Source organism: Pygocentrus nattereri, chromosome 3 (genome assembly GCF_015220715.1).
Source record: "Pygocentrus nattereri isolate fPygNat1 chromosome 3, fPygNat1.pri, whole genome shotgun sequence".
Classification (NCBI taxonomy): domain Eukaryota; kingdom Metazoa; phylum Chordata; class Actinopteri; order Characiformes; family Serrasalmidae; genus Pygocentrus; species Pygocentrus nattereri.
Window position 1 is genome coordinate 14,687,448 of NC_051213.1, and position 112,523 is coordinate 14,799,970.

The following is a 112,523-nucleotide window of genomic DNA, read 5'->3' on the forward strand; positions in this document are numbered from 1 at the left end:
TAGCACCACACAGAGCATAGAAAACTTGCCTCTAATATTTGCAGCAGCACCGCTCACATTAGTGCCATTCATTTTTACTGATGCCATTATTTCTTATATTAATGTTTATTAGGACAATTATTTTGACAATTAACCAAGTTTTAAAACACATTATATAATAAAAATGCCAATATCTGAATAAACTCTCAAATCATGCAGAGCCTTTCAAAAATTACAAAAAAATTGAGAATACACTTTTTTGAACATATCATGGACATTATCAGTGTCTAAAGCTACACTATGTAAGATTTGGAGAAAAGAAAGAATGTTTTGTAACATCAGCTGAGCTTAGGACCCCTTCCCTGAGTGGATGAATCTGATGTTTGTGAGCATTTTGAAGGAGTATTCAAAGACAACTCTGTCAAAAACTCCAGCAGCACTGCGGTGTCTGATCCACTCATACCAGCACAACATACACTAACACGCTGCCATCATGTCAGCGTCACTGCAGTGGTGCTGAGAATGACCCACAAACCAAATAATACCCATTCGTATGGTGGTTCTGTGGGGGTCCTGATCACTGAAAAACAGGGTAAAAGGGGGCTAACAGAGTATGCAGAGAACAGGGCAATATGCAGCAGTGCATGCACACCATGCTTTTGCGAGTTTTTATTTCTCCTGAGTCAGTAATGCTACTTCTTTCAGTTTTAACAAAAAACAGCTTACATAGTGCAGCTTTAAAGAACTCTGACCAACTACATGTTTTAATACAAAGAGGGCACAAGCAGTCGTGATTAACTGAACTTAGTGCAGTGCAGTCTGAGAAACGTTGAATAAAATTTTATTAACATAGTATTTTTAGAAAGTGGCACTACTGTTTTCTTCTCTCCCAACTCATCAAACCATGGAAAGCACAATGTGTCATTCAAACCGTGCGCCATGAATATGCCTGCAAATATAATGATGTTATGTTTATAACAAAATTGCCCAGCTTTATCAAGTAACAGCCTCAGTTACATTAAACCCTCTAATATTCAAACAATTATTACTGAGTGAACGCATATGTTGTAAATCATGTTTATCAGTTTGTAAAGCAACAATAACACAGGCTTTTAGAGTGAGCCTCTCAAATGACAGCAATGTTATTGATGCTGCTGTCACAAGCAACGGTAGCACTCCTAATCCCTGAACAGCTGCTTTTAATGCGGCTGATACAGCAGCTGCTACAATATCGTTCAGTGCCGCATCTGCTGCTGTTAGAGCTGCCTGCCCTGGTCCTGCTGCAGAACGTTTAGGCACTACTTTCTGCCTCTTCACCACTTTGCTGTTGCTGAACTTAATGCATTGCTGTTTGGGTTTCAGCTGAATAAGCGCAGAGGCTAAATCTAACATCTCATACAACCGTACAAACACACATACACTCCCAGTCCCGTTATAAAGACCGCACAGCGCATTATTATGATCAGTGGACCGTGTCCTTCTGCGTCACCATGACGCACAGCTCTATCGCCTTAGCAACTGCAAATGTGCCACACCCAATCATCTTGCAGGGTCTTTGCGAGGTGTGTGTGGTTGTGTCTATTCCGCCCGCCTTTCTCCACTTTACTACCATTATGGGAGGCGTCACCAGGACCTATTCCAAGCATAACAATTTAGTCCCTTATCAATAATTCATCTCCAGCTATGGACACAGTCCAGAGACAGTTCACTCATGAGGTGTCATTTGTGAATAAATGGCATGATCAGGGGAGCTAAATGTAGGTAGGTTGATAGTGGCCAACAATTCACTGGGGCAGATGAATTCCTCCTATATGTGAGCAAGACTTTGATTATTGTTTGCAGGGGATGCAGGACTGTACAAGCCAAAGGAACATAAGAGAGGGGGAAAGAGAGAGAAAAGGAGGGACCTAAATGGAAAGAAGAAGAAAGACAGAAGACAGAAATTTAGCCCATTAAAAAAAAAAAAAAAAAAACCCAGCTGTAATTGTTTTTAAGATTAGACGGGTGAAAGAGTCACAATAGGGTGCACAAACGTAAAGAGTGGACTAAATAAACCTTGATAAATTTAATTTTATACTGTTGCAGAATTCTTTTTCTTTTATTAATTTATGTTTTCATCTTGTTTCCTGGCACTGAAAAATCAATGACATGTACTAAACGGCCATTACTGGTAATTACATATATACCACACTACGCAATCATTTAGACACCTGAATTAGAGTTACATGGCTGTTTATGCGGGCAATAAGTGCTCAGTACAAAAAACAAAAAAACCACTAATATTACAATAAAAACAAATAATATTAAAACACTAAGCAGTGATTTTATGTATGCCAAACCCCTTTTTCTGAAAGACCAATATTATTTGTAGTCATCATCCAACAACTAGTTTGGCTCATCAATACTTAATTAAATTACATGTTAATTCACTCATTACATGTTAAATCAAAAGCGCTTTTGAGCTAATAAATCTATGTGATGGCGGGTGTACAGGAAAAATTTGGGAACCAAAATTTGTTCCTCCAACTACTTCACAAAATATCAGCTATAGTTTTAAAACTAAGAAAGTCTGACTTTTTACTGTATTTGTGTTTATTTACATTTATTCTAATGTTATATGGTGTTCTCACTGCTGAGATGGAAATGGATTTAAACAATGAGCTTAGGTGTCGTATTTATTCCAAAATAATTGGTTAAATTTGAGTTTCCTCTCTGTGGTAGAGCCTTATTAACAACATGCAAACACGGCACAGTAACACACACACACACACATATCAGCACGCTCACTCTCCACTGAACACAACAGCACACCTATTTCACATGCTGCTTAATCACCTCATTATGTTTTCACTCTCCCACACAACAACACCCACACAACCACACACCCACACACACACCATCATTATATCATCTGCCTGCCAATTAATGTCCCAACCCAGCTTACTGCCACCCTCCTTCTGCTATAGGACACAGAGGGTTTCTGCTCTAGTCACTGAGTCAGCTCTAACACAGCCCCACATTACACAGAGGCAGCTCCACGTGGCAAGCTCCATTAAACCAAACTACAAACCAAGCCCCAAGGGTAAAGCTGTGAATGGCCAGCCACACAGAAGAGGTCAGAGTGCTACACTCACATTAGTGTGACCTCTGCAAAACAGACCATTTCACGCACACAGACACACACAAGCCCAGAGGTGGACTATATTACAACGCATTAGAGATAAACTACTTTAACGTTCCTCGCTCTCCATTTACAAAAGGGGGTTGAAAAGAGTTCTGAAGCAAACTGCACGTACAGCAATAGAAGATTCCAGGGAATTCCATTACAGAAAGGGATTAATCAATGGGAGATGCACAGAGGATAATACAGAAATAGGATAGAATCCATGTAAGCTATCAGAGCAGTCAACTTACAACTCTTTTGAAGACTACACCACTTATACACTACTGCTTATACCTTCTACTGCTGACCCCACATACTACATCCAAATTCAAGAGTGCAAGATCAGAAACCTGCCAGAATCAGAACTGACCAATTTCTGCTCCCAACCTCCACCATCTACCGTCACTTGGACAGCCTTCAATTGGTCACTGGCAGGCATTTTAAATGAAAAATGAATATAACACAATAACATTTCACGTGTTTTTATTCCATTTAATACACTACCTGAAAGTGTAGATACAGAATACAGAAGATACAGAAATGCTGGCTGGTTGTCCTCAATGGGTCATCCACATTTTAAGCACTCCAGCAATACCGTTGGCGGGACTGGGCCTGACTACAAAAATGTGTTTTGTGGATCGCAGTTGCATCAGATACGTGCATTAATAACAAAAGGTGCTTTGATTGTCAAATGCTAAATAATGGCTTTGAATATCAGTCGAGCCAATAATCAGTTAAGCCCTAGGTCACATACCCAAAATCCTTGCAGTCTCTTGCCGAGATTGTTCTTAAATCGTATTATTTGCTGATGCAGTCTTTGGTGGATGGTAAGCCCTGAACCATCCTTGCTTATAAAGGACTAGGACTTTCCTGCATGCTCATTTTGTACTCAAGCACGATTACAACACTTCTTTTAAAATGTCTTCTGAACATTTAACATTTCTAGTCTTAAATGGACCCTGTCCCAAAACATTTGGAACATGTTGCAGGCATCAATTTCAGAATGAGTATATATTTACCAAAAGGAAGCTGATTCAACAAAAGATTAAAATATCTGGTCTTTGTTCTGCTTTTGCTTAAATACAGGTCAAAGTGGGTTTACAAATCACTGCTGTGTGTTTCTTTGCATTTCACATAACTTTTTGGACTTGGGACTGTAATAAAAATCAGCCCAAAATACTGACTATCAGCCAACTCATCTGCAAAAACTGTAATCAGCTATGAAATGTTTGGTGCTTCTCTAATCAAGTTGGTTGTGATCATGATGTGATCAGTGCTGAAAATACATTAAAATGACGTGCAAACAGACTTTTTCTAGATGAATAATAATTCCTTTCTCTTTTTCATTCCTAATAAACAGGAGAATTGGTAAAACAGGCATGGTGTCAGCTTGATAAACATAATTAGTAAGTCAGTATGACAAAGTAAATACACCAAGTTCACACTTGATGCAGTTAATCAGTATATTACAGTAGAACTGCAGTGCATAAAAGATCTTACCTCCACTAATGTCTTAAAGCAAAACACAAAACTGTTTTCTCAGTCTAAATGCTGCATTTTCTGAGTAGGAACAACATGTTTTGAGACACAGAAAAGTGTTCAGCGGGTCACTCTGGGCTGCTGGCCAACAGCAGTCTCTTATGAAAATTTTAAGTTCAATATCTTAGAAGTTCTTCATTAATTATTCACCAGCTCTTAGGGTTCTCTATTAAATCTGAATGATAACTTATAGTGAGTTTACCCCATTTCCAAAACCTACAGACCATAAAGTAGTGGTTTTAAATAGAGTGTGTGAAAACCATAATTTATTTACTGTAGTTTACGTAGCATTCCACATTAAAACAGTTTTTAGAAGCTTGCTCAGGAGGTAATAACAAAGTAGAGCACAGTTTTCTCAATCCACTGAATGGGAACTAAGTAATGAAAAACAACCAATTACCTCCTGGAGTTGTGCTGGGAGCTTGGACTGAGCAAAACCGTAGCGTGCACTGGAAATATCAAAATGGACATCTAATTTGAATTTTGCACTACATTCATAACTGATCACAATGTATCACAATATTTAGTTTTTCTGATGTCTAGTACACTGGAACAGACCAAAGCTATACCTGCAAACATATCACATAATGTGACACAAAATGAAATTAAACAAGACTAATTATGCTATCTTTGTACTGAAACATGCTGTTGCAACAATGTTCTTGTAATACTGCAATATATCCTGTCTGCAGTACATAAATACATACACATATATATACATATATACACACATATATATACATATATACACACACACATATATATATATATATATATATATATATATATATATATATATATATATATATATATATATACACACACACACACACACACACACACACACACACACACACACACACACATATATATATATATATATATATATATATATATATACACATATATATACACACACACACACATATATATATATATATATATATATATATATATATATATAAAAATACATTACAAAGACAAGATATTTAATGTTCAAATTGATAAACTTTAATGTTTTTTGCAAATATTCACTCATTTTGAATTTGATGCCTGCAACACGTTCCAAAGAAGTTGGCACAGGGGCAACAAAAGACTGGGAAAGTTGAGGAATGCTCAAAAAACACCTGTTTGGAACATTCCACAGGTGAACAGGTAACTGGAAACAGGTGAGTGTCATGATTGGGTATAAAGGGAGCATCACTGAAAGGCTCAGTCGTTCACAAGCAAGGATGGGGCGAGGTTCACCACTTTGTGAACAACTGCATGAGCAAATAGACCAACGGTTTAAGAACATTTCTCAACGTGCAATTGCAAGGAATTTAGTGATCATCATCTACAGTCCATAATATCAGTATCATAATACAGTCCCAATATAATATACAGTCCATCAAAAGTTTCAGAGTATCTGGAGAAATCTCTGCAAGTAAGCAGCAAGGCAGAAAACCAACATTGAATGCCTGTGACCTTCGATCCATCAGGCGGCACTGCATTAAAAACCGACATCATTCTGTAACGGATATTCCCACATGGGCTCAGGAACACGTCAGAAAACCACTGTCAGTGAACACAGTTCGTCATTCCATCTACAAGTGCAAGTTAAAACTCTGCCATGCAAAGCGAAAGCCATATATCAACAACACCCAGAAACGCAGCCGGCTTCTCTGGGCCCGAGCTCATCTGAGACAGACTGATACAAAGTGGAAAAGTGTCCTGTGGGCTGACGAGTCCACATTTCAAATTGTTTTTGGAAATCATGGACATTGTGTCCTCCAGGCCAAAGAGGAAAAGGACTGTCTGGATTGTTATTAGCGCAAAGTTCAAAAGCCAGCATCTCTGATGGTGTGGGGGTGTGTTAGTGCCCATGGCATGGGTAACTTACACATCTGTGAAGGCAGCATTAATGCTGAAAGGTACATACAGGTTTTGGAGCAACATCTGCTGCCATTGAAACAACGTCTTTTTCAGGGACGTCCTGCTTATTTCAGCAAGACAATGCCAAGCCACATTCTGCACGTGTTACAACAGCGTGGCTTCATAGTAAAAGAGTGCAGGTACTAGACTGGCCTGCCTGCAGTCCAGACCTGTCTCCCATTGAAAATGTGTGGCGCATTATGAAGCGCAAAATATGACAACGGAGACCCCGGACTGTTGAGCAACTGAAGTTGTACATCAAGCAAGAATGGGAAAGAAATACATCTACAAAGCTTCAACAATTAGTGTCCTCAGTTCCCAAACGCTTATTGAGAGTTGTTAAAAGGAAAGGTGATGTAACACAGAGTTAAACATGCCGCTGTCCCAACTTCTTTGGAAGGTGTTGCAGGCATCAAATTCAAAATATATAGATACACACACACACACACACACACACACACACACACACACAAACTAGGGTTTGGTACTAGCACAATTACACTTGATGATTTGAACACAATTATTGCAATATCATTTTTGCATAGACCTACACTACTGTTTAAAGGTTTGTAATCATTTTCATATTTTATTCATAATAACTGATAACCTATTATACAATAGGTCTATATATTATAAACTAGAACATAAAATGTATTTTAGATTGTTTAATTAACATTTCTAGTATTTTGGGACTGACAAGAAGTTATGTGCTATAAAATGATGAAACCATTTGCTGTAATGCTTACAGTAATTTTGTCAGGTTTTCAGCCTTGAATGTTGATCACTTACACGGCATTCATTCATATTCATTTTATAAAAACTCAATGTTATGCAGCTTTTTAAAGAATTTCAGCATCATCTACAGCTCTGTTAATTCTTCACATTGTTTTACAACTTGTAGATTTCTACTTATACTTTGAAAGCTATGAAGTTGCATGAGACCAACTTACTGGAATCATTTAATTCATTTTTTCTGCCAAAACTTGCTTTTACTTCATTGAAAACATTCATTTGAAACTTTTGATCAGTAGGGTGCTATGAAAAAGCAACATAGGGACTAAAATAATGTTTCCAACAGGCATTTCTACCAATATTTTAATTTCCTGTATCATTAGCATGAGCAATCACTTTTTACATCCTCATTTTACCCTGGATTACTGCTACACTCCAGTCCTTCTGCTCTAATTACAGGCTCCTGTTTAACTGTTACTGTTTCACTGAGGCTCAGACCACCTGAAGAGCAGCCTCTCATGACCATTAATCACTACACTGAGGCAATTAAATGCTAAAGTTCAGCTTGAGAAAGACACACTCACACTCTTACAGAATTACAGAAGTAGGGCAGTGCTGAATTTCAAAAGGGTAAGTGAATAAATTTTACCTTGGAGGGTCTCTATGTGCGTGTGTGAGTGCAAGCATTTCTCATTCTTAATCAGCTACTAATTAAGAGCTGGGTAAAAGGAGACAAGCAAATCAAGCTTGATGATTTAATTAGTTGCACCATGTCCATGCCAGGCAAAGTGAGAGATGAGTGTCTAAATCTAGCAGCAATAACCCACAAGCCTGCTCCTCACCTGCATCAGCATGTAGTAGATACCAGCCAGTCCATGCGCTGCCCCCACGTACTGCTTCTTATGCCACTCATAAAGCAGTGGACAGCGCTCTGTCTTCTTCTCGTCTTTGGACAGGTTCTTCCCTGACTCCAAAATGGCCGCCACTACCTAAAAGAGCACCCAGAGGAAATAATTTAGGCAACTGTTCACAAGTTCATAAGAAATGCCATCTCCTTAATAATAATCATAGTTAATGTAAAAGCTGAAAAGTTAGCAATGCAGGGTGACCGGAATAAGAATTTTCAAGTGACTGGAATGAAACCAAAGTGAGATTTTCGAGTGCTTTTGGGCGAGCGCACACACGCGACACAGTAGAGAGAGGTAGAGAGAGAGAGAGAGAGAGAGAGAGAGGGAGAGAGAGGTAGAGAGAGAGAGAGAGAGAGAGAGAGAGGTAGAGAGAGAGAGAGAGAGAGAGAGAGAGAGAGAGAGAGAGAGAGAGAGAGAGAGAGAGAGAGAGAGAGAGAGAGAGAGAGAGAGAGAGAGAGAGAGAGAGAGAGAGAGAGTAAACCGCTTTAATACTTCACTTTCACTGAGCGTAACAGTGATGTACAGAAGAGCGCAGAGTTTAAGAATGGCATTATTGAAGAATCATCAAATTCCCCCCCCCTTTTTTTGCTTCCTGTTACACTGTTTGATACAGGTTAGCTGTAGTTTTATCTCAATACCTCATATGAGGCTGTTTTGGCTATGTCACTCAATTGACACGAAAACCTACTGACCTCTCTTGGCTATTTATTAAATAATAAAACTTAAAAATAATAATACTTTCCAAAAAAAGTTTGGAAATGTATTCCCCTGTGTGCTGCTGATTTTTGTCTAACACCAGTGCTGGCACCTTAAAAAGTAAACCTCAGCTCTATGTTAATTTCAGCCAAAAACTTAATTGCCCCCCTGCCCCATCTCTGTGGTTAATTAACATCTTTTCATGAGCTCTCACAGATGAGCTCCTATCAAAAATGAGTTGGAATGCACATGACAGACAATATCTTCTCATTATATTTTGATATGATCCAATCAAATGTCACCAGGCAGAACAAACAAAATGAGTCACTTGCAAGTTTGTTCAGTGTTCGTTGGCTACTAACTAACTTCAGATTTCTTTGCACAACATGACAGCTTGAGAAAAGACCGTGAGATTAGGAAACCTTGCCCTGCAAAAAAGAATGTTTGAGTGTTCATTTAAACTACAGTAAATGTTGGACAGTGTACACATCCCACCTGCTCAAGCAGACGGGTAAATCTGATGGGGGTAACTTTTTATGTTCAAAATTAACAGCCACAAAATCACCGTCCCTCACCGTCATACAAATTTAAAGAAAAAAAATTTACGACTTAATAATCATAAATATTACCGCTTTCTTAACCAGCAGAAGCAAATCTAAAGCCATACTCCCTTCAACATCATCTGACCAGTGCACTACATGTGAACCACCTCAGCTGGCTCCTCTCAATGCGGAGGAGTAGCGGCTCTACTCTGAGCTCCTTCCGGATGACCGAGCTTCTCACTCTATCGCAGAGCGTGTGGCCCGCCACCCGACGAAGAAAGCTAATTTCCGCTGCTTGTATTCGCGATCTCGTTCTTTCGGTCATTACCCACAGCTCATGACCATAGGTGAGGTTTGGGATGTAGATCGACCGGTAAACAGAGAGCTTCGCCTTTTGGCTCAACTCCCTCTTCACCACTACAGTCTGATACAGTGACCGCATTACTGCTGCCGCCTGTCCCAGCCTACGGCCGGTCAATGATTACAAAGGTCAGTGATTAGGCTTATTAGAGTACTGACTAGTAACTAAAAGGCTGCAGGTTTGATGCTAAAATAGATTCTGTACTGGATGCAGTTTCTATTATTGTGCCTAAAAGCTGTGCTTTTAGACTGCAAGATAAATATTTCCCTGGACAATAATCCATTAGCAGCTTATACAAACAGAAAAAAATACCAAAAGTTATGCACTATGTGAAAGAATCTGATCCACTGAGTGCCTGCAATCCCCCATAGTGAACAAGAGCATTCAGTCCCAACAGGAAGATAATCTGTCCTGATCTAACACTGTGGAATTCACTCACTTCATTAATATTAATGGTGATATCCTGATTACAAGCATTATTACTGCAGGGCATGGCAGTACAAATGAGGATACCCAAGAATACTCTAAGAAGTCTATTTGTGCAGGTTACGGCCCTAGTGTCTGTTACCTGACACAATTTAGAATTAAAATCTGTTCATATTCCGCTACAGAGTATGCAACAGATCAGTCAGGGACACTGGAGCCTCACCCTCAACTACATAGTCGTATAGATGTATAGTCTAAATCTTAGGAATGTCAGTTCAGAGGCTGTAGAATCCTTAAACGTCACCTATGTGCAAACTCTACTGACATATAAGGATCTACGGGCGAGAACAAAACCATATGGGCGTATTACAGACAGAGGAGACAGTTCAACAGTTTGGTAAATATGCACATTTTTAAAAAGCATTTCAAGGGTTCTTTACTAAAGATACTGGTTCTATGTAGAACTATGAACACTCCAAGAACCATTTGCATGCTTACGTGGTTCTTTGCTTGGTGAAATCGTTCATAGTAAACCACTTATTCAATAAAGAGATGGTCCTGTTAAACGTGTTATTCATTCAATTAAAGTGTCCACAATATTAGGATGGACTGGATCATATTGTAGAAATTATTCTTTTATTCATGCCAAAATCCAGGTGATTACAATTTGATTATAAATATATACCGACATCTGCTTGTACACGAGTCTTAATGTTTCTTAGCAGGTTCAGTTTCTATCACTGTCTCTACCGCACTCTAGGGGCATCCTGTCTCAGTTTTTTTGCTCCAGGCTCTGAGAGGGCGTTGGCTGGCTCATGGCACTCTGCTGGTCTGCTCACTCTGGACACTACTAAAAATAGGCTCTGTAGCTCCAAAGTAAAGCAACAGAGAGAGAGAGAGAAAAAAAAACAATGTGCAGCTCCAAGTGAACTCATGTACGTGCTAGTGTGCTGTAACCAAACACTCAATACAATACATATTCAGGACAAAATGTGCATTCTAAACAGACTTAAAGAATAAGTTAAAGAATAACATTTTTCAGTTGCATAGGTATCCTCCAAAAGCTTTGATCCGATGGAAACAACCTGTAACATATTTTCTTTTTAAACCCATGCTTGTCCTTTTCTCTGCTAACTAGACCTACACATGGCCTTTTTTAGTCTCCAAAATAATCCTATTGTTCGGCATGAAATGAACCAAAATACAGTTAGTGTTAGCTCATTAGCTCACCTGAAGAGGCCTACATAACTCACCCAACACAAAAACCTACCGATATTCAAAAATATCTGAGGAAAAATCAAATGTGTTTTCAAATTTTAACCCCTGTGCTACCATCTGAAAAGTAAGCTTACAGCTCTATGCAATTGTTTCTTCCTTTTTGTTGTTGCTTTTTACTTCCCTGCAGTTAAGTGAATATCAATTTATTAGCTTTTATGGAGACTTCCCTACTTTTACTTTTGTAAATCAGTTTGTAATCTGGCACATCGCTTATTCAAAGCCAACACTCATGAAAAACCAGGACATAAACAATGAATTGATTCAGGAAAGTACAGTTTAGTACAGCCAAAAAGACGTTTAATATCTTAGGCAAAATACTGTTATGTCATATGTGCAATACGTTACTTGCTACATGTTCTAAGTGCAGACATGAAGTTTTAGGATGAAAGAGAAGGTTAACATTTCGCTAATTCACCACTGTGCTGCTAGAGAACAGCATGTTATGGAAAGTATTTGTAGTCAGGTGTAGCACTGACTTGACTTGTCTTTCCAATTTTAGTTATTTGCCATTTACTACTTTGCTTTACTACACATACATCACAATTAAATTCAATCTGAAGGGCTTTAAGAAGTCGGGCTTTAAGAAGTCTTCATAAATAAAACACTGGACAGTTTCTTTGACTGTTTCACTTCTATTCATGGTCTCTCAAAACATAGTGCAGAATATCATGTAACAGGGTTTGTATGTTAGTTACACAGATTTAAGACAAGTTTTAATCTGGCCACCTTCTTGTATTACTATAGTAACTTCACCTGCATTGTTTCACAGCTATCTAGCTAAGATTCACCATGAAGATTGTTTTTTGTACCATTAAAGGACCTTTATTCATCATAAGTGTTTTTTCAATTCTTGAGCTTTGTGTATATGACACTGTATTCACACCTATATTATTTTAAATCACTTGCTTTGCACATAGCATTGTTCTGAATCATTTAAACAATTCTCAGTGAGAGCTAGCCATGGTAAAGTGCAGCCTCCACACAACAGTGTTAGTTTTTTGATGGTGTTACAATTAAGCCCATCAAAGTAAATGATGAACTTTATATTTGACAATTAACCAAAATAGTATAGATGTAATGTACATAAAATATATATTCAGCTTTATATACTTTTAATAATACTTATTTTGATGCATATATTTTAATGAATTTCGGTTGGAATCCTCATCTGCTTCAAACAACAATGAAATAAAATTGAATTAATTGTGTTTACCAAATTTAGCAGACTTTTCCAGAGAATGTTACAAAAAGTATGCAACAATTGACACTGCTTTTTGGGGTAAGCTGTGACAATTGCACCTCACTTTTTCCATTTGTAACAGAGGTGTGTGAGTTACTTACATTAAAGATATTAATCCTATTCTAATATTAATCTGTTTAGCTAAAAACAAAATGTGTTATGCTGTTCTCTGCTCTCCAACATCACCTAGCACATCCCCTACAACACTTCAGTGGTATTAACTGCCTTATCACGTGTACACCTAAGTCTACTGTCTCATCACAGAAGTCTCCAACATAATCCCTGAGGATCCTCATGTCATCCGTACATTTTTTTTCTATTCTAGATCCTGGTTGAACTAGGTACACCAGACAATACAGTGGTCCATTAAAAACCTCAGGAGGGGACCTGGAACAAGAAACCTGACATGTCTGGTCTGCACCAACCCCCCCCCTTCACTACATGACACTACAGTACAAAACATCACTGTGAGTGGCTTCAAATGGTGTTTCATGAGAATTCAACTACAATAAAGTGCTCATGACATGACATGCAAGGGAGTAAGAAAGAATGCAGGCTGCGATTTCCAAAAGACCTGACCCTCAATTAAGTGAGTATGGCCAGCAGAAGTGCTGGTTACCTTGGAGATGGTGCTCTCGTCCACTGTGTCTGGGCCAATCTCTTTATTGACATAAAGCAGTGCGTAGAGGTATCCAACCCGTCCATACAGCAGCTCATCTGGGATGTCCGAGTCTGGACTGATAACTGAGCGCTGGAGCTGGAGCAATCTGACGGAAAGCAAGAGATGCCATTAGAGGCCAACTTTAACTCTTTTTTAAGAAAGAAAGAAAGAAAGAAAGAAGATTGAGATGAAGAAATCTAGAGAGAAAGAAAAGATGATCAGATGGATGTATGGAAAACATGGAAAGAGAAAGATTTTGAGAAGAATGGAAAAACAGCACGAGACAAAATGAGAAAGAAGATGCAAGAGAGAAAAAAAGAATGAAACAACATGCAATGAATAAAGGAAAAGAAATTAAATAACGAGAGAAAAAAGAACAAAATAACTAAAGAAATTGATAATCAAAAAAACAGGTCGAGAGAGAAACAGAGGAGGGAGAAAGAAAGAAAGAAAGAAAGAAAGAAAGAAAGAAAGAAAGAAAGAGAGAGAGAGAGAGAGAGAGAGAGAGAGAGAGAGAGAGAGAGAGATATTTGCGTTCAGTGAGCGAGATTTGAGTTTACAGAATGCGTAATCAGTCTCATGCTGAGAGCTGCGGAGTTACAGTGCCACACTGACAGTGGAAAGAGAACAGAGCACAGCACGGAGTCATGCTCAATAAAATAACACCTCCCAGCACAACCCCCTTCCTTCCCACTCTCTCTGTAGACACGAGGGTGTGAGGGATGGGAGGGGGGTGAGGGATAGCTGGCAGAGTGCTGAGACATGGTCTTATTGGGCTCTGACTGAGACAGGCTAATACAAACAGACGACAAAAGATTTCTGAATGTCAACACAGATAGTCAATAACGTTCAATCCCTCAGATCCCACACCACTCTGCAGCACAGAAGTCTATTACATGCCTGGATGAGGGGATGTTCTTTAACTGCTCATCGCAGTTACAAAATGACAACAGCTTATATCAGTCCAGACTGGGAAATGCAGTCAGTAACAGGAGAGGTGTGAAAAAGAGGGGGAGAAATGTGAGAAAGAGAGTAAGGAGGCGAGTGTCGTACTTGCTGATGCATTCCTTAGAGTCTGCCTGGTTCTTCAGCTGGTGGTGGACGACTGCACCCAGGGCCAGTGGCCCAGCATCCCCACAGAGGAAAGTGACGCGCCGGCCATTCAGGTTCCTCAGTGTTCGCTTGACATAATCGAGAGAACGCTGCAAATGAGAGGCGTCGTGGCTCACCCGATGCAGTTGCAGGTACAGCAAAGCAATCCCTGCAACACATAGACACACACTTTAATACCCACGACCCACCACCTTCACAGCATTACATGCGGATGCACTAAAATTTCTGCTGCCAAATATTTTGAGGTGAAAAAAGTACAAGTGTAGCTTAAAGTAAACGAAAAAACTGAGCTAAGATTAAATAGACTTCCAAGATTCCAAGAGTAAATAGACTTCTGTCAAAATATAACACTATAGGTCATTTCAGACGGAATGAAAATGATAAATAGGGGATAAAAACACACTGTTCCCTCATGCACTGACATGTTCAAACAGCAACATCAAAGGCAAAACCCTGAAACTCTGCTCTCAGTCCTCAGTGACTTTTTAATAACATTTTAATTAATAAGTAATTATTTTCCTTACCTTGCAGTTTCTATTCATAAGCAAAAATCTTAAATAAAATAAATTACTACAGCATTTGCATGTTATACAAAGTTTAAATAATGGTATGACAAAAAAGGAATGAAATAAAATAAAGTAAAATAAAAATTCATCAGCAGGTATGTCTAAATGTTTGGTTTTGGAGCATCACCATTACATACCACTACTTTATTTCCAACATCTACTTATGTATTTGTGTCATTAGGGGTGCAAGATCGGAATCAGATCAGATGTTTTTGGTCCAAACAAGAAAATCAGCACCTTTTGATTTTAGCCAATCCGTGTTGCAATTGTACTATGTAAATAATGTGAGCAAGGAAGGCACACATGAATTTGAAAACGACACTTGCAGCATAAGCAGCATAATTATTATAATGCATGACACACTGTGCTAACCAGGTAGTTGCCTCGTTCTTTCAAAGTGGCTCAATATATAAACATAGACACACACACACACACACACACACACACACACACACACACACACACACCAGCTACTTCATAAAGTATACATTCTTGTATCTACACTAGATGTCCAAATGATCAGATACACTTACTATATACATGCACTGTAATTGTAGAACTACAAAGACTGTCCATCTGTTTCTCTGCATACTTTGTTAACCCCTTTTACCCTGTTCATCAATAGTTAGGACCTGGATCATTCTCAATACTGCAGTGACGCTGACGTGTGGATGGTGTAGTAGTGAGTACTGCGGCAGTACGATAGCGTGGCTTACTCTCCATTCCACTACACACACTTATCTTGTCGTTTAACCTTATAGATGTAAAGTCAGAGACCATCTGCCAATTAGGCTCTAATTGAAATCAGAATCCACCATAAAAATTAATAATCAGTGCATCTCTAGCCATTATTAATGTTAACATTAAGGTGAACCAAATGCATCTGACACAATTTATTACCAAGTATTATGGAATCCAAACTGTAGTCTGCAGTCTAGCGTAATCAAAGAGTTGCTGAGTGTCATTATTTGTAATCAGGTAGTGAGGCCACCAAAGTGACCCTCACCTGTCCAGCCTGTATAGGTGGAGAAGTCGTGGGGGTCTGCAGTCTTCAGCCCTTCCTCCATCTGCTGGAGAAGATCTTTGATCTTATTCTGTACTTTCTTCTGGAAGGCCTCACTGATCTGTTTAAGGGAGAGGGAAAAAAAAAAAAACATACAGTCTTCTTTCAGACTCAGTTTGAAAACGTTACATTGAAGAAAGTTGTCTAATACTTAGGAATCAACTTCAAAAAACACAAATGACACTGTAAGTGTGCTGTACAGAGTAGTGTGACAGTATCTTAGTGAGAAAAGTACAGGCCCTATCATTGAGCCCCATGGGACCTCGCATCAAATTTCAGAGTATAACAGGTCCCTGGCGGTGAAAGCCTTATTCAGAACACCTAGAAACCTTAGAGCACTGAGTCCTGTGCTGCATTCAGAATCACTTCCTATTTCAGAAAGAGTGCAATATACACTCATCAGCAGCATTAAAACCACCTTGTATCTACATTCTCTGTCCATTTTTTCAGCTGCACTTACCATAGAGCATATGCACTTTATAATTTTATAACTACAGACCATTTATTTCTCTGCATACTTTGTTAGCCCTGTTTTACCCTATTCTTCAACAATCATGAGCTGAATAGGATGACCAAAGAGCAGGTATTATTTGGATGGTGGATCATTCTCAGCGCTGCTATGACACAGAACTGTTAGTGGTATGTTAGTGTGTGTTGCACTGGTATAAGCGATCAGACACAGCAGTGCTGTTGGAGTTTTAAACTGCTCAGTGTCACTGCTGGACTGAGAACAGTCCACCAAGACTTCGAAAAATCCATTAAGAAACACTGAATGTTATGAATATTTGTGTGACAAATGAAATACGTGATAACTCTCCGAACACCCAATTATGTCTTTTTTGACAGTCCATACTCGTTCCCAAGTCAATTTACTATATAGAAAATGCTTTACAGTGAATAGTGAATCCTTCCTACCACAGATCTGGACACATGGATGCTTTGAATGCATTTAATGTAAAAATTCTCCACAGTTCTGTTGCAAAGCAAACTAACTGTGTAACAAGAAGTGGGTAATATGGCAAAAAATTGCAGTACATCAAGATTTTTTCCTGACCCAATATGACACAACACGTTTTTTCTGACATCTGATAATGATGGAATAAACAAAATACTGTCATGTTTAAAAATTAATAAAAAAAATGAATACAATTATTTGTATTTAACATTTCACACACTGTGCTGCACTTCTTCTTTCGGCTGCTCCCTTAAGGGGTCGCCACAGCGGATCATCTGCCTCCATCTTGCCCTATCCACTGCCTCCTCTACTTTTACACCAACCATCTCCATGTTCACCTTCACTACATCCATAAACCTTCTCTGAGGTCTACCTCTTCTCCTTCTGCCCGGCAGCTCCATCTCCAACATTCTTTGACCAATATATCCACTATTCCTCCTCAACACATCTCCAAACTGCTCCACCTTCACTGTCCCTCTGATCTGCTCATTTCTAATCTTGTCCATCCTTGTCACTCCCAACAAAAATCTCAGCATCTTCATCTCTGCCACCTCCAGCTCAGCCTCCTGTCTTTTAGACAGAGCCACAGTCTCCAAACCATACATCATAGCAGAACACACTACTGTCTTGTAAACCTTCCCTTTCACTCTTGCTGCTATCCTTCTGTCACACATCAGCCCTGACATCCGTCTCCACCCACTCCATCCTGCCTGCACCCTATTCTTCACCTCTTTTCTACACTGTCCATTGCTCTGGATGGTTGACCCAAGATATTTGAAGTCATCCACCTTTACGACCTCTACTCCTTGCATCTTCACCTTTCCACCTGCCTCCTTCTCATTCACATACATGTATTTCGTCTTGTCTCTACTGACCTTCATTCCTCTCCAGTGCAAACCTCCACATCTCCAGATTCTCTTCCACCTGCTCTCTACTGTCATCTGTCAACCTTTGTTGTTTATTTATTAATAAATATTTATTAATATTTATTTGTTATTCTACAATAAAGAATCAGTGATACTGAGAAGTTTCCTTTTGCCAAAGAATGCAGAAATGTGTACCCGCATTACATTAGCATAACCCCATTTCCAAAACAGTTGGGAGGCTTTGAAAAATGTAAAAAAATACAAAATGCAATGATGCGCATTTAGACCATATATTTCATTGAAAGTGCTTCAAAGACAACATATCAAATGTTGAAATGAGAAATGTTATAGTTTTTTTTTTTTTAATATTTGCCAATTTTGAATTTGATGCCAGCAGCATGTTCCAAAAAGTTTGGATGGGGGCAACAAAAGGCTGGTAAAGTTGTGTGATGCTTAAAAAACACCTGATCGTTAATTGGCAAAAGGTCAGTAACATGATTGGGTATAAAAAGAGAATCACAGAGAGGCTGAGTCTTTCGGAAGTAAAGATGAGGAGAGGTTCACAACTCTGAAAGACCACACAATAAAATAGTGCAACAATTTGAGAATAACATTTCTCAACATAAAATAGCAAAGAACTCTAGCTTTTCATGATCTTTGGGCCCCTCAGATGGCACTGCATTAAAAACAGGCATGATTCTGTAGTGGAAATCACTGCATAGGCTCAGAAACACTTCTAAAAAACACTTGTTACACTTTCCCCTTGTACCACTTTACAATCTCCAATCTCCTTTAGGTGGCATCTCCTGCTAAGGATATAATCCACCTGTGTGCACCTCCCTCCACTCTTGTATGTCACCCTGTGTTCTTCCCTCTTCTGAAAATAAGTGTTCACCACAGCCATTTCCATACTCTTTGCAAAATCTACCACCATCTGACCTTCCGCATTTCTTTCACACCATACATACCCAGCACCTCTTCATCCCCTCTGTTCCCTTCACCAACATGTCCATTGAAGTCTGCACCAATCACTAATCTCTCCTCTCTAGGGACACCATCTACCACTTCATCCATCTTACTCCAAAATTCCTCTTTCTCCTCTATCTGACAACCAACCTGTGGTGCATATGAACTGACCACATTCAAAATTACACCATCAACCTCCAACTTCAGGCTCATGATCCTGTCTCACACTCTCTTTACATCCAGAACACTTTTCACAAGCTGTTCCTTTAGGATTATCCCTACTCCATTTCTCTTCCTCTCTACACCATGATAGAAGAGTTTGAATCCACCTCCAATGTTCCTGGCCTTGCTTCCTTTCCATCTGGTCTCCTGGACACACAGAATATCTATCTTCCTTCTCTCCATCATGTCTGCAAGCTCTCTGCCTTTACCAGTCATTGTCCCTATGTTCAGAGTCCCTACTCTAACCTCCACACTCCTGCCTTTCCTTCTCTCTCGCTGCCTTCTAACCCGCCTTCCTCCTCTCCTCTTTGATGGTCTTCGACTAACAGTAGTCCAATATAGAACTAATCTTGCGTTCTTTGTAATCAAATACGTAGTTGGGAATATGTTTTAAGTACTGACAATACCCACAACAAACTCAGAAAAGCACTCTATGACATCATTTCTCACAATAACAGTAAATATTGTCAATAGCCCAGCCCTAAATATAAGCTTGGTCAACAAACATATAAATGTATCAGATATTAGGAACAACTACTATTTTCACCAATATCAATGTAACTCATCAAAATTCACTACTGGTGCAAGATTTTACACAGATCAACACAAACACAAAAACAAACAGACTAATGTGTGCCAAGCCGATGATGGTACAGAGCAGCACGAGGCAGCTCTGGGTACTGGCTGTTAGATGTCACACAAAGGAAGTCTTTGGCTGCAGATAAAGAACAGTAAAGAGGCTTTTGATCAGAGCGTGTGCTGTCATTGAGGGACATTCAGTGTCATCTCTCTCCCTCTCTCCCTCGCTGCTGGCAGCACCTTTTCAGAACTGATACTGCTAGGTATACGAGCTCAGGCTTTGAGAGAGCAAGAGAAAGAGAGAGGCAGGTGGACTGACTCCACCGCCAGTTCTATCTGCAGGAGCGCTATGTCTGTGAGCTGAATGCTAATGAGAGATGAGAGACTCTTGTGACCCCCAAATCAAAACACTCACCTACAGCAGACTGCACTGAGACAGCACCACCCAGCCCACCTCAGCAGCAGACACACAGTCTGAGTGAAAAACTGCACTGCATCATGGCAGGGCTTTAAAAGAAGTAATTGGCTTCAGAATAAGATGTGGGCTAGTAGGTTAAAAATATTTTTCATTTTTCACACAGCTATCTTTCTGCTGAGCTCTAGTTGTTAAAATAACTCAAAATCACATCAAATTAAAATATTAATTTAAATTCCTTAACTTGGATGAGCTTATTTTTTTGAAATATACTTGGTTGTAGTTTGTTCTCTTTTCTTTTACATGTGGGAACATATAGGTTTGATCATTTTGGATTATTTATTTCTTGTAAAACTGATTAATTAAAAAAAGAACTTAAAGAATTTAAAAAAGCAAAATGTCATAAAAAAAAACATTATGCTATTTTTAATAATAGTAAAGCACTACTGATATAATATTCAGGGCTTCTTTACTTTTTTACTTGTTTATTTACGTATGCTGCAGAACTGTATAAAAGTTGTATAAAAGCACAGAACAATGTGTTAATATTATCATCATCATCAATAACATTACAGTGCCTGTAACCACATCACAGCCATGATGTCATTTGTGATAACGCATGTTCCTCTAACTGCAGTTAATTGCGGGGCTGGCTAACTAGTCTCTTTTAGAAATGGCTGTTTTCTGATAATGTGTTTGACAAATCAATAGTCTGCACCACTTCTAGCTCTACTCATATATTCTAGCTCTTGGTATCCCTGAAAAAACACAGGTACTCAGGTGCAGTATGGTTCACTTGGAAATGACAACAAAGTAAGCAGATTATAGATCTGTAAGTGTACTGTACTGGAAAAACCACAAGTTATTTATTCATGCTTCTTACATTTTTAATACAAAATATGTAACAGCTGCTTTAAGAAAAACAGAGTGCTGCACGGGGAAATCTGCTGGCTAGGAAGGAACTTTGTAGATTTTCTTTTCCTCATTGACTCAGATGCACTGCCAGCCAGTAACTATGCGTGTTTTGGAGCTGCAGTGATTGCGATTGAGAGTCTCCTACACTGTGCTACACAGCCTCCGCCCTGTTTGCTCACAGGCCTGTAACAAAGCCTCCTGCTGCCTGCTAGGGAAGCGAATGTTTTAAAGAGATAAACTCCCCCCAGTTTGCATAACAAAAGGAGCGTGAGCGTTGTTCAGCTTGCGCACATCCCACGAGCCTTAATGTGCTGCAGTCAAACGAACCCAGAGCCGGGTGAACTGAATTAAGATGGATTCTGATGCAACCATAGACCAAAGTTAGGACACAAAATAGGCTTGGCAAAATAAGCATTTTCAATACCACAGTCAAACACAACAATATGTTTTGTACAACATTCTTTCTATGTCACCTCAAGCTAAGTCCTTGGGTGGATGTGGTGCTGTTTGGACACTATCAGAGAAGAGCTACAGTGGGGCAAAAAAGTATTTAGTCAGCCACTGATTGTGCAAGTTCTCCTATTTAGAAAGATGAGCGAGGTCTGTAATTTTCATCATAGGTACACTTCAACTAAGAGACAAAATGAGAAAAAAAATCCAGGAAATCACATTGTAGGATTTTTAAAGAATTTATTTGTAAATTATGGTGGAAAATAATTATTTGGTCACCCACAAACAAGCAAGATTTCTGGCTCTCACAGACTTGTTACTTCTTTAAGAAGCTCTTCTGTCCTCCACTCGTTACCTGTATTAATGGCACCTGTTTGACCTCGTTATCTGTATAAAAGACACCTGTCCACAGCCTCAAACAGTCAGACTCCAAACTCAACCACGGCCAAGACCAAAGAGCTGTCGAAGGACACCAGGAAGAAAATTGTAGACCTGCACCAGGCTGGGAAGAGTCAATCTACAATAGACAAGCAGGTTGGTGTGAATAAATCAACTGTGGGAGCAATTGTACGAAATGAAAGACATACAAGACCACTGATAATCTCCCTCGATCTGGGGTCCATGCAAGATGATCATGAGAACGGTGAACAAAAATCCCAGAACTACATGGAGGGAGCTGATGAATGACCTGCAGAGAGCTGGGACCAAAGTAACAAAGGCTACCCTCAGTAACACACTATGCCAAGAGGGACTCAAATCCTGCAGTGCCAGGTGTGTCCCCCTGCTTAAGCCAGTACATGTTTGCCAGAGAGCATATGGATGATCAAGAAGAGGATTGGGAGAATATCATGTGGTTATATGAAACCAAAATAGAACTTTTTGGTAAAAACTCAACTCGTCGTTTTTGGAGGAAGAAGAATGCCGAGTTGCATCCCAAGAACACCATACCTACTGTGAAGCATGGGGGTGGAAACATCTTGCTTTGGGGCTGTTTATCTGCAAAAGGGACATGACGACTGATCCGTGTTAAGGGAAGAATGAACGAGGCCTTGTATCATGAGATTTTAAGCCAAAACCTCCTTCCATCAGTGAGAGCATTGAAGATGGAACGTGGCTGGGTCTTCCAACACGACAATGATCCCAAACACACCGCTCGGGCAACAAAGGAGTGGCTCCGTAAAAAGAATTTCAAGGTTCTAGAATGGCTTAGCCAGTCTCCTCAACCCCACAGAAAATTTCTGGAGGGAATTGAAAGTCCGTGTTGCCCAGCGACAGCCCCACAACATCACTGCTCTAGAGGAGATCTGCAGGAGGAATGGGCCAAAATACCAGCTACAGTGTGTGCAAACCTGGTGAAAACTTACAGGAAATGTTTGACCTCTGTCATTGCCAACAAAGGTTATGTTACAAAGTATTGAGTTGAACTTTTGTTATTTACCAAATACTTATTTTCCACCATAATTTACAAATAAATTATTTAAAAATCCTACAATGTGATTTCCTGGATTTTTTCTTTCTCATATTGTCTCTCATAGTTGAAGTGTACCTATGATGAAAATTACAGACCTCTCTCACGTTGCTTGCCATCCAAGCAACATCTTTTTCAGGGACATCCTGCTTATTTCAGCAAGACAATGCCAAGCCACATTCTGCACATGTTACAACAGCGTGGCTTCATAGTAAAAGAGTGCGGGTACTAGACTGGCCTGCCTGCAGTCCAGACCTGTCTCCCATTGAAAATTTGTGGCACATTATGAAGTACAAAATTCGACAACGGAGACCCCGGACTGTTGAGCAACTGAAGTTGTACATCAAGCAAGAATGGGAAAGAATTCCATCTACAAAGCTTCAATAATTAGTGTCCTCAGTTCCCAAACGCTTATTGAGTGTTGTTAAAATGAAAGGTGATGTAACACAGTAGTAAACATGCCCCTGTCCCAACTTCTTTGGAACATGTTGCAGGCAGGGTGAATATTTGCAAAAAACAATAAAGTTTATCTGTTTGAACATTAAATATTTTGTCTTTGTAGTATATTCAATTGAAAATAGGTTGAAAAGGATTTGCAAATCATCGTATTCTGTTTTACACAATGTCCCGACTTCATTGTAATTGGGGTTGTACATTGACTAAGACCCAACCCCTATAGCAACTGGCCCATGCCTACAACTCAGGGTTTTAGCAGTATCTGTGAAATTCTTATCAATAAAGTGCCTATAATTATTGGTGTTTTAGGTCACAGCATCACTGGGATTCAAAAGCTTGGAGCATAAAATTCAAATCTAATGGCTGGTTATCAGAATTTACAGCCCTTAAATGCAGTAGCATGATCGACTATAATATTCTCAGATCTGTCAAGCGCTAATGTTGACCTCAGTTCAGCATAAATGTAGTAATTTATGATCAGCCTCTTCTAAACACTAAGAATATTTCGAAAGGCATGCAGATAAGTAGTCCTTCTCCTGTACACTCCATTCAGCTCAAGATCTTTACTGTCCTCTGTCCAGATTCAGAGACAGTATAGGGCTAGCCTATATCTAATCTGACTTTTAAATGAAGAACTGCTGTTGATGAAGGAAGTTACCCAAGGCTCCTGTCATACTATTTAAATGTCATTGCATAATTGCATATTTACATTTGTATATTTGTATTACATAGTTAACCACATAATGAATTACACTGATGTGTTTATATTCTGTACTAGCAGGTGGGGTCTACACTTCCAAAGAGAATTAAAAGATATGTGGTTTGGGTTATTAATACTAAGGCAATATTCCAGTAACCACAGCAAAATTAGGGCTCATAACAGTATTCCCAGTATTCCCATTACCTACAAGCACAAACAATGATCTCCTTGATTATGAATCTATCAGTACAAAACAACTGAGTTGATATAGACAGATCTACATACTGCTGACATATACATTTTGCACCTTTGCATCGGTTTACACCCACATCCCACCTGATGCATACACCCTGTATATTTAGGATAATGCACATTTGATTATTCCCTTTAACTTTCGAGGTTGTGTTTTTGTATTTATCACATCATTTTATTTTACCATTTGTGTTCTAAGTGGTCTTATTCACTAACGTAGGTACAGATTCCACAAAGACAAACTTCTAGTGCATGCAAGTTTACTTGGCCAACGCAATGATCCTGACACTGATGAAGTGCCAAGTCTTACCACCCAGATTCAGATCTTCATTCTTAACCAGAGGACAACCATTTAAAGGAACAGCAAAGCTAGGATGAGATCGGTTTATTGCTTAGTCTGAGCCACAAACACTGTTCTATTCAATCTGATTTATATATTGTGCCCCATTGTTCCAGTTTTTGTGCATAAAACACAAAAACCACTATAAAATGGTCTGTCTTTACGGCCACTTTACCAAACTCGATTTTCTCTGAAGTGCTTGAAGGAATCAGGACCAATGTGCTTTATGTGAGAAGAAAAAGATCAAGACTGATGTGCTTCAGAACATGAAGCGTCTTGAGAGCAGAAGAGAGAGCACTGACCTTTCATTTTCAAGGTCTGCATAGGATACACATGCTAAGTGGCAGCATGACCTTTCCTCCCTCAGCCACAAGCAAAAGCCCCCACTACCATGGCACCAGCCAGTATAAGCCTAATCTAGACTCCAGCAGGCTCTTTCTCTTGGCTGGCTGCATGATAACTGAAGACAGCCTCAGGTGAGAAACATAACCACAGTACCTTTCTACATTACATGGAAAGTCTTCTGCAGTTGCATGAGCATGTGCATGTTAGCAATGAGTGTAGCTGAAACACCTGAATTCAAAAATCAGAAGGGGTGTCCTTATTTTGGCCATATACTGTGGATAGATCAATCAATAGATGGATAAAGCAAGTGCCATTTTTGACCTATAACAAAAGATGAACAAAGACAGGAAATTATCTGAAAAGGAAATCACAAAGTGAGAACACCTCAGATTGAATGAGCTTCCACTGGAGGGTTTAGGGACATTGCCTATTTATCTGCTATAGAGGTAACATTTACATTAAACTTTTGATAGATATTATAGAAGCCACGTTAAGTTCTGCTGAAGATCCAAAAGGTGTACAGGTGCAATGGCAGATAAAGAAGCTTACTGCACCTGTTTGAGCTACTGCCATGAGTCCAGCTAACGGCCATCTGCTAACATAATTCATATCACAGACGCCTGTACTTGCTTCTTTTTACAGAGAGCTGCTGAAACTGAGAGAACATTGAATCTAAATGGTTAAACCTTATAGCCCTAACAGACAGATTTCAGCTACATTAATCACATTACTTTGTGTTAGCAGCATAGCAAATGCAATGTTGTTTACATTCAGACAATGTGCACTGTCTTTGAACTGGGACACCTGGCAAATGCTATGTTGACAAGTTTGGACGGGAGCTGTTCAATCTCAGTTTCAGAGTGCCCTATTCTGACTGTGTTATCTTCAGTTCAGTCTGTGTGGACATGCAGATTAACGTGCTGCTTTGTATGGACATTATAAGAATTCTGACATGAGAAATGTGCTTAATGTGTCCAGCCGTTTCTGACTTGCCCAGCTGATCTTTAGTACCCTCTGTTGTAGGGGCATCCTAACAAAGCATAAAAGCCAGTCCTCAGATAAGTTCGCAGAACTGCCACCAACAATGTAAGTCAGCCTGAGCTAAGCTCTTCTTTACACCTGAAACTGTTGTACAACATACCCATTTGCTTATTAACTTATTTTCAAACCAGAAAAAGGAGAATATCTGTGGGCGCCAGGGGCAAACAGGACAGGACATCGCCACAAACTAATATAAAGGCACAGAGGTGGGCAATATGGCCAAATGTCATATCAAGATACTTTTATTAGTATTTTTACAACACACAATTTCATGACAATTTTGTCATGAAATATTAGTTTTTTCTGACATCTGATGTGCATACAATGTAAGCCCACATTTTAAAAATACTACCAAAATCTATGAATTCAGTTATTTGCATTCAATATTTTCAGTGGTGGACAGTAACTAAGTAAATGTAATTCGTTACTGTACTTAAGTTGTTTTTTCGTGTATCTGTACTGAAGTTTTTCCATTCTGGGTGACTTTTTACTTTCATGCCACCACATTTCAAAGTCAAATATCTGACTTTTTACTCCACTACATTATTCAATATCTGTTGTTCCTTTTGGTTTCTGTTTGTATAAAAACATAACATGTCAAAACAAAAGAAGTACAAAGCAAGAACACCAATCGGGGCACAGCGGTCACTTTCTTCTGAGTTAGTTTTGACATGTTGGTCTTACCGACCCAGTGCAAGCACACAGTTCAACATCAGTGCAGCAGCGTAAAAATACATATGTCTACCTAAATGATGGAACTAACCTAACTTTGTGTAAATAGACCACAATATAGAAATATGTACACATATGCAGTCGTGACTGGCATGTTTCCTTTTTTCTGAATTCATACAAACACTTTCATTTTATAGTAAATTAGTTTTGGTAAATTTATGTTTATGAACATAGACCTACAGATCAATACAGTAAAGGAAGCTCATTGGTGATCCTGAGTTTAAAGACCGTTTTTATTCAACTTGTAACTAATTTACAAAGTAATCTTAAATTGAAACTTTGCTTGTTTGTAAAAAGTGCTTTCAGAGCCACCCAGTTCTACCTGATGGAAACTGTTTACCTTCAGTGTTTTGTGTCTCACAATCACATCATTTTAATAGTGATCAGTGTCAGACTAACTAATGACATTCTATTAAAAGACTGGTTTACCAAGAGAGACACTGGAGTATTTTCACCTAAACTGAGTTCATGAAACGAGTCTTATTACAAAAATGATAACAGGACATCAGAGCCATAATTAATCTTTTAGTACTTTTATTTTCGATACTTAAGTACATTTGAAGGCAAATACTTTTCTACTTTTACTCAAGTTGAGGTCAAGAGTAAGGACTTCTACTTTCACTGGAGTGATATTTTACCTTGGGTATCTCTACTTTAACTCAAGTACATGATTTGTGTACTTCGTCCACCACTGAGCTGCACCACATGCAAACAAACAGGACTAAAGCTGCTCTGTTTTCAATCAACTGGGACATGTTATATGGTATGCTCAGCAAAGCGTTCTGTGACATATTGTGATGTAATTTATCGTGATACCGATAAATATCGTCATAACACCCATCATTCCATTCTCCATTCACATGTGATCTAATTAGAACACTTAGCTTTTAGGGGTGCTGCCTCTTAAAGGCCAGAACAACAATGAGACAGACATAAACAAACACAGACGTTTGGCTGGTGCGTCATACCCCTGTTGGATTGCTGAAGGATTCTAGAACGTCCTATTCCCCATTCTCACTTCAGCTCTCTGTCTAAACACTGAAACCGAAGTAAGTGACAGCATCAGAACGTCCGTGTTTGTCTCGCCTTTAGCTTTGGGGACAGTTGACACTGAGCTAACGCTACGCAGCTGACTTAGAACACAGGTACGCAAGCTAGAACGCTCAGAACAGGATTCTACGCACCAGCCTAATGTACACATCATAGCTTTATTTCAGAGCTTATAAGTGTACATTGGTAATAGTGCAAGTGTGGTGTCTATAGTGCACGTGTGTGTATATTTAGAATCGGCGTTTATAGATTTTTTTTTCTTCTTATATATATGTTTTGTATTTAAACCCTACAAGGGGGCTACGCACCTAAGATTTTCACTCACCTGTGTAAATGTGATGTGGCAATAAACGTGATTTGATTTTGTTGTTGCGGTTAGAAGAGGCGGGCGCTTATTGGAACGCAGCCTGAGTCAAGTTCGCTTCTGACTAGCAGCCTAGCTAAAGTGCTAGCCTAGACTAAACTCTGCAGAAACAAGCTCAGCTGCAGCCCACCTTTCCGTTTCCATCGAAGGGGTCGGCGCTGCTGCTGCTGCTGTTCGCTCCAGAGCCGGAGGAGACGAGGACGCCCTGCTCCCAGTCCGGGAAAGGGTTGAGAAACGAGCGCTCCTCCATCTCCGACTCGGAGGCCGTGACCAGCTTTAGCCTCTTTGACATGTTCTCTCCCATTTCGACGGCGCCCCGTGGAGGCCAAACTTAAGCGTGCGGAGAAAACGCGTTTTTTTATTCTTCTTTCCAGTCGGTCCTGATGCTGTCCGGGGACGCAGTGCTCGGTATCAGCAGTCTGTAAAGGAGCAGTGCGTTACAGTGAAAACGGACAACAACTGACAACTCAGATCACTAACAGTGAAACAAACTCTGTGAAACTGCTCTCGGTCACAGCAGCGTTGACGCTGAATTCAGCCTCAGGCACTCGCTCCAAAAGAGGGAGGAAAAGTGAAATAACATTCTGTTTTAAACTAGTCTCATCTCAGAAACAGAGACGCGACAAAGAAAAGCGCTGTTTCGGCGTCGGTGTCAGCGCAGACAGTCACACAGGTCTCCCACAGCGAGCGGGCTGAACGGGGGACTCTCCTCACGCAGACGGGGCTCCTAACGCTGCTCAGCCTGAAGAGAAAGTGCGGTCTGCCTCACCGGTGAGCTCAGACAGTCTCCCATCTCCCCGCGTTCAGAGCACCAGGCGCGGCGGTGAAGGCGAAGCTCCATGCGGGCAGTCCGCTTAATAAACACACCGACCGGTCTGGCTGGTTTACAGTCACCGTCACCATAGAGCGCGCAGCCGAGCCTCAGGACCCGCGGAGACCACCAGAGAACACCTCAAACCCACCGTCGTCATTCCCCAGCGATCATTCACCAAACCTGCCATCTCTGCGCTCCGGACTGTGAGGCAGTCAGTCTTTCTGTGTGTGTGTGTGTGTGTGTGTGTGTGTGAGAGAGAGGGGGGGGGCGCTGGGGGTTTAACTTCACACTTCATCCACGGAGCAGCAGCGCAGAGAGCGAGGCCACCAGTCAAGAGGTTAACCACATCTCTCTCTGTCTCTCTCTCTCTGTCTCTCTGTCTCTCTCTCTCTCTCTCTGTCTCTCTGTCTCTCTCTCTGTCTCTCTCTCTCTCTGTCTCTCTGTCTCTCTCTCTCTCTGTCTATCTCTATCTATCTCTCTCTCTCTCTCTCTCTCTCTCTCTCTCTCTGTCTCTCTCTCTCTCTCTCTCTCTCTCTGTCTCTCTCTCTCTCTCTCTCTCTGTCTTTCTCTCTCTCTCTCTGTCTCTCTCTCTCTCTCTCTGTCTCTCTCTCTCTCTCTGTCTTTCTCTCTCTCTCTCTGTCTCTCTCTCTCTCTGTCTCTCTCTCTCTCTGTCTCTCTGTCTCTGTCTCTCTCTCTCTCTGTCTCTCTCTCTCTCTCTGTCTCTCTCTCTGTCTCTCTCTCTCTCTCTCTCTCTCTCTCTCTCTCTCTCTCTCTCTCTCTCTCTCTCTCTCTCTCTCTCTCTCAGCGAGGAAACAGATGGTGATTCCGGGTGTGATTTGCTACAGGCTCCGGATTATACAGCAAACAAATCCATCAACCAAACCCTCCTCCCTCTGTCATTTGTTCTTATTTTATCTTATTTTATTTTTTAACTGGACAGTTTTTTCTATTTTCTCGCCACACTGTCAGACATGAAGCAGCAGTGTAGTGTTTTAGTGAATAAAGTAAATTAATACCTTCCTTTCCATATGTATTCTATTTCAGCTGTTTGTCAAGTCTCTACATAATCAATTCAGATTCCACATAATTAACTTTTTTATTTTACTGCACATTTTTCCTTCTTCTTCTTCTTCTTCTTCTTCTTCTTCTTCTTCTTCTTCTTCTTCTCAGTATCTGGCAATAGCAGCATACTTCTGTCAGTCCTGCTACACAACCCTGCTTTGAAAAGATTAGACTTTTTTAGATATTTGGGCTCTTTCGGAGCTTCCAGGCTCTCATCTTTCCATTCCACCTGTCTACCTAGTCTGAGTGACCAGGTGGTGGACACACCATTGTGGCAGCAGATCCCCTCAGGGGACAGAGGGCTTCACCTGGAGCAGGCTCAGATAATTTAGGGCATACAGTTTGTATCCTGAGCTTAATCAGGGGTAATATATTGCAAGAAGTCCCGGACTGGAACCACTCATATATAGTGTGGCTTTAGTGGATTTCTTTGCCAGAGCCAACCCTGCACCATCTGTGCTTCTCCCTGTTGAATCTGCCAAGACCACTAGGCCTAGATGAGCTGGCACACAACTGGCCAGAGCAGATGCTTTAATGTTTTGGAAATGTTATGCAGAATTTTGACACTGCAAAAGATGATATATTGGTACGTGAAATCATCTTAAATTTAATTAGTACATCTAATATTCCTTGTTATGAGAATGTAGTAAGAAAAATATCACAAACCTATTTCCATATAATTTTTACTGCTAAGCAAAAATCAGAGAACACATTTTGTTTATTTAATTTCTGATCAAAACAACCACTAAGTTGTTCATTTTTCAGCATCAGGAAAACTGGCAATATATTTAACAGAAAATTGCACAGAGGCCTCATCAACCAAATTTCTAAATTTTCAGTATTTATTGTGTCGACATTTTGCAGAGTTTAAAGGAATCGCCAGGGATTTTTTCCACATCTGCAAATTGCGGTGTTGAGGTCTGGACTCTTTGTCACTTCTTTTTTTAGTGACAGCTTTTTGACAGCTACACATCCTTTCAGACACAGAGTGTTGAGCTGTCGTCTCACAGTGGAAAGATGGACAGAAACACCTGTAGATTTTCAGATCTGAAGTAAAAGTGGAGCTTTATTTTCTTCTTCTTCTTCTTCTTCTTCTTCTTATTATTATTATTATTATTATTATTTCTTTTCTTGTGCAATTTAATCTCATTAGAAATATCTCTGTACTGTAAAATCTGAACTGTTTTACATGAGTGCATTCACTTATAGGTCATTGAAATGACTTGGATTTAATGAGATTTAATGAAAGTTATTTAATGAGAAAATAATTAATTTGATAAATATGTGCAATATATCAAATTATTCAACAATACCTTTTATGTAAAACATGTTCATTGCATCCATATAAAATTCATTTTAGTTTCTTGTGAATGGTTGAGTTTACCATGTTATGAAAATATGTCATTGTTATAATAATGTTTATTTATTTGAGAAAATATAAGTGTAAACTCAAATTTAAGGACAACAGTTTCTAGGGGTGTTTAAGTAGATGCCTGTTTCATTTGAAATTGGTCTGAAAAGGCAGGTGACACAATCAGCAAATCAAATGACCAGTCCAGGTTTAATAACTGAACTAGGCAATTAAAACCTTCAATACCCCTTGTTATATTTAAGATATAAATTGAAAATGTATTTGCAGATATAAAAGCATAAAATACACAGACCAGTCTCACTGGCTATGTTTAGGTGTTTATTTGGTAAATCTCCTCAGAGTGAGGTATACACTGTATACAACTGCTATACTAGTGCTAACATTACATTTGTATGAGTGTCTGCATCAATTAGCAGATCACTACCTGACTTAAAGTGCTTTGTGCCACCTGGTCATCCTAAATCCATAATTAGGCAATAAGCCTGTTGAGGCCATGTGTTACTGCGATTTTATCAAGGGGAAGGAGAACAATGCAACACAAAGTGCCTAAAACTTCCTGCCTCGTGATAAAACTGCAGTAGCACATGGCTTTGAGTGCCTTGTTGCTTTTATAAAACATAAAATACAATAAAATACACACTTTTTAAATAAATAATTAGTTGTTATTAATAATAATTAACATAAACAAGTATTCCACCAAGAAATGTAGCTCACATAGCTACAATCTAAATCTATAACTTCAAAACGATAACACAACAAGGGAGTACAGAGCCATTCGGGATTCAGCCTGCGTTTGACGCTACTTAAAGCAGACCTGACTGAAACGTGGACAACTGAAGCGGGTGATCTGTTCAAGTGACATTGTTTAGACTTTTGTCTTGCTGTTTTACAGTGACTCCTAGGTTCTTTCATTCAAGCCTGGGTATTAATGATGGAGTTGTTTTGCCTGTTTGCTATCTTTTAGCACTATTTCTAGTTCACCAGTCTAGTTTTCGTTTAGAAAATAAGTCATAAAGCCCTGAGTTTAACCAAAAAAGGATCCATACTTCATCAGTACAGTCAGTACAGAATTCATATTGAGTATTTTACAACAGCTTCATGACTCAACCCATCAAATTTTAGGGCTGGAATTATCAGTAATATCACTTTGTAATCAGCCTCCTGTGCATGCTAAAGTAGTTTGGGCTTTTTAAAAAGATCACTGTTATCCCTGTTTTTCATCTTTTTATTTGTCCAGTGAGGATGGCATGGTGGCGCAGTGGATAGTGCTGCTGCCTCACAGCAAAGAGGACCGGGGTTCTCCCCATGTCTGTGTGGATTTCCTCTGGGTGCTTGGTTTCCTCCCACTGTCCAAACACATTTGGTCAGGCCAATCAGTCATGTTAAATTGCCTTGAGGTGTGAGTGTGTGTGTGAATGTATATGTTTGTGTGTCTGCCCTGCGATGGACTGGTGACCTGTCCAGGGTGCATCCTGCCTCCGACCCAATGGCTGCTGGGATAGGGTCCAGCTCCCCCCTGAGACCCAGAAGGATAAGCCGCTTAGAAGATGTGTGTGTGTGTGTGTGTGTTTGTCCAGTTTCCTTTCAGACAGCTTCTGTTCTGACAGCACTCGAACTGAAACCATCAAATTTGCTGTGAAGGTTCTTAGCATTTGTCTGTGTTTCACACCACTGTGCCTCCTTCATCCTTTCCTTTTCCTGCTGCATTTTTCATCCAGTAGACTTAAATAAATCGCTGTTGTCGGAAGAAAACCTTGTATCTCCAAAATAGTAACTTTACAGGAGAAGGAAAAAACCTACCTCACTTTCAATGTAAGTCAATGGAACCAGATTTTTTTCCCATGTCATTTTGGGTAATTTCTTTTTGGCCATTCATCATAAAATTCACAAACAATGTAAAGAGTAACAGATACTTTCAAATTATGTCAAAAACTGAAAAATGCCAAAAATGGAGATACAAAGTTTTCATCCGACAGCAATGAAATGTTTCGATGCTTTCTTGATTATACAATTTACAAGACCCTCCAGCTAGGCTGTCCTACAGTATCCTAAGTACACAACCATTTCTTTAACCTCACTCCACTGTAATCCTTTCATTTTTCTGTCCATCGTCAATCCCTCACATACCACTGATTTCACTTCTCCTTGAATTTTCAAGCTCTGTGAAATATTCAGCTCAAAGCCAATAACTGCATTCCACACTGAAAGCCCTTTTGTCTGACCCTGTTATCCTTCCTTTCATCCCCCCATCTTCACATCCAATCCTATTGATTCTGCTACCCCTTGAACGTTCGAGCTGAAGCCATCGAAATCAGTATAAATATTCAGCTGCGGACCCAAAACACTTAACTGCATTTCATACTGACAGCACAACCATCTCAGCCTGCTGCTCCTTTGTTCATCTTTCCATTGTCTCATAGGAGTGGGCTTTGAGCCCACTCACAGCTTCTACAAAAATTTCATTCTATTTTGTGTCATTATGTTCTCATTAGATATTGTATGTAATAGCATAAATACAGCTGTGTGCATAAGTTTGGGCACCCCGATCAAATTACATTTTGTTGATTTTCTAAGCAAAAACAAATGATTTTTGGTGTACAATTTCTATTCATTTGCTGCCATTAACAAACTGAAAAAAAAAAAAAATTAAAACATTATCTGCTATAGCTTCTGCCATAAGCCACAATTCATGTTTAATTTTTCCCTCAATATATTACATTCAGTGAATCATTTTATAATAAAAATTAATTAATTGTGTCTTAAAAGGTGCACAAGTGTGTTCTCTGTAGAGGATGTTGCTTATTTTTCACTTCTAAAAAAAAAAAAAAAAAAGGTTATTAAATTTAACTTTGACTTATTTTCTCAAGGTGCAAGATACTAAAAACTCATTTTACCAAACGTTTTGTTGCTTTCTTTAATATTTTCTTTAATCATTGGAAAGAACAGTTGATAGCAACCAACATAATAATTTCCACATACTGCCTTTACCATAAAGTCTTGCCTCAGACATCACTGTAACAGAACCCAAAAACTGCTGAACGCTATTATCATTTCATTTATTGCTCTGTAATCTATGAGCTTCAGGACCCAGCTCACTTAACTGATTAGAAGTAGTCTCATCACAAGCATCATTCCAAGTCATCCCAAAAGTATTGGATGGAATTTCATCACTCCAGAGAACCCAGAACCCAGGTCCACTGCTTCACCACTCAAAAACAAAAACCCCTCTAGTTGACTCCTTAGGCTCATGTACTGATCTAGACCATCCCATTCTGGTCACAGTGTTTTTATATGTAGATTTTATTAATTAGGAGTGTCTGGATGCTTTGGACATGCAGTTTATGAAGAATGCTTTCATTCCTGAGTGATGTTTGTTGTTATATCTGGCATGGACTCTCTGATTTCTTCATGCTGTGCAGGTTTTACACTAATGTTTTCAGACCTTAACTCCAGCTTCTAATTTTTGATTTTGTAATCACTGTAAGTTGAATTGCGGGGGCAGCACGGTGGCGTGGTGGGTGGCGTGGTGGGTCGCCTCACAGCAAGGAGGGCCTGGGTTCGATTCCCCGGCCGGGCGGCCAGGGTCCTCTCTGTGTGGAGTTTGCATGTTCTCCCCGTGTCTGCGTGGGTTTCCTCCGAGTTCTCCGGACATGCAGTCAGGCCAATTGGACGTGCTACATTGCCCCTAGGTGTGAGTGTATGAGTGACTGTCTGTGTCTGTCTGTCTGCCCTGCGATGGACTGGCAACCTGTCCAGGGTGTATCCTGCCTTCCGCCCGAAGACTGCTGGGATAGGCTCCAGCAACCCCCCCATGACCCTGATGGAGAAGCGGCTTAGAAAATGGATGGATGGGTGTAAGTTGAATTGTAACTGATAAGCCATCTACCACTTATTATAAAATCTAGAACCGAAAACTAGACTCAACATCCAGATGTAACCCCTTAAAATCCCAGGCTAATTACATATTAAGGCTTATTTTTCAGTAAAAACAAGGACTTCAATGCAAACTGGTTGGGTTTTTTTTTAGGTTATAGAAGTGCATAATAAAACCATGGACCTGCCGGCAGGCCCAGGCCAGGTAAGGGATTAAAGATCAAATTGAGAGATTTAGCTATTAACAAAGTCTGATAGTAATGCCTTTAACATAATAAAAACGTTTTTTAATTATCCAAAATGTAGCCATTCTTTCTACTGTTATTGGCATGTTTGGTGTCCAAAGTTTGCTTCTTTAGTTTTGTGCAGGAATTGGCTATTTGGCTAATGTAGCTAACAAGTAACTGAAGCAAAACTCCACTGATTAGAGTTGTGCAAACAACATGGCTAAGCATTATTATATTATTGTATTATTATAAATTCCAAATAGATTTTTCTTACGTGGTTTCTGACACTGTATGACATTGTTATCTATAAAAATATACAAAAGCATGCCATGTAGCTTATAACAGTAGTAGTAGTATAACAGGCACCTGAAAGCCAGGATTAGCTTAGGCTAATAGATTTGTGAGATGGACTACATTTAGGCTAAGGGGAAAACTGCTAATCTGATTTTGGTAACACTTTATTTTGATGGCTCACTGTAGATGCTTGGCTCAGCCTGTCTTTAAATAACATCCAAAACATCTATTAAAGACAACTGACATTTAATAGGGAACATTCTGTAAATTCTAATGCTAACTCTAAGGGTAAACCTTACCTTAACCTCCATACTAACCTATCCTACTCCTACTCCTAAAGCTTACCCCAGGAGTCGGCAGCATGTGGTTCCGGAGCCGGCTCTTTTGCTGCCCCATTGCAGCTCCACAACAGAATAGCAGAATAAATAAAAATAAAAATCTTTCTTTGCAGTAAAATAAAGCTCTGCTGATCACTCTAACACATTGTTATCAATAAACGGTCTTAAATGCTGGAGTTAATGTACAACTGCTAATTTACCCTTTAACCTTGAAGGCTGGTGCGCAGACTGCTGTCACCATAGCAACGCAGACAATAATCTTGCCTAGCTGGTAGCTAATGAATAGGAAAAGGGTAAAAATTAAGACAAATTTCTTTGCATTTATAAGCAGTCAGCTGGTTTTCTGATATGTATCATCTGCAACGAGAAACACTAAAAAGTCAAGAAGCTTAAGTCAGCTTCTTGTTAAAATTTTCCCATTCCACCTTAAATGGTGCAGCTGTTACATACTGGTGCCTCAGGTACCATTTAGGGGGAAATGGGAAAATCTGAACAAGAAACTGGAGAATGAAAAGCTGACTTCAGCCTTGTAAAAAGTCAAACATTTAAAGACATTTTACAAGAAATTATTCCACTTTTGAGTAAAACGTTCCTGCCAGAGATGTGAGAAAAGAGCATAGCAAAGTAAGTCTGTGTTTATATTTTATTTTCTAGCCTATACTAGGACATCAGCATATCCTGAGACATATTTACAGCCAAGATGGTAAAATGGTACTTCAATAAAATGGACATAATATGTTGTGGCTCCAAAGCTGGTTTGGTTTTTGTTGAGAGGATAAAATGGCTCTTCTTAACATCTGAGTTGCTGACACCTGCCTTACTCTAACCGTAATGCTGTAATCAATCACAAGAAAGTTTGCTAACAATTTAAGTATCTGTAGATCCTTACAAATATAGTGTGACCTGATTTTTGCTACCATTACCACTTTAAACCCAAAGTGAAATATAGATAAATACATAACAAACACACAAAGATACAAAGCCAATAAACTGTATTCTTTCTCATTAATGTAACAAAAATGATCATCAAAGATGGGAAAACAGAGTGGCATCACTACAAGATGGCAGCATCTATAAGAGACTTTAAACCAGATTTCAAATCCAGTCTGTAATCATCATGAAAGTTTTAGGATTTTGTTTGCTGGGTGGCAAAAATATCACAGAGAAAGCAGTTCTTTTTAGTCTATTTTTGGACACATCTGTCTGTCCCAATATCCCTGACCACTGGATAGCATCTCTCATAGCTGTCTCTACTGACACTGGATTTAGAAAATATTACACAGTGGACAGGGCAGATAATCTGACATGCTGTGGATTGTGCGGAACAGAAGGTCTGAGGGAAGGTCGCCTTTAGATCTATGAGCATTAAGGTTAAATTTGTACTCATGGTTTCAATAATTTACATACATTTTCAGGGTCAAAGAGTCAACAGCAGACCACTTCAACATGTTTGTTCATGTCCTATACAATGTTTAGTTAATATTTCTGTCCATCTGGAGAGAGAAAGAGAGAGAAAGAGAGTGAGAGATGAGAGAGAGAGTGAGAGATAGAAAGAAGGAGAGAGAGAGAGAGGGAGAGTGACAGAGAGAGAGAGAGTTAGAGTTAGAGAGAGAGAGAGTGAGAGTGAGACGGAGAGAGAGAGAGAGAGAGAGAGAGAGAGAGAGCGAGAGAGTCATTAAAGTGATTGCTCAGACAGCTCTTGTGCTCATCTTTGGCCCTGACACCAGATCAGAAGTGCCACTATGTGATGGATTGATTCTGGGAATCAGCTCAGCTCTCGATTGGACAAAGGCCCCGAAAGGTCAACATCATCAACTTCAGCCCAAGCACTGTTTTAATGACTACACAAGGCACTCTATTTGCATAACTGGTGGGAGGAAGGGAGATGGTACTAAATGTAATCACGTTTTTATGATGTGCACATGAATGGGAACTATGGTTTAACTATGGTTTAAAAGGCCTAATCCTACATGCTCTTGTCTTTATTTTTTCATATACCAAATATAGTTATCATTTATTTTTCCATAACCATTTCTGCCTTCTTTAACTCTTAGAATTGAACAGGCTGGTTCTCATTACTATGCTTTTTAAACAGATATGCAAATGTTTGATTGGCTTCTTCATTCACAAAGCAGATTGAACCTGAAGCACTGCTTATGGATGAATATATGTGAATAGAGTGGTTTTTGTGACATCATAAAAATAAGAAATGGGTTTCTGTCACAATGTGGTTTCCATCTATGGACCATATGGACTCAATATCAAAAAATTATAGTGAATTACAAAAAAAGCATGGAAATTTTCCATGAGCTGGGATATTTAAACCCATTTAATAATGGTTATGTATTACGTCAAGATCCTTATTTGGGGAAAAAACTGGTTACACTTTATTTGGAGTGCTCCTTTGTAGATGATTAATAAAGTATCAGTAACACATCAACAACATATCCGTGAAGTAGCAGTAGCGACGCACCAGAATACATTGAAGTAAATATCTTGAAGATGCTCTGCTGAAACATTGCTTACATTAAGTAGATGTGTTGTTAATATGTTACCTCCATTACTTAAAACCTACCCAAACTTACCCAACCTTGCCTAAAAACTAACCCTCACCCTGGCCCTTGTCTTTACCCTAACCTTAACCTCAACCCAAAACATAACCCTAACCCTCATGTGTTTTTGACATGTTACTGAGAGTCTGTTAAGTGTTGGTTTAATCTAAAATATATTTTTTAAATTGTTTAGTTTTCCATGATATGGGCCCTTTAAAACCAGTCATATGCATGATAGAACCCCCTACTTATATGATATAAATGGATATAAATGGATTGTTATCCTTTAAACACGATTACATCAAGCTCCATCCAGTTCTCCCTCTCCGTGAAATATGATAGATCTATTCTCGGCAACATAGGAGAAAGGAAAGCCGATACTTTTGAGAAGAGGGCATCTTTTACATTGATTTATTGGACATATTTTTGGATGCACCCAGATTGTCTAGACTAAATTCCACAGGGTCAGTGAGGCACACAAATGCTCATGGTTTAAACAAATACACAATAATTCATAGATAACAATATGCTAAACAAAGAGCGTGCAGCTGAATAGGTTAGCTCACATCTCAACGTTGTTGGCTATTGTAGACTAACATTGTAAATTCAAACCATTTTTGGAATCCCACACTCACTTGAAAAGCTGAAGGATGTCAGCAAAGTTCTCTGATCTTGTAAGTGCAGGCGCACAAGTTAATTTGTAAGATTAATTGACAGCCTTTTCAGAAAATACCGCTATTATTCTTCTTGGCAGTAAATTAGCCTCTGAAATATCATCTGTAATGCTTACATGGCCAGTAGAATAAGGAGAAGCTTTGGGACCAGCCAGAGCGATGGCCCATCCATCACTAGTGGTTCCTGGTTATATTCTCTTTCATCTGGCGCATGCGATGAGGCAGCCAGTCAGAGCATCTGCTAGGACACAGCATTCTCCTCCAAGTGGGCTGAGCTGCTCAGCATCTCTGGGTGGTCTGTGCTTTGAAAAGAATAAGAGTGTGGAAACTCTTTTTGCTTATTAGTAGACCACACATCACCTACAGGAAAAGCAGGTAGGAGCATCTGAATGCCTGAAGATCACTGGAGAGTCATCTGTTAGCAACATCAAAGCGATCACCTTACAGGACACTGCAGAGCTAGGTGCAAATGACCTGTTAGTAAGTTTGGATTTAGAGCTGCTATATTAGGTTTTAATGGCTCATTAGCAGGACCATGCTGTAGCTGATATACTGAACTGTTCTAAGCATCTTATTCTGAGCTAATTTTGGAAACTCTGCAAACACAAAGGAGTCACTACCTTGACATTTCCCATTAAATCCTCCTACTATAACAAAGCCAAACTACATTTCAGATGCAGCTGCACTTGCCCCACGAGAAGAATCCCCTCATTTGTTTTTCAATCCTACTTTAATTAACGGCACATCAAAGATGGCGAGTCAGTTGGCGGGATCAACAGGGAGTTGTGCATTATCATAACTGGGTTTAGGATACTTAGTATTCCCTTTAATTCCACATCCTGTTTAAGAGAATCTATTTAATTTGACGGCCAGGGGCTAAATGGGCTTATGAGACAGGAGGTTAGGGAGATTAACAGAGGTACTTCACAATTTAAGAATAAACAAACAAACAAACTAATTAATTAATTAACTAAAACCTGGTCAATTAGGCTGGATAATAGTCTTAGGCATTAATGTACTGACCTCTATGCAAACTCCAGTTCCTGCGTTTAGGCTACATTGGATGAATGCCCTAAAAGGAATTGTTATCATGTATATTAGTAGGAAATCATTACTATGACTGTCAAAAAAAGGAGAAAGGTGAATGTATATGTACCAGCAGGGAACACAAATGATTCAATATTTCCATTAATGAGCTGTTGAAAAGTTTCTATGAAAACGACGCCAGCTTGTAAGTTATACTCGATGTTAGTGCTGGATCTGTGATGGGTCTGGAGTTTCAGAACAGAGGACCTGAGGTAAGAAATGTTCAGGGGTGCGTAGCACTTACCACTGAGTTTAAATAAAGGCCAGACTGTTACATATAAATAAAAAAATGACAAAACAGAAATCAAAACGAAATGGAGAAAGTTGACTATAGTTCGTTCACCCGACAGCTATGTAAACTACGTAGAGCAATCCATTATTTTTGCACTGAAACTGTTATATATTTGCAATGAAACTGTCACTTCATTTTCATTATCTAATCTCTTTACACCAGTGGCACCTGAAATGAAGTTCTGACCTTGACAAGGAAAACGGAACACTAATTGGAGCCAAAGTTACAGGACACTATTATAAATCACAGTAATATAATTTAGGCATAAAATCAAAGATTTGAAAAAACATCATTAGCACCTGGTTCAGTTTTAATTAACACCACTGAAAGTCTTGGTCCTTCAGAGTCTCATCCTAAGGAAATGTAACTGCTGTTGTGTTTGTGGATGCAGGTCGGGATATTTTATAAAATTTTGATTCAAAGTGAAAAAAATTGTGCTTTACATTACAACAAACTAATCGTTGTTCTCTGATTAAAACCTCATATCTCCAAAATGAGAACTTTACAGGAGAAGGAAAAAACATACTCTACTTTTAATGTAAGTCAGTAGAACCAGATTTTTGTCCAAGTCATTTTGGGCCATTTCTCTTTGTCAATTCATCATGAAATTTATATACAGTATGAAGGACCATGGGTACTTTTAAATAATGCCAAAAACTGGCAAACAACAAAAAAGGAGATACAAGGTTTTGCTCCGACAGCAGCGTAATGCTGAACTCTGCAGTGTATTATCTGAGTGTAATCCGATTTGGGTTTGGGGTAATACTTCATTTCACATAAGACATGAAAGGGTCTGTATGAGCTATTACAGCATTTATTTAAATACAGTAACTTGAGCTATTAATGGTCTAAAGCATTGGTTTCTAGCCCTGGTCCTGCAAAGCCTAGTTCTAACCACAATTTGCCAAACTGGCTCCAGCTAATCAACCTCTTCTCAAGTCCCTGACTGGCTGGATCAGATGTATTAGCATTAAGTAAGGGGCGGGGCAGCTTTCTGGATACAAGTTGGAACTAAACTCTGCAGAACCTCAGCTCTCCACGACCAGGGTTGGAGAGCACTGGGCCAAACACACAGAACCATTAAGCCAGGATACATCTGAAGTGCAACAGTGTCCCCTGCTGGCCTGTTCTGTAAAGGAACGAGCACTGGCCCAGCCCAGCCTGAGCTCCAGCTCCAGTCCCGTATATATCAGGACTGCAGTGGAAAGGCCAGGTCGATACACTGCAGCGCCCTGCCTGCAGCCTGCTAAAGCGATGGCCCTGAGAGCAGACCAACCCCAATCCGTGCAGCAGCTTTCTGCACTGACCCTCTCCTCTGCATTCCAAATGTCAGCATGTCTGAAAGTGCCCAGCAACAATGTATCTCTCCCCCCAGCTTTAAAAGAGTGCTTTGCAACCTGACCTTTAGAAAATCACAACCCCCACACACAAAAATCAATTCCTCAACACCATTACATATTCTGCGTTAGCAGCTTTTTCAGCAAAGTCCTGACTCCTGGGGTTTAGCTAAAGAAAAAAGAAAAGGGAAAGCGAAGAAGACGTTGATGCAAATTTGCTCTATTCTTAGTGCCAGCCTGACAGGTAAGCCAGCAAATGCACATTAAAGACATCAAAAACACATCATGACAACTGTTTTTACAGCCTTGATCACATCATGATGACATTCAGCTCACATAGATCTACTCAGGTCATTGTCATTTGTGTGTCATAGCGTGATGCTACTTCATCTAGACAGAAAAAGGGAAACAAAGTCTGTACATACTATAAATAGCGATGATCAAAATGCACTATAAGCAGTGGAAAGGGCTAATGCAGTTCACCAGATGCAAAATCATGACAACAATGCCTCATGAGACAAAACACAATAAAAAGTAGAGAGCCTGATGTCGTGTCATTTTGTAGTCAATGACATGGCCAGATAATGAGCTCCAGGTCTCTGCAGGTTTTGTCTTTGTTAAAAATGAATGGTGTTTTCAAAAATATCCTTTACTGCACACTGTTGTAAACAAAAATGTTCCAAAGTGTCACAGGATTCCTAAAATCACAAAGTTAAAAAGTTGTCAAATAACACTACAATAAAGCTAAAATTCCTGTGCATTAAACACTCCTTACCACACTATTAAACAGCATGAGCTCCTCAGATTGCAGGCTGCTTCTGTCCCAGTCACCTGCCTAGCACTCTTCAAAGCCTGTTGGTTTAGATGGCATATATTAGTGAAAAGGCCAGTCAATGCTGTCAGTTCAATATGCAGGGGTGCTTTTGTTTTTGCAACTTCCTTATTTTTACTTAACCTTGTACTTTAAATGTCACAGGAATATTGTGCAAAAACTGTTCAAATGAAAATAAACAGGTTTTTTTGTAATTCTCTCTTAAACACAGAGCAGGAAAGAGGAAATGTTTGAAAGCACTATCCCTTTTTCCCACAGACAAAATGGCTAAGCTAACACATCTTCAGTGGTCTACTGAAAGAGACCTTCCTTCCTTTGAAATGTTACTGCAAAAAAGGGTGGGTATGTGGGCATATGAGACAGCGAGAGAGAGAGAGAGAGAGAGAGAGAGAGAGAGAGAGAGAGAGAGAGAGGGGGTGGCTGCAGCTCGTATGATTCAGATATTGATTTCCTCATTTTGTTATTGACCTCTTCAGTGGTGAGGACAACTCAGCAGCTCCCCGGTGACTCCTCACAAAAGACCGGCAGTGGAGAAAGCCACATGGTTTAGGACCTCCAGCCCTATGTGACTTTTTCAGAATCAGGGTCTTAGTCAATATCCATAAGCAGGGCTTCTAATTGATAGCAGAGTTGGAGCACAAGCACAGCTTCATGGCTCTTTGAGGATTTTCGTCAATTCGTTCTACCTTTCAAATTGTAATGAAGTATGTTCTTACTGCTGGCAGCCTATAATGATGATGGGGGTCCTATCCAAATCAGTAACAGTTAGAAAAATGACAGAGTGGAGACAGAAGAGCTTGTGATCTTAGAAAAAAATCTGTGTTGAATGAAGTTGAGTGTTTGGTGAGTGACTGTCTGACAGAGACCTATTTGTAGCACAGTGAGGTACGGTTAGGGTGGTCGTAGCACTGTAGCATTCTAGCTTGATAATTGGTGGGAGAGGAAAGTGCAAAATACAGGCGGTCCTGACCCCCTATTTAACCTCTTGGACCCCGTGAATGTCTCAAAATCAAACTTCTGTGAAGTCCCTGAAAATAAACTTATTTTGACAATATGCTGTCCGTTAGGGACAAATAGACAGCAAAAAAGATGGTTCTTCAAGGGTAAAGAAAATGGTTCTATATAGAACCATGATTAAAGGGTTCTTTGCCTCATGAAAGGTTCTTCAGACTGATGGAGAATGTGCTGTAGATGGTTTCTATATTGAACCTTTTTGAAAACGGTTCTATATAGGATGCAAAAAGGTACTTCGATTGCTTTCAACAATAGAAAAAACCTTTTGGGTGCTATATAGAGCACTTTTCAAAAAGGTTCTATATAGAACTGTCTGTAGCACATTCATACACTTTTTCCATCAATATGAAGAATCCTTTAATGATGGCTTCTTTGAGTGTTCATGGTACTACATAGAACCATCTTCTTTACTAAAGAACTATATAGAACCATCTTTTTAAGTGTAGCTGAGGTAGCCTGTTTAGATAAAGTACTGCCTGCCTGTCTCTGCATAAAGGTAAAGCCACATGTGATGTCCTGTCTTTCTGTGATGACATGGCTTTATTTTAATGTGGTGCTGTGCTGAGAAACTGAGAGGCGTGCAGCAGCGTTTAGAATAGTCAGCCAACATGAGACCCCTGTTATACCAAGGGATACCTCGCGCACTGTGTGGGGGTGGTAGCAGGTGGAGGAGAACCATATTACTGGTAAATATTATTATTCCCACTGGATGGTGATGTAATCAAAACAAATTAAAAACTGATATTCTTCTGTCTGATAAGATCACTTGTTTACACTGTAAGATTATGTTTATTGTACGAACAACGTTTATCTGTCTCACTCAGACATTTGACCTCATTTTATTTATGGCGCAAAACAAAGCACAAAGGGCCACTCAGGTCATCAGGGTCGTCAGGTTACGCTCAATAATTGTGAAAAAGGCGGAGTGATACCTAAAGAAGAGATTCGGTCGCAGCGTCGTGATCAGGAATCCTCTCAGCCAATCATACCGCGAGGTTGGACATGTCTGCGGTGTGTTTGTTTCAGGAGAATCAGACAGTAAATTCTGTTTCCCCTTTTGTCAGTTTGTTTAATTATGTATTCGTCTATTTCACATTTTCAGTTGAACTTCAGTTATTTCGTTTTTGAGAATGGCTTTTTTTGCAGTGTAGAGGAAAAAAAAAGAAAAAAAAAACAAGAATAATGCTTGACAGGATGAACTGCGCTTAATATATCAACGCACAAGGTAAAATCAAAGGTCCATTTTAACTTCAGACTGACTTTAAATCCAGTACAGACACGGTTCAGCTTCTTAAGTCCATTAAAGGCAATAAGAGGTTTTATAAACCGAGCAAAGCGAGTTTCTTTTCTAAATAATTCAGCCTTTGAGATGTAAACATAATCATTCCAAGTGGTTTGATGTGAAATGGGTAATTGTAGAGAAACTTACAGACTCAGATTTTTAGATAGTGTTAGCAACCAGGATCCTCAGTATCTACAGCACAAACACAGCCTTTATATTTACTGTCTAAAACCAGCAGTGAACCAAGACTAGTTTTTGTATGTAATGTAATGTTGGTGATGGTAAAATAATCATAAAGAAAAACTGACTATTTTGCCTCACAACGCACTGCATGTAGCCGTCGGCCGTGAACGGATTAAAATAATTAGATTTAAATACATTTATAGCCAAAAATGTTATCACAAAACTATCATAACGTGTCAGACATCAGGCAGCACATGTCAAACTATTTCATGTAATAATTGTCTGTGAAGGAGCTTTCAGAGGCATTCAACTCTTCAGACATCTGGTTCCTATCATGACCACTGTGAACAACTCTGACTCCATTTGTCTGGAATGGAACATTTCACACCAAACCACTCTGAATGGCTTTGTTTACATCTCATGTACGCAGATGTGGAGTTCCCCTTTCCTTCTGCTGGAGCGCTTGTAAACATCCGCGAATGAAGATAGTGCGGACAAGAAGCTCAGAGCGAGTCTGAAACGGATACCAGCGCATTTACATTGTCAGTATGAGTTTGCTGAACTACTTCTTAATGGCTCAGCTGGACGCATGAATATAATTGAGTGTGTCACCGAAAATCGATGCATGAAACAGATGCCGGACAATCCCAGAGAAGCCCTGAGCGCAGAGCCATCCCTAAAGCGCCCCACCATCAACTGCACTGCGAATTAGACACTGGGAGAGGCGAGGAGGTCGATACCAGAGAGGTCAATACAAAAAGATTGAATTAGCATTCTAATCGAGCACCAATTAAAAACACATGAATATTGTATGCAGTGAAGTAAGAGAGACAAAATCATCAATATTCCTGCTTTAGTGGCTGCTCCTGCCTCTGAGTCGACCTGGAACAGACATGAAACATTCCTGAATGAAGTCTTTCAGAATGAAATCCAAATCCTTTTGATATTATTTTTTGTTGATTTCTTATTCAGTTTTTTAAGATCTGCATAACGAACTCATCAGAACTGACCAGAAAGCAGCAGAATATCTTCCGAGCCGTCTTTCACAACAGCCACAATCATTTCAAGTAAATGACCACCTTTGTAAACCCACCACAAAGGATCAACAGTACCAACTGTGCCCATCATGTTTAAAAACCAATGAAAAACAAAGATGTTTAAAAAAAAAAAAAAAAACGCAATTACCTCTAAAAACAGGGACAAGAGTGGCTCTTTTCTCTTTGGACAACGTCGTACAAAAGAACAAAGCCAAGTGAAACAAGCCCATAATTTCTACACTATTCAGAAGAGCCTTGAAACTCTGCACATCTATCCTGAAACAGCCCGGACTCTCCTGTTCGGGTAGTCTGAAAGGCAGTTCCACTGATTTATCAAGTCATTTAGAGTGGTTTGATGTGAATGTGTCAATCTAGAGAAACTCAGCTCAGATTGTGGTTGGTGTAGTGTGGTGGGTAACACCTCTGCCTTATATGCTGTAGACTAGGGTTCGAACTGTGCCTGTGTAACCACCCTACACTATTCTAATAAGAGTCTTGGGCAAGACTCCTAACATTATTTTCACCTTCCTGTGTAAAATGATCAAATTGTAAGTCGCTCTGGACAAGAGTGTCCGTCAAATGCCATAAATGTAATTTTCTCCTACAGTGGTTTGATAGAAGCCAGCGGATGTGATGTTTATTATGCAAATATGTCCATTTTATTAACAATACAAAGCCACTAGTGAACCTACTGTGTCTTTTGTGTTTTTCCATGTAATGTTGATAAAGGTAAAATACTGATAAACCAGGGGAAAAAACTAGGACCAGTTTGTTATGACGCCCTGCATATACAGGCATAAAGCACGGATTTATTTCCAAAAATATGAATATGAAGGTCTGGGAGGTCTGGGCTTCATTGCTTAGGATGCTGCCCCCGCGACCCGAACCCCGGACAAGCGGAAGATAATGGATGGATGGATGGATGAATATGAATGTATTAAAAAACAATATGTAATCAGGCAGTGTACAACCATTTTGTGTAGTAGCTTCCAGTGAAGGAGCTTTTATACGCATTAGACACTTCAGACGTCTGGCTCCTTTCACCACCACTGTGAACGACTCGGTCTCTTTCTCTAGAACAGAGCATTTCACATCAAACCACTCTGAAGACCCACAAGGGTCTTCGTCACAGTGTCCGACATTTTGAAAGAAAGTGGAATCTGTGGAATTCTCCTTTAATTAAAGATTAAGTAGATGCTCAGTAGATTTTACAGAAGAAATATAGCATTAATATGAGTATCAGTGCTGAAAAATGGCCATCATGCCATCTTTACAACTACTGAGTTAAATACAAGAAAAAAGAAAACAAGATCAAAGTTTTTTTTTTCTTTTTATTCACACCCATTTCTAGTCCACTATGTTAGAATGGCACATCAGCGTCACTCTCCTATGTTCCTATGTTGTTCGTTTGTACGTCTGTACACGCTATAAAAAAAGTCTATACATAATGCTTTAGAAGTCAAGTGGGGTACAGAACTGTATCCCACCTGAGAGCTCTCTCGGCCACCAATTCACTACTGACCCCCGGTCATCTGTTCACCATCCCTTTTTTTTTTTTTTTAAGAAAAAAAAGTACACAAGGCATTTTCTACATAGTTGAGAAAGAGGCATTAAAAGGACATAGTTTGATGTCTGTAAAGCACTTACAACTCAGACAGAACAAAAAAAAGAAATAAAGTACAGATTATGGTTCAAAGAAAGAATATTCTGTTTTGGACACAAGAACGACACAATGCCACATAAAAGTACCACTGACACAAAAGTGAAATTCTTCAATTTAGCATTTCATAGAAACAAAATTGCAAACTTTAAGTAAACAAATAGAATATATACACTGAGGTAAAAACACATTGGTCTTCGGAGGAGGTATGTATTTTTTTTTTTTCTCTCTCTGGATTTTTTTTCTGACCTTTTTAAAACGTATTAATTAAACCTTTCATCTTTTTTTCTTCTTTTAATAATTTCTTTAAAAAGCAAATGATGCAAACATTAGAAATCAGTCACATGCAGTGCATCATTCTAAGTGGAATACAAAAAAAAACAAAACAACAACTATAGTCAAACTTAGGCACCAAATAAAACTTGATAAAGCTTTCTTCTACCTTTCCACAATCAGCAGTCACACACACACCCACACACACACCCACACACACACACACACTGACCAAGTGAAAAGCACCTTGGTTGGCTTCTCAGTCCATTAGTGACCCAGACTCCTGCATTTAGAACTCCTCACCATTCCCCCCCTCAAAATCACTGTTTACTGTTCCGTATCTGGTCATGATTTTTGGTGCTACCGGCCCACCGTCCTTCAAGGGTCTTCCTCACAGTGTCCGGATGTTGGCATAGATATAGAATTGAACTGTAATAAATAACTTGGCGATTGCCAGCGGAAAGCCTGAGGACTGTGTCGCCATACAAATTTGCATAACCGAGTGTAAAGACCCGTGTTTCTGTTATGCCCTTAAACGGCATATGCATGACCTTTATTGAAATTACACTGCGAGTTTGTGCTGTAATTGGCGGCGCACTCCGGGAATGTTGAGCAGTTTACATTCACATCCCGTCGCATTTCAGGCAAGACGTTTACGTCTGCTCAATTAGACCACACAATAGCCATGGACAGACAAAGCGAACGAGTCCTTTGTGCAAAAAATTCTGTGCATGGTTGTACGGAAAGACTGCATAATGCATTGTAGAAAACAGAACACGTGAACAGAAAGGAAAATAAAAACACAGCAGTCATTTTAATAAGCAGGCGGATATGCTGGAGTCTGGGTCACGTTAAGAGGACTTGAAATGACCTCTCCGTCACCTGCACTGGCTACTGAAAACACGGCCGCTGTCAATCAAAAAGTTTAATCTGCCGGTATGGATGTATCCTCGGGTGCAGATGAGTTAGGAGGAGGCACAGAAGTCGGTGACATCAAGAGGGAAATCGGCAGCACGGGGCGAGACTGAGAGAGCCAGAGCGGGAGAGAGGAGACGAGGACCCGCCCCAAACGGCCCACAGCTCCCTAGTGGATCTGTATTTGACGGTACTACATAGAAAATCTCCTAGCTACAGGACATTACGGGGTGAAGTGAGCGGCTCCTTTGAAAGCAGCCCTCCCGGTCTCGCCCGATAGCATGAAACCAGAGGTGCAGCGGTATGGTTTTTTTCTGTTAAGTCATAGCTGGTGTGTTTCGGCCGCTGAGGCCGAGAGTATACCTGCATGTCACTGTGAGGAATACCTGGATATGCATGTTTTGCGGCTAAGTAGGTCACCACTGAATTTTGGAACGAAAAGGCTGCTGGTGATTTAAGACAGAAATGTGTCAGACGGAGATGAACGTTGGCCCAGTAACGGCTCGCAGTGGCATGATGAAAAACAGAAGTTTTGTTAGAAAAATTTGTCCCAGAAAGTATGATTAAGCTCACGTTCTCTCAAAGGGCCTTCCTAGAAATTTCTTTCCTTTTTTTAGCTCATACTTTCTCCTGGCACTGCCCACTACCATACTGGGTTAACTTTCACTTCGTGTTTAAAACGCCCAATTTCTGTTGATCGACTGTACGTGGCATTGGGCCACGCGGCTAACAGACGAGTTACAAATATACGTAGATATCTATTTACAATATACATATTTATACAGACTCCTACTCACACGTTCGTAAAACTACTCCATTCAAGATTTGTACATTTTAGTTTAGCATGAATTAGGAATCATTTATGACAAAAAATGATATAGTTCACTGTACTGTAGCAAGAACAGAAACAGAATAATACTTTTCAATGCATGTGTGCCAGTGACTGGCCCAACAGCACTCTTTCTTTACATGGAATGGGATCATACATCACAGGACTAAAATAAGTAAAGTGATCCTTGTCTTTAGCTTGGTTGGTGTAAAATCACGCCACTAAATCTACAGTAACACAAAGAGAAGATAGAGTAACAGACAAATAACACCAGGTGCAGTAACTGACAAAAAGATCTGTAGCGTAAATCTGAAACCGACACACGAAAAGAAAGATGAAAGGTTAGCCCAGTCGCCAAGGACTGTGGAATGACAAATAGGAATGGGGCTCAGGCTGAAAGTACACTGCAGTTCATATAGACGAATATTCACAATTACAGTTCGGCACGCACAGAACTGCTGCAATCGTCTTTCGCACCTGTACAGAGTCAGAAAATGCAGCAAAGTTGTCTTAAGATACAATCCATCCGAGTGGGTGACCACTGGAAAGAAGCGAGACGAATCAACACCCTATTGCCACACCAATAAACATGCACACAATCTTATTGCTGAATTACAAACCAGATTTTTACCCACTGTTTGGCATTGAAGGGTCAAAGGGCTTATGCATAATCATGACCATCAGCTGCCAGGACACCCAGTATCAACATGCACGCTCATTCAGAGGCCACCCTGGTCACTGGACGTTACTTAAAATTCACTCTAAAGTGCCAAAAAATAAAGAAAAAAAAAGAAAAACAGACACATTGAAACGACAGTTTGACTTGATTAACATGTCAGGTGCCATGCTTTAACAAGCACATCTTCAGAAATGGATGCTTTATAGAAAATAACTAAAAACACATTCCACAATCATCCTTGAGCCAAATTCATTCTGATATGCACGCTTTTTAATTCATATTAATCAACGCAGCTTCGTGAAGCAATATTAGAATAACGTACAGGTTTGCTTCCCTGACCGCAAGCTCATTTTTGTGGCAATAAGGTACCTTTTCTTCTACAGAAATATAAAATGCAAGAGTTGATGCTACATTTCAGTCTTCCTGCAAATAGAATACCAACCTGTTTAACACTTACCAATTTCATTTTTTTTTTTTGCAAAACAGGAATGAACCCAATTGTTTTGGTCCCTTAAGGCTTGCTCAACGGAGATTTAAAATCAATCAACACAATTTTTTTCTCTCTCGAAATTTACATTCTACATGAAAAGTTGCCATAAAATGTTGGAGGATCTATGGCTTAGTAAATATCCATTTGCTATATATTTAAATGTACCCATCAGCTTTGCAGCACTGACAACAAAAACGAATAAAGGTAGCGTAAGAAATACATTTCTTTACAGGGCAACTTGAGTAATGCTGATGTGTTTGACTTCAAACATCTGAATAAACGCAGTGCTCAAAGTTTTCTTTTTTTCCAGCCTTCCACATAAAGCAATAGTTTGAGTCTTTGAGAGTGCCTTTGTTTACTCGAGTTGTAACAACTGTCTATCAACACTTCTCAGCAAGGAAGAGAACAGTCTGTATTTTAGGGAAAAAAGCCAGCATGGCCACATCAGATCCCACAGCATCCTCTCCCAGAAATGGGAAAATCACATGACAATTCCGAGGACAAGCAAATGTACAACGTGGCACCCATCTGCATTCATCCCCTTTTAAACAGTCACTCAGTAACTTGGGCTGGTGGTCTACATTAGTGAGGATGAACTGAGGTTGAAACAAGTGAAACAACCCTCAATGCTGCATCAAAGGTGATGATGACAATGATGATGATGCTGCTGATGATGATGATGCTGACAAACAAAAGAAATGGCACCAGCATGTTGTTGCGTGGCGGTCCCAGGCTAGCACTCGCTCCATGTGCATAAGAGAGACGAGATTCCACGAGGGACTCTTCTATAATCTCTCTGGCGGCGTCGTTCTTAATATTGAGACGGATGGCAAAGTTAAGGGACTGGTCCACATCATGAGGGAAGGTTGGTTTAAAGCAGTGGCACTTTCCGGTAACACCTGGCTTGAAGGGCATGGTTGTCATCAAAGCTGTTGAACTGTTGTAGTAATAGCAGAACATTTAAGATATAAAATAGATAAGATTTATCTATATTGCATATGTCGCAGCATGTTTGCCAAGACTGAATGAGGTCGTGTCCAGTTTGTTGCCCAAAAAAAAACAAAAAACCAAAACCCTTATGATAAATAAATTACTCAAGGGGGAGGAAAAAAACAGCAATGAAGAAAGAAGGAGAAAACACAAGGTGCAAATTGAAAACAACAAAATAAAAAAAAAAAACGAATTCTACCTGACCATTAAATGACCAAAGTCAGGAGAGGGGAAAAATAAACACTCCATCTCACAGAAGATCTTCGGTGAACCCAGCCCGACTGGCAGAAGACAAAACAATAGCATGACTATTTCACAATGTTGCCCACAAGTTACGACTTGCACCAAAGTCCTTAGTCACTGTCAAAATGTTTGGCTCTTTGCTCGAATATAAAACATCTCAACTGGATCAGGGCCATCCCAGACAGGGCAGCAGCCAGGCAAGACAGAGGATGCAACCAAAAATGGGCATGGGTTTTATCGCGGCATGTTCATCCGGACAGGCTGAAAAGGGGCGCCGGCTCCAAAAAGAGTCCATGGGTTTCAGTCTCAGAAGCCCAGAGTGAGGTTTCAGCAGCTAGCTCACTCTCAGTCAAAGCCAAAGAAAAAAAAATTCAAACAAACCTTCATTCCTAGTGCTCATGTCCTCTCTCTGCCTTGATCTTGGAGGACACAGAGTTGTAATGCAATAACCACTGATAAGAATAACAACAATGACCTTTATAATAAACATATTCAAAAATGATGCGGTGCTAAGGTGATGCCTCTCTGGGGTCTCAGGCCTACATTTTAATGCCCTCCTGCTGACTGAGCTGGGACAATGTCTTCTTGATGCGCAGGGCGGTGAGGCGAGCTGCCCCGTTAGCATACCAGCATTCCCTCATGATCTTCGCCATTACTCGCAGAGCCTAAACAGAGTCAAAGAAAGACAATCAGCATCATCAAGGCAATTCAGACAGAAACAGCCACTTAACTAATCTGAGCCTGCTTTCACAACAACTGACTAAAGTCAATTACTAAGGGATCATTGTCCTTCTTATGGTTCTTTTCTATCAACAGTTAGTAATAGTAATAAACCAAATGTTAGTAATAAACCAAATGAAATAATAGTTGCACTTATCAGTTGTGATAAAAAGTATGGTGTAAATTAACATTATTGCTATGTTTACTGAAACAAACTGAGAAATTTTGTCAAAAGTGTGGATTCTGAACTTTTAACCAATAGCATATTTATATTCATACGCAGAAGCTATTATGATTTGAGTTTGCTGAAATGTTTGCACTGTGTGTAGTCAGTCAGTTCAGAATTTAAACAAATACAAATGTAAATACACAAATTCTTTTTAAATAATTATGTAACATGAATGGAATTAATGGCAAAATGACCATATAACTCCGGACTTCTAATGATTAAAGAAAGAGGGCACAGAAAAACGAAGAGGCAAGCCAGTATGAGCTCAGTAGGGGTTAGTATTCTTCTCAATTCTTTCATTATCAAACTACCCAGACTACACTGCAATGACATATGAGCTTAAAATATAATTATATGATTTGCTGATACAAAGCGCTTGGTGAGGCATGTTTGTAGCAAGGACAGGAAGTGAAGAGTCAGTATTTTTTATTTATTTTATTTTTTGCTTGAGTATTTATTATTACACTGCAGTTATGACAGCGAGTCACTGGGTATCAGTATACGACTTGTCTGTTCACTTTTCTCCAGAATTACTGAACATCAGTCAAAATAGTATTAAACACTGTCTTTGGTCTTGATCTTCTGCTGGAAATACATAAGAAATCAAACCTTCCAGCAAGACAAAATTATTATCAACAACAACAACAACAAAAAAAACCCACATCAAAAAATTACAATCCACAGAAATCCTCATAAAAACTGATATGCAGGTTTAACAACCGTATCCATTACCACCACGTGGTGAAATGAAACATAACTATAGATTACTGACTTTCATAAATCAGGCAATGACTATAAAAACCTCAAATATCCATCTCCACAACAATAAAGAATTCTCAAACAACTGGAGTAATGAGGAACCAGCTTGGAAGAGAACACAAAGGTTTCTACACCAGAAGCTCACTGCTGTCATAAAATTAGAAATGCAAGGGCCAGGAGTTCATTAAACATCAGCAGAATCTTGAGTGTAACTGAGTCCTTTTGTCAAATTAGATAAAAATAGAGCTTTTTAACAACAAACACCAAAGGTGTATTTTATGTAGAGTCATGCAGAAAAAACTAAAAAAAGCAGTGGATCTGTTGTTTTTTTAGAACTGATTTTTTGGATGAGCTCGATATCAGGAGATTTTAGATCAAAGCTTCTTCTGCCAGGAGGCTGCAAAGCTACGCCATGGTTTGAGCCTCAAGAAGAGCCCTAAATCTAAAGCCACATCCGAGAGGAATTAGCATTATCTGAGAACATGATGTAATCTGATTGATTATCGATGAACTCCAATTTTAACCCAGTATGAATCTGACACACCGGTAGTACCTCCTATAATTCGCCAAACTCAGAGCTCCCTCAGTAACAGTGGTTCTGTTGGAATTGACATCTCAGTAATGTAATACCAAAACTGGGTAATAGAAAACTGAAGGCTGAGGCTGGCTACCTATTCACCAGCTTCTTGTTCAAATTTTCCCATTCCGCCTTTTCTTATTCACAACAATTGCTTATTCACCAGCATCTTGTTAGAATTCGACCACTTAACAAATCCGGGCCTGCCTTGAGAATGAGAATGAGAAGCTTCTGCAAAACCTACTTTGAATTAATCATTAAGGAATCATTGTCATTTTCTTATTCTACCTTACATTTCATTCTTATTCGCACCAATTTCTTATTCGCCAGCATCTTGCTCAAATTCAGTAACTGATGCACCAATTAAGGTGTTAAGAGAAAATTCAAGCAAGAGGCTGGCAGGTAAGAGTTTGACTTCAGCTTTGCAGCTTTGTCTTTTTTTTCAGCTAAATTGAAGTATGATTTGCCCCTTAAAGCTCAAGTTCATGACAAGACTACTGAAATCAACATTTTTCATCAATAGATGGCCAAATTACAAGAAGAAAAATAAAACATCTCAAATGTTCTTCTCAGATAGTAGAGCGTTTCCTGTCTTGTTGCGTTGAAAAAACCCATTTTACTAACCTAATGCTAGTCTATATGCCAGTTAGCCACACATCGTGTTGTCACCGTTCAGAAATGTGGCACCTGTCTCATGATAGTGATGAAAATATCTGCGCAATGATGTTTCAATCTGGGCTATTAGGGGTAATTTGTAGAAGAGATCGTCACAGAGATTCTTTATCTCATACAAATCAGCCACTCAAATCACACCTATATTACAGTCCCAGACCTCCTCTGGTAAAACTAATCTCATTCAAATAGGGCTTTAATCTACACAAAACTGTCTCAGTGACAACACAATTAAGCCTTTGCAGTAGCCATCCTAGTTCACTGACCTAGACCCCACTGAAAAACTGCAGGGTAAGCGAAAGAGGAACTTCTGTAAGTAGGAATGGTAAGTCATTTAATATGTGTTCTCCCACATCATCCAACAATACAGAAGAAACAGATGACAAGACTTAGTGCTGTTATTCTGATAAAGGAATAATACACAAAGTACTAAATGCAGGAGTGACAATTTTCTTTTTAAAGGTTAAATTTCTCTCATATTTCCTGTTTAAGATCAGGTTAAACAAAAAAGATTACAGTGTTTTTTCTTTACCCATTCCAGACAGCACAGTACAGACAGACAAAAGAAAAATCAAAAGATTTTCAGAAATTACATTTCAAATTCCTGTTTGAAGACCTTGGACTTCTTGTCAGAGACGTTGTCATTAGGACTGGGCATCAACGTTCAATATTTTCATGGTACTGACTGAATTACTTCTGTTGTACCAAGTATATAAAAAAAAAATCATGTCATTCAATACCAAACTGATGGTCTTGGCATCCATTAGCCAATAAACAAGCTGATTTCCAAAGCTAGACTGGTGATTGGCTGTCAAAATACAGTACATTCATTATGTATGTTATTCATTTCAGTGCTTCTGGGCTAGTTTTCATTTCAGTGTGGTCAGTAAATATATCCACCTTCAGCACCTCACACTCACTTCTGGTTCAACGCACGCTTCCGTTACAAAAAGCATTGTTTAAGAAACATTACTGAACGCAAGGCATTGGTACAGGTATAGATTTCAACTTTTTCAATGATACCCAGCCTATAGGGTAACAGCAGAATGTATTCATGTTCAACACTGAGTGACCACTTTGGTTTTTTATTGCCTTCAAAATTTGGAGAGGAGCTACTGGCTCTGTGTAACTTGCTACAGAAGGAAGGCGGCTTGGCTGTTTAGATGCTCTTGTGAGACTAATCATCCACACCAACGCTGCTCACAGCTAACAAATATTTTACATAACACTGTAAATTAAATTAGGCTTTTTTGGTCTTAAACAAAAGACTGTGCTAATGACTAACAAGTCACAGCAGCAACAACACTATTACACTATTATAAAGGACAGATTTATTCTGCCTGAGCAGATGCATCTCATTCCTCACTAATTAACACAATTAAAGAAAATTAGAAAGTAAAAACATTTAACAAATCATGTCCTTGCTTTTTAAGATAAGCCAGAGAATGAGGAAAGCGTGCATCACTTAAATGCTTCAACAGTGTGCCAGAAGAAAATTTAAAGTAAAGGACACTGGATGGTTTCTGAAGATCTCAAGCTTGTATTTTAGCAGTAGAAAGGCTACAGTGTCAAAATGATTTTTAAGTCTCCACATTTCAGCCACAAGAGAGACATACAGTACTGGGCAAAGTCAGAGAGCAATATTAAATCATTTAACTTCCTTTCAATACAGCCATTAAGTACAAGTTTTTATTTTGCAGGAGATGTTTCTTAGGAGATTAGATATGAGGTATTGCACTAGTATAAGGAAAGAGAAAGTACTATCAAAATAAGTGAAAAAACAGGCATGTGATAACGACAGACCATGTGCTTGTTTAGTGATAGATTTAATACATAATTATGGAAACACATAAAACATGACTTTAATATCACCCAACAGCATGATACTGTGATATGTCTGAAAACACCATAAAATTAATTTTATCAGCACTAATTTAACATATAGACAGCTGTTCAGAGAGAAAAAGACCTACAATTACCTAAATATTACTCAATGTTTAACTTAATATTACTTAATATTTAAATATTATTAGCTATAAGTTGAAATGCAATTTAAATAGAATGATTGCGAGTGAAACTGAAATCTGATCTGTGTGCGGACATCTGACCTTAGAGACGGATCTGCAAACACGTCTATTGGTTTTGTTTGTAAAGAGTGGTTTAGTGTATTGTCATAACATAGGTTCATCATGATTAGGTGGACATTGTTCTCCATTTAATTACTAAACTCAAAATTAACAACAACAAAGACATATTTATCTAGCCAGAGAAATAAGTATCTAAATGTAGTTCAATTTGGGAGGGATTAGTTTTACATGGTGTGGGCAGGTAATGTATTTATACTAGGCTGACGAAGTTTCTCGGTGATTTTAATCATGTCCAAATCCGCAACGTCGTTGATGCAGCTTTTGTACTTAGGAGCGGATTATAATGGGAGTCAGTTCACAACTTTGAGTACCCAGAGTTTAACAAAGACTGTATAAAATCAAATCAGTCGACAGTTAGCTCATCATTTCTTAATATAGCTGCAGGATGCGATGTTTGTTTAGGCAGTGTGGTGCAGACCGAGCCCTGCAGCAGAGCGTCAAGACTTCATAGGTGACTCACGTTTTCTCTTTGATATGGTGTGATAGAGGTGGAGGCGATCTCTTTTTGAAGGGAGGAAATCCAAGCGCTGCATGCCCGGTGAGTTCCAGGTTACAAAAATTCAGAGATGCACGGCCACGTGCTGCCACAGCGCAGGGTCAGAGGTGCCGTGATTGCGTCACGTTTCGCGTTCATGTACAATACATCACAGTGAAGAAACTAGTCCCACAGGTCTTGGTGTGAGAAGCAGCAATGGTGTGTTTTTCCTCTTACATTTGGCTGGATAATTCATTTTCTCCAGCGTTCAAATGTCAAAACAACTTCCACACCACACACGTTCTGAATGTTACAGCTCAGCTGGCCGAGCTTCATATTAACATGTTAGTAAAGCTGGTCCATGTGCAGATACTTTAGTCTCAGATCTCTGTGCTTTTTGTGATCTAGACTCTTCAAAATGATGCAATGACAAACGGCATGGGAGACAATTAAGGAAATGCTTGAAAAATCATAACATTTTTCTAGGCCTAGAAACCAAATTTCTATATTCCTTGATTTTTCCAGTTTTTCATGACTGCATAAATCCTGTTTACTTCTTTTAACTGATTGTATCAAGTGAAATTATCATATTGTTGCTTCTTGCTATCTTACTTCATTTCTGAAAAAAAAAAATCTGCAGGTATTTCTGTCCATCTTTCTATTGTGAGAAGACAACTCAACACTATCTGAAATGATGCGTAGTGGCCGAGAAGCTCTTACTGAGAAAAAAGATATGGATGAAGAAAATCAAACAAAGAAGCTGCTGGTGTTCCCAGAAGAACAGAATGGCCACCAAGACCTCATCACCGAGTGGGGATTAATTGAGACTTCTGGGTAATTGTCTGTTAAATATGTTTTTTTCTGGTGCTGAAAAATAAATTTTAATGAACTTAACATACTCGATGGCCATTATGATCTCTGATGTACTCATATTATTGTACTAAACAAGGTCACACTGCTATTCTAAATGATACCGCACAGTGTCTGGGAAATAACGGTGGTTTTTTTGCCACCTCCCTGACATGTTGCAACACCTGGTCACAATACCAAAAAAATAAAAAAACCCTGGTTAAATTCAGGTGGAGCTCCTTGGAGGGGTCATTAAAAACCAGGCATGTTTCACTGTTCCACTGCTCTGAAAATCAGCCCTGGTGATGCCTGAGGTGCAGCTATGTCTGTCGATGAAATCTCAGCCTGGGAAATACGGCCAAGACATGGCTCATAGACCGGGACGTTTGCGAAGGCGGTTGAGTTTACAGCCTGAGCCGTAAACACGAGCAGAATGCCGATGCACCATCTGCTTACATTACTCCACTAAACACCATACACGTTCTCCACTCGAGAGGCTGAGTCACACCCTACAAACGCTGCAGTCTATCGCCCTGCTTTACAATAAACTCATCTCTCATAGAAAGGAGAGCAAATACAACACGTTAGTCTGTGAGTGCGCCTCTGAAAAAACAAATGGCAGCGATCTTGGTCTAGCAGACACAGATTAGATTACGGAATTGCATTATAGCGCATCAGGCCTAATCTAATTGTGTCACTTCCCGCGTAATAAAAAGGACACCAATAAAAGCGGAGCGGAGAGCACGCCTGCTGTTAGCTTGATGGATGGGAGATGGCAGAGGAAGGAAACCTGAGAGAGCTGGAAACGCAGCGTACTTTCTCTCCCGGTACTCCCCTGGGGAATGCGGTTTGGCTCAAGCAGAAGAGCAGCATCTTCAATAACAGCCAGAACACACATGTGGGAATTTCAATTGGATCTGAATTGAAGGTCGAGATTCAACAATGCGCTTTCTCAGGGGTGGGGCAGCTCCACCACCAGAAGCCGATACTGTGATTACAGTGAGAGACCATGTATCATGTCCCACAGCACAGATACATCTCTGAGCAGTCTTATGCATTATGAGACTTATGCAGTCTCAAAGCATCAGCAAGGTCAGCAAAATACTGTAAACTACAGTAATCCTTTAAAAATGCTATTAATATTTTGGTTAGAAGACTACAGTTAGTCAAACACAGGTTCTGACTTCTCATTGCACTCCAGTCACTGCATGCATCTGTCAAATTCCACCACTAGCTCATCTGACATAATTTAATAAGGAATTGATTAGATTAACTAGGTACTGGATAGTACCTCGAGGAGAGCTTTGAAAATGGTTAAGCTAGCACACAGAACAATCACAATTTCTTGAGACCAACACAATATGCCACTATTTTTTTCTGACATCTGTTAAGCTAGTACAAAGACATTATCAAAACTATGAATTAAATGATTTGTATTCACAATTTTACACTCTGTGCTGCATTAAACCCAATAAAGCAGGGCTAATGCTATGATTGGACTGATGCTCTCTTATTAATCAAACCAGCAGTTGGTAAATAATGTTTGTATGATATAGCCTACTCAGAAAATCATATTGTGACATACTGCAATGTAGTTCATCTAGACAGCAATAAGTATTGGCATATTGTCCAGCTCTAATTTATTCTATTGTTAGTGTTTTTAATTAAATGATTTCTGCCCAGATAAACAGCTTTACATATCAATATCTCACATGCCTCTTGCCCAAAACTCACACTACATACTACAAGCAAGCTAACACTAAGACAGCAAGTCCTATGACGTCAACATACAGTTCTACTTTGCATGTAACATGTGAGCAGCAATATTCTTACCTAGTTAAAGATCTCATAATTCAAATAACACAATGATATTCAGAAGAACATATACCCAAACCAAGACATACAGGCTTTAGAACTCCTTGGTTAACCACAGGGCATAGAGGTGATTGTCTAAAATGGTAATCAATATTCTTCTTTCCTCATTAGACCCAAAGCTTGTTTGGATGCTAATGGAGAACAAAATGCCAAGGCATTCTCAGGAGAAAGAATGTGGAGTTATGACTGGCCTTACATGATGAAACTTTCATGTAACTAGCTGGATGTTGTGAGTTGCCTGCAACATCATTCTAGTGCAGCTTGAGGGCTACAATTCAAAAACCTGACGAAGCAATTCAACACCACATTAAATTACTCCACCATTTTATGCAAGCAAGTAGCTCCTGTTTTTGACACACTGCATCATATTCTCTATCAGGAAATGTACATATTTAAAGCATATTTATATTTGTATAGTTTTCCACCTGTCACTGCTGTTCATTTATTCTGTTTCTGTGTTCATCCATCTATCAAGTGGTACTTGCTATATATTTAAGCTTTAATCTGTTTTGCATTTGATAAGCGTTCAGAAATGAAAGCTACCTGAGGCGTACTGCAATCTGTCAGAACGGTTGTGTGTATCATATGAACATTAAAGACCATTATAGTGTTCATTAAAGTAAACAATGCATCAATAAAAAATCTATACACAACAATCCATTTTTTTAACAACTGACACTAAACTGACATCAACTTATTGCTGCAGCTGTACTAAAGAAGGAGTGAAAACACATACCTCACAGCTCTGCCACCTGTTGGGAATGTTGGGTCGTAACTTCTGCTCACAAACCACCTTCCTCATTTCCTCCACTGATGGATCTGACTGCACCAGGTCGTAATACGGCAGCTGGTAATCTTCATGAATGCCTGAGGAAAACGTGTGTTGTGCCAAAACATCTTAAACAGAGGCTGTTCACAGAGTACGCTCTCAAAACAGATGTGTACAAAACAACACCTGTGCAGTTAACACAATGTTTTGTGTTACTATTAACACACATTTAACACAATACGATACACAATGCCTTAAAATAAATACATAAGTTATGTAAAACAAGAGAGACGTAAATTATGCTGTTAATCATTTGTCAGCTCACTGTGTCAAAGCCCCACCAACAGCTTTAGTTTAAAAATTACTAGGTAATTTAATCTGTATTTATAAGGTTGCATCAAGGATGCACAGAAGGAACATAATCTCCCTAATGTACTCCCAAACTAATGCAGTGAAATTAAAATTGACTGATTTTAGCCAAATTACCTCCAATAGAGCATCTGCTTGCAATTTCCCAGAAGACCAAGCCCATTGCGTAGATATCTGCTCTCTTGAATGACTCAAAATGTTTCATATTTATTGAATCGTCAAGCACCTCTGGAGCCATATACCTGTTGGGAGACAGTTGAGAGAATTTAATTGAAACAGAACACACAAATGTAGCTGAACAGGTTTAAACAGCTCTTATGTAAATACAGAAACCTTTTCAGAAAGAGTCTAATTTAAAAATAAAAATGTGCCTTTTGGGTCGCCTTAAACTCATTTCACAATTCAAAAATAATTGTGGAAACTTCTTTGGCTCCGCTGCTGTGTAAAAAACTGAAAAATTCCCTGTGCACTTTCTACCATCAAAATGAATGAGTTTTGAATCTAATTAAAAACAATGGAGTAAAACCATATGCTTACTGCAAATACCTGTAAGCAAAACAACTTCTGTTCCACAGTCAGTAAGTCAGAAAGATGAAGCACTTTGGAAACGAATCTTGCAGAATATGACTGTTTTATGCCTGTGGCAGCAGGGGTGGGTGGGGGGCATAAGGATAAGAGATAACAACTAGGCTCGACTGGCATTTCTCTGTAGTCTTTCACAGAAAGGAAAGGTGTTAGCTGGGCTAATCTCCCCCATAATTCCAAGTAGGGTGAAGTCACTGCCTTGAGTCTGATTAATCCAGACAGACTCCAGGGCCTGGCAAGGTGGAACGTGGGCCCCAAGCCCAGACAGTGACAGGCTATCCCATGATTCTTCAGCCCAGCAAGGCACTGCCAGACTTCTCTGGGCCCCCAAGTATCTCGATATGAACTGAGAATTGCTGTGTGAGAATTACTGTATGCTCCAATGATGATCTGCTGCTGCTCAAACTGTTTGAATGTGGCAATGATGACCAGCACAGGACAGCAAAGAAGACAAACAACATTTTAATCACAAATTCTCATTTTCATTATCATTCAGATTATTAAGTATTAGATTTTGAAACTCCACTATAGGCCTTTTTAATGTTCTGCTTTTTCCAGCCAGAATTTTTCGTATATTTTGTCTAATAGCCGAAAACTTGAAGAGCCATCTCACACCAAAACGCTGTTGGCCAAAATTTGTAGTCATTATCTAGTTATAGAACATGCTGTTTCCAAATCAAATATTTCCAGAGGGTATGGCATGTACTCAAATTTGTTTGCATGATGGCTGCAATCAAAAATAAATTCACTGACTCGAAATTCCCAAAAATGTCACTCATCATAACATGGTTCAAATAACATTTTTTCATTTGCCTTCACACTTACGAAAGATGAATTAATGCTTTTTTGTCTCTGATATTTACAATGGCTTTTTCCCCAAAGCAGCTGTGAGTGCCCTGTGATTTGGGCATGCATTGGCCACTCATTGGTGGCACAGACTTAATAGCCAGCCAGAGAGTCCTTTTGGCTCCTCTCAGGGGTCACTAGGGGTCTCACACTGCTCTGCTATTTCAGAGTCAGGCCTTAAAGACAAAACAGGAGAGATGATGAAAGGCCTGGACTGTGCCAGGGTCAGGGGGTGCCATTCAAGACACGTGGCACAGCCAACCGGCCCAAGGGACAATAAAGCCAACATGCAGAGAGTTACTGAGACCTGCTGGCTAAAGGTTGTTTTAGAATAAAGTTATTTTAATTACCATCTCCAACAGGTTCATCAGTGCAAGGATTTTCTAAATGACTTCCCAAACATTAGCAGATTAAAAGCAAACACTGAATACAAGGTTTATCTGCGGTTCTTCTTCAGTGACAAGACCATGCTGAAAAAGTCCTTCCCTAAAAGCACAAACAATAATTACAGCTCCAGCTACGTACATCAGAGATCAGTCAGATGTATGTGTGTGTGTGATTGCTATGGCCGCTGCGTGGAGCGAAGGAGTATTTGTATGAGCAGTGGGTTTCCATGTGGTGACTCACACGCTGGCTGCTGTACCTCCTTCCCTCCTGCCTGAATCAGACGTACGTCTGCCTGAAGCACTAGCTGCACTACATCTCATTCACTAACAACTGCTTTGAAAGCAATTGAAAACTACTGAGAGTAGAGAATGGCTTTATAGAGAGGCAAGAGGTGTGGGTGAGTCATATTAGATACACCAGAGGTGGCCAATTCTAGCCCTGGAGTCCACCACACTTCAGTGATTTCTCTGCTCAAACACACCTACTAATGCTACGAAACAGCGAACCGCTAAGCTGAATCAGGTGTGCCTCAGCAGGAAATCACCAATCTGTGCTTGACTAAGGTCCTCCAGGACTGAAGGTGGACAAGCGTGAGCTACTTTGACCACTAGAAACTACTACAGAAAACTGCCAACTAGGGCTAGACAAATATAAAAAAATAAGAATTTATGGCCATAATTATAGAAAATTATAGAAAAATGGTCGATATTTGTGAACATATGGAAATTCAACTAATCGGGTGGCTTGTTAAAAGAAAACAAATGCAAAAAAAGTCAAATGCACTGCATTTTTAGTGGCCAAAAAGTGAAATGTTACATAAGTCAACACTGACTCCTGCTTTTGATTATATAGCCATAGTGGCATTTCAATAGTTCCTACACTGGAACACTTAAATGTATACATTACCTCAATATAAATATATTACATCAACACAATTATTATTATTATAAAGCTGAGGTGACTGAAGACAAACCTGAACTGATATAGTACATTTCATTTATGTGGAAATGAAATATGCAACTGAATCAAGTAAATTCAATGCAGTACTTTTGTCAGCACAGGCTTTGGTTACCACACATGACAACTGCTGACAAATGCAACTGAAAACCAAAGTCATCATAAGGAAAATGAACAATGTCAATAATGGTGTCAGAAGACAGTAAAAACACTCAGATTACCTTTTGGTGCCTACTCGGTGGTTGGGGGCAATATCAATAGTGTCTGTGGCCGAGTCATGGCGCACAGCCAAGCCGAGATCTGCGATACAGCAAGTGCCATTCTTCTTCACCAAGATGTTCTTGGATTTCAGATCCCTGTGAGCGATAGCCGGCTTGCCTGAAATTAAACAGAAGTATGTGATATTAGACTAACAGCAAGGCTGGTAATATGGCTAAAACTCTTATAGTGATATATTTTACCATTTAATTTATTATTCATGAACACCAATAATTATTTTTGCATTTTGCAATGCTCAATTTTAAGTTAAGTAAGAATTGTGAACCCTCAAGAACACTAAAAGGCTTTCTCTATTGTGGCATGCAAAAATTCTCTATCTAGATAGGACATAAGTATAAACAAAAAAAAACAAATCTGTAAATTAAAATCTATGTTTTGAGACACTGCACTTCACTTGACCTTCACATGTAATATGCAACACCTTTAAAAACAGCCAAAAACAGGAATAAAAGATAAAAAGTGAGTTGATTAGTTCGATTTTTTGCCGCAATCTCCTCATTTTCATATCTTCCCTTAATGCAGTTCAACTCTGCATAATTTCAACAGTGAAAATAATATTACTGGTCTGCGTACTTATGACTGAATGGCTAGACCTTCTCTTCTCACCAGTCTACTGAGCAAAAGGCATACACTGCCAACTAGTGCACTGAAGTTGCAGTTGTTTAAAGTTCAAGTCTTTGTTCTTTGAGTGGACTTGCGGCACTTCACTGACTTTAATGAAGGACTAATCAGCTGAAGCAGATGCTGGATGGTAACCAGGAGAGCTTTGGAAATGGTCAAGCTAATACGTTCACTCATATAAAATCACAATGTATTGTCTATTTGCATTTATTTTACAAATAAATCCTAAATGCCCAGATAAATAACTTTGTATATTTTCCCAATGCTTGAAACTTGAGATGCCCAGGCCTAACCGAGAGTTCAATACAGCTGTGAAAAAGGAGGTAGGAAAGTTCCATCAACATGTATGAGCAAAAGCTTGACAATTTAATGTATGAAATAGTAACGACAAATGCCTTCAGGCAGGAGAAAACTAACTGGAAGGCCTTGAAGAGCAGAGGCAGAGAACCAATAGGGCTGAGCTGACTAATACCGCAGTGCAGCTACTGGGAAATTTACAACACTTTCACTTCCGCAGAGACACATGCTTCATATCACATCCACGCAGAAACATGCAGAAAAGTGGACACCCTGACGAGTCATTTGTAGTGTTGGTATGAGCTAAATAAACGGTTTCATTATTGCTGGCAGACTCGGCAGCACTCCTGGTCCAGCACATAGCGTGTGTGAATCGGACAGTCTGCAGTCACCCCAGGAAAACAGGCAACACACTCCAACAGGAACAGCAGGGCAATGATCTTCATCTAAAACTGCTCTAATGCTTCTTGGCCTAGTATACATACCCACACAAATTGCCTATTCACATAAGAAAATGAATAAGGATGTTCAGAAGCTGAGATTTTTTTTGTGACAGAATAAATAGCTTTTTGTGGAAGTCTTAATTTGTTTTGTTATATATTTTAAAAGCTGATCTTCAAAAGGCAGACTGTTCTATAACAGCGCAGTGTAATGGAGCATTAGGTCTCAATTTAACAGCTGTAATAAGGAAGACATACAAAAAAAGCAACTAGTTCCACCATTGATACTTCAATGATACGCTTGTAAACAAAAAGCCGCAAACGCTCCTGACCAATCTCTCTGTCACAGAGAAACTGTTTTGTCTTGGAAAACAGTCCATTACAATTCAAACATGTCTCACGTCTGTTTCTTAATACCTCCCCTCAGAAAAAAATGATGCTGAAGACGCAGGGTCTGTTAATTGTAATGATCACCATGCTATCAGTCACAGAGAAACCGTGCTGTCTGGCGGAAGATGAACCAGCAGTCCAGCTGAGGAGGGCAGCTTAATTAACATCTGTTAAGCATTCACACACTGACAGCGTACTACTGGGATCAGACTGAGATCGCTAGTGAAAGAATCAGGAGCCAAAAAGCAGCCTGTAGTCTTTCTCTGTTCTATTAAAGGTGAGGAAATTTCGGGTGCACTTGTTTGCTTTTTAATAATATCCGCAAACTGCTCGTGAGCATGTTTTATGAGCAAACTGGAGGTATCATCACTGCTTCATTAATGAAAATGTTTCTTTAAAAAGAGATTTAATGACCCCCACTGTTGAATATTTTACCTTGTTGTTGAAAGTTTGAATCCTGATGCTCAAGAAAGTTCAAGAAAGAAAAACTGGCCCTGCTTAATTGGATGTTGTGCTGTAAAATATGCAAAATACTGAATAAAAAAGAATAATTGTTCTCATAGCTGGGGATGCACCAATCTGACTTTTTCTTCCTCCGATAGATTCCAACACATACACACACACACACATCTGAACTCAGGACATACAGAGTACGTCCAGTACATCCAGTACTTTTTAATACTTCTGTAAACCTCATATAATGTGCTGTTACAGTTCATTCCAAAACATACAATCTCTATTTTAAGAAATATTGGTAATTAAGTATTTTTAAATGACACACACTGTAGACATCTTAACTACAATGTTATTATGCCAAAATCGAACCATTCTCACATTTCAGTCCACATCAAATTGCTAAAAACGCCAGATAAAAAAAGTCTTAAATAATACAGTTATTTGCTGAAAAAGCTGGTCTGAAACTTGAAAAGCCCTCCCGCACACGTCTTTAATTCCAGCCCGATACATCGCAATTTGTTGACTTTTGCAGTGCCTTCTAGAGACACACATGTCACATTTCATTGTTAGCAAAGAAATACCTTTGTTTCATCTCCAAAAACAAGTTTGTGATCATTTATAATTACTGGCTATATGCACAGCATTCAGTTCTATCAATAAAAATTTAAAGCAACAATTTTATTTGATTTTCCATACTGCTGATCTGGGGTTCACACTAACACTAGATCAGATGATGACACCAGTTTGTTGGTAAAGTGAGCCTGATGTTCATTCATGCTCAATTTAACAGAATAAGTATGCTGCACATCTGCACAGTACAGGATCAATTTAAACACTGACAGGAAGTTCTGAGTAAATGGATGGTATGTCATGTTTTGGCTCGCTGTGTTCTCGCTAAAACAGTTCCTCCATTCCTTTTTTGCTGTTCTGTGGGCAGCAATTGCAACAGCTTCAACTGTGAGGGTAATTCAGCAGGCAGGTGTTGACCTCTTACCTTGTGTTCCTACGATCTCCATGTGCAGGTGGGCCAGGCCACTGGCAGTGGACAGAGACAGCTTGATCATGCCCTCCACTGTCACAGTGTACCTGTTCAGGTAATCGAACAGGGAACCATGCTCGTGGTAGTCTGACACCAGCCACAGCTGTGTCCAAGTTCCATTATCTAAAAAAAAAAAGGGGGGGGGGGGGCAGAGAGAGAGAGAGACAGATTAATGGACAGAGTAAATAACACCCCTGCTCACAGCCATGGAACTCCAGATGGCTAGTGTGATCTCAGAGCAGCTTGGCTGACTCCTAGCACTGCCCTAGCCTTACATAAACACACTCTTCTTTACCCCACAAGCACACGTTCATTCTTCCCAAATATCCCAGTACAAACTTTCAAACAAATCACAGACACAATAACTGGCAAGTATCTCTGTAAATACTGCTCTTTGTTTTCTGAAATGCTGCTCTGTTCCAAGCCCCTTCAGCTCCATCACGCAGAAGTACTAGACCCGAGGTCAATAAACTTTCCAGGTAAAACTAATATGCAAACTCTGTTCTGAGTTGCGTGAGACAGAAGAACTTTAAAATACCTCTTCTTGCTCAATTAACCCTGTCAGAAGCTAAACAAGAACTATTACCAGTGTTCAACAACTGGAGCTTGGGGAATAAGTAGGATAAAGTGGCAGCACAAATTTGTGTAATTCAAGGCAACCACACAAAAGGGGGCCTATGTCACACAGCGTACTTTCAGAAGCTACTTTTTCAGAGTTTCCACAAATTCTGCCAGCACTGCAGCATTACAGAGCCTTTTAGATCAAGGATCAAGGCCTTGCAGATGTATGTTTCGTCGCTTTTCAAAGCAGCACCGCAAACATGGCTCCCATCAAAGATCATCTTTGATTTTGCCAAAACACCACAAGTATCAAAAGACCTAGGGTCCTGCCTGGGGTTTTAGTCACTCTGACAAAATCGAAGGCTCTTAACTCTGTACAGACTCAGCTGGGGGTGTCTGTATCATGGAGCTCACCTTTGTTGTCAGCGGCGATGAATCCCAGGATGTTCTCATGTCGGAGCATGACAGTCTGATAGATCTCAGCCTCGCGGAACCAGGAGCGCTCCTCACGAGAGGAGAAGATCTTCACTGCTACCTCCTCTCCTCTCCACTTGCCCCGCCACACCTCTCCAAAGCGACCCTTGCCTATGCTCTCCTGCAGGATGATGGTCCTGGCGATGGTCCTCTGCACCAGCAAGGGAAGACCTGAAAGAGTGAGAGACGACAAGAAAGAGAGAAATTTGTCAAAAAGAGTTTTAAACATTCAGCAAGTGTTCATAAGTAGTAGAGATATTTTATTATGGTTTGAATTTCACGAAGAGTGCACTTGCGTCATCTTTATATATTTCTACACACACACACACACACACACACACACACATGTATGCATGTAATGTAATGTAATGTATGTTTGTATATACACACCGATCAGTCATAGAATTATGACCACCTCCTTGTATCTATGCTCACTGTACATTTTATCAGCTCCACTTACTGTACAGCTGCACTTTGTAGTTCTACAATTACAGACTGTAGTCCATCTGTTTCTCTGCATACTCTGTTAGCCCCCTTTTACCCTCTTCTTCAGTGGTCAGGACCCCCATGGACCCTCACAGAGCAGGTGCTATTTGGTTGGTGGATCATTCTCAGCACTGCAGTAACACTGATGTGGTGGTGGTGTGTTGCGCTGGTCTGAGTGGATCAGACACAGCAGTGCTGCTGGAGTTTTTAAATACCTCAGTGTCACTGCTGGACCGAGAATAGTCCACCAACCAAAAATATTCAGCCAACAGCATCCTGTGGGCAGCGTCCTCTGACCACTGATCAAGCACAAGAGGATGACCAACACAAACTGTGCAGCAGCAGATGAGTTATCTCCTCTGACTTTACATCTGCAAGGTGGGCTGACAATATAGGAGTGTATAATACAGTGGACAGTGAGTGGACACAATGTTTAAAAACTCCACAGCAGCACTGCTGTGTCTGATCCACTCAGACCAGCGCAACACACACTAACACACCACCACCACATCAGTGTTACTGCAGTGCTGAGAATGATCCATCACCCAAGGAGTCTATAACTGTAGAACTACAAAATGCACCTATACAGTAAGTGGAGCTGATAAAATGGACATTGAGCATAGAAACAAGTACATGGTCATAATGTTATGCCTCATCGGTGTATATAGAGAGATAGATAGATATATACACAGACAGATAGATAGTTTTTCTTTTGTTTGGCACTGAAACAAAGTACAAACTTGAATCTTTTGATGTGCATGGAAATGTAACATTTCATTATGTAATTACTACATAATTGTATCTAAATAATACTAAGTAATAACACCATTTCCAAGGGTTAAGAAGTGAAGACGGCAAATATAAATCAGAGTACTTCTGTATAAGGGTTGGTGTTCCTGTCTTCAGTTAGTGTAATCCAAAGATTAAAACCTCAATAAAAACCTTTGCTCCAAGAAAAGAACCGAAAGAAAATTGTATCCGTTCTGTTGACCACACGCAGCAGAAATGGTAGACTCATTCTCTGCTGCTGAATAAAAGGCAAGGGACCAAGAAACCAGGCACTCTGTTAAAATCTAGGCTATCAAAACAAAGCACAACGAACCTACACAGCTCTGAGCTTATCCATGGCACATCAGTGTGACTAGGAGGTGATAATGTGACGCTAATTTGTTCTGAGCTAATCTAAAGCGGAGATCTTGAAATGACTGCACTAAGTTATTAATTTACAACAGTATTTGGTGTTAATGATGAGCAGGTCTCTGACCGAAGTTTATGTAATAACAATAATAATAATAAAGAGAAGAAGTAACAGAAGAAAAAGAACCATCATCATCGCCTTTGACGAAAAAGGAAAACATTTCTGTGGCTAGATGAGTTCAGTCAGGCCGGTGATTTAATGCTCAGCATACAGTCTTTTGAGTGCCACAGGCATGGCAGCAGAAATAGAAAGGCAGTCCATTAGGAGATAAATAGAGCAGGATGCTCTATGCTGCAGAATGGAACAGCGTAGATTGAGCAGACAAGGTTAGCACAATCCAATCAATGCTCAGCCGGCATCCACTGGTCAGCCAAAAACCTACCATACGTACAGTAAGTGTCATCTTATTGCTTCTGATTTGGTCACAGAATTAATGGCTGGATGTTAGAACAGGCAGAGTCATTGAGCACACAAGTATGTAACTGACTGTGTATAAAGGCAACAACAGAAAAACTAGAGTTTTAAGAGTACATCACCTCTTAGATCATCAAATAACAACCCAAGAGTAGGGGTCCACCATCTAAAACTTTTTTACCATCAGCTGTAGAGGTATTATGATACACGAAATTCAAAATGTAATTCAATCTTCAGTTCAGGAGTGCCTGAACATGTGCCTTGTGTTCATACATTACTGTTAATATGGGCATTTTTCCACCATGCACACAGTTTACAGGCATTTGCAGTAGGAGTTTAACAACACACGTTTCAAGTTTGATATGATTTTCAATTCTAAGGTCAAGATATAATTCAACTTTTGATATTTTATATGTCAAAAATGTTAAAAAAATATTCTTCTCAGTTCTGAATATATGCTATACTGATTCTTTCTGAAACAGAACTTTTTCAAAGTTTGCTACACTGACCTTTAACAAAATAAGCCTCAAAAACTGCACAACTGATTTATAAGAAGTCCAGTCATTTGAGCGTGGGTGCATGTGTGACATAAGCCCCTTCCCTCTCCCTGAGCACTTCACTCTGATAAGATGGACCTGGATCCCTAGTTTTGATCATTGACAGTGATTTAAACAAGAAAATGTAATGCGTAATACAAATTTTTATACAGTTTTAAATTTCAACTTACCGTTTCAAATATATTTTTTCAACATTACATGCTTAAACAATTTGATTCAAATTTCATTAAAACCATTAAATCAATAGGTCTATAGGCTTACTGTTCTAGATGATAGTGCTGGTGTTAAGAGGCAGTAGCACAAAAATTTGCAATGTGTAGAAAATAATAAATTATTTTTTATTATTCAAAATAGCTCAAATAGGTGGGTTTTCAAATAATGGAGGCTGCCTCTTTGGATGAGCTAATTAGCTAACACTACAGCTGGATGCCTTTTCTCCTTAGTGAACAATGTGCCCGTATGTTGGTTTGTCAGAGAAATATTGTTTCTGGGCCTAACTAACACCTGCTAGAGTAGTGATTTGCGTAGTTAGTAAAAAGCCACACTAGAGCTGTCTGTGTTATTCTGTGTGATCCATGTGTTTCTCAGAAATATTCTTAACATGTTGGCGCATTTGTGTTTTGTAGTAACAAAAGTATAATGTAAAACACTCACAAATATGAGCAAAACTGTCAGACTTTACAGTCCTGTTATAACATAACATCAAATACTGGCATCTGGAACGCTTACCTGAATATTCGAGTACTTGTGCAACGTACTGAAGCTTGATCAACACCTAGTGAAGCTTGTATAATTACATAATTAATTACATAACGTCTTTATGACAAGTTGTTTTATGGCTGAGAAGAAAATATTTTTACAGGTGAAATTATATACAGTATATAATTTATACACACACACACACACACACACACACACACACACATATATATATATATATATATGTGTGTGTGTGTGTGTGTGTGTAAAAAAGTTTACTTAAGTACTCATTTAATGCTGCTTTTAACTTTTTTTTCTACTTTTCTGTTAAAAATGTGGCATTGAGTCACCATAAATGTGGCAGTGAGTCACCATTTAGAGATCCACATTTTTAAAAAATGGCCAGATTTTATTATTAATAATTGCCTTCCAAGGGTTATTCTTCAATTTGGAGCTACACCGTAAATGTATTTTTAGCTATTCAGACCACTTTGTTAGATTCTCACAGACATAAAGAATGAGCATCCCCAAGTTCCAACTTGAGTCCAACTTCTGCAGTTCGCAATTCAACCGAGGACACTTCTGTCGAGGGCATTCTCAGGAAGCTCTAAGAACAGCATCTCTTTTTCATTCTTTTTAACCTTCCCATGAGTCCTGTAATCACGACAGTGTGGGTGCAGCGAATGAATGACACTAAAGAAGACGTGAGGCGTCTGGGTGGAAAGAACAGGATGAAAAGGCAGGTTGAATTGAAAAATGGAAATATGGGTGAAAATGAGGTGGCAAATGGAGTGTGCTGTCAATCGTCCTGAGGTTTTGACCTGTCGGACATGTAACTATGACTGTGGCAAAAAGGAGAGCAGCACGGAGCAAGGACAGCCTCATTGGCAAGCAGCACAGCATAATGACCAGCATGGCTATGAAATAGTCTCCAATAGACAGACATACAAAGCAACATTCATGGCACTGCAGGCCTGGCCCTAGTGCCAATGCACCTAAGCAAGTAATCATGTTCTGTGAAGATTCTAAAGTACATGAAGATAGAGGCTATGAAAAAGTGCGCTGACGTAAGTGGAGGTTTTTTTTTTATCATTCATCATCTGATGAAAACGACAGACTTATTTAAGTAGCAAAAAAAGTTAAAATGATCTGAATTAGTTCTATTACAATACTCCAAAATAGACTGTGCTGCCTCAAGAGTTAGTTAAATACACAAGACCATCAAAAGGAGTGAAAGGAGATGTCCCTGTGTAAATCACATTCATGCAGCAGTGAATGAGAGCACAGTGTAGGATAATGGTTTGTTTAGAAAGATTAATTGTTTGTTGCGCTATTTCTCACTCTGATGAGGCCGGATGGAGAAAGGTTTAAGTGGTGGTGTGTTTATGATACCCTGTACTTCTGCTCACAGTGGAGACAGCACCAACGGAGGACATACAGTACTGTATGCAAGACTATCATTTTATTCATTTAATTTTCAGTCCAAACAGCCAGTCAGTACATTTTCATAAGAAAAGCAGAAAATGTATATTTAACCAAAGATTTGTCATCAACGAACTGCAGGTATATTTTTCCACACCTCCAAAGCTCAGTTTGAGAAGTTGGTTGCATTTTCTACTTCTAACAATTTAAGTAATATCAAACACATTTAATGATGTTAATGTCTGAACTCTGGGGTGGTCAATCTATTATTCTGAGAACACCAGCAGCTTATTCGTTTGTTAGTTACGTACACACTGATCTTTTTGCTTGGGGTCATTAACTTCTTGTAGAATTGCATGATGTATTACATCTTATTGTCTGTTTGTACATATCAAAAGCAAATCACCAACTCTAGTTGTTATAAATCCCCATACTTGCACTTATCGTGTGTGTGTGTGTGTGTGTGTGTGTATACGGTTCAAAGATTCTTTCAGTGTTTTGGTAATCTATCAGGTCTTGCATGGTTGTTAGGAGCATCGTTTTCTTTATTTTCATTTGACCTCTTCCTTCCTCACGCAAGTGTATTATCTTATAACTAATCTCCCCAAAAATATCTTTTAGTCACTTTAGAAGTACATGAGAAAGAAATCTGCAGGGCAGCTGAGGTGCGTTTTGGTTGCTTTTGTGAATATTAGCGTCTCTTTGAAGGAGAATATAGTGTAGATGACATCTTTGGGAATAGCTTTGGTTGGGAGGACACAGCTGTAATCCTTTGGTTATATGATTGAAAGGATAGAAGAGCTGAAGTGGGAGTAGAGCAGCCAAAACCTAAATACCAATAGATTTGATATTATACTTACATATAGTATATAATTTGTACATAATGGCTGTTTGACTGGAAATTGAGTAAAAAAAGAGACAGTTCTAGTATTAAGTGGTTTGACTGGCATTCAAATAGTTGATCGCATGTAACGAAGGCCACTAACAGTAAAAGTCTTCAAAATACATAATCATTTAAGGCTGGCATAGTAATTAGTACCTGAATAACAATCAGGCATGATTCAACTCAATTCAGCCTCTCACACCCATTCTCTTGCAAACTAAGTCTGTTCTACGCTGATCATCACTGAATGGGGCAGTCATGGGCTGGAGGTTAGGGATCTGGCCCTGTGACCAGAAGGTCGCCGGTTCGATCCCCAGGGCCGACAGTCCATGACTGAGGTGTCCTTGAGCAAGACACCTAACCCCCAACTGCTCCCTGGGTGCCGTGGATAGGGCTGCCCACCGCTCCGGGCAAGTGTGCTCACTGCCCCCTAGTGTGTGTGTTCACTGGTGTGTATGTGGTGTTTCACTTCACGGATGGGTTAAATCGGAGGTGGAATTTCCCCGGTTGTGGGATCAAAAAGTATCAATGGAGGTTATGGTGCCATTTTGCTCCAATCACAATCTGCTACAATTTTAATCCAGACAGTGATTATTTTAATTGTTCTATATTACATAAAAGCAGGCAGTGACTATTAAAAGACCACTTAAAAATAATCTTAAACATTCTGTCAACGTCAGCTCCAGAATATTCCCTCAATCCATGTCCTTCTTGACCAATCAAACATTTGATTTTTCATGCCCAATTTACACACACACGTTAACATAACCTCAGCTAAAAAGTGGAAATGTTCTGAGCCTTTAATTTTTCAAATAAAATCTGTATTTTGTGAGAAGAAAAAAAACATGTCAACCTGCTAAATATTAAAACAGGACAAAACACTCTCACGCACTTGCCAAGTCAAAGATATGCAGCAAGGCAGGCAGACATGCAGAGACAGAGAGGCGAAGCAGGAAGGCAAGACAGGTATTCATGCATCTCAGCGTGTAATTACAGCAGGGCATAAACACTAAACAAAAAGCCAGAGAACCTGTAGCCTCCGAGACGTTACGCCTATGTCTCGGATGGAGACACTACAAAAGGCACCAGAGGACGAAACTAAAATTGCTCGACTACATTAGCGATGGGTGTGGTGATTTGAAAACACAGACATACAAAGTCATCTTTGTATTTGCCTTCTTAATAAAATTAATATCTTGTCATCTTAAAATTGTTTTAACTAAGTGTGCAATGTAGTTCAAGGAAATGCTGAGTACACTTAAATGTTTTACATTATGTACAACAGTAACTGAACTGTATACAAATACACTTCTCAAAAAAATAAAGGGAACACTTAAACAACACAATATAACTCCAAGTAAATCAAACTTCTGTGAAATCAAACTGTCCACTTAGGAAGCAACACTGATTGACAATCAATTTCACAGCTGTTGTGCAAATGGAACAGACAACAGGTGGAAATTATTGGCAATTAGGAAGACACACTCAATAAAGGAGTGGTTCTGCAGGTGGGGACCACAGACCACTTCTCAGTACCTTTCTGCTTTCTGACTGATGTTTTGGTCACTTTTGAATGTTGGTGGTGCTTTCACACTCGTGGTAGCATGAGACGGACTCTACAACCCACACAAGTGGCTCAGGTAGTGCAGCTCATCCAGGATGGCACATCAATGCAAGCTGTGGCAAGAAGGTTTGCTGTGTCTGTCAGCGTAGTGTCCAGAGGCTGGAGGCGCTACCAGGAGACAGGCCAGTATACCAGAAGACGTGGAGGAGGCCGTAGGAGGGCAACAACCCAGCAGCAGGACCGCTACCTCCGCCTTTGTGCAAGGAGGAACAGGAGGAGCACTGCCAGAGCCAAATGTGCATGTGTCTGCACAAACGGTTAGAAACCGACTCCATGAGGATGATATGAGGGCCCGACATCCACAGATGGGGGTTGTGCTCACAGCCCAACACCGTGCAGGACGCTTGGCATTTGCCAGAGAACACCAGGACTGGCAAATTCGCCACTGGCGCCATTGTTGTATGAAATCAATAAATATTAAACGGTCTGTGTTTTAGTCTTTCTATTTATAACAATATAAACTACTTTCTCGGGTGGCACGGTGGCGTGGTGGGTAGCGCTGTTGCCTCACAGTGAGGAGGGCCTGGGTTCGATTCCCCGACCGGGTAATCAGGGTCCTCTCTGTGTGGAGTTTGCATGTTCTCCCCGTGTCTGCATGGGATTCCTCCGGGTTCTCCGGTTTCCTCCCACAGTCCAAAGACATGCAGTCAGGTCGATTGGACATGCTAAATTACCCCTGGGTGTGAGTGTGTGAGTGACTGTCTGTGTCTGTCTGTCTGCCCTGCGATGGACTGGCGACCTGTCCAGGGTGTACCCTGCCTTCCGCCCGAAGACTGCTGGGATAGGCTCCAGCACCCCCGCGACCCTGGCAGAGAAGCGGCTTAGAAAATGGATGGATGGATGGAAACTACTTTCTCGATTGGATATTTGAATGTTGTTTGTTTGAATATGCAGGTATTTGAATTGAAAAATTGTTTAAAATCCCTGTCCCTGGACTAAATGCTCTTGTGAAACCTACCAGAGCCTGATCCAGAAGTGGTCATGTCATAGATGAGGTCTTTGAGTGTGGTTCCCACTGTAATGAAGGGGTGGTCCATGGAGGGGTCCTCTTCATTAGGCACACGGTGGTGGATGACCGAGCGACTGTGGCAGATGTAGAAGACGGTGACCAACACAAAGCAGAGCACACAAACGGGTCCAGCGATGACTGCTGCCAGAGCCACAGGCCCCAGAGAGGGAGTCTTCACTGGTGGCACTGAGCGAGTGAGAGAGAAAAAGAGAGAGAGGTTTGCTCAAAACACTGGAATTGACTGATGATGCTTTACAGAGAAAATTGACAAAAGTAAGTAAATAACAGTGAATATGTAAATAGACAAAAGAGTAAGAACTTTTCTTATTTGTTATGTATCCTTTTTGTATTAGGGTTTTACACAAATTGAACACCAGTAATTTAACTCTACTACATTTCCAAGAGAAAAAAAAACATGCTTTATGTTGGATGACAAAAACATTTTCTCTTTGAGTTCACAGTTCTGTGGAAGGTTTAGTCCATGTCTGGCTTTCAGGACACAGATGAGTCACGCATGGCTGTCTTCTCTTGTGACTCTTCCTCTTATGCTGCCTTATGCACAATTAGCACAGCAATGTGTTTATTTATGAAACAATGAGCTGGCTGTCTAGACTCCAAGGCGACAGGCTCTCAGGAACAGTGACATGTACTGCAAGTCATCTTGAATAGTTTGTGGTAGTTTCTTGAGCAACAATAGCAGCGACAGCAAAGGCAAATATGACAAAAATGTGACCCGTGCAAAAGCCGAATTATTTTAGTCTTCCTACACAGACGTTTGGGCTTGCAGCAGAGGTGTCTTTCAACTTCTAACTTCTTATCTCCACGATAAACAAATCCCTCTGAATTACTGGAACTAAAGCTGCCGTGACTGCAGCACAACAGCAGGTAAACAGCACAATGAAAGAAACGACCACTTCCCTCTTTAGACCTTTCTGAGCCCACTCTCACCCTGCTCTGAGCGTCTGCTGTAATTGCTTGTTACTGTCTGTTGTAACTGAGCTGAAGATTCTGCTGGAGTTTTAGTGCTACAAGGCTGCAGGGGAGATTGATAGTGCAGCTATTTAAGAGCAAAACCAAGCATGCAAAACGTCTTTCCACCATGTGATTCAGGTAATAACTTAATAACAGAGTTCCTGCAGAAATTCAGTGTGTTGGCACAGAGTGCAGAGGGTAGATGTTGAGCGGATAACTTCGTTAGCGATAGGGTGTGTGTGTTTGTGTGTGTGTGTGTGTGGTGCCCGTACGTTCTGGTTGTGGACAGCAAGTTCAATCAACAATGTATGTTTGAAGCAAATGTCTGTCTATATCAGCTGTTTCTATTGTAAGTAGCAGCCTTTGAAATAGGCTACAGATGTAGGAGCCACAGCATAGCAACCCATCAGTTCAAACTGATTCAATCGAGAAAGAATTGTGTACATTTTTTCAATTACAGCTGAATCGGTTTAGAGACTGACTGGTTCTATGGCCTTTGAGTGGAGAAGGTAAGTATTCCAATTAGTGAATTTAGCTTCTTTAGGGTTCTCGTTGCTGATACTGGTGGTCAATTATGGACAAACAGCTTGTATAATCTCCACAGAGAAGCTGCCAATGAAATAGGACGCTCTAAAGCAGCCACACATGAGCCTATGATCACCATGCTCATTGCCAAGTGACAGCTAGAGGGGTAAAAATCCCCCTAGCCGTGGACTGTGGAGCAGTGGAACTGTTTTCTGGAGAGATGGAGCTCAATCCAGTACTTCTGGGATAAATTAGCGCACTGTTTGTGATCCAAAACTAACCATTCAACATCAGTGCCTGACCTCACTAATGCACTTGTGGCTGAATGCAATCAAATTCTCACAGCAGTGTTCCCACATTTAACCTTCCCAGAGGTGCAGAGGATGTTACTGAAGCAAAGGGGGGCAAATGCCCTGGTAATACCTTTGATTTCAGGGTGGATAAGCAGGTGCCTCAGTTTCCCAGACACAGATTAGGCTAAAGACTACAGTAAATAGGATTTTTAAGCAAAAGGCATTGAAGTTTCAGTTCACCAATTTACAGGTTTTATCCATGTCTACAAAACTGCTATTACAGTATTCTTTGCAGAACATCGTGTCAATGATGCTTCAAACCAATGTAGCTTCTGTGAATGAGGTCAAAGTCTTAGGTCATTAGATTTATTCAAGCTGAAGTAAAGAAATTCACAAAAAGTTATGGCCATGATATCCACATTAAAGTCCCTCTGCCTCTCTTCTCAAACTCAGAGTGACAACAGAAAAAGTGTTTTTACAGACTTCTTGCAGAGGTCGAATTGAATAATGAAAAGTCATAAAACGCAACGATGTGCTAAAGCCTCCCACCACAAGAAAAGTCCTAAATACAGTGCCCGTCATAACAGCTAGGAAACTTTCTGCCTTCCTTTGATCGATTTGGAAAAATACCTGGAAGGATTTTGTTGATATAAAATATGTTTACTAACAGTCTGAGTATATATTGAGTAAAGGGTAAACAGGCTTGGAATAATGATGCAATAGTTTTCTTATTAAAATATTAGTGAAACCCTTATCCTAAGTTTTATTTATCTCCCTGAGGTCTACTTCTAATGTTTGTACGGTTTTGACCTAATTAATGTTTGCATGACAATTTTCAAACCTCTCTTCATCACTTAGAATTAAACAGACTGTTTTTGTTACTGTGCTGTTTTGTACTGATTAGCTGTCCTATATTGTGCCTCATCTGAAAAGTAGTTGGGCTGAAACATTCCCTACAACTGCAGTGTAGATGGGGGAGCTGAAGTGGCACAAATCTGAAATTTTTTGCCCTAATGTGACTCAGATCTGATGTTTTCAGGGCTATGAGGACACACAAACTTGATCCAATCTGAGCCACTTTCACGTGTGGTCCTTTCATGTGGTTTTTCTCCATTGCACATACGTTACTAGTGTTACCATGGTATCAGAACTGAACAGAAGTTAAAGCCTGTAAACGGTGGAAGAGCAACACATTTCACCCTTTTCGCCTTCATCTCGCTTTAATAATAAAAAGCTGAGAGCTGTTCAGACTTAATTATCTTTGTGAGGAAGGCTAGTTCTGCTCCTTAAGTTTGATTGTTGTTTAAGTGCGCTTCTGACACATTCTCTGTGCACTCTCACCTGGGAATATGCTAGGGTCAGGGTTCTTGTTGCACCAGTCAGTGTTGCAGCACATGGGGTAGATGCCTGTATCATCCTTGGTGGAGGGTGCGCACACAAAGGGACGATCCCGTGGGATCAGCTCCGTCTCACTGATACAAAGGCTCTGCTTCAAGGTCATACTCGCAGATTTGGTGACGGACACGTAGCACAGGCCGTCCGTGCTACACGTGGAGTTGGGGCAGCGCTGACAGTAACATTGTAAGGCTGGAAGAGAGCAGAAGAAAAGTCACTGAGGAGTTGCACAGATTTTTTTTCATCCCTGAGATATAAAAAGTAATTCAGTGTAATTCTGAAACTTATCCACTCTTTGGAGTTGCAATGTCATATATACACATACACATAATATAGCCATTTGAATTTCTATCTAAATTGACCAGTGTAGTGTCCAAAAAAAGCAGACTTTCAGACCAAAATACTTCATCACAAAACAATGTCTCAATGTCTGGGGCTCAGGCAACATATTCATAACCCAGTTTGTGCAGTAGCTTTCTGTTCATTAACATGTGCTATTGTGTCAAGATTGTATCTTGATATACTTTGGCCGGATACTCTTCACACTTTTCACCAAAATGCACCCCCAGTTTGACCAAATGAAATCCGCCTGTACTTTTCACACAAAAAAGAGCACATTAGCACATCAACACATACTCCTTTTTTATTTTTAGTTTACTCTTTTCCCCGTTATGATGTGGGTAGTGGTGAAGAGAGTAAACCTCATCAGCCTGGAGCGCTTGAAGGCACTTGGTTTGGGGCTAACTTCTGCCTCGCATATCCTCCATTTTTCATTTCATTGTTTATTCTCTCACCTGCTGTCCAGCGCAGATACATAATTAGATATGGAAAACGAAAGTGTGTTCTGTTTACACTTGTGTTAAATATATTCAAGATCAGTCTCTGACCACCTCAGAATGTGGTTTGAGTGATCTGTTCGCCATTCAATCAGGAGGCATCCTGGGGGTGTTTGCACCTGTGTTTTAAAGTGGTCAAGTGAAATACGAACATGACCTAAACACCAAAACTACAAATTAATGCAAAGGGTTAACATGCCCTTATGAGCTTCACATGATTCAGACATCATTCAAACGTCCTATTACCACCACTGTGAACAATTCTGATTCTGTAAATGTCCCTCGCATTAAACCACTCTGAATGGCCTTTTTTACATCTTAGCAATTGTATTATGCAGAACCTTCTAAAAATCAGTCAAATTCCCCTTTAAAAACAACGTTTCAGCAAAAGACACATTGCAGGCAGCTTTTCAGGCAGGCTTTCCAAATGCAGTCAAATGAGCTAGTCTAATTTCTTACTAATTAAAACTGACTTGGACACACAGCACATAGTGAACAACAGACATAATGTATCTTTTCTAACCGCCACTTCATGCAAATTGAACATGCCATTAGTGTTTCAGCTCCCCGAGTTTGGTTGTGTCACAGCACCAGTCCTTTCTCAACAACCTACAACACAGCTGCCTCGCTCTGCCATGTCAATATGGAGGCTACAGGACCAGAAGGGCCATGATCCTCAATCAAACATGCTAATCGCAGTAGGCCTTTGTCTAGGTCCTCAAGTTTTGGCGTCTGATGTCTTTTTTAACAGACAATGTGCAACAAAAAAATAATGATCTCAGCTTGAAACGCAATTTTCAAAAAGATGAAATGCTTTGTCCATATATTTACACTAAAGTATGTGGGAGGCCTTGCAGAACATTTTTCATTTCCGACCACTGAGAGCAAAGTGCAAAACAACCACTAAGTTGCATCAAACATGCACCTGGTGAACCTGTTACTATGCTGGCTAACCATACCATTTGCCTCCGTCTGCCTCATAGGCTTGGTAACCACAGTAGCAAGAGGATAGTGTTCAGACACAGTGCAGACAGGTTAGCCCAGCCAGGACAATTCCATCTGTCTGGAGCAACTCTCACAATGCACTATTATCAGTCTGCCACACATTCACAGTATGAAAGGTATTTTGCACTTACTGTAAGACTGTAGATCATCATGAACACAGTGGGGCTTGAATACTATATAACTGTGCATTGGTCACCATCGGCTTAAATCAACTCTCTTGTAGATTCAACGCTAACATTGTTCCCCAAGGTTTGATTAATGTGCCCTTGAAGTTTTATGTATTACTTTAAAATATAATCTAGTTATGGCTAAGCCTTACAGTGACAATTCATTTTTCAAGAGTCATTTTTCTACAAGCAACAGCACGGAAAATAAGTAATAACAATATTACTTCATTAAAAAAAATTATAATCATAGTAACATATTTTTATCCATAATTTTGAGACAGTTTGTTACACTATAATGAAAGCAAAGTGATACACTGTAAAAACAAAAAAAAAAGGGGGGGGGGGTCTCAACTTTAGCTACTCCACTGCCATGAATTTCTGAGTTATTTGAACTTCACATAATAAGTTGACAGGTATTAAACACAGATTCTTATTCTGTTAACTTGGCATTTGATCAACTGACTGAAAACTTCTTGCAGTGTCACTTTTGCAGTGACAGCCTATGAACTAAATCATCTTTGTGAAAATGCAGTTCAACAAAAGCTGTAGTTGTAGTACTTTCTCATCTTTAATTTGACCATGCACTGTAATTAATCTTGTATACAAAACTGAATTGTGAAGTAAGCCTGTTGCCTTCTTCACCTTCTTCTTCACAGAGCTGGGACTTAATTTTACTGAACCTGAAGCTGTTTTGTCTGATGTCTTTAGAGGCATTACATCTAACTGCAGTACTGAGCACGTTCAACCACCAAAAGAGACACATTTAGAGATCAATTTCTTCTGCATTAGGTTCACGTAGTATAAAATGTTACATTACCCAGGATTTCAAAGTTTAGCAATGGGAATACTAGTGTCTCCCTTTGGTTTACATGTAAATATCAAAAGAACAGATGACATGTTTTTAAAGCAAAGGTGAATGAGGTTTCACTATCTCTTAGAACTGTTACAATGGTAACTTGGTTAAAAGTCACTGGGCAAAGGCTTAATTATGGCTGCCGTTCATCCACTGAAAGACAATAAATCATCTTCCTCAACATCTTCAGGAAACGACACTTAGGCAAGGTTTACTCAACTCATTTGGAGTCCAATGCTGTAACAAATATCCAACTACCAAATGCTCGCAGTTTAAAGAGCATTTAATAAAAATAAGCAAATGAACACAAAGGGTGTCAAATCCAAACCAGGTCAGAAGAGAGATGGGCAAAAATACAAACACGGGTGCTAATAGAAAAGAGTAGGTCAAATACACGCGAGGGCCACAACCAAAACAATAGCCAGTCCGAGAAGCAACATCAAACAGGAGAATCCAAAGGCACGTTGAGAAATGAAAAAACGTGCACACAAGAAAATCAGACAAAGAGATCAATGCTCAGCACACAATGCATGAGATCTGCAATACTTTGCAAAGAAACTCTTCAAACAGGCACATATTTATACCAACACACATAATGAGAAACAGGTCACATTAGTTAGATAATCAGGAAACTTGGATCTAGGAAGTTGCTTGAGATTGGCTGAGTCAATGGTCTGAGAGTCCAGAGAATTGTGGGAACTGTAGTGTGTGGTTTTGAAGGAGGCAGGGGAGGAACCTGGATGCGTGACAAATGCTAGACAGCTGTCCCATGGATTGATTCTTGTCTTTTAAGTGGTTATTATCCTGCTGGAAATGACTTGAATAATGCTGTTTATTTTTGTATTTTTATTGTCCTTATTTTACATTTAAATTTTCTTCTGATGTTGTTTTTGCTTTTGTTTATGTAAAGCACTCTGAACTGCCTTTGCTATAAAATTAAACTTGCCTTGCATGACAGGTGACTTAACAAAGTGTCAAGACATGTTTAGTATCTGAAGTTTGCTTCTTTAGCTCTGCATCAAAGATATGAGGCTAATGTACCTAACAAGTAAGTAACTGCCTACAACCATGTTGTGCTGTTAAGTACTCTCAAATAGATTTGGTCATGTGTTGTTTGGCACTGTTCTCTAGGAACATGGACAAAAGTGCATAGAAAATTCAGACTTTTAACTATGTGATGTACTTTGGTCCATGTTTACTGGTCACATCATCTCCAAAACTTGTCCCCAAAAGCAAAGAAGTCTTAAATTACAATCAGCCTTTTTCAGTTTACACTTCTGACATACAAGCATTTGTTACTGAGCTGATGCATTCATTGTTATCCTATAATGCAATTTCTTCTATAGCCTGTGTACAGTGTTACAATACATATACTACAAATTAAGGTTGTGTGTCCTTCTCTTGTAAAAGGTTACCATGTTTTGTAATGACAACAACAATAAGAGAGATCGCAGAGAGAAAACTCAGAGAGTGAGACAAACAGAGAGAGAGAGAAAGAAAGAGAGAGAGAACGGAAGAAAGAATAAGCGCAAGGCCAGTGACAAAGGAATTCAGGAGGGGGTGGGCTAAGTGCACTCTCAAAACCACAGGCAACAATAAAGTTGGCGTGGCATTTTTGAAGGTCTAGACAGGCTTCCAAATCCATGGTAAATGAAGATTTTGCAATATTACATTCCCTAAAGGAGAATACGGGAAGTGAGATTTTCTCAGAAAGGACTGGCAGTATGGGAAGAAGACTAGGGGAGAACAGCCGCTGGAAAACAGCATCTGGCCCGAATAAACAGCTGACGTGCAGGAGAACACAAGTCTGAGAGGAGACGCAAAAGCGAAACACTTTCCATCACACAGAATCTAAATGTGCCCATGATTCAGAATCGGTCCGGTAAATGACTCACATAATAAAGGGGGAAAAACTGCAGAAATTGCTGGAAAAAAAAACAAACACCAGACTAACTCCCAAAGGATGGCCTCTGTAATGGTCTCTAGGGAGCAACTGTTTATTCCTGCAGTTTGAATTCCATACAGGAGTTAGCAAAAAGGTCTCAACTGTACAGAAGCAAATTAGCAACTGTCTGGCAATTTAGCAACTGATGACCCTGATGTTTTCCAGGCAACTCTGTCACCTTCTCTTACTGACTCATCAAGGTGCTTTAAACACTCTCCAAGGAGGTGAGAACACATTCAAAGTTCCTGCTGAGTTGAGTGCACAGCAGACTGAAACAGGCCATGGAAGAATCTGCTTTCTAGAATGACAATGTATTTCTCATTGCTGTCGTAACAAAACCTTGTAACTTAGAAAGGAATATTACACAGAAAGAGAAAAACAGGAGTTATAGCCTACTGCCTGGTGCCGCTGGTCACAGTATTTCACACTTTGGCCCTAGTGGTCACTCGCCATGAAGATGTTTTTTCTTCTTTTTTTGCTTTTATGAACCCACCAAGATCCAGTTTCCCACAGTCCCAAAAGCACCTTAAAATCTATTAGGAAGTGCTGAGACTCAGAGACAGTGTTCAAAGTAATGCTCACTCTACCATTTAAGAGTCATTACTGTGCTATGGTGTTGTTGAGAAATCCAGCCCAGATCTTCAGAAATTCTCACCATTAATAACAAAACCACTACTTTCCACTTTCCTGCAAAAGATCCAGTTTGGTCAGACAAGAAATGAACTGCATCAAATCACTCCGACAGCTCCAACTACTGCGGTGGATAACATGATGGAAATATGATGGATTTATTCAAGTTTTTTAATGAATATTTCTTTTTTTCAGAGCAATGCCTGACTGTATTAAAGCTTGCTTGTTAATTGTAAATACAATGTATGTATCAAAGATCTGCAAAATGGTAACTTTACAGGAGAAGGCAAAATTTTAATATGCTTTTAATGTGATCCTGTAAATTTATAATGACATTTTACACATGTAAAGGACAGCTGCCATGTTCAAACGATTTAGAAAAATTTGAATTCTAAATTTTGATTTGGTGCAAATTTAACCCATCTACCCCATTCTTGACCTTAAAGTACATAATAGAAAGAGATTTTATTCCAAGTAATTCTGGAACATTTCAATTGGTCCTTTCATCATGGTGATGTTCATACCATTTAAAGGGTAGCTGGTCCAAAAAAAGTAGTTCCAACCTCCATACTGTATAAATAGTTAGGTATCATTAAGTTCAGATATGTACGTAAAAATTCCCTTATCAGTGCACCCCTACAATTTGCTACTCTTTTCCACCAGGTAAACACTTTAGTCAAATAGCCAAGTAATACGTGTAAAAATAAAATAATACTGGCGGCAGCCTAGAAGCCTGTTTATGATGAATGAGAATTGGGTGGCTGTCAGTAACACAGCAGTGCTTGTCTGAATGAAAGAATGAAGCAGCCCTAGCAAATGAACTGTGCCAAGTAGTAACTGCAATCATCCAACAGCCGAGGGATTCAATCTGCAGGTCTCCGCAACGCTCGTGTCAGACATGACACAAGAGATGGAACAAGTCCCATGCAACTGCAGTTAAGGGAAACAGAAACACCCCAAGCACAATGTGAGAGGAAACAGCGTAATTCAATACAGACGGCAAAGCAAGTTCCAGGTCAGAGCTACAGCAGTGACCAAAAAAGGAAAACTGAAACCACTAAAGATGTGGAATATTTTTCGTTTCAAAGTGAATAAATATTAGGCCAAAAATTAATAAATTATAGTATTAGTTGACTCTGACGAAAAAAGAGGCTTCAGGGATTCTGATGAATAGCCTGTCCTTACCTTAAATATTTAAGCCACAACCAAAAAATACCCAAAAAGTAACACAGAAACCAAAACTGCACTCCAAACACAGTCTTACAGACTTTTTTCAAAGCCAGTTAACTCATATTAATTTTTCAAAATCTACCAGTCAGCCTCTAATGCTTTTCATCACTTTCTCTGTGTTTCTTCTTATGGATTTTTTGGACTCCACACTTTGGGGTGTGGAGCAGATGAAGGAGGCTCACACATTACAAGGCTGGAGGTGTGATTTTTCCAAGGGTGTTCATACTAACGGAGCCGGCAGCAGTTCAGAGGCAAATCCTGCTACACCACACGCTGCATCCACAAATCCTCCTGAATACAAGACATCATATTTGGAAAAAAAACACATTTCATTGCTTTCGTGAGAAAATCATACATTTTAAAATGTAACTTCATAATAGAAGGAAAAGAAACACTCTTAATGCATGTTAATATAACAGGACATTATTCCAAGTAGTTCTGGACTATTATTGGCCCATATGGACCTTTATTGGACCATCTATTCTACCATTTGTCATTAAATATTTACACAATGTAAATGTTGTTTCCAAATGTTGCTAAAAATTTTAAAAGCTGTTTTTTCACAAAAATGACCGACATATACACTAGTGATGTGCAATGTAATTAATTGTGATATCCTAGGATCCATAACAGTTAATGAACGGATATTCAGTTAACCACAGGCAGGGAAGGAAAAGCAATAAAAAGGGAGAAACGGACTTCAGCCAAAATGAGCAAAATGAGCAAAAGCTGTCTTGGATGACAGCACTGAAGGGTAAACCTCAAAAACATGTATTATTTAAAAATTGCTGAGGAAAATTAGTCAGTTTTTGTGGTGAATGAGTGACAGACCCGCCTCTTCAGATGAGCTAAGGAGCTAACATTAATCGGCCCAGCACTGGAAAATGATGAGGACGGTCGTCTTCTACACAAGGTCTTTGGAAGATTTGCCAACATATTAGTTAGTCAGAGAAATATACTTCACTGTTCCTGGATATCAAAAAAATAAAAAGCAAATTTACAGTCGGGCACACGTTTCGCAGTATTATATAGTTACTCCCAAACTCACAAAACCTTTGCAGTCCTGTTAAAATAATTTGCATTTCCTTGAATACTGGCAAACGTAATGCTTAACTAATAAAACAGTTAGGATCACCATACTGTTGTAACACTTAAACTTAGTCATCACAGTGTCCCTAACATAACAAGCAAAGTGAAAAAACAGGACTTAGGATATAAACTATTAAAAGTCAAGTGTAGGATCTACACTGGTTTCTTTTAACCAAGCCCACAATGTCTGTTCACACCAGTGACGAATATCCATCTAAAACTGAAAACGGCAAGGATGTACTGTAGCTTGAGGTGCTTGAGTTGAACAATTGTTCAACAAATTCTTTCATTAGCCACTGTTGGGCACACAAAAAGACACGAGATATGCCAAGAGATAAGACATACGACTTTTCTGCAAAGAAAAAAAACTGAACAACTCTACTGAGCTGAAGTTCACCAGTAGTTATTCTTATGTAGAAAGATCTGCAGAAACATTCTCCCCCAGCTTGACCTACACTGCCTGTGTTCTATAACTGAATGAGCTGTTGGCAGACACTTGACATTAGGTATTAGCGGTAAAAAATAAAGCACAGTGCTGAAGATTGAAACAGCAAAAGTAAAAAGCTGAAAATCTGCATTGTGCGAGCTCAGGCAGGGCTTCAACACAAAGCTGCAATTTTAAAGAACAAAAAAAAACACAGAATAAACTACATTCTCCTTTTTTCGTTCCTCAACCACTGACGTTTTGCTCTGCTGAAGAAAAAAATGGTAGTGATTTCACTAATAGCACTGCACAGTGCCACACAGTGAAGAGTGTGTGTTCCTGGAACAGAAAGAAGGTTTGCTGGCATGTGTATAATTTTACTGATGACTGTTGTTTTCATCACATATGTTGCCAAACATTTCAAAGCATTAAATCGCTGCCTTGTCTTGACACTGTGGACACTGGTCCTAGATCAGTCTGGAAGCTGGTGCTCCACCTGAAGTTCTTCATTCACACAGAAATCTATGGCTGGCCAGTATGGAAAAAAAAAAAAAAACAGAAGTGGAGGCCTCCACTAATGCCTTTACTCAAGAGTGCTCTGAATTCAGTTATGCAATTCCCCTCCAGTGCCTGGAGGGCAAGAACTCATTCACAGCTGATTGAGCACTACCCACCAGCCTGCCAAACACAGACGACTACCCATCTCCTCTACACTCTCATTGCCTGGATCTCTCTCTCTATCCGCTCCCTCTCTACTCTATTTTCCCCCTTCTTCCTCCCTTTTCCTTCTCCTTCAAAATGCTAGATATCCCACTGTGCATCAGATGTGCTCACATGTTAAAGGCTACGTGTGTGTGCGTGTGTGCATTCACACTATTAGGTATTCCATAGCCATCTGCACACATTCATGCCACAAGTACGTAACTTAGAGCTGCTCACGCATAATACAGACATTCAGCCTCTCACTTTTATCTTCCCAATCTTCATTTAAAAAGTACAAATGCAGCGGTGGCGTATTATTTATCTGACAACAAAACGGATTTCCTCCAGGTCTCTGTGCTAGCCAAGCCTTTTTGCTTCAGTGAGCTGTAATTTTAATTATACCTACATTATTCAGTGTTGCACTATGTAAGATTTTTTGTTGAAACTTAAAGTATTACTGAGTCGCAAGGAAAAAATATGCTAAAATATGGTGTGTGTGCACTGCTATGAGTCACGCTGTAAAGCCTGACATAGTCAAAAACATCAGAGGTGTCAGACAGTATGTCAATATTTATCATTTTCATGATGAATCACAATATATAAGCAGCGCAATGCAGGTTGGGGGATGGGGGGGTTTCTGTTGATTTTTCTACATGAGAGTAACTACTGGTGAACACATATGCCAAGGTTGGCAGTGCTTGTTCCACTCATTCATAAGAGAGCTGAAAGAAATTAGGTGGAAATTAACAAAGATGTTTAATAATTGATGTGAGGAGAAGATTTCCTCTGGGTCCTGAAAGCCAGAAGGCAGAACAACAAAAATCCCCAAGGACATCCAGCGTGGATCTACAAGATGCTGCCAAAGCACGTGGTCTACCATGAGCCAACTGCACAACAAGATTAGTTATCAATTACAGCCACAAAGATACCTTAAAGAAGAAGCATTACTGAGCCACAAGGGGAAAAAAACACGGCAATGCACTGCTGCGAGTCACCCTGTAACGCCTAAAGTAATAATTAAAGAGTCAGAGGTGTCAGACAGCACGACAATATTTAGCATTTTTATGTAAAATTACATCACATTATGTCACAATATGCTGTCGTACATCACGGTAATCATCAGTACTTAAGACACTGCATTGTTTCATAACAGAGACAGCATAATTAGTTCCTTTTTATTTTTACTATTTGGATTTAGTGCAGCAACATTTTCTTTTTCCAGCTATACAACTGTTTTACCGCTGTCAGCGCTGCACAGATAGAAATAAAATGTCTATATTTACACATCAAACATTTACACATCATAACGTCTGGTTCCTGTCTTCACCTCTATAATGAAATCAGAGTCAATATGTTTCAACACAATTTTATATCAAACTACTCTGAATGATTTTGTTTACATCTCAACAACTGGTTTATAATATCATTACTTTAATGAGGGGGGGGGGGGGGGGGCATTCCAATCAAAACTCACAATTTTTGAGTTGAGCACTAAGTCAGCTGAAAATCGGCCAATACTGATACACAGCTGATCAATCCCTCCATCTCTACTTAATTTGAGTTTGAACGAAGAAAGGAACAAAAGATCCAATTTCTTCAAAGAGAAGAGAACGATTCCATTTAAAATTCCTTCAAAAATGAAAGATTCCTTTAAAAACTCAGCAGCGAGTCAGCTCCATCAAATCAATAACAAATAAAGTAAATCTATGTTCCGTCACAGACTTCTTTATAATTCACGGGGAATATAAAGTTCAATGTTTATTTACTCCCGAAATGTGTGTAGGGGTAAACAGAATAGCGGGCAAGCATCACTAAAGGATGAGAAACGACTTAAAAAGCAGTGCAGTGATAGCCCTGTCAGCAGAAGCAGAGAGAGCGCGGAGCCAAGACAACAGCAGCAGGGTGAGAGCGCAGCCCCACCCTACAGCACACCAGCCTCCAGCACTACAACATGCCAATGCAATCACACTGCTTTGAGCTGTAGCTAGGCAACAGACAACAATGCATATCTGTCCGTGATGGTATGGGGCTTAATCCGGGGGGTTTCTGTCAGATCGCCACCGAGAAAGACACGAAACACAGAGGAAGAACAAAGAGATTCACTGATATGCGTTTCAAGGGAACGCGTGAGTGCGTGAGGGTCTTTTGTTTCTGTACATTTAGCACGCTGAGCCTACAGAACACAGAATAATGCAACTGTGGTCAACACTCGTATTAAAACAAAGATCAGATTAAGCGGTTTACATGTCTCTGCCGTCTCGATAATTTTCCACTTTACATCATGGTTGGTTTTTCCACTTTCGTAAAAAAATAAATAAATAAACCAGCGATTTGGCTCCAGAGTAAATAAGCAGTTTTCTTCTGTCCTGCAGTGTTTTATCAGATTAAAGATATTTTTTCTCCTTCATAGTTCAACTTGTAAAGTTAAAGGCTGCAATTGAATCCATTAATAAATAATCTGTTCAATTATAAATGGGTAAATATTATTCCTATGGAGTGAGAAACTACTTCAAACTGTCAAGAAGTATTTCTACACCTTTACCCCCTAATAAAAATTGCAAAGGTCTTTTAATATGTATGATTATGCAAACTGGAAGCACCCTCATGTCCTCGGGCAAACCAAACACTCTTTTCCCCCCAAGTTTCCCAAGTACTTTCGGTGTACTACATTTTACGGCAAAAGGAAACACTAGAAATGGCAGTTTATAAAATGTGGCAGTGCATTTTGTCTGCCTGTCAAAATATCCCAATACTAAAGCTGTCGGATTTCACAATGACAACATGAGAACCGCTACATAATGATGTATCTCTGGCTGGATGTAACACAAGCGCAGACATTTTTTGGGGACGTGTAAACAGCAATCTAACTAACCCCTCTTTAAAGCCCTCTTTAAACAAAAGGCAGAATACAAAATGACAAACGTACCATTTATCATTCTGTAAAATAAATAGAGAAGTAAAGAAATGAAGTTTGAACAACTACTTGCATCAGAACTGCAAGCACATTTTTGTGAACTGAAGGGCTCCGAACAGTTTTTTCTATAAAGGCTACAAAACCAATTAAATATAAATTATTTTTTATATAGGCACATGAACAGATACAGATTTGTTTTTTTTTGTTTAGTTATTAAACACTGTGGTCTCAGACATGCTTGAGTGTATTTAAAAATAACGCGGCTCGTGCTTTTGGTTGAGCGTAGTTAGACACCATGTTCTTACTTGGTCCTGGACTCTTATTTTGTAGAACTCTGGAGGGTGTAAGGTAGCGAGCTTCAGTAGCCCAGCTGGCTAGCAGAACAGCTTTGAACTTCCATTAAATCTGAGTTAGGGGCAGATTTTTTAAGGTGTCTGAGAGAGTTTCCTAGTTTCCCATTTGGCTGAACGGTTAAGTTACTCGCAGATTCAGTCCCAGAGCCAGAGAAACAGGCTTGTAACGGTTTGTGCCGGTAACGTAATGATGTCTCTGGTGCTGTGTGTATGGAGTATATATATATCTGTGTACATCTGTGCTGTCATTGTTGCTCTAACAATGTGTTTATCACGATGGCAATAAAAATATGATTTATGCCCTGTTTTAGTTTCCATGTCATTATACATTAATTAACATACTATCGTTGTCTAAGCAAAGCCTTGTATCTCCAAAATCGTGAAGTAATTCTGGGTCATCTCTGTCAGTCTATACATATATACTCTTTGTATGTATGTGTGTATCTATTTATTTGGGACAATAAACACTAAAACGTAAAATACACGAGTTGTCAGCTAGTACACACAATACAATGTACAATGTAGAGCACAACTAAACCATCATAGGTTCAAACCTTTCTTGCGACATTACAAAGCAAGCTCACACACAGTGCTCCACCAATCATTTCTATACAGTATTCTTAGCTTAAAAACGTGAAACTTACTGTAAAAAATTTGAAATTGCTACCATGATAATGCATTTATACTGTATATAATCAGCTATATAATCAGAATAAGCCACCTAAAGGACTTTTCCCACTTGAAAAGAGCATTTCTAAGTGCAGTTTATCTTTAACCAATTGTGCACCAAAATGATTAACATAACAGTTGGGAAGACAAGGAAAACCAAGTCTTCTCTCACCCTGCGCAGCTCAAAAGTGGCATAGCGCTGGCCATATTAGAGGCTGAATACACTGGCTTGGAGGTTTCTAAGGTCTGCTGCACCTTTAGGAGTCACTAGCCACACGACGCTGCAGAGCAGAAAAGGCTTGGAAGAGAGCACTGACCACCCCACTTGCTACACAACTGAATGCAGACGCATGTCCTGAATCAGCACGTCACTCTGCAGAGGCGAGAGACTGACCCCTACTGACTCATCCATGCCCCTGGGAATGCGGCCATTACACAGGAAAAAATGTTGTTAAATACCAGCAATCTGTCGTTCTATCACTAAATCATGGTTTCATCTCGTAGATTCTGTGAAACTGAACCTGCTAACTAAACTCAACACAAAAGCACCCAGAGCTGCTACCTTACAGCTCAAAGAGGACAACAATGACTACGAATTCATCTGTCCAGCCAACATTATCGGGTTTAAGCAAGTTCATTCTGAAAAAATGAGGGAAAAATAAAAGTGTTGACAGTGATGTGGTGACCAGAGGCCTTCCTTAAAGGCTACTGTAGGCAAAGTTCTATAAACCAGTACTGCAGCCACAGAGCTTCATAATTGCACAGCAGCTTCTATTGTAGCTCAGATGAAATGGATTCCAGCAAGGTTTCAATTTCAAGGTAAACATTAGCTCACTCAAACTCTCCCTTCCTCCATCTCTCAGTTCTCTATTGCTCATCTCTGTGAGCTCCATTTGTTGTGCAAAAGAGCCTGATAAAGTCCCGTCAGGAGAAGATGCATTTGTTATTTTAGCACATCTCATGTAAGAAACAGCCGCAGTCCAAGCCACAGACAGGTCACCGGCTAGGAAGCCACACCACTGCTGAAATATTCATATTGTATATTTGCTCAAATAGCAAAGTAAGCTCACTCTATTAAACAGCACTCTTAAACAGCATACTGTTGCAGAGCTTCTGCTGTTACTCAAGTTTAACTAATAGCACAGGGCACTGAGGCCATCTACCTCACCCGTGCTAATCTAACATCTTCTCTGGACTTGGGACAATATGTACCAGCGCACGTCTGATCCAATCTCTTATTCACTAGAGCTGAGAGGATATTTTGTCTAGAGAAAATGCACGGAGTGCTTGCACAGACACAAATGAATGATTCCATTAAATTAGGTACTTCTACATAAAAGCTAAATAAATAAGGAAAAAGAAAATCGTTGACCAATTTATTCAATGGGGAAGGTTTTTTTTTCTGTGGACACTATGGATGCAGCATCACTGAAAGAACTAAGGTATCCACACAAATTTACATTTAAGAAAGACACAAAGTCCTTTTAGCCAAATTAGTGGTTTCCAGAGAGAAAGACTTTTCTTTTAATATGCAACTGCCATTATTCGCAAAACAGCTGCCTCAAAAACAGAAAAACAGATCAGACAGATTTTGAAATTCGCATGAAAGGTGATTGAACCTCATTCAGACATTTTTTCTGTTGTCCTTTATAGCCTTGGTGAGAAGCACTATAATGGATGCACTTTTTGGAAGGTGCCAAAGTGTCCTTTTCCACAAGCAAGCCCTTTTACAAATCTGTGTCATTTCTGCCCTTACAGAACTGCACCAAAATGGTCCTTGAACACTTTCATACTGAACACAGATGCTTTCTATCGTAAATGCCCTCTTAACTGCACAACAGTAGCAAAAGGTGCTGTGCAATGAATATCATCACTGCCTACAGTACCATTAGACAAGCTCTGGCAGATCAAATGTTAGCTGTGCATAAATAATGTTTTTGTAAAAACAAAGAATGTTATGCCAATATGTTTTGTGTTAATGACAATAGCTACTGCTAACATTCACTTGGCTAGCAAACATCATTAAGTGCATAAAACCTAGCAAAAGGCATTTGTTTTAAAATAAGCACTGAATTCTGAACATATCTAGGCTGTAAAGTGGAAGTGACAGAAAAAACACAATAATACTACCATATGCTGAGACTGTTAGAAACAATTGGATAGCTTGCTGGATAACACGCTCGCACCACACACACAAGAGAGCAGGGTTTCATCTCCAGTTCAGACATGAACCTAAACACCAAAATAAACCAGCAAAGCCTGTTTTAAACCAGATGAAGTAACGTCATGGCTAGTCACACCATGTGTAATAAGCTCCTATGTGAATTAGTGTAGCCAGGCCACGTTGAGCCCATTTGGACTTTTCCTGCATTCAATATGCTAGTGGTCTCTAGAAAACAGTAGGAAATTGAGGAAACCTGCTGTATTATTTAATCTAGGCCTTTAATCAAAGTTGGAGCAGCAGCACTGGCCAAGTACGCTTCACAAAGGATCTAGAGTCTGCTGGACTGATTAGAGCATAATTGAATGGGCAAATCACAACTGCTTTCAAACACTTATAGCTATGCTCATATGTCATCTACATTTGGTGTAGTTAAGTGGTGAGTTGGAAGTGGTAACACTCAGCATATCACAAAATTTAAAAATCACAACAAAACATCAGGTATTGTAATAATATTGTATTGTGACACCTGGAGCAATTCCCACTTCCACTGTAAAGCTAATGTACTCTGGAACCAGAATGAGCTAATGTACTCTGGAAATAACAGAACAATTATTATAATTCTGTACAATTATTTTCAGGGAGGTGCCGTTTTAGTTGCTTTTAACCCCTCCCTCTGGAAGAGCCTGGCCAAGCCTGAGAACAATATCACTGTATGCAACCAAGATTTTTTGGGATAAACCTCTGATTGAAGGATAAGCAGAAAGTTCTCCAGCTTCAGCTGTTTTAACACCGCTAGCTAGCTGAGCTCATATTCATCACTCTATTACTTCCAAAAGGGAGCCTGTGTTGATACAGCCCATGGCAACATTCTTGAGCCCTCTGGGTTTTTTTTTTTTTAAATGTCAGTACAATGGGGAAAATTTCAAAAATGCCTAACTATAAAATAGATGTTTATAGATAAAAACAAACTGACCCTTCAAATCCATACATGGCAAATACCACTTAAGTAATAACAAACTGAATTCAAGCTGAATTAAATCTTTTCCGACATTCTCGTTTAACATCGCAACAGCAGCCCACAGAACACCTTTGTGGCTAGAGCACAGATAGGTCAATTAAAGAGATTGAATCCGGTTTGCCAGAAAGGTGCCACAGCGGAGTCCTGCCTTAATATATGTCTCAGTTTCAGTGCACCATTCAGTGAGAGCGGAGTTGAGTGATACATTAGTTTTACAAAAACACACTGTGGCCTAATAATTAACATTAAATATAAAACATTTAAGCTGAAATAATTTATAAAAAAAAAAAACAGAAAGCAAGGAAAACAGAAGTTAATACCTGACGTGCAAAGCTAAACCCTACTAATTCCAATCTTCCCACTTTAGCAAGGAAATCTGTGTGTCCTTGGACCATTAACTGTCCTGCTGGATGCAGCAGAGACAGTGCGGAGACGTGTGTAAATATTGACTCAGTGTTTGGCTGGTGGAGTGCCTGGTGTGGTCATGGCATAGAGCAGAGAACAGGTCTGAATTCTGCTGGGAGGACTGTGCCCTAAAGCCAAAACTATTTTGGGAGAGGGTCAGCAAACTGAGCTGTCCCTCGGGTGCTGCCGTGAAACAGAGTGGGTGGAAGACTTGCACAACCAAAAGGCCACAACCAAATACATCCAGGAACTGGATCCATGGATGCTCCCAAGGCTGAAAGTGCTTCTCTCATCACTCAGAAATACAAAGTGTACCTCTTCTCCAGGGCTGAAGCTATGCACTTTTTGAGTTGACATAATTCTAATTAGAAACTATCATTTCACCATTACAAGCCAAAAAGAGCAGTAAGCCTTGCCATTGCTGAATGAAAATAAAATGTCTTTAAATATACGTTATCTCACTGCATGTGAACAGCAGAGATGTAGAGTAAAGCAGACATGCTACCAAAGATATAGAGATATATATATATAGCTCAAGGTGTCATGGCAGCTCAACACAGCTGGCCTTAAAGGGATGAAGCTGGTTGTTGCTCACACAACCCTTCACTGAGTGTGTTCACAGTGGCTGGCCCAGCAGCCTGTCCCAATGTCTTTTATCCCCACCATATGACACCCCGCAATAAGTGCCATTTTTCCATCTCCACTTTTCCTTTTTTCCCCTCTCTGTAAAAAATACACTATTAAAAGAACAGTCTTACAGGCATCAGACTTCAGACACATGAGCCCTACACGGCTAGAGTGGGAGTGAAGACGTCAAAGCTCCAGGGCCAAGCGCAGTCCCTCTGAAGAGACAACTGATGCTTCTCTATTTATGGATGGCGCTTTAATAGACAAGACCTTGCCATTGGGTATTGTTGAACACAATCTTGTGGCTAATGGCAGATTCTGATACATTACCTTACAACTGCCTCTTGTTTGCCGATTCAATTTTATCACTTGGCCTGTACGACTTGGTAATTATCCCAAGAGGCAGCTCTTCACAAACCAAGAGAGCCAGGTATGAATAAACCATTGGGAGATCACAAAAAAAAAGACAACTGGAATTATTGCTTCAGATGAAAAGCATAGTCTAGTGCAAGCAGTGCACGTCAGATCTGTCCCTGAACTACCGCAATCCCAAACGGAAGCCTACCAAATAGCCGTTCATTGAAATTCAACAGTGCTGCTCAGTACAAAAACAAATAATGAAATCAAAGCATGACATACCTCGCATTTCTATGTGCAGTGTGGAGATTTTACTGATTACTATGCCCTTCGTTCTGCTGCCAGAGGAGTTACAGCACATACATGATCACAGCAAAAAAGAGTCCCATGTAAAATGAGGAGATTCTGTGTGCTGCAGTGTTTTCTATTATGGTGTAAATGAAGCACAAGGTTTCCTTTATTGTTAGATGCTCTGTGATTTTTTTCCTAGAGAGAGCTCGTTCAGAGCGCAGTCTGGATCAGTAAACACTTATTTTTGATTTGGTAATCAGAATATCATTTGAATGCGACTGATGCACGACTTCTATTCATGTGCTTTCTTGTTAAAAACGCACTTTGTGACACACCTAAAAATCTAAAAAACGCTTTCTTACATACCAAATACAACAACAGCACTGACAAATCACAATATTAATGAAAAAGGTAAAGAGCCATGTATTTCCATTGGCCTTAAAGGGTTAATGTTCAAGTAAAACATATTCCTTGTGGGTTAGTGTTTATTTGACCATTTTAAACTCCAGGCTTATTATTCAATTACTAATCATACAGATTATTGTTCAGCAATCACTAATTATGATGGAACTAAAATTAAAGTACGTGGTTATGATGGAGAAATATAAGTCTGGAACTACCTGCCAAGGGGTTCATCTCAGAGCCCAGATCCTCTGACAGTCTGACAGGTTAATGCCCCATACCCAGGCATTTGCAAATATGCTGTCAAGCCTATCATCGTGTAGAGTTTCGATATTGAGACTGGCTTTGATGAAGCATCTTAAGTTTGTTGAATTGAAAGGATCTATAAAACCATCCAAAAGATGAACGAGCTTTATTAGACCAATACTGTTTAATTATCCAACTAAAAATAGACCCCATCTATCAAGTCATAATGACGTCTAAAGGGGGTGTCCAACCCACAAAGAGCCAATGTGGCTGCAGGGTTTCATTCCAACAAAGCAGGAGCTCCCATGATCAATCATTTGAGGACTGAAGAATATAATTAAAGAAGTAGAATTAGTTGTGCTGCTGCTCGTATGGATTGAAAATCTGCATCCACACCGGCCCTCTGAGCCTAAGAATTAACACCACCGTTCTAACTAGCAGTGGAAAAATACATGTATAGATTCTACTGCCCTATTGATCACCTAGAGAACAAAACACAGGACAGAACAAGGATTTCAAATATTAAGATTAAGTATTAAGATGAAAATTTGTTATTAGTCTGTAATCCAAATTATTCAGCTCAATCCTTAATGAACATCATGGCTGTGTGGCCATGGGCATGGACCAAAGTCTATTACCATAGAACATGACAGCCATAATGTTATTTGCAATAGCTCGTGACCTTGAGTGTACTATGTGCAAAATAAAGGAAAAAAAAGTGAAGTCAAATGTGCTTAAATGGTGACAAATGTGAATTGCACACCACCCTGTGTGCAGTGAGATTAACTACTTCAGTGTTCAACACGACAAGCCACTCATCTGAGGAACTAAAACAAATACACCATGCAAACATCTTTAACTGATATTTTCATAATACAAGAAAACAAGCAATACAGGCTACATGCTTCAGAAATACATAAAGATTTCTGTTAATATTTATGTATAGTTATTTAAGAGTCCTTACCAACTGAGATTTCACACTGTAGTGTTGTGAACACAAAATACATCCATTGTATTACTGTTTGAAGAATTTAATGATTAACCAGATTACATGTGGGAGCACATGAACATGGTGTGTTACTCGTAACTATACTGGAGCTCTTTTTTGAGATGTGAATAATTTAACAGAACACACACTACATGTTTGAAAGAGAAGCTAGAACACTTTCTTTGACTGCCAAGCCATGTTAGATACCCTTTCAGCCCACGTTTATTTACATGTCCCCTCTGGTTTAATAATTTCCAATGACTACAATAACTACAGACATGTAGTCGCTGATATATTAGCCACTGCTTCATGTAGGCAAGTGGCTGAAGTTAGCTCATATCGGCTGACAATATTGACGTCTGTTGGGCTCTAAACAGCATGCCAAGAAACACCTACCATCAACGGCTGTACATTTCTAACTGAAGTTCAATAAATCTGCGCCAGACAGCAAACTATTACATTGACTCCATTAAAAGTCAATGGCCGAGACACATGCAAACCCTTCTGTCGTGATTGTGTGAACGCTACTCAACAGTTAGCTGTGGCATAAAGCAAGTAGTTAAATAGCAACCGCTGCTCAGCAGAAAGATACACTAATCGAAATGATACAGTAAGTAAAAACCGCTTCTTAACCAGATTGTGCCATTGGAACTAACTTGTATAATTTCAATTTATATTAATAATTTTGATCTAACTGATAGCCATCATGATCTTGAACAGTAAAGTACTGCAGCACAGGATGCTCAGCTCAACAGAAAATAGGGAGTTTGCACATACACCTCAAAAAATATGAAAGAAAATCCTATTTATTTTTCATGAATGATAATCAAAGAACTGTTTTTGCAAAACTGTCAGTATTTACTGAAAAACTGAAAGTACAAAAGAGAGGAATGTCAGATATACTGCTACTGCTTCAGAACACTTGTCTCTCAACCTTGCTACAGGTGCTTTGTGGGGCACATGTGCCCTCTGAGTAACTCAAATCTTCAGTTTTGATACAAACACTTCGATTTTGAGGTCGTCATTCCTTAGGCCTGTCACAGTAATTACAACATCAGTTATGTACAACTGCTTGAGCTGATCACACTCATTTTCATGGTTGTTTATTTCCACAATCATATTTTTAAGTTTAAACAAATAATATCTATACAATACATGCAAATAAAAAGAAAGCAAAAAAAAAAAGTATTACAAATACGACAAAAGTTCTCATTTCTGACTAGAACACATGTAGAGGGCAGAGCTGAGTAACTTTGTCCACTTTCAGACTGAACTTGAGATTAATAGTCTCTCAAAAAAGAGAACTAAGCTGGTAATCTCCGTTATTTATATAGCAATCAATCGTCAGTTAAAATCGTCAGTTTTATGATCGTGACAGTCCTACTTCCCATTCAACTTGCTCATGTATTGTGATGGTACCGTTCTTTTGGCCCACACTACCCTTCACAACCAAAGGAATTTTTGAAAAAAATATTGCTGGAGAGTAAATAAAATAACTTTACATCAATCCAAATTATCTACCCACTGTCTCCTCCACAATATCTCATTAGGATTCATCAAATATGCCAAATTTGATCCCTGTTTACAATAAACATCATAATAATAGAAACATCACCTGCATGAAACTTGCTCTACTGGTAATTTTAAAGTTTTATTAACGCAGCCTTATAATAAGGAACATTATCAAGTGGACAGGCTTTCAAAACCTTAAACCTCATTTCACTACCTTAACATGATGACACCAGTGTAGCCTTAACCAACTCTGGCTTTACTGTTCATCACATCCTTTTAAAACGTGAAAGTGACTGCTTTTCTCAGAACCACCTAGTGGAAGCTTAAAGATTTTCTAAGATTTCTAAGCCTTTATATTTTCATCCCCACGATAACTTTCATTTCAAGCCCTGAAGAACATTTAAACTGATGGTCAGAAATGGCTGAACTCTCTTTCAGCAGAACGGACCTTTGTTCAATCTCTTTGGCATTTGTGAAAAGCGTTTCATTTTGGGCCGCTGAAGTCATCTAATGCCTTCAATTAACTTAATCCCATAGTTCACAATCTGATTAACATTACACAAGCCATTTTTTAAAGGGGCCACGTGAGGGATGGAGTGCAAGTGGCTGGCGTGTCTCAAATATCTACCGAAGAGTCAGGCCTCAAGAGGGACTGCAAATGAAAAGGATGGAAGATGTTTAATGTAATACCCAGCAACACAGTAGTGGAAAAAATCCAAAGACAATAGACACAAATTCCAAGAATCAATGGCAATTGAATTTCACATCTTTGGAGCCTGAGGCTTCAACCTCTAATGCAATAATTGAATCATTCAGCATTCAAAAGTGAAATACTGTTCGATAGTTACGCCAGCATGGAAAGAGCCGGCACGCAAGTGATTGAGAAAAAACAGAAAAGGGTGAAACTGAGAGAACAACGGGCTTCTGATACTCTACAGCGCGTATGTGCAGTTTCCATGTAACAGTATCAAACATGCAAACCAAGATCAATTAACATCAAAGCCAGCTTTTTAACCCCTCAGCTGAAAATAATCGGAACATTTCCACATAAATAAAATGCAATTTTACACTTAGTATCTTCAAGAACATCTAAGTTAAGCACTTAGAGCACCATTTACAGAAACAGGACCACAACCAATGATAACAAATGCATTTACATTGTCTACTTTTTAAAGTACAAAACATTCAAACTAATTATAATCAAGTCAAAGCTAATGAAACCTAATGTCTTTAACTCTAATGCAATCTAGTGGTATGATATGCAGGCACACCGAGAAAAAAGTGAATAAATAGAAGGGCATTAAGATGGCCAATTTAGTTCTCCGCTACAGACCAAACAAGTACTTAATTGAGGGGAAACACAAGTAATTTCATAAAGTGCATTTACATTCCAGCTTTGATTGTCTTAAGATGGCAGTCTGTGCACAATTATCTGCGAAACAAGTCAATACATTTACATCGACCTCTAATGGTTGAAACAGTTTTGCTCTGTTTTTATGTATCTGCTGTTTAATTTGCTCAATATTTTCTTTGCAAGCAACAAATGTATGAAAGGCCATGAGAATCAAATAGATCTGTAAGATGCCTGACTTTGTGGTGAAGAGGCCCATCTGAGACACTTATATTTGAGACACTTTTTCAAACAGACTCTTCAGAAAGAATGTTTACACTTTCTAAAATGTCTCCCTTCATGTACGTCTTGCTAAACAATATCTGGCCAAGATATGCAATAACACGGGGCTAATTAGTCTCTTCCAAGGCTCTCTAATTTGTCGTATTTTCATGTCAATAATCAAAAAGTAAACGTCTCTGTGCATCCTTTGAGTGTAAAGCAGACAGAGAGGCTGGGAATTTACTTACAAACTCTATGGGTTGTGATTTCTTTGGGACCCATTTTATTTTAGAGGGCAAGCACTGAAAAAAGGTTCTCTCTAAGCCAAACCCAATCAGTGTAGTGTATAATTAGAGCCCACACAAAAAATACTGAGTCAAATTAAATCCTTATTTCAGAAAAACTTCAGAAAAGTCCAATCAAACCTGAAAATGAGTATCGATACACTCCCATGCAAAAGGAATGCACAAATGCCAAGACTGCAGCACATTAGGCTGAAAAAGTCTCACCAAATGTCCAGTGAACATTCCTTATGACTCAGTCAATGCAAAAACTAGCAAGACAACTCGGCATAACCAAACCCTTGAAAAGCTGTTCTTACGAATATTACCATTTCTCTGCTTTCCCCCTAATACTGGCACATGGGCCTATCTTAGATACTATGTGTTTTAACAGAAATAATGACGATCTCTATCTGCCATACTACGCTTGGCTCTCCTCCACTGTACCTAGAAGGTGTTGAAAGATCCACCAGATTTCGACATTTCTAATATATATTCAATTTAAAATGAAACATTAGCCTACAGAATTATAAGTTATAATATCTTCTTATATGAGACACAGTGCTTTGGGCAAGTAAACAAGCCTTTCAAGATGTCCAAGATGAAAAACACCTCACAGCTATATATTAATTTAAGTGCTTAGATTGGTGCATGAAGAAAAATTCTCAGTCCAGCGTTGAACAGCTGTATATATATTTACAAATACAGTTATAAGACAAGAGGCAGACCTGGACTGGGTTCTGTGCAACCCCCCAAAACGAGTATGCAGTGAATCTAAAATCTGTGCAAAGTTCAAAACCATATGACAATAGTGGAGCTTCATTAATGCTTATGTTCTCAAGGGTGGGCAATATGGCAATTTTAGAATATCACAATACTTCCAGACATCATATGAGACACAACACCAATCAAGATATTTAGTTATTACATAGGATTTGAAACACTGGAAAAGGCAAAAAGAGCATCAGCAGCGCCAAACTAAAAACTATCAAAACAACCAACACAATAGCGAGTATTTACACACTGCGCTACACGAAATACAATTAAACAGAGCTAATTACACACTCTTTGTATGAAGTTGCTCAGGGTTCTTTAAATGTTAATGATGTCTACAATATACTCAGAAAAGCATGTTGTGAACGTAATTTATCACAATAACGATAAATAATGTCCAGTTACCTACCACCATATTAAAATATATTAAATAAAAAATGTACTTTTTTATTTCGTATTTGAAACATTTTACAAAAAACATGATTTGGTTTGGTTCTTATTAGAGACTAAATTGAATGCTTATGTTGTCGGACCAACCACCGTACCTGTCGCTCTAAGTCTAATCTTAAACATACTTTAAACTGGTCAATTTGTTGCTCATGCAAGAACCAAGTTTAGCAATTGCTTCAAATAACTGCATTGAATATTATATCGAGTAACTTCCCAAAATATAAAAGTTGGAAATTCCAGTGCCATGACAACAATAGCTTACAATGAGGCGCAATGACTGTTTCAGCAAGACAGGGCATGTTCAGCTGGCCTAACTCTTGTACTGATAAGCATCATCCATTCTTTTCTCTCACTCCATCCTCACCACTATCTAGCCAAGCTGAAGCAAGATTTCATTTCACACACTCTGGGTCTGAGTGAAGCTATCTGTGCTGAGCAGTTAATGTGGCCAAGCTTGGTTTCTCTGAGGTTTCTTCACAAATCTGTGCCTATAGGCGAGAAGAGGGAGCAGAATTGAAGCAGAGGGGAAATGGGGTAGCTCATCACGTGGGCTCTTCATCAATGCAAGCCACTCCCCACAACTCTATGCATTCACCTTCATGTGCAGCTGAATTAATTAGCCTATTCCACGTCTCCTGTCAGCTGCAATCTTTACTCCTTCAACTGGATACGCACAGCATTGCCTTGCAGAGACTGAAAAAACAAAGTGTGGTGCAGCATACACGTCAAGGGGGATGGGGAGAGGGCGTTACGCTAGCACTCGTGTGCTGCAAACACACTCGCTAACCATATGAATCCTTGCTAGCTTCCCTTCCCCCTCTCTTTTTTCCAGACCTCACGACTTGAACCCCCTTTTCATCAAAAAAGGGAGCCCAGAGTCATTTCCATAGGTCAGTGCCCTGGCCCCTTCCCCCTTCTTACCCATTATTGCACGTCTTTTGTCGAGACAGATGTGGGTTTGGATGTGGGGAATAAGATGGATCAAACCATGCTAACCTCCCCCACACAGCCGTATAGGCTACCCCGACACGAGTCTTTGTTCGCATGGCGGTGAACGATTTCACGAACCACAGCCTTCTGCTAGTTTCGTTCAAAATATCCTTCATAAATAACCGTCTTTGACATATCTACAGATGTCATACGTAAGACGGGTGAAAAGTTGTCAACAGAGCCATAACTATGATTTCTGAATTACTGCTTTCAGTTGGCGAAGGTTAGAATTTTCTGCAACATAAAGCTTTACCAACAGGGAGTGTGTTCAAAATTCCCTGTGAGCATACTTTACAAACATGGCGATGGCTTAATGAGTCCCTACCTTATGAATATGTGATCAGGTTTATTTAAGAAAAGTGGCTCCAGAAGACAGCAGCTGTTCAGCAGAGACTTGCAGAACAGCTACAGCAGCACAGATATCAACCTGACTCTGTTAGTGTCAGACATTTCTTTAGCAAATCTATAGGCTATTATCATAAAAATGAACAGCTCCGAGACAAGGCTTTAACAAAAGCAGGACAGGAAATTCAACAGGAGGAACCGGATTATTCTGAGATATCTGAAAGAGGAGTGAATCAGACAACTACGAGTATATGATGACAGGTTTGTGGTAGAGCAGGAAAGAATTGGATACAATAGCTGGCTGATAACAACCCTGCTTCCTGTGGATGGCAACAGCTGTCAATACTGCGAAGCCTGTCCGACAGACAGCTACGACCAAGCCACTTCAGGGTGTAGTTTCACAGTTTAGCATGAATGACATCAACAAGACTACATACTTTCTGGGGACATCAGTGCTACCTCGCTGTCAGACAGCAGGTGCAGCACATTCCGTGCAAATGTCAGTCTGAGAAAAGTCTCTTTTTTTAGGGCACCGCAGTAACATCGACAGTCGCGCTCCAAAACAGACTCATCAGGTACACAGTGCAGTGTGCAACACCCTGACAAGCTAATGAGCCCAGGGAGAGAAAAGAGCAATAAAGAGTACATTCAACTGAACGCTTACTTAAGTGCCAACTTTTTCCACTACTCTCATGGCTTCAGACACTGCTAATTGCTAGGGAGTGAGAACACATGACAGGCCTTTTTTATAAATACTCAGAGCATCAAGAAGGCTCTGAGACACACAAAGAATCGTAAAACTGCCTCCTGCATTTGGTGAATGGAGAAGGACATCTTCTGTTTGATGAAGGCAGTTCTAAGAGGGAGGAGGTGTGGGTAGCAAAACCTGCAACATTCCTTTGCAAAGAAGCCAATAAACCAAATGGTCTAAGAGGAAAGCGTGTCTCTGAACGTGGGGAAAGATCATTGGAATGTAAAGCGCACACATCCAAGCATATTCATCACATCTTCATTCATTATCAGCTGTGGATAATACTGAGACACTGAACACGCACTGGGACTGTTGTGTGTTTTTCATGCCACCACGTCAACAGTGCAAGTTGCAATTTGGAACTAGATTTAATTGAGAGACAGAACCCATTAATCACAGCACAATCTCGTCTTCAAAACCACAGACACCGCAGTCTGAGCACAGCCGAGGTATTATGAGCTGAGAAGTGATATGATCCCTCAAACAGGTAGGACTCATCCAGGCACCAAGCTGGTTCATGTAGAGAGAGAAAGATGGCAGTTGTGGTCTGTGGGACGCCTCAATAGGGCCTTAGTTTCATTGTGAGATACAGGAAATAGATTCTTATTGTGAGAGGGTGGACGGCCCACTGGTAGACATGCAGATGCAACAAGGAGAATACAGCAAAAGAGACTCCAATTTGGGCTTTAGTGATGAGGTACAGGAGACAGGAACAGTTTTACACACAAGAAAAAGGAACTTAAAGCGATTTACTTCAACGCACAACTGGACAAACTGATGCTTTCAAAAACGTACGGTTGAAAGGGTTTCAAGAAAGCCTTTTCAAGAAAATATTATTTTGATAATATATTTATGTTACTCAAGTAGAGAAGAGTATTCAGGCAACACGAGGATTCCGAGCTAAATGTCTGCATTTTATTTCTATTTTACTGCATCTGTAACCCTATAGAAATATCTGTTGTATTTCTCTGTGATGCTAACACAGGTAGATGCTGACCCATGTATTGTCATTGACAGATATGTACATACATTTTTAAATGTATTTTCAGATATACAATTTCAGATACCGCCATCAGCTCACAACTCCCACATCAGCGCATCCCTACACAGCACACCTACTGTAAATTTACATTTGGAGATGGAATGGGGACAAGAACAAGACTCTGGACCCCTCAACACTCACAGGAAGGCCAATTTTATTTTTAAAAAGTCACAATCGCAGCAAAATTCTCAGTCCTGCCAAAAGCGAGGCTGTTTGAATGCATCAATGCCCCTGAATTCAATCACAGCTGGCACAAACACAATTTCTCAAATTAGTTTTGGTTCCTTAAGCCAGGACAACAGGCAGTTTGGGGTCACACAAATGCTTCAGATTCCTGTGTCAGAAAAAGCAAAATTACTGTATTTGCTGTGTATCGAGCGCTAACTTTGTAGAGGGGGCTTTCACAGCCCTTTCTTGGGGCCTCATTCTGAACCCTGGCTCAGATCTTGCTCCCCAGAGTGTCTGTGGATATGAATGTAGCGTACATCCTCAGTAGGACACAAAGGTTTAGGCCTAGCTTGTGTGTTCTGCAGTCTGGCCAACATCACAAACACATGTAAAATGTTTACTGGACTGGCAAGGTGACTCACAAAAAAACCAAAATCAAAACTTCAAAAAGCTTTTAATGTTGTCTATTGAATCTTAAGTCAAACACGGTTTCTAGCGTACTAATAAGCAACACTACAGCACAGAGAGACAAAAACATGTTTCAAGGACGGTTTTAGTCGTGCATATCCTACGCAATATGTTTCGCATTTCTAAACTGCAGAAGTTGCACAATGTATTTTGGAAAAAAGAACAAAGAAAGAAACAGAATCAGTGGTCTGTCGGCTGAATTTTAACATTTTACATCCAACACTGCCTTGTTTTGCCTCCACTGCATCACCGCAACTCTACATAAAAATGCATCATACAAAATAGACCATATACATCATTGGTAGTCTAATCACAGCCATGGAAAATCTGTGAGCATACACTCTTCGCAGCTGTTTGCTTAGTTAAAGGACAAAATTAGTTTTTGCCCTGTTCTGTGGCAAACCGTCCTGTTTAAATACGCTGTGTGTATATATATTAGTTCACAGTGTACGCTCTTACTCTGCATTTTGAGCCGCATGCTGCCTAAGAAAGCTGCCATGTAGATGTCTTTTGTCACATTTCGACAGCCTCTGCTGGTAAATCCAATTTTCTACATACAAAGAGACTTTATTTCAGCAAACCAGCTCCTAAATTATGTTAAAATGCTGCATCAACAGCTCCATGGGCTTACGGTGTGAGACAAGGTTACAGCACAATAGCTGTACTGATGGGTATGTCAGATAAAAAACTGAATATGATACTGCAGCAATCAACAGTGTTAGAAATCAGAAAGGAGAGGAAACAGGACAGAACAACAAATCACCGAGAGGAATGAGGGCCAGTAGAAGAAGAGCTGATATAAAAGAGGTTTTAACCTTACACTCAACATAAGCACCAACTTCTGGCAGGGTAAACAGCTGCATTTAACATTTCCGAAGAGAACGAGTCGCGGATTCCTACAGCTGAGCGGTTATGACTGGGTTGTGAACGGATGACTCTTCAGATAACCATCAACAAACACGTTCACTCAGACACAACGACTGCCTTAAAGACCGCTGGAAAAGTCAATCTTGGGAGTGTTGTGAGAGAATCAACTGGATAACCAGTATCTGCAAAAAAGCTCGGAGGCAAAGCCAGCTAGCCAGACAGACAAACTGATAGTAACGTTATTTTTTTGTCCCAACTAACGTTAGTTAGCTAGCTAGCTTGGCTAGCTAAGTTTGGTGAAAGAAAACGGTAACAGTTTTTTACCGGTGAGGCGGTAACAGTTAATGTTATGTATCCGCGCTGTTTGCTCGGTAAACAGCCCGTTAAGTTTTCCTCCCAAGAAAGAACAGGTAGCAGTTGTAATATCAACATTGATAACAAAATCTAACATCGCTCACGGCACCTCAGCCGACAAAGTGGCTAGCTATGTAACGGTTAGCTAGCGACGAGTAGTGTTGGAGAGTCTCGCTGTTATAAACGTGCTAACTAACCAGCTAAACATATAACATCCTTCTATGGGCGGCTAGCTAGCTAACCGAAAGTAGTAAAGCTAACGTTAGTTAAACAACACCCCGCTAGCCGGCTGGAAAAGCTGTAAAGCTTAAATGCCAACAAAAAACCCTTTACTCGCTTAGCCAGCTAGCTAGCGGTAGTAACAGTGTAGTTACTCGGTCTGTTCTGTGTTACTGACGTTAGTCGAGCAAAATCTGCGAGCAGTTACCCGTTAAAAACGTTGTTTTTGACTGATTCCATTAAGAGTCGCCCAGATGTAAACTTCGGAGTCACTTGAATAGAGATTTAACGACATGTCGACACGTAATGTTATTATTTGAAAGCTGCTGTCGGTTTCTAAATCTCAACGTCGCTTAGTAACTGTTTAACTAATAACATTACCACACGGCAGGAGGGATTAGCCACTCTTTTAACGGCGAGCTCTGTCGGTGCTCGTATCGCCGACCCCGGAGGAAAAAGGCGACCCTAAACTCGGATAATTAGCCAGCTAGGTTAGCTAGCTTAATACACCTCAACTCTGTGGGATTGTGAACTTTTGTCGGACTGTGGGAGCGATAATCAGACCCAACTCTCTCTCTCTCTCTCTCTCTATCTCACAGCGTTTCACTGTTTAGTGTTATAAGCGCTTTAGATTCTCTGACCACGCCGAGACCCAACGAGACACGACTTGACTTTCGGTTCAGGCTGCTCTTCTCTCCGTCCTGTTTCTTTCGAGCACAAACCCTCCCTCTACTCCAAAAGAGAGAGAAAAAACAATAAACATTCCTCTGAAAGCACGGCTCTCTCTCTCTGTCTGATCTGCGCCATCTTTGAAAAGAGTCTTTGGGGCCGGAGCTCCTTGAAACAAAGAGCAAAACAGCGGACTCTCCGACAGCCAAACTTCACGGACAAAAACAAGACACGGACTTTAAAGTACAGCACAGCGGCGGTTTACCTTCAGAATCGCGAATCCTAGTTCCAAAGAACAGGACTAGAAACAGGAGACAACAGGGTATTGCATCCATCCTTGGATCAGACTTATTCTAGACTGCCTGGTTGTCACACTCTCTCTCTCTCTCTCTCTCTCTCTCTCTCTCTCTCTCTCTCTCACACACACACACACTCTCTCTCTCAAACACACACACGCACAACTTCTCTCCAGCTAGAGTCTATGTGTGTGTGTGTGTGTGTGTGTGGAGAGAGAGAGGAGAGCGTGTGATAGGCTGGGACCGCCACTCCCCGCCCAGACTGAAGAAAAACCCTCACCGCAGACATCGCTGCTGCTGGCAAACACTTCTTTTCCTCCCACTTTTCCTCTGTCGCCTAAAGCCAGTAGACGACGATTTTTTTCATCTAAATTTTAAGTATTTTTACACTCCGCCAGGACGAGGCGCATTTTTTCCTCCTCCGTTTCTGGAAGTAATGTGTCAAAAGTATATCTCAAAACAATGACTGAAAAAAAAACACACGTCAAAATAAATATGTCAAAATAAAGGCTTATTTTGCCTAATGTGTGACTTACTATGTCCAAATTTTGACTTGTGTTGAAATTCAGACTTAGAATGTAAGTCATTATTTCAACATAGTAAATCAGTCCTTATCAGTTTATAAACCAGTCTACATTTCAACATAATAAATGGAAGTACAAAGACAGTAAGTAGTTCTTTCAACATAAGTCAAGGTTTTAATTATGTCATAATTTTGATATAATATATATATTATATAATATATATATATGTCAAAATTCAGAGATAACATGTCATTGCCTGCACTCCACAGTCAACTTTTTGAAAGTAAATCACATTCTCAAGAAATTAAGCAACTGTTTTGACATAACATGTCAAAGTTTAGAGAAAATAAATCAGTGCCTGATTTTTTGATATAGTAAAGTCAAACTCTCAAGTATTCTTATTTTTGACATAATAAGTAAAAAAATAGGTCATTTTCTGAGACAAACATTCAAACCTTTGGTGTAGTAAGGCAACGTTTTGACATAATACTTGCAGAAACAGAGAAGGAGAGAAAAGCAGGAGATTGTTTCTCAGAAAATAACCTATTTTCTTTGACTTTTTATGTCAAAAATGATGACAAAGAATTATTGAGAATGTGACTTACTACATCATTTTCTGAGGCAAACATTCACACTTTTGACATAGTATTACAAAGTTTTGACATATTACTAGAAGCAGAGAAGAAGAGAAAAACAGGAGATTTTTGTTTCTGCCCTACCTGGCAGGAGCAGTAATCCATATTTTTTTTTCAATCTTTATTTTGTTAAATTACTTTTGAATGCCATCCACTGTCTCAGCATGAACAAGTCTGAGCAGTGATTGAACTCAAACATAACCTCGATACTGTAATTTTGTAGTGAGGTGAATAGCATTAGCTATTGTGTAATTACGTATTATGGAGTAATTAAGGTGGTCCATGTAGAAAATCAGATAAAGCACTCACATTTCTAAGGGGAAAGCCTCAGGTAATAGGGTAAAGATGCAGAGTGA

At 39.6% G+C, this 112,523-nt stretch overlaps 2 protein-coding genes across 3 annotated transcripts in view; both read right to left on the reverse strand.

Annotated features, from left to right (window-relative positions):
• The window catches only part of lancl2 (LanC lantibiotic synthetase component C-like 2 (bacterial)), a 47,120-nt gene extending 17,668 nt beyond the window's left edge, over positions 1-29,452 (reverse strand). The window contains exons 1-5 of one of the 2 annotated variants that reach the window (XM_017704184.2): positions 28,428-29,452; positions 16,125-16,242; positions 14,493-14,700; positions 13,398-13,545; positions 8,170-8,316 (exon numbers count right to left, since the gene is read on the reverse strand). In XM_017704184.2, coding sequence (XP_017559673.1) covers positions 8,170-8,316; positions 13,398-13,545; positions 14,493-14,700; positions 16,125-16,242; positions 28,428-28,601 — 795 coding nt within the window. In that variant the 5' untranslated portion in view covers positions 28,602-29,452. The other variant, XM_017704190.2, reaches the window with a different exon arrangement.
• Positions 29,453-47,879: 18,427 nt separating this feature from the next.
• tgfbr1b (transforming growth factor, beta receptor 1 b) lies at positions 47,880-111,139 on the reverse strand. The gene is made up of 9 exons (XM_017721389.2): positions 110,978-111,139; positions 80,842-81,087; positions 77,660-77,896; positions 69,359-69,589; positions 68,339-68,506; positions 65,083-65,239; positions 62,204-62,328; positions 61,685-61,815; positions 47,880-53,310 (listed from the first exon to the last, which is right to left on the reverse strand). The coding sequence occupies exons 1-9, from the start codon at positions 111,045-111,047 to the stop codon at positions 53,185-53,187; spliced, it is 1,491 nt and encodes a 496-aa protein (XP_017576878.1). The 5' UTR covers positions 111,048-111,139; the 3' UTR covers positions 47,880-53,184.
• Positions 111,140-112,523: the final 1,384 nt, after the last annotated feature.

Bases quoted from the DNA above. Each gene is read 5' to 3' on its own strand.
- tgfbr1b (XM_017721389.2), bottom strand. From the start codon at position 111,047: ATGGATGCAATACCCTGTTGTCTCCTGTTTCTAGTCCTGTTCTTTGGA. The intron at 69,590-77,659 runs GTAGGTTTCACA...TCACTCTTTCAG, and splicing joins CACTTCTGGATCAGGCTCTG to GTCTTCCCTTGCTGGTGCAG. The intron at 53,311-61,684 runs GTATGTGTTTTC...GACTCTGTTTAG, and splicing joins ACAGGTGGCAGAGCTGTGAG to GCTCTGCGAGTAATGGCGAA.